The sequence below is a fragment of the Microtus pennsylvanicus genome, chromosome 3 (assembly GCF_037038515.1).
Source record: "Microtus pennsylvanicus isolate mMicPen1 chromosome 3, mMicPen1.hap1, whole genome shotgun sequence".
In the NCBI taxonomy this organism is placed as follows: domain Eukaryota; kingdom Metazoa; phylum Chordata; class Mammalia; order Rodentia; family Cricetidae; genus Microtus; species Microtus pennsylvanicus.
The window spans coordinates 21,935,313-22,079,491 of record NC_134581.1 but is presented as its reverse complement, the minus strand read 5'-3'; positions in this window follow the sequence as shown (position 1 = coordinate 22,079,491).

Here is a 144,179-nt window from a genome sequence, read left to right as displayed (position 1 = left end):
TTCAGGATCTTTTAGGATAATCATTGTAGCTATAGCTTACTTACCTTGTAGGTATGTGACGTGGGATTCTCTTTTGTATGCTGTGAATATCATTGATTAATAAAGGAACTGCTTTGGGCCTATAGAAGAGCTATAGGGAAATAGAAGTAAGCGGAGAAAACTAAACTGAATGCTGGAAGAAAGAAGACAAAGTCAGGAGAAGCCTCCATAGACAGACACTGGAATGCTGGAACATTAGCCAGTAAGCCACAGCCACATGATTAATAGAAATTAATCACAGATTAATAAAATACACAGATTAATAGAAATGGGTTAAATTAAGATGTAAGAATTATCAAATAAGACTCTAGAGATAATGGGCCAAATAGTGATTTCTATGTGATTGTTTAGGGGGGCAGCTGGGAACCAACAAGCGACCTTCCTGCATGAGGTCCTACAGTCAATCTCCAATATTTCCAAAAATTAAACTAAATTAAATTAAAAGATTCTGTAGCCTAGTTAGGGAGGGATGGAGGGACATGAAAACAGGAAAGCACTGAAAGCATCTAATGCACTAATGCAAATGGCTATCTAACTATAGATATCAGCAGGGCAGCAGTGCCTGAGCAAGGCTCTCAAGATGTATCAAGAGGGCAAATTGGAAGAATGGGATATGACATTTCTGGGAAAGAGCATTGTGTCTACCAAGAAATGCAAGTACATCACTCTGCTGGAGTTCAAACATCAGTGGATAGGGTGAAAGGAAAGAAGCTGGAGAAACAGCTAGAGCCAGTCCATGATTGTTATGAATTATTTGAATGACAGGCTAGTGGTTCCCAAAGTGTCTGTGGACCGGAGACACTGTAACATCAAAGAGGTTTTGTTAGAATTACAAATGCTCAGCCCAGACTCCAGCAAATGAACAATGCACCCTAGAGTTGTAGTTAGAAACCTTAGTTTCAGCAATATCCCCAGGAAAGTTGGATGCATCCACAAGTTAGGATAACATCTTCAGGGGGTAAGACGCTATGCCAGGTTCTGGTCTGGAAAGCTGTGACTTTGGAAAGAACTAACTGCCATGTGCTAACTGGATGGGAAGGGACAAGCCCCAATACAAGTCACCAATTGGAAGACTACTCCAATAGTCAAAATGAGAAAGTACAAAGACCCAAGAAGGCCAGAAATGGTGGGATTAGAACTAAAGAGAGAGAGAGAGGTTGGAGACAGGAAGGACAGACTTTCAGGTCATCTGAACATAGAAGACAAGGAAATGTATCTGGGCCAGGGGTTTTTTGCTATTGTCACTGAGGTAGGACTAAAGTGGCTGGAAATGAGAACCCAAAGTCTGACCAATAATTTATTAAAAGGTGCAGTAGAAAATCAGACTCACAAATACAGAATAAGGTAGATGTTGCTACTGATTCAGATGGTGCTATCCTGCTGTTCTGCCCAAGGGGAATGAGGACCAACTGCAAGACTTGCTCCTGCTCCAACCATCAGAGAGAGAGAGAGAGAGAGAGAGAGAGAGAGAGAGAGAGAGAGAGAGAGAGACAGACAGACAGAGACAGAGACAGAGACAGAGAGAGCACATGACCCTTCTCCTCCATTTTGTCTGGTCACGTATGCACAGAAAACTACACCCATAGGGATAGTCACCCCAAATGTCATTGGCTAAATAGATCAAGCTCCTATAACACTTCTCTTTTTTGTCTAATTGAGAAGGTTCTAATCCTAACATAAAACTAAATATAATAAGAACTGTATTGTCCAGAAGAAGAAAAGGTAATGATATAAACAAAAATGAAACTACAACTAACAAGAACAACATCAAGCAAGAAAACACTCTAAATATCCAGACCAGAGGTATTTGGCAAATTGCAGAGATTATTCAAATAGCTCTCCTATTCTGAAGAGTCTAAATCTTGGCCTGATATACCCTTAGGCTTAGCTAAGATATAGAGGGTTGTAAGTATAACTATCTAGTCTTTAACCCTACCAAAGACCTGAGTAAGTAGAAAATGCAAGCAAGTAACTTTTGAAAAATATAAGAAATGATGGAAACATCTGGCAGCCTGGATAATCACCCAATATTTCTCTGTAATGTTGGAACATCTAACTTTGACTAGGCCTAGAATATCTGACAGACCATTTTCAGAAGCAGGAAAATTTGAAAGACTGTCTCACACTGTCTTGGCAAGGTTTGGCAGTTGTTTTTCCTTGTGTTCTGCTTGTCCAGATTGGACAGCATGCTAACTGTCAGCAGTCAAGGTAAGGATAGTTCTTTGCCCAATAGGTCAGTTTTGCTAAGAATAAAACCAGCTCCATAGGGAATGTCCATACTGCCCATCGTTTTCTCAGGAGTAGGTTGGTGCTGCTATGAACAGTTATGTCTCATCTCAACAGAAATTCTAAGTTATTAAAACACTTTAAATGCCATATTTTGTAGGTCTTTGAAATGTTTGAAGATTACCTATCCATCTGAAATATATCTCTATATATCTAGAAGACCTAACTAACAACTATAAATATGACAAACATGAGTGACTATTAACCTATGATTCTTAATAACCTATATAGCTTAGACTAAAGCTTTACATTATAAAAATAAATAATCTGTAAACAGATGTGCAGTATAAGGACAATGACTTTGAAATTGTGATGATATATAAAAATATCTTAATCAGAGGTAGAAATGTATCATACAATATGACAAAAATAGCCTTAATTTGCATCAATATACAAAATATCCTAAACAGAAATGGAAACAATAACACAGTATGACAAAAATAATTTTATATTTGTATCAATATTCAAAAATATTCTAAACATAATAAGAACATATATACAATATGATACATATAATGTAGAATTTGTATCAATATACAAATTATCTTAAACAAAAATAAAAATAATTTTACATTTATATCAACATAATGCATATCCTGATTTTTATTCACATCTTTAAAGTACATAGGTTGACTTAGTTTAATAGTTTTTGTTTCCATTTTCCAGTGTCTCTCCGCAGCTGTCATTCCTTTCTCATTAGCATTTAGAAAATTTAAAGTTCATAAGGCATTATGCAATCTATCTCTTTTGGTATTTGTTACCACTTTCTGTTTATCAAACATTTCTTTTAAAGTGCAATTAGATCTTTCTACAACCACTTGCCCTGCAAGTTTCTCTGTGTAGCCTGGGAACCTGTCCTGGAACTCACAGAGATCACCTGCCTCTGCCTCCCAAGTGCTGGAATCAAAGGCCTGTGCCACCACTGCCTGGCTATCTCAGTTGGTAGAGAATGAGACTCTTAATCTCATGGTCATGGATTTGAGCCCTATGTTGGGCACCAGATGAAGTTAGAACCTGCAAAGTCTGGTCAATATTTTATTAAGGGGTGCAATGGAAAAACAAACTCACGAATACAGAGCAAGGTACTTGCTGCTGTGGATCCAGCTGTTGCTGTCCTACCATGCCTATAGGGCTAGTCACCCCAAATGTGACTGACTAAATGGATCGAGCTCCCACAACAGTAACCACTTATGACCATGCTATCCAAGTGGTAGAGATGCTGGCTCCAGGTAAATCTCCCCCATCTCTCCCATAGGGATGCTCATTAGCTGCATCTTTCCCTTGACTCTCATGGTAAAGAAGATATCTCTTTCTGAGCCATTAGAACTACTGACATAGGGATTACTGTATGTGCATTGTGTCTACAGAAAGCATCTCAAGACCAGCCCTGCTACTGGAAAGAATGGAAGAGGGCATTGCAATGCTATGGCGTGTTGTAACTTTTGATTGCCTTGCATTTCCCTGGTACTTGCTTTTGTATGAGGGAGGAGATGTGGACTGAAGTGAGTTACTCAGTTGTCAGGACTTCATTAACACCTATGTTTATACTGTCTCAGCTTCTGTGTGTTTAGGTGCCAACACAAAATTCAGATAGGAGAGTCAGATCTCTTTCTATTTAGGCGGTCGTTCACTTCAGGACTTAAACATCTTTTAAATACCTGGCTGCAAACCAGAAAGTGTGACCACGGCACCCCGAAGTTCTGCAACATATACACAAGGGTCTCTTTAACGTATCACCACATTTCCACAAAACACTCCCTGGTGTGTTGAACTGTATGCTCAACCTGTGGGTTTCAACCCTTTTAGGGGTCACACATCAGATATTCTGTATATCAGATATTTACGTTACAATTCATAACAGTAGCAAAATTTTAGTCATGAAGTAGAAATGAAATGATTTTATGGTTGGACATCATCACAACACAAGGTACTGTATTAAATGATCGCAGCATTGGGAAGGCTGAGAACCACTGTGCTAAAGGATGTATTTAAACTCAAACCCCAGTACATGTGATCATGACCTTATTTGAAAGTAGTCTTTACAGATGTGATCAAGTCCAGAGAAAGTAATAGTTGTTGATGAGAGTCAGCCTTGAACTAATGACTAGTCTTCATTTTAAAAAAGAATTCTGATACAGACACCGGGAGGAAGTGGCTAGGCCATGGTGGCAGAGTTCGGAGTGATACACACCCACAAAGCAAGGAACACCAGGATGAATTTCCACTAGGAAAAGTTAAGCAAGGGTTCTCTCTGGGGCCTTTAGTAACACCTTGGTTTGGGGTTTCTGATCCTCAAGTCTAGGAGGCAATACAGTTCTGCTCTTTAAGACACCCAGTTTGTAGTAATCTGTGCCTGAAACTAAAGCGACTAGCATACTCTTCAAAGCTGTATATTTTAGTAGTTCTAAATCTACAATGCTTAATAGTTCTAAAATCTACAATTCTAGTTCCCCCCAAATACCAAGGCAAAACCAACAACAGGCGCGAGATGATTCAAAACTTATATGAGACAGGCTTTGATATCAGGGGAGCCAGAGAGATGGGCAAAAAGCCTCCTGTGGATAAAGCATAAAGGAAACAGATCGTGTTCTTTTATCAGACTGCCTTAAAGAGCAATAGACTGCTATCTAAAAAGTGAGGGGAAGTTCCCCATAATTTCTAAGGAAAATAAGGACAGTCAGATAACCCTCCTATCCCCTGACAGCCTATCACCAGATGAGAGATGGAGGATAATAGAAAAGACGGAGAGGAAGTAAAACGGGCCCCAGACACGGAGCACTGCTGGATTAACTCCAGCAGCATTCGTGTATGTTGTCATGTCAATAAAATTACTGAAATTGAAACCTGAAATTGAACAGAGTGTGAAAGAAAGAAGATATTACTCAAGGGATCCAGGCAGTAAATATTCACATTAAGAGGGGGGTGATATCATGGAAAGTTTCTGTACCTTGTGATGCCATTGAAGTCCAAACAAAGAGGGTATAATTTCGTTATTTTCCTCTCTGCCATTCTCTGCAGCTCGGAGTACTTGCTTGTAATGAAATTGGGCTCCTGAGAAGTGAAATCGGAGTTCAAAGATGCATCAGTAGGTTGGAGCGCATATCCATTTGTTCGCAAGCCTTGCGGGGCTGCTTTCTCTCAATTAGGAGCCCTGCGCTTTTCTTACCAGCGGGAACTGATGTGAAGAACGGGCAATGAACAGGCGATGTCCCATCTTAGATAAGGGAGAAGCTTGAGTCTGAGAGTGACTGAGGTTGCTCAGTGGTGTACCTAGAATTCCTCCTTCACCTTCACCTCTGCTTTTTCGATTATGGAATGTTTCCTTTCGGTCCCCTCTCCATCCTGGAGACCCTCACTTCATTCCAAGCACATGCTGTGTATCCATGGAGCCCTTTCTGTGGGCCTCCCACATCTTCCATTTCTTCTGGTATCTTAGGGGAAAATCTACCCGGTGCTGTTCCTTCTGTGGAGTCTGAGAACCATGAAGGGTGATTTGTCCCCTTTTCTAGTCCAAAAATCCTTGGTAGTGGTTTTGATCCATAGCAGGCTGTGTGCCCAACAAGAAGACTGACACCCCAACACCTGGTGGAGAAGGTTATTTGGAACTCTGGGGCCGGTTTGTCCATAGAGTGTGTTTCTGCTTCAAAATATACAGACAGGACTTCTCTACACACCCCAAACTGCCAAAGTTTCTCCTTAGGGATTATTCTTTATTGAAAGAATTGGAGCCTGCTTTAAGTTCTCACATTCTTATAAAAAACAAATCAAAAGGAAACAAAACACAGCATCTAATTCATCACTGGGTGCCCCTAGGAAAGGCCCAGTGTTGTCAAAGCAGCGAGGAGCCCTGCTTCGTCTTTCCTGGGGAATTTATTAATATGCTGAGTGCCAGACAATTTAGCTGAATTTTTACAATGGATTGGGGGCAGTTCCTATTATAATCCTTGTTTATAAATGGAAACCAACCTCGAAAATGTTAGCAATTGTTTTGTGGTTTGCCAGGTTTGCAGGGTTAGGATTGGAACACGAGGGTACATCTCTCCCAAGCAAGCCTTGCCACATCGCCCCTAATGAACTGCAATTTCCAAGGAAGCATTGAATGTTGAGTCTGGTTACTGTTCAGGCCTGTGTGGGCTACTATAACACATGCCATGGTCTGGGTGACTTATAAACAGTCCTTCTCATGGTTTCCGTGGTTGGGACTTTTAAGGGCAAGGTGGTGCTGGCAGAGAGCTGGTCTCCTGCTCCATAGATGGCACTTCTTGCTGTGGTCTTAGAGTGGCAGATCTCTGGGGCCTTTTATTTTTTTAAATTAATTTACTTTTATTTTTTTAAAAGAAAACAAACTATCTTTTTTCATTTTACATACCAATCCCAGTTCCTACTCCCTTCCCTCCTCCCATTTCTTCCACCTACCCCCCAACGCCACCCCATTCACTCCTCAGAGAAGGTAAGGCACATTGCTTTGGGGGAAGGCCCAAAACTCTCCCTACTATACCTAGGCTGATCAAGGAATCCATTCAGAGAATAGGTTCCCAAAGAAGCCAGTATATGCAGTAGGGATAAATCCTGGTGCCACCGCCAGTATCTTCACAGTCTTCTCTGGGGCCTTTTAGATAAGGCCACCAGTTCCATACCCAAGGGCTCTGACTACATGTTCTAACTCTCTCCTAATAGGCCCCATATTTTCATACTGTCTCTTTTGTGGTTAAGATTTCAAAACATAGCTGGGCAGTAGTGGCAAATACCTTTAATTCCAGCACTCTGGAGGCAGAGGCTGGCGGATCTCTGTGAGTTCGAAGTCAGCCTGATCTACAAGAGCTAGTTCCAGGAAAGGCCCCAAAGCTACAGAAAAACCCTGCGTTGAAAAAAAAATGGAAGAAAAAAAAGCAAACAAAAAGATTTCAAAATGTGGATTTTGGAAGACAAAACAATCAGACTGTAACAGTGATTAGCAAAGTAACTCTAGACAGTGCAGAAACCCTCCACATGGCAGTGCTGACTTGGGTTGTGTAGCACCCACCTGCTTACACATGGTGCCAGGAAACTCACCACTATTTGGGGTCAGATCCAAACATTAGAGTCCATGTTTGGTTGTGATTTGAGGCTTGTTCATTTGTAACCTCAACTATTCAATCATTCTAGCTCTTTTCTCTGGTACCACATAAAATAATCTTGGTGCTTTGGTGACTGGTGGAGCATTTGGGGATAGGATTTGCCTCTCTCTAAATTTTTGCTTGTTATTTAGTCTTTGAACAGACTTCATTCGTGATGATCTACAAAACTTTTTAAATCCTTAGAACATAGGAAAGTTTGTTAAAACTCTCTTTGTATTTTTGGAGTCCAGACTTTGGACACAATACTGTAGGTATGGATTGGCCAGGAAATAATAAAGTGATACTTTTATATCCCGATTTTGATCACATTTGTATACTGGCACTCCATATGGTATTGACTAAGTTTCACACAACATTAACTGCCGGGCGGTGGTGGCGCACGCCTTTAATCCCAAGAGCTAGTTCCAGGACAGGAACCAAAAACTACGGGGAAACCCTGTCTCAAAAATCAAAAAAAAAAAAAAAAAAGATTAACTTTGGCTCTACTCTGGGTAACGATTTGTGAGGACACAGGCACCCCCACACCATCAACAAAGATGAATTTTATGAGCATAAGCCATATTAAAAATATTAGACCTCTGTGTATCCCATTGGCCAATGTTTGTAAAGTCACAGACATACTCCTTGACTCAAACTGAACTCATTAAAACTCAGTGATTACACTGCAGCTGGCCAGATTCTTCTCCCATGGCAATCTGCCAAAAACTTCCATGTAAAAATCTGTAAGTGCAACACCCTTCTCAGCTCTAAAACATTGGCTAAGCAAACACTATAGATACAGGAGGTGCATTCTGGATGCAGGCTATAGTTTTCTATGATTCATCCACTTTAGTAGCAAGAGCCATTGAGACCCCTAGAAACTGGCAGCAAGCATGCTCCCTCCAGTTCTACCTCCCTTCACCTCCTTCCAGGTGGCAGCTGGCCTTTTCCTCTGCACCAGCCTAGCAGTGTGCTCGGAATCAGCTGCTGGGCTGGCTCCAGCTGGTGACATCTATTCAGTTCTCCCTAAAGGACTTCTGTGAATTTTGGACAAGTGTGCTAGTTCTCTTTTGGCCAAGATATGGTCTCAGTTTGCCTGAAAATAACAAGAAGTAGCAACAATTAATAATTATTTGGCAGTCTCTTTTTCTGTGTCTCTCTTTATCCCAACATCCCAATAAAGCAGATGATGTAATTCCCACTATCAAGTGTAATTGCCAGCACTTGGGAGGTAGAGGCAAGAGGATCAGGAGTTAATGACCATCTATAGAGTGTGTTTGAGGCCAATGTGAACCAAATAAGACCCTGTTTCAAAAACTAAAAATCAAGGTCTCTCCATTAAACAACTCTCCAGTCCTCCTTCTCCAAGCCCCTTGTAATACAATCTTTATTTTCTCTCACTGAGATCTTAACTACTTTACAACTTCGTATAAGTGGAATTATGTGATATCTTTTTGTCAATAGCTTATTTTACTTAGCACAGTGTCCTTTAGATTTATGTATGCTACTGCTTATTTCAAAATGCCCTTTTAAAATACTATATAATATTCCATTGTGCGGATATACCACAGTCTATGTACAAGTACCTCTGAGAGACCCTGTTCATTATTATTTTTGGTAGATTTCTAGAACATATGATAATTATTTGCTTAAACTTTGAAGATGGGTATAAGTTTATACAGACCTACAATCTAACCAAGGGCAGAGAAAAAGCACTTGACTGGGTAAAGAACTACAGAAAATGTTGACAGAGGCTTCTGTCCTGCCTGGTCCCACAGCCATTCAGTCCCAAAGAAGCACATAGAGGCCTACATTAATTATAAACTGGTTAGCCTATTAACTCAGGCTTCTTATTAATTAACTCTTGCCTCTTACATTAGCCCATAATTCTTGTCTGTGTTAGCCACGTAGCTTGGTACCTTTTATCAACAAAGCATTCTCATCTTGCTTCCTATGCATCTGGGTAACGACTGCAGACTGAGCCTTTCCTCTTCCGAGAACTCTCCTATTCTGGTCACCCTGCCTATACTTCCTGCCTGGCTACTGGCCAATCAGCATTCTATTAAAGCAATACAACTGACAAATCTTTACAGGGTACAAGACCATTGTCTTACATCAAGGTAAAACTTGGACCCTAGAATTGTAATCAGGGGCCCCTGGCCTCTGAAAGACATACTGTTTTTACTACAGACATACTGTTTTTACTACTTAGTAGCCAAGTGTTTACATGGAATCAAGTTAACCTGTGTTAGTACTAAATTAAGATTCTCCTGTGATGTCTGGAGGGCCAAGAGGACCTCTGTCTGAATAGAGCCATATAAAAGATGAAACCAAAACACGTAAGAAAGGAAAAAAGATACAGTCACAGTATAACCCATATGGGAAGATGGTAAGAGTAGAGTTGTTAAGGCTTCTTAGAAGTCTCAAGTCTTGCATCTTTGTGGGGAAATGGGGCTTGATGACAATGGTTCAAGCATTTCTCTCATACCTAATGGAAATCCAGCATCTTCTTCATTTCTTTGTCCCTTATTAAAAATTATTATGGGACAATACCAAGCATATATAAAGAGATAAAAATGACAAGTTTCAAGATGTGCAACAGCCACATCAATAAGCATGAGCTCACAGCTGATTTTCCTGCTGCATATCCAGTCTTGCTCTTCTGTTACTCCGAAGCACATTCCAGCCAAAGCATCAACTCATCTGTAAGCATTTCCCACTATATCTTTAAAAGTTAGAGGTTCTTTCCTTTTTTACTTAAAAATATAATCAAAGCAGCATCCATTATTCATGATCAGAATAGCTATCCCTCTCTAATATCAAATTCATCAGTATTTACATTTTGGCTCATCTTATTCTTTCATCGTTTTACAGTCTGATTTTATCTGCCCTCACATTGCAGTTGTGGGTATCTATTCCAAGTCTCTTAACCTAAAGGTCTTCTCCCATCTCTCTTCCTCACTGTTTTTTTCTTTATAATGTAGTCATTGAGGAAACAGAGTTGTTTTTCCTAAATACAGTCTGGACTTTGCTAATTGGATCCCATGGTGTCATTTAATGAGTTCCTCTGTTCCTTTAAATTGGTAGTTAGAGCTAGGGGCTTGATTAAATCAGATTTTTTTTTTTATGTTTTTAGCAACCACTGCATGGTGGAGTCCTGCACCCTCACCGGGAGAGCTAGTGATTTCCAGGGGTTTCTCTGTGTTGTCACACTGCCTAGATCCACTGGTTCATCTGTGGTTACTTTCTTACTGCATCATTTTGTCTTCACTTAGCATTTTACATAATAATATAAAGAAACAATACCCTTGCCATCAATTTGTTTACTGTGAAATGCAGCTCTTTTAGAACAGAATACTTTCCCTGTCTTGATCAGTTTTTAGTAATGAACTATTTCCCTAATTCCCCATTAGTTACTACTGATTTTATTTTTGATGGTGGAATTTTGTTTAGTTTAGGTTTGTATTTGTGCACTGAAACGCATTACACTGGTATCAGTCCACTAAAATATATCCTTATTGATGGCCAATTGTCTCACCTTTAGGTAATGGAGCCCTTTCAACTTGGATTCCTAGTTTGTTTGAAGGAAAGAAAAAACCCTCTATTGGTCCTTAATTACCACCTTGGTTTTTACTATGGTGTTTCAGGGTCATCTTTTGGGTCTCCTCTTTCAGAACTGAACTATGTCATTTTTTTTCAAGGACAGTCCTTTGGGGAAAACGTATTTATAGACAACAACCTGGACCTCAGTGTTGTGCGATGCGACATGTCAGTCATTGTTCTAAGCTTCTCAGCACATGGAGGGAGCTAGGGTAAAGCTCAAAGTGTTTACAAGATCAAATTCTTGAGTTCATACTGAGCCTGGAAATTACAACTCAGGGTTTCTACTGAATCTCATTGATCTTATACATGTAATGTTTCTCTAATATGAAAGTCACAGTCCTCACAAATGGATGGCAACTCTACTTTTTGTGTGATTTTTGTTTTGTTTAGGTATTTTTTTGTCTTATTAATTTGTTTACTTTTATTTTTGGTGTCTTCCTTTCAGAGATGGGAAGAGAGAGAAAAACACATAGAGAGAGATAGGAGAGAGAAAGAGAGAGAGAGAGAGATAAAATTGAATGGGTATGGAGGTGCGGATAATCTGGGAGAAGATGGGGAAGGAGGAACATGATCAAAATATATTGTATAAAATTAAAAAAAATAGTGAAAAACCACACACATCTCACACTTGGCACCATGGTAAAACCAAGCAATAAAATTCACACTATAATTGGATAAATACCACTTATTTATTATTTATGTTTATTTATATTTATACCTCTTAAAGCTTTGTTTTACTTAGGACTTACATGTTTTAAAGCATCTTAGGATAACTTCTCTGTATTGTTTTGTCACTGAGAAGATGTGAAGTTTTTCACTTTGCTTTAGATTTTTAGAATTTAAAGAAATTAGTATATACAGAATCATTTGGTTTACACTAGTGTTTTAGTTAATTTGGGCAGCTATAGTCAAATCTCAAGGGCCACAGCTTCATAAGTTTATCAACTCTCAGTCCCTTTTTTTATGACACAAGACAGGTAGGTATATAAAATAGGTTTGCAAACCAAATGTTTAGTGATATGATTATAGACTATAGATAAATTTATTTTAAAAATTCTTTAGTATCTGTATAATTTTATTGTTGTGAGGTAACGCTGCCAGAAAACACATTGGAGTGCTTATAGCCAAATAGCCTTTACTCTCACCAGCTGGCCACTGCATGGGGAGCTTACCCAAATCACGCCACCCTGAGCCTTTCCATTCTCAGCTTTTTATGTGTAAAAACCACATTCTGGTTTATCACAATTCAATTAACAAGAAAAATTAATACGTGGAGACACAGAAGCCAAAACACAAAACAAAAGAATAAAATAGGATTAGTACACTTAGGGACCTTCCTGAACTATGGACTATGATGGATTAAGTCTTTGTTTTCACTTTGGCAGGTCTTGGGGTCTATATGCTGGGTTTTTAGGTCAGGATAGTGCTTTGGTTCTTTTAACGTGGTGTCAGTTGTGCTGAGGTATGGGGGTCTCTACACCATTTATTGATGGCAAAAGCTAATTTGCACACCAGTGAGAGGGGTGTACTTGTTTATTTTTCCATAAGGAATTAATGTTGAATGAATATTTGATACTGTAGGGTGTACAGATTTACAACATCTTTCAGAATTAATCAGTATTTTGACTTTTATCATCAGCGATGCTGAGAACACTGCTTCATATAAAAACAAAATAACAGTACTATGTTTAGGCTGCTTTAGAAATAGTTGGAAATTTTGTTCAGATTAGAATTTCCTTTAACAGTTCTTTTCATTAAACACAAGTCATCAATTCAAACAACAATTGTAACAATTAAACATTATAATACAATATAGCCCAAAGATACAGTAATTTTAAAGTTCCACGTTGAGGAGTGTAGCTAGGTAGGATAATATTGAGTGCCTTTTATTTCGATAATTAAACTATTAGTTTTTTATAAATGTAGAAAATTTTGTGTGTACAGTAAAAAACTGTAATTAGTAACATATAATAGTCCAAAATCTTCGCTGAAGTATTTTAGGAAGTGTTTTTTTGAAAACAGTATTATTTATTTCTTCTTTAAGAATTTTATATATGAGCTGGGCTGTGGTGGCACACGCCTTTAATCCCAGCACTTGGGAAGCAGAGGCAGGCAGATCTTTGTGAGTTCGAGACCAGGCTGGTCTACAAGAGCTAGTTCCAGGACAGGCTCCAAACCACAGAGAAACCCTGTCTCAAAAAAACAAAAAAAAAAGAATTTCATATATGTATATAAGGTCTTTTGATCTTATCACCCCTAAATACCTCCCTCTAACTCATTCCAGGACCCACCAACCTTTCTCTTCTTCTTCTTCTTCTTCTTCTTCTTCTTCTTCTTCTTCTTCTTCTTCTTCTTCTTCTTCTTCTTCTTCTTCTTCTTCTTCTTATTATTATTATTATTATTATTATTATTATAGCTGATCATGTTGGCCATCCACTACATCCTCAAAGGAAAGTGACTGATTGTTCCTCAGTAGCCATTAGCTACTCTCACTCTATAGTTGAAAATCTATTTCATCCATGTTAGAATGTTGATTGACTTGATCTTGTACAGATCTTGTGTGGGGGAACAGAGCTGCTGTGAGTTGATGTGCGTGACAGCCTTGTCCTGTCCAGATGTTGGCATTCCATAACCTTCCTCCCTACCTTTCCATTCTTACTTTTCTCTGACTCATTTTCCACAGTGTTCAGTTTTGAATGGAGGAAGGTTGCTATAAATGACTGAGCATTCAGAGTCAAATATTCTCAGCATTTTGACCAACTAGTAAGTCTCCACATTAACTACCACCCACTGCAATAAGAAGCTTCTCTGACCATGACTGAGAGCAGCACAGATCTATGGCTATAAACATCACGTAGGTAGTTTGACAGCATAACCATTTAGTGAAATAGCAGTCAGTAGGTTTCTCCAAATGGCCTATGGTGCCTCCAGTCCTAGTCTTTTTACCTGGTTTGCGATACCAGACATAGAATCTCTCCTGTAGATTAGATCTCAAATTCAAGGAAGTAGTTGACCCTATAGCTCTCATGGTACTATTTCTCCAGTGGGCACAATTTATCTGGCAGGTTGATATCATAGGATGGAGGCTCCAGTATTATGTAAGAATATCAACATCTTTCTTCTCTCCTCAGCCTCCATATCACCTTCTAGTGTTAGCAAAGTCAACCAAAGGGAGAACGTGAGTTTCCTGGTCATTTTGAGACTAATTTCTCTGTGTCCTATAACCAAAGTGGGTGGTGTCCTCAGCAATAAGATCTTACCATGACATTATGTGAGCAACCAAGAGCAGCAATGATAGTTCATGTTGTTTTGGGAGCCACAGGGTCTCCCTGATCAACTCGTTGAGAAGTAAGTATTCGTGCCTGGTACTGAGATTTAATAACCATTTTTTCTGGTAACAGTATTATTCACCATTTAGGGTATATAGTTAAATTCCTCTTTTAATGTCATATTTTTTTAAATATTTATTTATTACGTATACAATATTCTGTCTGTGTGTATGCCTGCAGGCCAGAAGAGGACACCAGACCCCATACAGATGGTTGTGAGCCACCATATGGTTGCTGGGAATTGAACTCAGGACCTTTGGAAGAGCAGGCAGTGCTCTTAACCTCTGAGCCATCTCTCCAGCCCCTTAATGTCATATTTTTAAGTAAACTTATAAGTTAGTGAAGTTTTGTCATACATCCTTTGCTTTGGGTAGCACACTTCTAACTCCCTGCTTCCCTGCCCCTTCGATCCCTGACCCATCCTCAGTTAAACCTTTAACTCTGAGTACTCATCCCCAGCTCTTTTACTGGCACCCATGGTCTATTTTCTCTTCTAATTATGTGTTTTATTTGGTTTTCAAGATCATAGATTTCATATATTGATGTGGGATTCCCCTATGTATGCTGTGAATACCATTGGTTAATAAAGAAACTGGTTTGACCTGATAGGGTAGACAGGCAGGGAAAACTAAACTGAATGCTGGGAGAAAGGAGGTGGAGTCGAGGAGAAGCCATGTAGCCTGGCTGGAGATAGGCGCCAGAACTTTAGCTGGTAAGCCATAGCCATATGGCCATACACAGATTAATGGAGTTGGGTTAAATTAAAATCTAAGTGTTAGTCAATAAGAAGCTAGAGCTAATGGGTCAAGCAGTGATTTAAATAATATAGTTTCTGTGTGATTATTTTGGGGTTGAGCAGCCGGGAATCATCAAGCAGCCTCCCAACAACAATATATCCTTAAGTTTGGTTAAGCTTTCCACCATCCTCATTTCCCCACCCCCACCCCTCTATTGTTGAACTTTTTCAGCCCCAGTGTTTCCCTCTCTGCTTTCACATTACCTTTGTTTTCTAATTCCCTCTGTGCATTCCCCACACAACTGTCCATTTCTAGTTTCTTGGCTTCCACTTATACTTTAGGTTACAAAAACAGCACAAAGGATTTGAATCTAGGAGGACCCACATATAATCACAAATGTGTGACATTTTTGTTTTGTGGCCTGGGTAACCTCAGTCAGTATAATTTTTTTTCTAGTCCCATCTATTCCCAAAGTAAATACCTTTGAGTTTCATGGTTCTGTTTTTTCTTTATGGCTTGCTATTATTCCATTGTGCATATGTTCCATATTTTCCTTATTCATTTATCAGTTGGTGGGCATCCAGGTTGATTTTATTCCCTAGTTATGGTGAATAGAGTCACAGTGAACATGGATGTACAAGTATCTTTGTAATAAGATACAAAGTCCTTAGGGTATATACTCAGGAGTGGTATATCTGGACCATAACATAATTCGATTTCTGTTCTTTTAAGAGACCTCCAGACTGACTTCCAAGGTGGATTCATACCTTCCATTGCCACCAACACAGCATAAAGTGTCCCTTTCCCCACATCCACCCCAGCATTTATTGCCATTTTTGTTCCCAATGATCATTGTTCTGATTGGTGTGAGATGGAACCTTAAAGTGGTTCCAACTACATTTCCTTGCTAGCCATAGATGTAGTTTTTAAGGTGTTATTAGCCATCTGTATTTCTTGTTTTGCGAATTTTCTGTTCAATTTCACAGCCCATTTTAAAAACATTTTTCTTTATGTTTAGATTTTTGAGTTCTTTATATTTTAGACACCAATCCTTTGTCAAGTATTTTTCTCCCATTCCATGGGCTGCTCTTGACTCACCTGACAGTTTCACCTACCGTACAGAATGTTAGGAATTGGCTTTTGATGCTTTATGGAATGATATGATGTACATTTTGTGTGCTCATAACCAAGACTGCAGGGAAAACAAACAGCTCAACATGGGTGAAAATTGTCAGAAATACCTCAGGTTCATTCTGTGTTTGAGTTTGAATTAACTTCTGCAGCTGCATACTCAAAAATCTTTTACTTCGAGTTAGGAGATTGCTGCTGAGGAAACTTGGTTCCCCTTCCCTGAGCAGCCATTGACTGTAATTGTTCATCTAGAGGTGAGGACTCTTGAAAGTTTCCTCCATCCATGTGGCACGAGGATTGGTGTGCTCTTTGCAGGTTGATCCAGGTGACCGTATTGTTGAGTCCCCAATAGAACTCAGCAACACACATAAGCACACACACACACACACACACACACACACACACACGCAACACTAATTGGACTCAGTAGGCTATATGATCCATAATAATTATAGATGAAGGGTCATGAATTTGAGAGGGAGGTGGGGGACACAGGAATAATTGGAGGGGTGAGAGGAACATACATGATACAAATCATGATACAGATAGAGTGTACTCATAAAATTCTCCAAAAAAATATGGAGAACAATAGAGGAAGGTATCCAAAGCTGACCTCTGGCCTCTACTTGTGCACACAGAGGTGAGTAAACCTGCTTACACACATACACACACGTGCAAGCACATCTGAACACACACACACTATAGTTTTAAAAGTCCCTTACTGTTGCTGAATTTGTCATGTCCCCAACATTCTGGTGTGTGATCCCAGCATTCCTGCCTTGACTCTGAAGCTTATAAACTGAAGATCCCTTTCTTACAGCCCTGGAGGCTGGGATTGAGCATCACATCGCCAGCACGGTTGGGATCTAGACTGCTGTCTTCTTGCTGCACCGCCTCTATGGCAAAAGGCATAAGGCTTTCTGTGGTCTTCTGTAAGTATGTCTGTCCCGTCTATAGAGGCATCAACCTCGTGCTCTAAGGTCCTTCCCAATGCCCACCTCCAAATACTGTCACTGTGCAGGTTAGGATGCCGTGACATCCATCTGTTACAGCTCTTCTCTCTACATGTTAAAGTTTGTCAGGAAGCTAATGTTCCTTTTACCGACTCTTGATGTAGTACTTTGTGAATTCTACATGCTGACTGTGCCGAGCATGATTCAGTCACCCTTAGATCTGCCTGAACACAGGAGCTTTGCACCGAGTAACTGTCTGTGGGTAATGGGTAGGCATCAACGCCCAGTAGTTGCTGGTCTGTCGCCGTCTTTCTTCCTCCCAAGTCTTCTGTTTTATTTTCTGCTCTGATGACACAAGCGACAAACTCCCAGTTCTTCGTTTCAGTTTTCTCCAGAATAAGTAGATTTATTGGAACTGGCAACTGGAGAGAGAAAGCAGTGCCTGACGCATCAGGCTGAGGGACGTAGTGAGGAAGCTGATATGCAGATAGCATCATTAGTGTATCCCTCTTCCCCAGCAGACAGCTCTCAAGTTCAGGCAGCACAGGCTCTGCTGGGAAAGCACTTTAACTGTTCCCAAAACATCCCATCAAGCCACCTTTATTGTTGAAGTCATGGAACTATCTTCTTCATCTGCCTCATTCATTTCAACCACTCCTACTATGAAGAGAGGAAAATGCCATGTTAGACCAGTCTTATACTTATGCTCCAATGTCAGCTCTAAATATTGCATATTTTCTAGTTAGCACTGTTCCAAATGTAGTAGCTACAATGAGAGAGAACAGGAAAGACCTGTGTCACTTTCTGAATCTTCCTTTTCAGCTAGGGCTGTTTGACAGGGAGCCTTGGGCTTGGGCCGTGGAATTTCTTCTCACCCACCTACACACAGTAACACAGTAAGGCACCAAGGGTGTGTTGGAAAACTAGGCTGGCTGGCAAGACTTGAGGGCTGAAAACACAGGCCTGCTCTGGTGTAGGAAGGAGGGGGCTGTTGTCTGGCTTGGTTACCTGGTCCTTCTGAGTGTTCTCTCCCACTTCATCTTTTCTCATAGCCTTGGCTTTTCTGTAGTGAGTGTGAGTGGCAGTAGGAGTAACGGTGTCCAGAGTAGCGGTTTCATAGTCTGGCTATTGTGATTGTAGTCCAAAGCAAAGGGCACATGTGAAGGAGAGCCAAATTTCCACAAGGGGCCCCTGGGGGACGGTCTCAGTGTGTGTGTGTGTGTATGTGTGTGTGTGTGTGTCTGTGTCTGTGTCTGTGTGTGTCTGTGTGTGTGTGTGTGTGTTAGGGAACAGGCTTCACAGACTTGTAGCATTCCAGAAAAACAGGGTTGGGAGGCCCTGGACTCCTTAAGACACAGCCAGAAGCCACTGCTTCTGGGGTTCTGCAGGCTCAAACCCCCTAGCCTGGACTCAAGTCATCCTTCTCTCTCGCCAATCTCTCAACTAGAGTTGCTCATCTCCTCTTCCCAACCTAATCCAAGCATCGGTCTGGGTTCCCATAGCTAAGCATCCTTAGAAATACCTTATTAGCAGAAAGATATGTACTCAGGGTCCCCCCATGTTCAAAACAAGAACAGAGCTTAGAAATCCTTTATTTCTTGGTAACTAGTCACCATTCAGTTTAGTTTGTCTCCTGTTTCTCCTCCTTCCACAGCCAGACCTTGGGATTGTGGGGGATTTTTAAATTTATTTTATGTGTGTAGAGGTCAGAGAACAACTTGTGAGAGTCAGTTCTCTCTTTCCTCATTTACTCTGGGAAAATGGAGCTCAGGTGGTCATAGTTGGCAACAAGTACCACTACCTTCTTGAGCCATCAAATCTGGTCCCAATCCTTTTCCTTCCTTTCTTTTATCCATCCATCTTTCTTCCTTTCTTTCTTCTTTTTCATCCTTCCTTTTTTCTTCCTTCCTTCTTTCTTCCTTTCTTTCCTTCCTTCTTTCATTTCTTCCTTCCTTTTTTCTAGCTATAGAAATTTCAGAAAGGAAAGAACGTATGTGTAGTCCAGACAGCATAACACATGTGACAGAAATTGAGCTCACCGAGTTTTTCCCTATTAGTGCTTCCTTTCTTCCTGTGTCCACCTGAAACAATGTCCCAGAGCTGTCTCAGCTCCACTGTGGTCTTCTATCCGATCCTCAAGGGTTTCTGCAAACAAGAACAAAAGACCCCAGAACCCTGAAAACTAATAGTTTATCTCATTTGGTAACTAGAAGCTGTAACCTGACACCAATAGCACCCCAAAATGAAATACAATGTCAGTTATGGTTTGAGTAAAGTATACTTCAAATAGATAATTGACAAACATTTTCTCCTCTATATACAAAGCACCAGTGTTCCTCTGAATGCCAATTGGAGGGGAGAGACTCTGGCCTGGATCCGTGCTTTTTAGCCTTAGCCCACATGGCTACTCTTCACCTTGTCTCTCTGCAGCCTGCTCGCCTAGATCAGCAGATGCTCTGCAGAGCTTTGGAACTACTGTTCCCCACCCTACAGAGAGGTCACAAGTCAGATCCGCAGACATCAGCCAAATACTCTGGGTAGATTTGCCGTGTGCATTGTTTGAGTCTTGTTTGATGGAATCACCTGTTGCAAGGTGAAACATTTTGTACATTTCCCGTATAACTCAGTAGAGAACAGAAGTATTTGGGAATTCAGAACCCCGTCTTATTAGGGTCTTCTCTCCTCTCTAGCTCTACTTCCTGAAGGACAACCAGTTCTGTTGGGGCAGAGGTGGTATGGCTGGGAGTGGTCTGTGAGTCCATTAGAAGTTGTCACTTGAAATCTATTTATACAGCGATCGTGAGATGCTGACCTAGGATGTTCTAACCCCTTACAGACTGCTACATCCCATAATTCTGTTCCCCTCACAGTAGCCTTCATAGCCATCACATCAACTCATTATTTTGGAGATTTCTGAGGAACGCCACTTACAGGGCCTGGACTTGAGGAGTTGTCATGCCTGGCCTTATCCTCCCACTAGATCATCTGTTGCCAGTCTCTAGGCTAATTGTGGGCATCAAACATCATCTTGAATTTCTCTCTGCCATCCTCTTTTGCTGGCGAGTCTTCATGCCAAAAGTTCTGCCTAGCCTGGACTTACCACTGCTGGGTTTGGAGCCCAGTCAGCTTGTCTGGGCTCCTGGGGGGCTCTTTGCAGACCCATCTGTTTCTTTGACCCATATGATTTTTTTTTGTGTAATTCTAATGATTATTTTTTTTTGAGACCCCAATCAGTGTAACTATCTGACATGCTTAAGTTCATGGTTCTCTGTGACAGAGTATTTCTAACAAGCCCTGGCAAGGAGTCTCAGTGGCAGATGTACTACCTGGTCAGTGGCGTGTAACAATCACGAATTCAGCAACAGTGCTCCCTGACACTGTGGCTAGTTCCTCTTGTTTCTGCAAACCTAAAGTAGGTTTCCACTTCTGGATTTTGTGTAGTTAACAATGGGCCAAATGTCACCATCTGTGACCTTGTTTCTCCCATAAAACAAAAAGCATTTGAGTAGAAAAGCCTTAATGTCTTTTCTAACTTGAATGAATCTGTGATACTAGGCTCTTTCTGCCAAACCACATAGTAAGAAATACCAAGAATAAGGAAACCAGATACTGGTAGATCACTATATCTCACCAAAACATAGAAAGTCTTATAAAATTCTCAGACTGGACAAAAATCCCATTAGAACAAACCATGCCCCTGAATTGATTGCTTCATTTGCATTAAAGATTAGCATAACATTACATCTGTGGAGGCAATGTCTACAGGACTATCATGGATGCTGACAATTACTGCAAAAATAAAGTTGGAGCTCTACATCTACAACCTAAAGAATCAGGGCTTATACATGGTTGAGATAAAGTCTCTAAGGCAAGGCACTGGAGATAAGCTCCTACTATAACAGAGATCAGTGGGGATTATCACAAAATTGCCACTGAGATGGTTTGCAGATGAAAGCCCAGAAACCCACTTTGGTGGACAACAGAGCTTTCTGGTAAACAAGTCAGGGGATAAAAGGGTCCTGTAGACATTAGTCGCCCAAAGCTTTTGTAGGACTTTTCCTCACCGGAGATGCTCTTGCACAATTGGAGTCAGGATGTTCCCTAATATCACGCTATAAGCAGGGATGTTTCTTCCATTCCACCTGCTCTTCTACTCTGCTATGGTGTGGGGAGTGGTGTGCTGGAACATACACAAGTAATCCACGTTCCTCCAGCATCAAAACATCAAGACCTGGCCTTGATCAAATAGAATAGCTGACCACCTTCCTGGGCTGGTCCTGTAAGCAAGGACAAACAGAGTCCACGTTCCTTCTTCCAACCCACCTTTATTACACACCTACTTAGCACCGACTCTGCTCACGTTGATGGGCTGCAGGCACATCAATGGGGATTTATAACCGTGTGAGCGGGGCTGGGAAAATTTAAACACCAGATGCCATGGTAACACAAAATGGGAGCCTTGACCTTGCCCGCCCAACAGAGGAAATCTCAGTATCCCGGCATCCATGAGGGCAGCTCCTGGCTCAGCCTCTAAAGACCACGTCTGCTTTTAGAAATGGAGTCGGGAGAAAGGTACAAGAGAGGTCATTCACAATTCTGTCATTCATAAATTCTCCTGAACCTTTTTGGAAGGCATTTGTGTTTCCTGCCAGCACCACCTCTTGGGGGTGATGAATTCCAACAAGTTCCAATCCATTTATTATTACTCACTGTGAGAAAAATTGCTTCCTTTTATGTCTGGAGCTAAACCTGGATCACAGTTTGCAGTATATCCCTAGTCACAGACGTGGGGATTTAGAAAGTCTAGGACCTGCAAAGTTCTGGGATCCCTTCAGACATAAGCCCCTCACTTCTCGGCCTGTCAGGCACACCCCTGCTATCTGGCCATCTCGGAATCCTTACAAGCTGTTCCTCTTTAGAGCGTAGTGTCCAGGACATCCCTCAATCAAGACTACTTTCTCTAAGGAAGAAAGATTTCTGCGTTGAGGGTCTGATCACACAGTGTAAGAACACGGGGTGTGTGGCTGAGACACCCTAGATGGAGACAGCCTACACCAGAAGCCCCTTATGTTCCCAGGACCTTGTCTAGATATGACCAGAGGATTAGCACAGGAGACTGAGGAGGGGGAACACGAGTGGGTGGGTATCCTGAGTGCTAGCGGGTTCCCTGCTCTGATCATTGCTGTGGATCCAAATCCCTTTATGTGATGCATAGGGCTCTGATTATTTTTTTTAATTTGCTTCTAACCTTCCTAATCTCTCATTAGATTCTAGGTACCCCTTCAGTGACACTGCTCTCCATAGCCTGTGATGGTCATTTGTGACTGCATCTGTAAACAAGACAGACCTCTGGGCACGTCAGTAAGGGAGTTTGTAGACAGAGTTTATCGAGGTGGGAGGACCCACCCTAAATGTAGATGGTACCATTCCATGGGCTAGGGTCCCAGACTGAATAAACAGGAGAAAGCTGGCTGAACACCAGGAGCCATATTTCTGCTTCCCTACTGTGGGTGTCATGTGACCACTTACCTCCTGCCCCAGCTGCTGTGCCTTCCCTTGGTGTACTGTACCCTTGAACTGTGAACCAGTTACGTTTCTTCTGCCAAGTTGTTCATCACAAAAATGAGAAAAGTAACTAGCACACTGCCTCATGTTTATTTAGATAACTTTGATTGTTTTTCAAGAAAAGGCATTGCTCCATTGCTCAGGCTAGACCTGAAATCTCATAGCCTCGGCTTCCCAGCTGGGATTATGAATATCCACCTCTATTCCCAGCACAATTGAAATTAGTTATAATACTTTCTTCACTAAATTGTTGTCTTTTTATAATTATACATGAGAAAATTTTCATTGAGAAGTATTTGGAAAACAAAGGACAAAGGAGAAATGTCAAATCCTCAACCATTTTGTCACACCTCCATTTCTTCCCGGTTTTTTTCCAAGATGCATTAATAATTCTACTTTGTACCAGGGTATCGTAAATTGCCTTTTTCATGTACTACACATCATGAGCACTTTTACATGCCAGAGTGTTTTCTGAAAACATCATTCGAAATGGTTGCTTGACAGTCTGCCAAATGGATATAAATTTGACCAGCAATTCTCTACTGGATGGGCTAACTGTTTCCAGTGTTGGTTAGCACATATATTTCTATTTTTAGCAGTGATGTTTTAACCTTCCGGGACAGGTCTAAGTGTTCTCTGTTCATTGCATATGATTGGAATGCTTTGTCTAACTCAGTGGTCTGAGGTGTGCTTGCTCCTGATTTGTGAGGTAATATCAAGTATGGAAACAAAAGTGATAGCCTTCATTTTTGTCTGTTCTCATCTTATACTTTCAGAGTTTCTATTTTTAGTGCTCATTTCACAATCAATGCAATATACCAACATAACTGTGAATGCAGGTGTTACGGTGTGGACCTGGAGTATAAGGTTTGCAATGTCATGTTTTGCACGCTAGTTCTCCAGCATGTGGCATAATCGAGAGGCTGTGGGGCCTCTGGGAGGTGGGGCCTGAGGCCGGAAGTGGTTGCTAGATTTGTACATTTGAAGATTGTACCAACCTCTGCCCAGCCTGAGTTGTCTGTCCGGGGCCCAGGCCTAGTGGTGTAACCTAGCGGTGCAACCATGAGCTCCTGCTGCCCTAGACCCAACCAACCCCAGTGACATGCCTTACACACCAGGTTGCCTGAGGACCTCTGAAACCCGGAGCCATAACTAATCCTCCCGCCCCCAGCTTAGCTGCTTCTGACAGATATTTTGTCCTGAAAATCAGGAAAGTGACTAATTCAGCACACAGCCTGCTAGCAAGTGACCCTAATCAGAGAACACGGGCATCCCCTTTCACTGTGGGTGGTCAAATCACAGTCATTTGCAGACCCCTGACCTCAGTCACTGAGAGAAGTGGCAAAGCCTTTTTTCTCTTGGAGATTTCCTGAAGCCTTGAGTTTTTTTTTTAGAAAAGAAAAGCCTCCAGGGACTCTAACTTCCTGTTGGCTCTTCTTGATCACCATCAACAGTGTGTGTTTGTGTGTGTGTGTGTGTGTTGTGGGGAGTGTACAGGTTGGCTCTCTTTCTCTGAACAGCCAGAGGTAGTACTGCTGTAGCTTCCCTGAGATCTTTCTTGCCTCCAGGTAAGATGCTTCTTTCTGCAAACCCTGCTTCCTTGCTAAGTTTTAAGCTACCTTCTTTTCCTGTACTTTCTGAATGCGTACACACTTTTTTTCACTCAGCTATCTTTTGTTTGTTTGTTCATTTTGTTTGTTTTTCGAGACAGGGTTTCTCTGTAGCTTTGGAACCTGTCCACTAGCTCTTGTAAACCAGGCTGGCTTCCAACTCACATAGATCCACCTGCCTCTGCCTCCCAAGTGCTGGGATTAAAGGCGGGTGTCACCACTATCCAGCACTCTGCTATCTTTTTAAAAGCTTCCCACACCAACATAAGCAGGATAAAAGGTACTCGCTTGAAATGATTCCACCAGCCTTATAACTCTCAAGTTTGTATTTGTTTTTGTAGTCATACTTCTAACATGTACAGTTCGGTCACTTTTGATGTGTGAGAACTTGCATGAGTCCATCACAACAACGTGAGTGCATTTCCCGAATGCACCCCACAAAGGGGTGTGGCCCGTTTCACCTACTTCCACCATGCACAGGTTAGCAGAAGTGCTTTATAGCATTACAGAGTAGTCGGCCTTTTCTGAAGTTTATATGAATAGGTCTATTATATGTCATTTATCTTTTGGCTGGCTTCAGGGACTCGGCATTATTATTTTGAAATCCAGCAGTGTTGTTTTTTATCAATGGTTTGTTCCTTATTGCTGTTAACTACTACTTGAAAGGATCATAATTTGTTCATTCACTTGCCTGTGAATAGGCGTTTGAGTTGTTTTCAGGTTTGGGGCTTTTATAAATGAAATTGCTGTATTTGCTCACATGTCTTCATATCGGCATATGCATTCATTTCTCTTTGGTAAATATCTAGGCTGGGTCATAATAGGTGAATTTTAAATAGATTTCTTCCTTTCTTAATTATGTGGAGTGTGTGTGTGTAAATATATATATACACACATACGTACATACACGTGGGTGCTGGTGTTTAAGGAGGCCAGAGTTGGAGTCAGAGGTGGCTGTGAGCCTCCAGATGTAGGTTCTGGAAACCAAACTCGGGTCTATTGGTATATGTACTTATCCACTGATCCAGCCCAAGAATTTTAGTTCCTTCGGATCCAGAAGAGTTTCCCAAAGTAGTAATATCTTATTACACCCCACCTGTGTGTGAGAGAGAATTCGGTTGGTTCCTTGTTTTCTTCACTACTTGGTGTGGGTCAGTGTTTCTAATTTTAGCCATTCTCACAGGCCTGTAAAACTAGAAGTACAGCATAAATAATCTGAAAATCCCAAATTTGAAATGCTTCAAAGTCTGAAGTTATTTGAGAACCTATATGATACCACAGGTAGAAAATTCCACACCTAGGTGCATGTAATGAGTTGCAGTTAAAACACAGGCACACCAGAAAACAATAAGGGTTGTGTGGATCACACACACTCAAATATTCCAAACTCCAAAGAGATAAGAAGTTTGAAACACTACGTACTAGTCAGAATTCTTGAGAGGAACAAAACTGGTAAAATGAATATACTTATGAATTATGTAATACAAATAATGAACACATGCAAGTATATTTATATACATATATAAATGGGTATATGCACATATAAAAGTGTATATATACACAGATATGTATGTATCATTCACAAGTGTTTGTATAGATGTGTACCATCATTTCTCTTGGATAAATATCTAGAAAAATGACTGGGTCATAGTAGGTGGATTTTTAATTTTCAAATAGATTTATATGTTTCTTAATTATGTGTTGTTTATTTAACTATGTTTCTTAACTATGCACACACACACACACACACACACACACACACACACACACACACACATACACTAAATGGTTTACAGGCTGTGGTTCAGCTAGTCCAACAATGACTGTCTACCAAAAAAGTCCAAGAATCCGGTAGCTGTTTAGTTCTTGAGGCTGATATCTCAGCTGGTCTTCAGTATGCACCAGAATTCTGAAGAAGTGGGCTCTAACACCAGGAAAGGAATGGATTTGCCATCCACAGTGAGTATAAGTCCTTTATATAGGCTCACAGTAGAAGGTGCAGCCCAGATTAAAGGTGGATCCTCCTTCCTCACTTCTTTTAAGCAGGGTCTCTCATTGACCTTGGAGCTCACTGATTGCCTAGGCTGGCTGCTCAGTGAGCTTAAGGGGCCCGCTTTGTTTCTGTCTCTCCAGAGCTGAGATTGCAGGCTCACATCACCTGTCTGGCTTTTTTATGTGGGTGCCTGGGATCTGATCTCAGGCCTTCACACTTAGACAGCTAACTGTGAACCTGAGCATTTCCCTAATCCCATGTTGAACTCCAAGGAAACTCACCTAACTATATTCATAATTTTGCTAGTGTTCTACATGTGTACAATTATTGATTTTGTTTCTCTTCTTGTTTTTTTTTTAATTTTTGAGAGTTCTTTATATAGAGATTGTCCCAGGCCTGTGATGATTTGGCTTACAACTTCTTGAGCATCATGATTTTAAATCTTGATCTTCTTCAGGATTAATAACACTGGACAGAGGCAGCAATACTCTCTCTAATGCTGGAGAATGATGATGCACTGTGCACAGCTCCCAGTCAGTCACAGGTCCCCAGGATAAGCTATAGATGCCCTGTAGTGTACTGTGTGTCTAAATCCTGATATTTCATAGATTAGATGTATTTTGTGTATGTGCAGTATTTTCTACTTATGATAGGCTTATTGGGATATGTACCTTTTTTAGTTTAGATATTATCAAGTTATTATAAACTGGAGGCATGGAAACTCTTCAAGTGATAAAAGATTGCAGAGCTTCCGTGTGATGAGCAGCCTCTTGTGATACCATTTCATTAATACGGTTGTAGGTCATTGATATTCTGGACACAAGTTTCCTGTCTGATATACACTTTGCAAATATTTTCTCACAGTTGCCTCTTGTCTTTTGAATATTTTGGAAAATAAACTTAATTTTGGCAAAATACAATTTATCATTTGTTTTAGTTTTTGGATTGGGCCTTCCAGGTCATGACAAAGACTGTATTATCTAACTCAACATCACAAAGATCTTGGGCTGTTTTATTGCAGAATTTCTTAGCTGTGTGTTTAGGCTATGTTTTTTTCTCTGAGCTACTTTTTGCACATGGGTGTCCACTTGTCTTAAGGATGTTTGGGGAAGGTATTCTCTGCACTGGGCTGGCCCTGCACCCTTCTTGACAATCAGTTGTTTCTGTGTTTGTGGTTTATAGATACAGTTGTTTATCTTGGGGCCTATTTACATACTGTCTTGACTACTTCAGTTTTATTATAATTCTTGAAATTGGGTAATGTTAGTTTTTCATTTCGCTCCTTTTCAACATTGTTTTAATTATTGTCCGTGATTAGAATTTCCATATGAATTTTTATAATAAATTTGCTAATTTCTCCAGAAGAGCCTGCTGAGATTTTATAGGAATTATGTTGAATCAATAAGTCAATTTGGGAGATTTAACATCCTAGCAACCCTGAGTCTTCTGAGCCACAGGCACAGAACACCTTTCGACTTATTTGGGTCGTCTTTAATGGCTCTCAGCGTTTCAAATTTTTTTCATTGTATACGTCAAATGTAAAGAAAGATATTCTAGTGAGCTGTATCCCTAGGTAGATAACATTTTGAATGCTATTCTAAGTGACACTCCTTTTTAATTTCAATTTATGATTGTTCATTGCTAGTAGATAGAGATGAAATTGATTTTTATATATTGATTTTACGTGATGGAACTTTTCTGCACCTACACACCAGTTCTAATAGCTTTTACTTTGGAATCCATTGACTTTTCTGTGTAAATGATTGTGTTACCTGTGAACAAATATGGTTTTAATTCTTTCTTGTGCCTTTATTTTTCCTTTTTGCTTTATTGAATTGGCTAAAACCTTTAGAAATGTAGAATGAATATACTGAGATTGAATATTTTTACTTGTCAATCTGAAGTAAGACATCAATCTTTCACAATCATGATGGTCACTATAGAGGATTCAGGTCTGCCCTTATTTCTTTAAGGAGTTCATTTCTGTTACTAGTCTGCTGAGAGAGTTTTGTTTTTTTGCCCGGGTATGGAGATTTAGTTTTCTTCAAATGCTTTTTCTGCATCAATTGAAGTGAACTATTCTTCTTTTTAGCTTGTTGTTGTAAACTACATTGAAGTTTTAAAATTATTTTCTTCTTCAAATTATAATATAATTATATCATTTCCCCTTTTCCTTTTTTCCTACATACTCCTTCTTTCTCTTTTTCAAATTCATGGTCTCTTTTATATTAGCTGTTTTTAAACACACACACTCACACATATATGTTATACATATATTCCTAGTATAGACTCACATACATATACATTCCTAAATATATAGATACAACATACCCAGCTATATCATTTTACTTTGTATTATGTTTTCAGGACTGACCATTTGACATTGGATAGCCAATTGGGGAAGATTATTGAATTTTAAGTATTAAGTCAACAAAACCTTCCTGGGATAGAAACTGCTCAGTTGTAATGGATTGTCCTATTTGGATAATTTTGGATTTGACTGTCTGAAAGTCTCATTGAAACATTTCCTTCTACGTATAGAATATTTATTAACTTAGAGTTTTTTCTTGTAATAATTTTGTCTATATTTAGTGTTAAGGTAATGTTAGGATCATGCAAAGAATTGGGTAGTTTTTGTTCCTTATTAGTTTCCCTTTAAATGGCAGAATTCACTAGAGAAGCCATTTGACCTTTACATTTCTTCATAGGAGAGTTTTAACAGCAAAATTACCTATCTAATACCAAGAGATCTACTCAGGCTACTTCTTCCTAAGCAAGCTTTGGTAGTGTGTATCATATAAGAATTTTGAGTACTCTAAACTGTCAAATTTACTATCATGAGGAGATTCCTAACACACCCTGTAATCTTTTCAATATCTATCATAATTTTACAACTCTTATTCCCAATAATGCCAATTTGAGCTTCCTTTCTTTGCTGGTTAATCTGGATATGGATTTATAGATGTGCTTAGAGTACTAGATTTTAGGTTTTGTTTTCTGTTGTTCACTTTTATTTTTGTTGATATATGTTCTTATTTTCTGTCTTCTGGTTTTATTTCTAGATTTTCTGTCTTTTCTAGATTCTTGTGTTGAGACCATGGTCATTGAGTTGAGGCACTCATTGCTATTACACTCCCTCAAACTGCAGCATTGGCAGCATCCTGCACATGGGAAATGGTCTATTTTTACTTCCTTTATACTTCCTGGTTATTGTTTTGATTTCTTCTTCAATTGGTGGATTATTTGGAAATATATTATTTACTTTTCAAGGATTTTTTTTTCTTTTTCAAAATTTTTCTGTAGTTGATTTATTATTTAATTACACTCCAGCCAGAAGATGTACTTTGTTCAATTCTAGTTCTTTTAAATCGACTAACTCTGGTTTTCATCCACAGAAAACAGTTTGTTTCGGTGAATGCTTCATTTTAATAACACTTGAGAGATCTGTCTTTGGGCGTGTTGGATGAAGGGTGTTCTATCGCTGTCAATGAGGTCAAGTCGGTTGATGTTATTTAGTTTTACATTCTTTAATGATTTCCTGTCTCCTTGTCCCATCAATCATTGGGAGAAAACAATTAAAATCTTTAACAAAATTGTAGGCTTTGTCTATGCTAATAGTTCTCTCGGTTTTTATTTTATGGTGTTTACTTTTTGTTTGGACTAAAAGGTATTTAGAACTGTTTATGCCCTGCTGATGAATTGAACTCTGTATCACTTTGTTATTCCTAATTGGGTACTAAGTAGTTGTGTATTAGTGTAAATATTATTGAGTTTTGTTCTGGGATACATGTAAGTTACTTAGAAGCATTTTCGTCACTGGATCTTGCTAAATTTCACTTGTCGGCCAGGCTGTGTTTAGTCTGGGCGTAATTACTCCTCCCCACGAAGGCAAAGCTCTTTGGGGGTTCTGCCTCCTACCCTGTGACTCATGATGCTCCTCCCCACGAAGGCAAAGCTCTTTGGGGGTTCTGCCTCCTACCCTGTGACTCATGATGCTTTTTTCCATCTTGTGGGTGGGAACAGGCCCTTTCCTTAGCTCTATGTGAACATCAGCAGTTTTGATAATTCTCTGCCATTTCTTCTTTGGGGCTTGCTCCCTCACAGGCACTCAAAGGGCAATTCTTACAGATCTCCCATTCCCCCAGGCTTTCAGCTTTCTAGTCTGAACTTGAGAAGTTCCCTGGGTTCTTCTTGTTATCTCCCTTCTGGTTTCACAGTGAGGAAACATTGTCAAAGCAGCAACCTGGGACAATGGTGAAGTTTCTCCTCACTGCTCCCCCTGACTCTGCGTCATTATCCAGATACCCATTGTGTCTAGAAAGTATCTTGACACTATGTCTTGTTTATTTTTCTTGAGACTTGTTTTTGAGACAGGCTTTCTCTATACAGCCCAGGCTAGCCCTCCTGCTTTCCAAGTTCTAGAATTATAGTTATGTCCCATTATGTGTGACTTGGTTGAGCTTTTAACTAGAAGAAATAAGATGGACTCAACACATTTTCCTTGGATCCAGTAAAAGGCGTTTGCTGTCTTTCTTCCCTTTGTGGTTTGACTATGGATCCCACTCTCCTCCATTTGCTCCTTCACCAAGTTAATTAAACAGTATCTGATTCTGCAGCTCTCTTTGTGGGATCTTTTTATAAGAAGTCTTAGCAAAACTCAGACCTCAGGAGAAGTGAACTCTTTTTGCAAGTAGGCAGGGCTTAGCAGCATGAAACATGGATTGAGGAATTTAGCATTCTCCCTTGACAGTCATAGCAAAGCTCCCTTAGATATCTGGAGATGTTTCTGAGATTCTTGGTGTTACTTGTTATGCAGCATATTGTCACAATAACTAACTGATACACAGCACTTGATAAATATCACCATACTACTTTTTAAAAAGGTTGTGATTATATCAACATTTACACCATATCTAGCTTGGCAAACTGAGTGTTAACATTATGTTTTAACTTTTGAAGGCGCAATACGCTCAGTCATGTTTTTGTTACTGTTTTGCTTCTCAGAACCATCGTGATTTTGCCAAGCACCTGTGAGCCATGTTTGCATGAAACATTGATGTGTCTAATTTCCCTTGCAGTGAGTGAAAGAGATAAAAACCCTCTGTGGCAGCTGCTTGTAGAAGAAGCCAAACACCGAAGTTGACAGAGGCAGCGAACCATATAGCCCTAGGGGTTATGTCTCAAACAGTCATCTATTTCCCTTTTGACTCCTCTTACGTTTGCAGCCGATGTCTCCGGTGGGTTTTCTGGTGCATGGCATAAGTCATCTCAATGCCACTGTGGTCCCCTTCCCGCTGTGGTCTAGTCTCTGTCCTCTTGGTTGACTTTCAGCTCAGAATTCACATCCTTGCTTGGTCACTGTGTTCTTCTGTATTTCTCCCAGCCTGGTAAGGAGCTGGAGGCTCCTACTCGAAGACTTTATCAGCAGGCACACGGGAGCACAGCAGCAATAGCAAATCATGCTATGAGATGGAAGGAGGTGCACCTGACCTTTCTCGCCCCTGGGCTCAGGCCCTGTACCACATTACTTATTTTCATCGACAAGGCTGGATATTTAGACACTTTTTGAATTTGCTACTCAATACTCCCCTTATACGAATATTTCGATTCTTGTCCACTGCCTTCTTATCTCTTGAGGTCCTGATTTTTAAAAAATCAATTTATATGAATTCTTTATGTAGCAGCGATATCAAACTATTTCTGCAACATTTGCTGTGAAATTCTTTGTCTAATATTCGTTTGTTACTTTGGCTTTTGCTCTACAGAAGATGTGTGCTTTGAGTGTAAGGCTTATGCCCGCAAGTAACAAGGGCCACATTTAAATGTGTGTACTTTCATCTTTACATGGTCTGTAATATGTTTTCTCAGGCATACTAAGTCTCACTATAGAATGCTCAGATTAGCAGCCAAGAATGTGTTCAGGGGGAAGAAGAAATTGGATCACTCTGTGACAGGAATGGCTAATGACATTTTCCTCCCTGATGAGACTCTGTAGCCCACTCTTCATTTATGGATTCTAAAATATTTATTGCACATCTACTCCATGCCAGGCTCTACTGCCTGAGACATTCTGAACCCTTGTTTAATGGTCACCGAGATTTAATTGAGGTTTGATGAGATGGATGAATGGTAAACAATATCAATAAAGTTGAGTATTCCCTTAACTGCACTCTTGGAGTTATTAACTTTAGGATCTATAGAGACAATCTGGAGAGAGTAGAGCAGACATAGTCCCTACCCTTCAAATGTCCACAGAAGATTGGAGACGGCAGACAAGCAAAAGACATTTACAATGGAGTATGACAGGAGCTGTGAGGGAGGACATGGGATTTGGGGTCTTGCAAATATATAGCCAGGCATCTATCTAGGCTTAAGGGGTAGTAATGCCCAAATGGGGACCTGGAAAGGGAAGGGTTGTGGTCACCGTGTTCTTGGAAAGACACAGCTCATCTTTGAAGTGAGAGAAAAACTGTCTTTGAGAATGCAAGGTGTATCTCAGAGGTGGCATTTGAGAATGGCCAGATGTTGTCATGGCCAATCCTTACATTGCCTGATTCCTTCCTTCCTTCCTTCCTTCCTTCCTTCCTTCCTTCCTTCCTTCCTTCCTTCCATCCTTTCTTCCTTCCTTCCTTTGTTTATTTGCTTAGTGCATATACTTGTCAACGGAAGTCAGAGGACAACTGTGGTCATTGTTTCTCTCATCCACCTGTTTTTTCTGGAACCCACTCAGGTTGTCAGACTCAGTGGCGAGCATCCTTACCTGATAAACCATCTAACCGTTCCTCCCCTTTCTTCTAACCTTTGTAAAATACACAACCATTACCACTTCCCAATGCAAAGGAGGCTGACTTGAGAATCAAGACAGCCAGTTTTCAATTGTTCTGCTGGTTCACAGCAATGTGGCCTTGATGAGCAGAACCTCCTCATCCTGTATCCTGTTCTACAAAAGTGGGGACCAGGCAGTTTCAGGACCCACTGTGAGTCCCAGAAGCTGCACAGACTATCTTTCAGCACCATTGTTGAGTGGCATTATGTTCTTTTCTTCAGTCCATTTATTATGTCTGTGTCCCAAGCTCACAGGAGGTGCCTAAATCTGAGAGCATTCACAAATAGCCAGAGTCCAAGAGGACATGTTCCCCCAAAGTCAGCAAAGCAAATCCCCCAGCTAGATTCCGCCTAGTCCCTGCTCCTAACACCATCAGACATAACCCTGTAGGCTATTGATTTCCGCAGAAGCAGTCAAGCCAGTGAGTGAGAGCTCCTGGAGGGTCCTTGGGAACTGTGGGGGAATTTTCTAGGCAGTGCCTAGTACATTATGGGCCCTCAGTTAATACTCATTGAAGTTTCATTGACGTTTGATGAGATGGATGAACCATACAATATGTCAATAAAGTTAAGTATTGCCCTAACCACATTCTTAAAGTTATTAAAAATGTCAGGAGCAGGGTGATTTATTTCTTCATTCAATGGAAACATTGCAAAGACAGTATGTCTAAAACACGTGCAGGGCTTAAATGATAATGATTTATCTTCCTGGTTCTCCTTAGTGTCTAGTGTCAGAGACCATTTCTGATGCCATTGTCTCTTTAAGGTCTTTGGCCATTTGACACCATTTTTTTTGACCCCCAAGAGCTTTGGGAGATTGCTGTTTGAGCTGGAAGCTCAGAGACTGATGTAAATCCATCCCTAGCCACCTCCTGTCTGCGGCTGATTTCTGGCAGCTGCCTAAGTGTGACCCTTTCCACTTGACTCCATTGCCCTTGAGTAATGGCACTTTATGGGGGAGGGGGGCTGCTGACCGAAGCTCAGAGCCTGAGTTAAGAGATGAAAACCATAGTTCCCCCCTGACACAGTGTGTCTCCTGTTAGGCTCTCAGCACCAGTGACCATTGTAGCTGGAATTATCTGCTCTGGGAAATCAGTGTTCACTGTGAAATCACTTGGCACACCGTGGTATGCAGTGGGGCTCCTGGTGGGGCCAGCCTTGGATTCCCCCGGTGACTTGGTCCACAGGAGTCTAAGGGCATGAGAAAGCTGAACCTCGGTATGTGTCTTTCAATATGTAAGAAGCATATGCCATGGGAACAGAGACTGTACAGATACTATCCAGCAGTGTGCTCAGAGAAACACTTGGAAAACCGGCTTTTACTTCCTGAACTAAGAATGTGATTAAAAACCACGTGCAAACTGACAACAGCTGAAACAATAACTAACCTTCCAGCCTTGCAACCTCGGCGAAGCCTACACACACACCCGCGCCCCCCCACCCGCCAGCTGCTCACTGGCGCCCCCTCTTTCAGGGAGTCTTCTTAAAAGCTTAAGCTAAAGGCTTTGTGTGAGCTCTCTTCCTGCCTCCTGCCTCCTCCAGAACCATCTCCACGTTCTGTTCCATTCTTGGCCTCGAGGGGGCACCAGAGCTTGCACATAGCGAGGTGTGGGCTCCTTGAGACAAAAGAGTTGGATTTTGGATGCCAATTTGTCTTAACATTGTGTAAGGTTTGCTTCAAGCGGAGAGGCCATATACAGACTCGAATCGGGATGCGCGTTTTCTGGCTGTTCTGTTATTAGCCAGGGGATGCCAGTGGTCCACAACGCGAGGTGATGGGGAGGGCTAGATTCGGCTGCTTTTGGCGTGGCAGACTCCACATTATGCGGGTGAGCGGCTGGAAGAAGGGGTCCCTGAAATAAGATCTTTTGAGGCAAGTGGTTTCTCCTCACCTCGCCTCTTGCTATGTAGGAGCCGCCTTCAGCAAGGAAACAAAAGGTCCAGAGACTCAGGCAAAGAACACAGTAAGGATCAAGAAGAAAGAAAAGCAAAGGATGCGAGCTAAGGGCAAAATCAAGGAGACAGGGAGACGCTAATGTATGGTGATTGTTCTAAGCAGTGTTATGGGTTTTTGGAGCAAAACACAATTTGTAGGAAGCAAACTTGCCCAAATGTGAGTACTTAATACAGAAGAAAACAGAAGGATTGATAATGGAAATTAGGCTAATGAATAAACAAGCCGCTTAAAAAATGGGCTTCTCTCGCAGTCCGTTATTTTTAACTTAGTGGCAATTTGCATACTAGTTAATTTGCATATATTAAATACTGCTCCCCTTCTCCTTCCCACCTCCTCCACTTCAGAATAACATTTCATCACGGTGCTGCTGGGCCTGAGGACTCGTAGGCTCCAGAGAGTTTATTAATTTATCCAACACATGCTGTGTACATTTTTATCACTCGCTGCACAGTGGACCCGGTATCTTTGAAGTCATTAACAAGACAGGGGTGTTCTGCTCGAGGTATTCAGAAGACAGCCGAGAAAAGCCAGCCTGCAAGAAGATGTAGCAGCAGAACAGGGGAAGCTCGTGTTTGGCATCTGCCCTTTCTAGGAAGACAAGGCTGAGCCACGGATGACTCCTTCATCTGTATCGGGGAGCCTCCGGATTGCTTCTCTTGCTTATTTATTTTAATTTACACAAAAGAAATAGAACTGATTGCCAGGGGGTCACAGATGCCCCCAAAGGACTCGCCACGCGTAACATTTCTCTTGATGCTGTCCACACCAGAGACATAACCCTTAGGGACCTTCCAGTACTCCTGCTGACAAGACGGGTTGGGGAATGAGGGCCAGGTACCTTCTCTGCTGTGCCTGTGCCCACTGCTTGGCGCTACCTGGCCCCTCCTTGGCTGCACCTTCTCCTCGTTGCCCTCTCCTGGGGCCCTTTCCACAGCTCTGCCTTCCCTTGGAGTTTCTGTCGTCAGAGGAACTTCTGCTTTGAGCTCAGTGGCCTGGAGAAAGGCTTGCGGCCAGGCATGCCCCCTCCCAGGGGAACAGAAAGACAACCATTCGAGGGGTTCCTTCCAAAAGCTACCAGCGCTGGTCCACATGAACTAACCCCTGTGTTACTTGCCACTGTCACTGTCTCAGTTTGGATATTTCTCCTGGTTTCTGCCACCTCAGGTGCTTCAGTTGAAGAGAGACCTGTGTATGTGTCTAGAGCCGGGAAGGCTCTCTCCAGATGCCAGTGAAAGCTGAAATCAAGTTAAATTAATGTGTCTAATCATTCTTTCATTAAATATTCATTGAATGCCTACTGTGTGCCAGCCAACCAGGCGGTAGAGACATGGGACTTACATCCCGCGGGCAGAGACAGACAACACACACATATATGATAAATAATTGATATTGTTTGGGACAGAGAAGTGGTAAGCTAGGGGGTAACTGAGATGATAGCATAGTGAGTGGCAGGAGGGAGGGAGCCTTACCTTAGCCAAGGCCATTAGAGCCAGCCTCTCAGAGGACCTGCTTTGAGGGGTATAAGAAAGGAGCCCTAGAGGGAGGTAGGACAGGTTCAGGAACTGTGTCCACCTGGGTGTGCATCTTGGCTCTTGTAGGGTTTTTCATTCATGACTTTGCATTTGGCCAAGATAATCTACCAATCCCAATGTGCTTGTCACCGCTTGGTCCAGAGTTCTGAGCCTAAGAAGCAGCAGTTCTTAGGACTCTCGCTCTATTGGGATGACAGGATGTGTAGGCTGGACAAGATTCCTTCAAACTGTCCTGGGGGACAGACTCCTGTGGAAGAGACAGCAGGGGCACAGTGGTTAGCTGGGCAGACAGGATGAATCTCGTGACCTTCCTGTCCTTCAGGTTTCCAATTTATAGAGTAAGTAAAAAAAAAAAAAGTAAATGGATTGATATCTACAAAAGGCTCAATAAATATGTCCAAGTGTGGGAAGGATGTTGAGGAATATTTATGTGTTATAATGAACATCTATAGAGTAGAAGATATTCCGTGAACGGTCTCTGAGTCCCCGATGGCGTCAGTCAGAGAACCAGGCAGACTTGGGTTTCAAAGTCGTTCCACTAGCTTCATAACACTATTGTCCTTGAGCAAGCGTCTAATCTGATTATGACTCGGTTTGCTCATTTGTAAGATGAAGATAATAACAGTGTCTCCCGTATGTGCTATTACGGGGATTAATGTGGCAATACTTGTAAAACATTGAACCCACACATGTGAGGGGCTACCGCTAACACTATTTCACTGACCTGGCCTCTGGCAATAAGTAGCTTGATTCCTTTGATTAGCAAGAGCTGCTTGCATTCTTCATGCCGCGTACTGCCGTCCTCTATGTTTGCAAACTTATTCCCCGACTGTCTGCCATGCTCTCATTTCAGCACCATTGTCCCCACCGCTGATGCTTTTGCCTGAGTCCAAGTCAACGTTTTCTCTTCCCAGTGCGACAGCAGTGGCTTCAGTTTGTCTCCCAGCTCCTGCTCCAGCCCCTCCTAAATCCCTTGTCAACTGCACAGCAAACAGGTGATATCTATAGAATCTCCAGGGGCCACCCAATGATGTCTGTTCACATCTATAATAAAATCACCCTCTTCGCCCCACCTCTAAAGTTTCAACTGCCCTGTCCCTTGCTGTCCCTAACCTTAGTGGTTCTCACTTTCCTCTGTGCCTGCCACCCTCCCACGACTCTTGCTATTCTATCCATAGACACACCAAACTATGGCAGCCTTCAGGCCTTCAGATGGTACATTTCATCTGCCTCAAGTGTCTTTTCCTGTGGGCTTTGCCTGGCTGGGAAATAAATAGGGGATTTTATTTGACTATGAATAATAGAAGATTCTAACAATAGTGACTTCCGTATATGCTAGTATATAGTTTTTGTTATTTGATTAGAAATCTATAAAGGGTAGCATTCATCTTTGACTCAAAATAAGAGGATATAGTCCCCAAGATTTTCTTTGGTTTTGTTTCATGGTTGCAAGAAATCTGACATAACCCAAGACATTTTATTTATGCTTTAGGCAGGAAAATAGAGCTGAAAGAAGGCTTTGGAAGACAGTTCTGGGGCTGAGGAGATGGCTGAGTGGGTTAAGAACTTAATGCACAAACCATGACTACCTCAGCTCTGATGCCCCGTGCCCCCTCCCCCCACAAGACAGGTGTGATATCATGTGGCTGTGATGTCAGTGCTGGGTGAGGAAATGGAGACAGGAAGTGTCTGGTTTGTTTTAATTGTCCACGTGGATACAGCCGAGAGGCATCTGTGAGGAGACCCTTGATTGAGAAATTGTCCAGATCAGACTAGCTCATGAGCATGTCTATGAGGGATTGCCTTGACTATCAATTGATGTGTCGGGATTCTTCCTCTGGGCAGTATCATTCCTTTGGCAGGAGGTCCTGGGCTGTATAACTAACCCCGCTAAGCATAGACTGGTGAGCGAATCAGCAAGTAACATTCCTCCATGGTTCTTGCCTTTAGACTCTTGTTTCCACTTCCTGACATCTCTCAGTGATGGACTGTGGCCTAGAAGTGTAAGCCAAATAAACCCTTTACTCTGAAAGTTGCCTTTGGTCAGATTGTTTCATTACAGCGACAGAAAAGCAGAGCAGGCAATTTGGGGCCAGCCTATCTAGCAGGAACAGTAAGCCCCAGGCCCATGAGAGACTCTGTCTCATAAAATAAGATTATGGAAGGAGGTGATAGAAGGAGACAGTTGAAGTCTGCTTCTGATTCACGCGCACACACACACACACACACACACACTCACACAAACACACACGGGGGAGGAGGGGAGGCAGCCCTTCTATTAGGGACTCAAAGATTCCCACTAAATAACAATTTATATCTCACTGGCCAGAGCATTGTGACACTGACTATCCTTTGAGCCCAAGAAAGCTGGACTGTGTGTGCTTTAGGAAGACACATTAGGCAGTGACCCCAAACAATACTGTGACTGAGTCCACTGTGTTCTTCAATAAAACAAAGAAGGGGAAATGCAGCGTGCAACAATGGGTGCCATATCTGGCTTCTAATTGTGTGGGTTTTGGTTTACTAGCCACTCTGTTAACATCATCATTTGTCCTAAGACTTCTCTGTTTCCCTTATCTCGGTTTTCTCTAATGTGGTAACTTAATTTTTTTCTTACTTATGTATAAGAGCAGAGACCGTGCCTGCTTGACTTGCCACTTAAGCCTTAGAACTTAGCTCAGAACTCAGCTCAACCCTGGCTTCTCAAGAAATTATTATTCACTGACTGAGTCAGTCACTGTATGGATATAGAATCCCTCCAGGATGGTGAGAAATTCTGCTTCTTTCCTAGATAATCCCAATCAAGAGGAGCCTTCACAAAATGGAATTGTTAAATTAAAAATAAACACAATAAGCCAATGTTAACATTTGTCCAATTGTCATATGAATTGAAAATGAATTGCTGGGTTACCTTTGTTTATGATGTTCAGATGTCTAGAGACAATGGTCACCCAGCACCTCCTGTGCCATCATCAGCATTATAACCAATGCACTCTCAGTTCCTTCTCCATTTTCTGCCTCTGCCTTTCCAAATGGCCAAGTACTTCCTCTAGTACCACATGCACAAAATGAAAGAAATTAGTTTCCTCTGGAAAGTAACAGAAGTAAAGTTTTTGGTCCTTGCTTCCCACTACTGCGTGAAGCTGAGCTGACATCTCGCCACAGCGCAAGGTCTTTTCCTACTGGATTGCTGTCAAGGCATGTCTTTTCCCAAACCCAAACCAACCCCTCCTGCCCCCCCCATGTTGTGCATTTGACCTTTGCACTAGACCACATTCTCTGGTCATGACGAGCCCACACACAAAACCGCTTTGTGGAGGCCTGAAGATATGAACCTATTTGCACATTGACCAAAGGTCAGAGAGTTCCTTCAAGGTGATTGTGCTTCTACCTCAAACAAAAGTCCCACCTAAACGTTGAGCAGAGAGTTCTGCTCTCTCAAGGCTACTGTCTACAGGTGTGGCCAATAGCCAGACTTTGTACTCCAGGAATAGAGAAGTAGATTTGCTCCTACCTCAAACAAGAGTCTAGGAATCCAACTAAATTCCAGTTCCCTTTATGGAGATTAACTTGGGATTCCACCCAGGGAGTGGTTTATCTACAGAATGCTTGGTCTAGGGTGTGAGTGTGACTTGTTTTGGTCTAGTAACAGAATGTTTAACTATGAATGTAGTCCACGACTTCCAATTGGTCTGTTCATTTCCTTGTCTCAAGTTAACACAGTCTTTTGTTTTATTTCTTCCTACCTTTTGGGGTCAAGGGTATTTTAAGAAATTGGAAATTAAATGCAGGTGAATTTTCAGTACTCACTGGAATTCCCTCCTGATACTACCCTATATGTTTTTCTGTTTTATTATTTTTGTTCCTGTCTTCATATTCTTTACTACATTTCCAAATCCCTATGTCTTTGCCCTAGAGAGAGGTATTTTTGTCTTGGCTGGTCCTCAACACTGCTTGTGGCAAATGATTCTTCCATGTAACTCTTTAGTTTCTCCTCTTACTTTTGTGGGTGAGGCAAGCTGGTGCATGCAGACAAAAGTGTAATACTTGGGGGGGGATGCTAGAGAGACAATATAGTCAATAAAGTGTTTGCTGCAAATCACTGGTGACCTGAGTTTGGATTCCCAGCACCTACTTAACAATCTGCCAACGGCAGCATGCAACTGCAATCCCAGTGTTGGGGAAGCAGAGCAAGGAAGACTCATGCAGCACTAGCTGTCCAGCTGGTCTAGCCAAGTTAAAGCACTCCAGTTTCAGTGAGAGACCCTGCCTCAAAAATTAAGGAGGAGAGTGATTGAGGAAGACACTTGATAGTGACCTGTGGACTCTGCATGCATGAATGTGCATACATGTACATGTGCATCCACATCCGCACTCATATACATGTGAACATGAGCATACACACGCATTCTCTCACACGTGGACAGGTCAAAGGTCTTCATTGAATAGGGCATGCTGTAGATCATATCACCAATAGTCATCATCCCCAAATGTAAACAGAAGTTTCTGTCTCGCCCATTTCCACAGCCATTTAGTCCCAAATAAACACACAGAGGCTTCTATTAATTATAACCTGTTTGACCTATTGCTCAGGCTTATTGCTAACTGCTCTTATGACTTACATTCACCCATAATTATTGTCTATGTTTAGAAATGTGGCTTGGTACCTTTCCTCAGTAAGGCATTCTAATCTCGGCTTCATTGCATCTGGGTATAGACTGACACTCTGCCTTTCCTCTTCCCAGAATTCACCTAGTCTGGTTGCCCTGCCTAGATACACACACACACACACACACACACACACACACACACACACACACATATATATATATATATATACTTCCTGCCTAGCTACTGGCCAATCAACATTTTATTAAATCAATACAAGTGACAAATCTTTACAGTGTACAAGAGCATTATCCCACAGCATCCAAATTTACCAACCAGTTATAAGTCCACTGAATCATATTATATTGTATATTTTTATTATATTATCTTATATCATATTATGTTATCATGTCTATATCTCTGTAATCTATTCACAACATTATTTAAAAAACTCCATCAAAGTCATTACTTGAATGAACAGGCAGTGTATCTGTTGTGTCTATTAATTCTCTATCATAGTGTACCACCAATAATTATGTCTAATATGACTGTTCTTAGTGTGTCTGTGTTGATACTAAGGAATCTGCTTCTTAATTTAGGAACTCACATTACCTTTATTATGCAATCTGCCCAAGGAGTTTTTATGGTACAATACTGCTCTTTCAAACATCAGACCTAGGCCTCTTTCCAAATCATAGCAAATATGTGGAAATGGGAAAAAAGAGACTAAGATGGAAACCTCCAGAAATAACTTAGATCAGGCATTAATAATAATGGCCCAACCAGAAATTGTGCTAAGGTTCTAAAACTGGCTATGATGTCACTTGTGCAAATTATTAATAACTTGGTTACATATCTGATAATTTTTCTTTGTAGACCAAGAGGCTGAAGGATAAATGAGGTCACATAACAGCCAGAGGATTGTGGATGAGAAGTCAAAACTTGGCTTTCTCCTGAAACCTACTACTTACCAGACTTCCTGACATGTTACTCTGGAGCAGTACTTTCTCTTGGAGGTCTCAAAAAGCAACCAGAATCCTTTTCAATTCTGCCTCAAGGAGTCATTGTGATAACTCAGATAAAACACAGCATTGCACAATAGCGGGGCACTGTGATTGCTGCTTCTGGAGGAGTTTGTGTCTCCAAGTGGGAACCATGACTGTCAGGTCCATGATTGAGGCTGTAAATTCTGTCGGATGTTGGAAATGCACACTGTTTTGGATTGATCATATTCTCTAATTGGGTGTCACCTTTCATGAGCCAAACAGCTGCCAAACCTGATTGCCTCTGATTTAGTTTCTTGGAACCGATCAGCATATTGTTTTGTTAACAACTATCTGAGGATCAAGAAGTCTTCTGAGTGCTAGCATTTGCAATCCAGCAGCTGTCTGGGTGGGATCTGTCTCTGTAAGCTCAAATGAGACTCACACTCTATTCTTTCTGGCTGCACCAATGTGGTGACAAAATTAAAAAGGGGGTTCAGTGACTCCCTACTGCCTTCAGTGCTCAGTGGGTATTTTTTATATTTCAATTAAGAAAATACAACCTCAGTTCTTCCTAGACCAATCTGCCCCTGATTATAAATTAATTAGGATGCACAAAGCCAAGAACAATGTTGAAGACAACACTTGTATCACCTTAATAGCTGAAATCTATCCAGTACCTTCTGTTCTTTTATCTATACTTCCAAACAGATATGCACCCATCCGCCTACCCTTTAATCTTTCCATCTATCCATTCTCTGTCTGTCTGTCTGTCCATCTACTCATCTACTTATCCATCTATCCACCTATCCATCCACCTGCATATCATCTATCTCTCCTTCCATTCTTTCATACACAGCAAACTATTCAGTGGTTATTTGTGATGCAGAAGACAGTGGGACCTAAATTTTGCTCTCAAAGAGTTTATGGTGTAGTGTGAGACAAATTATGTACAGTTGATGGTAAAAACGTTTCATTTGTGTAGTTGAAGTTTCTGTCCCTCCTGGTCCTGCAGCCATTCAGTCCCAAAGAAAGGCACAGAGGCTTACATTAATTATAAACTTGTTGGCCTATTAGCTCAGGCTTCTTATTAAGTCCTGTATCTTACATTAACCCATAATTCTTGTCTGTGTTAGGCACGTGGCTTGGTACCTTTTACCAGCGAGGCATTCTCATCTTGCTTCATCTGTGACTGGGTGATGACTGCAGACTGAGCCTTTCCTCTTTCCAGAATTTTCCTATTCTGGTCACCCCACTATGCTTCCTGCCTGGTCACCATGCCTATACTTCCTGCTTGTCTATTGGCTAATCAGCATTTTATTAACCCAATACAAGTGATAAATCTTTACAGGGTACAAGACCATTGTCCCACAGCATTTGCCTTTTTCTCTTTTCAAAATAAGAACTCTGAATTTAATTTTTTTATTTAACTTTTCTCCAGACTATTATCCTTAACAACTTGTAAGCAACACTCTAAACAAAGATAAACATCCATAATCCACTTTTTGGAAATGTGGGCATAGTTTTCTAGGCTACTTCCTGCTGATTGGAGGCACTGATAATCTTATGGGAAACTAAAGAAAATTTAGGATTATGATCAAATCCTGATTAGAATATTCTGTAAGATTTGATTATCTCAGCCAGTCATTTTGAGGCTGTTCTGGATGTAGAACTCAGAGGAAACTCCAACAGAGGTCCTTTGAAATGTTGGATCGTCTGAGCCATCTGCTCCTATTGGAGATTTCTCAGGGGGTCTTCTTGGTCAAACCTGGTCTTTCTTTCTTTCTTTCTTTCTTTCTTTCTTTCTTTCTTTCTTTTTCTTTCTTTTTTTTTGTTTTTTTTTTAAGACAGGGTTTCTCTGTAGCTTTGGAGCCTGTCCTGGAACTAGCTCTTGTAGACCAGGCTGGCCTTGAACTCACAAAGATCCACCTGCTTCTGCCTCCTGAGTGCTGGGATTAAAGGCATGCACCACCACTGCCTGGCTCAAACCTGATTTTTCTTAATCCAGAATGAATCCACAGCCTCTCATTTCCTGTAGAAGCAAAAACAAAACCTCTTCCCAAAGTAGCGTATCTTTTATTTTTTAAGTCAAGACATTTTCAAAATATATATGCTGGATTAATCCAGCAGCATTTATATTCAAATGTCTTTTAGGAGCTGTTTCTCCTTCCTCAGCTGTCAAACGGTTCAAAGACAACACAATAACATACAGTACCCAGATTCTCTGTGTATTTTCCATCTTTACATGGCTTTATTTTAAACTCTATTTCTTTTATTTTTATTTATTTATTTATTTTGAGACATGCTTTTTTTGTGTATTTTTGGCTGTCCTGGAACTTACTCTGTAGATGAGGCTATCCTTGAACTCACAAAGATCCTCCTGCCTCTGCCTCCCAAGTGCTGGGATTAAAGGTGTGTGCCACCACACCCGACTACTCTCTTTTTTTTGAAGGACTTTATTTTTTTCTTTTCTCTCCCAAGCCTACATATATTTTTAAACACACTGTAAATCATTTAGAGGGTTTTTTTTGATCCATCTGGATCTATTTTTGCTGTATACTTCTCTCTTTTTTTTAACCACATGAATCTTTAATTTGCTAAGCGATATGGCTAGAATTGAAGTTGTGGTTTTGATGGGTGGATCCACCCTATTCTTTGGCTTTCTGAGAGTCTAGCATCATGGCAGAGGTAGTGGCGGGAGCCATATTTATTGCCACAACTCTATGGAGTTTCAAAGTCCCTGCCACCACCAAGAAGCATGCTGACAGCTATTCATAAACATCATTGAAGTGTTTTGTGGTAGGGCCTCTTAAAAAAAGCTGCGAGGTTTTGCAGCTAAAGCTGAGTCAGGAAGCCTCTCTTAAATAAGATGTACTTTCCTCTAGCAAACAAAGCCCACCTGAGAAAATGCTGCTACCAAGAAGCATGCTTAATTCTGTTCCTTTGTATCTAGAATTACTTCCCTGTGGGAAGTCCAAGGCTCTCCCTCCTACATCTAGGCTTAGGAAGGTATGCATCCAAAGAGAATAGGGTCCCAAAAATCCAGTAAATGCAGTAGAGAAAAATCCCAGTGCCATTATCATTGGCTCCTTAGAGGGCAGGGTGCCTTGCCCTCTCTTAGAACTGAAGGGGGTAGGGGGAGCAGAAACAGAGTGGGAGGAGGGGACGAAGTAGGAATTTTGATTGGTATTATTTTTAATATAATAAAGAAGAGGGGAAAGAAGAAATACTTCCCAAGCTCTCTCAGGTTTTATGTGTATATAGTAGCCTAGAAAATTATGCCCACATTTCCAAAAAGTGGATTATGGATATTTATCTTTGTTTAGCATGTTGGTTACAAGTTGTTATGAATAATGGTCTGGAAGAAAAGTTAAACAAAGAAGATTAGATTCAAAGGTCTTGTTTTGAAAAGAAAAAAAAAGAAGTACTATGGGACAATGGTATTATACCCTGTATTGGTTTAATAAAATGTTGATTGGCCAATGTCCAGGCAGGAAGTATAGGTGGCATGGCCAGAACAGGAGAATTCTGGAAAGAGGAAAGGCTCAGTCTGCAGTCATCACCCAGACACAGAGGAAGCAAGATGAGAATGTCTTGCTGATAAAATGTGCCAAGCCACATGGCTAACAAAGACAAGAATTATGGGTTAGTGTAAGATATAGGAGTTAATAAGAAAGCCTGAGCTAATGGGACAACCAGTTTATAATTAATGTAAGCCTCTGTGCCTTTCTTTGGGACTGAACGACTGTAGGACTGGGTAGCACAGAAACCTCTGCCAACACATTTGAGGCTTTTACATCTCTCGGTACTGCCCCAAACAAACCTTCTATTCAATGTCTCCAGCCTGGAGTCTATTTCTGCCATCATAAGTGAGATCTATGGGTCTTCTCTTTCCTCGCTCCCTCTATTGTACCCATCCAGGGTATGGTTGTGTCATTTCCCTTGATGTGGGTGGCTGAGGGATGTTTTTAAGAAAATTTTCCACAAGTGCAGGGTCTTCTCCCAAATTATGAGACTCTCTAGACCTCCTCTTCCCCAAAATAAGGGGTATTTATGGAGATTCACCTTGAAAAAAAAGTGGTGGCCAAACACATACACAGTATCTGAGAGAGTAGAACTGTCTAATGCCTGGATGTAGCTGATGCAAGAGCTTTATCCAAAAAGCACATCAGGTTGTAAATAATTTGTGATGACACTCCCCATGGAAGGTGGGCCTTGAGGCTTTGTAGCCTGCTCCAACTTCCTGTAAGCTCTTTTCTTGACTGTAGATACAATGTGACCAGCCACTTCATACTCTTGATGCTGTGACTTCTCCACCACACTTGACTGCACCTTTACAATATGACCCAAAGTAAACCATTCCTCCTTAAGCAGTTTCTGCCGACAACAAGAAAGATAACTAATGCAGTCGCTCCATGCCTTGGGGGGTTTACTGGGGGCTGAAATCGCCCCTGGAATAGGGGCTGGGCCATTGTCTACTTGGGATGGTACTTTTAGCACCAAGTTTGAAAATGTATGTGGCTCAATGCCCAGTCAACATAAACAATGAAACAAGCAGGGAAAGACCATGGGGGTCTGGAAATAAAGCCACGGGGAACTGCTGCTTCAATGATCCAGACAGACTGTTGCCGCCACAGGAGTGCTGGCCCTGTGGCTAGACCTCAGATTTCACAAGATATCTGTGTTTTTAATTCAATTTTAGAAAATACTATACCCAGGAAGCAAAATATATCTGTGAACTGTATGTGGTCCATAGGCTGTGCTTGTCTGTTTCTGTTCTGAGCCACTGTGCAAGGCTGAGACAGTGCCTGAGGCAATAACAGCAAGCAGGGTCCTGTGCTCATCTCTATGGGGGCTCTGCCCTTGATGGGCCACTGGGAGGAAGGGTAAACTGGGGGTGGGAGTGGAGAGGTGGTGTCTCTGTAGTCTGAAGAAGGGTCTGAGAACAGAAAGTGTAAAATATGCTTCTAAATAAATGTGTGTTGGCCACTTGCCTGTCTGTGGACTGGGGAAAATCTGCAGGTTTTAAGAGCAAAATCTTATTTGCAAATGTACTTATTCCTTAAATTCCTTCTTAAAACATTACTGTATGTTATTTAATCTTTGTGAAATCCTTCAAGGATTCCCAATGGTACACAGGATAACAGTTGGCAGTTAAACCCCTCCTTATTAAGACTGTACATCCAATTCATTTATTCACGTGGGAATTCATACATTTGGTATATACACAAATAATTATACAAATACTTATAAATGCTCTTTTTTTTGGCAGGATACCACATCAGATACTTCTGAGAATACAAAACTGAATAAGATATTGTTTGATCCTTCCATGCCTCAGAAGACAGTAGAATAGCACGGGGTGTAGGTTACAATGTTGCATTCAGTGACTGCTCACTAAGTATCTGGGATGGTCTGTGTGATTGTTAATGTGATTGGATCTAGAATCACCCAGGAGATAAGGCTCAAATCATGCCTGTGAGGGATGATTCATCTTCGGTCAGCCCCTTGGAATGCTGATGAGGGATCTCAATTAGGTTCATTGTGATGGGAAAGCCCACCCTGAATGGTGGTGGTACCTCTCCCAGCGCTTGGATCCTGGATTACTGGACTGCACTAAAAGGAAGCATTTAACTGAGAATAAACATGTATCATCTTCTCTGCTTGCTAACTATGGCTCCAATGTGGCCAGCTGATCTCCTGTTTCTGCTGCTGTGCTTCTCAGCCATGATGAATTACATCCCCCGGACACTGTGAGCCAAATTGGACCCTTTCTCCCTTAAGTTACTCTGTCAGGTATTTAACATAGCAGTAGGAAAAGTGACTGTAATAGTCCTTGATTCTATTCTTGGCACTTTTAATTGAACTTTTTCACTTAGTCCTCACAAGGACTATCTATCTATCTATCTATCTATCTATCTATCTATCTATCTATCTAAGATCTTAGGTAGACTGTCTATCTTAGAAGGGACTATTATTTCTGACCTAGTGTAGAAAGAATATGGAGGCTCATGAGGCCCATGTTGGGCCCTTTAAACAAGCTTGGGTGTTACAGGAGCAAAACATCAGCCTGGTGTGCACTTTTCCTGACTCTTACCTGGTACCACTTGAAGTGGATCTGGGTCTCTGTGCTCTAGTGGAGAGAAAGGCAAAGGCAATAAATAGCAGACCTGATGGAGATAGCTGAGTCTAATAAGTGGAGAGAGGTGTGGATAGAGAGAGACAAGGGCTCAGACAAAAGTTACAAGAAAAGGAACCACATTGGGTCATAGGGGACAAGGGAAAGCAGGGCCGGACAGCTAGACAGTGCCAAGGCTGTGGGGCCAGTTCTAACAGAGATGATCGGAGTGGACAATGACGAGACCTCACAGGACCATGCAGGGGAAGAAACAGAAGGGCGTCAAAAGCCCCCATCTCCATTCACACTACAATATTCACTGTCTCTTCCAACAAATACAAATCACAATAAAATGACATTCTCCCACAGCAGATTAGCACAAATCCAACCGCTTTGTGCTACTTAGTGTTGGCCTGGGCTTTCTTTTGTACAATGTCGATAGAGTCAGTTGGGAAAGACAATTTTGATTGTAGTTTGGTAATCTGTGTGAATGCATTTAGGATGCAGGTGCTTTCTGCTTACCCTCCTACATGCCATTAGCACAGAAGCAAACTTACCAGCCCTCACATAGGAAAGGAAGGAAGCAGGACTTTTTAGAAGGGCAGGAAGTTTCAGAAGTGGGAAACTCAGAGTGGTCTTCATTGGTAGACAGACGGTCATAAAATAAACGATCATAATTCAGGCTGGGAACACTGTGACTTCTTATTATTCTTGAAATAGACCCCACAGCTGGCTGTGCCCTGGCCCCTGCCTCTGTCTCAGCTTTGTTTTTCTACCATTCTTTCCTCTATGCTCCAGCCACAGGGGCTCTTCCCTGCTCCTCACAGAGACCAAGGCAGCTCTACCCCCCATGCCCATGGATCTTGCTGTTTTGTGTTCTTGTGGGGTTCTTCATCCTATATGACTCATCCTTCTCCTCATTTGTCTCTCTGCTGTAGTACCAACATGATGAGCAGCTTCAAAAATGGTGCTCATTGGTCCCCTCCCTTGTTTTGCACAAAATGTGGTCTTCAGCCCTTGATGTGGCTGGACCAGTGCTAAAGTAAGTAGAGTCTAAGAAAATGAGAAGCTAAGTTTGAGACTCCATTATAAAATGCAGTGACTTACTTGCCTCTGTTTCTCTCCCCCTGGCTCTTACAGCTTGTTCTCTGGTGAATCAGGATGTCATATTATAACCAACCTGTGAAGAGGTATTGTGGGAGGGCCGCTTGTTTGTCCCAGCTGCCCAGAATCAAAATAATCACACGGAAACTGTATTAATTAAATCACTGCTTGGCCAGTTAGCAATAGCTTCTTATTGACTAACTCTTACATCTTTTTCTAACCCATTTCTATTAATCTGTGCATCACCATGAAGTCGTGGCCTACTAGCAAAGTTTCAGCGCATCTGTCTCCTGTGGTGGCTCCATGGCTTCTCTCTGACTCTGCCTCCTTTCTTTCAGCATTCAGTTTAGTTTTCCCCACCTACCTAAGTTCTGCCCTATCAACATGCCAAGGCAGTTTCTTTATTCACCAATGGTAAACACACATACAGAGGCAAATCCCACACCAAAGAGATAACATGTAGCAACAGGCTGAGAGAAGCCTGTGACCAAGGTCCATTGATCCAGGCTGCTCTCCAAGAGCAGCCCCCTACTAACTGACTCTTGAATAAGTACCTCTGTCACCAGGCCTTCAGATGGTTGTGGACCTGGCTGATCATTTGACTGTCCCTCTGGGACCTTCTCCTAGAGGACACAGTTAAGCCACTACTGGATCCCTGTCCTCCAGAAACTGTATGGTATCAAATACTGCTTTTTAAAACTAGTTAAGGGAATTTTGCGACCAGCAATAGATTGCTGATTCAGGATCCCTGGGAGAAGTTTTCTGTCACCACACAACCGAAAGCAGCATCCTTTCACTGTTTCTTTGTAAACCTAGTGTATTTTCTTCCCAGCATGTATCTTTTGGACCTCATTTGATACATATCCGTTTGTTTGTATGTTTCTTACTCTCTACTCGACTCTGAAGTCTCAGGAGGGAAACGGCTTTGTTTTCTTTAACATCGTGTTCTCCTGGTGTTTAAAACAGTGCCTGACAGTGTGTTCAAAATGGATTTGTGAATGAATGGCTAATGCAACTGAGTTTTTAAGGCAGGGAGGCAGTATCAGTCAGACATATCCAAGCACAGAGAAGGCGTCTAGATGTAACTTTGCATGTGTGGGTTCAGTTCCAAGCATTCTATTTATAGCACAGGATAGCACATTTCCTCTTCACACCTAACGTTTTGTGCATGTATTGGAAAACATCGGAAAGGTTGCACATCAAAGTGTTGATAGTGACATTCTCTGAAAGAGATTACTCGGCCACATTGTCACCTTAAACATTTTCATCATTAGTAAATCTTCTCCTAAAATCATTTAGACTCATAAAAACTCATTGAAGACATGTGATAGCATTGGCGAGGTTGGCCAGTCCCTTGCTCTGCAGTTATCTTGCTGCTGGTCTCTGGGTAGCTCTTCCCAGGAGGCCGCCTGCAACTTCTCTGCTCCCAGCAGCCTTGTTCTTCATTCCAATGGCCAGAACCCACCTCTCTGAGCCTCACCCAGCCAGACTTTAGTCTCAGAGAGGCACACACAGAAAGCACTTGTCGCTTTCCCACATGGCAGACTGTCAGAAACCTAGCATGTTTGCTGTGAACATTTTCTGGCAATAATTACGGAAGAGGAGATAAGAGGCTGAAGTGGAATAAAGAAAGCATGGCAGAAAATAGCTGCTTCTGCAGTTCAGCCTTGAGGGGATCAAGCCCGCCATGGAACCAGCAGATGGAACCTAAGGTGCTCCTTCTCTCATTGCATGGGGGTGACGCTAAAGCTAGGATTTGGGGGAAGGCCTGGTGAGACTCATGGACATGTATGTAGTATTGTCTTTGTCTGTTCTGAAAGTGACAGAGAAAGAATAAATCAGTGATGTTGTAGCCAAAGCTTATAGGTTCCGTGTAGTCTCAGGGCCAATGCAAGAAGACAGAAGGCAGATGCAACAGCTACTGTTTTTGTTGCTGGGTCAGACTATCTGGCAAAAAGCATTGAAGGGACACAGGGCATATTTTGGTTCACAGTTTGATTGAATTTGAAGATTTCGTACGCCATGAAGAGGAAGGAATGGTGGCTGGAAGCCCCATGGGGGCAGGAGGCTACAGCTAGGGCTCCATGCCTCCTTGGTGAAGCAAGAGTAGACAGGAAATTGTGTTCCTACTATGGGAATTCCCTCCAGCGAGGCACCACTTTCTGAAGGTTCTGCAACCTTCCAAACTACCATCAGCTGGGGACCAAGTCTTCAAACATGAGCCTCTGGGGGACAATTCACATTCAGGTCACAGTATCCACATAGTATAGCTTGGGTTTTTTCAACCTCTCTCTGCCTGTAAACTTCTTGCCCATCCACCCGTGTCTCTCATGCTTACAAGTTATTGTGTGCATCGACCAAGACGGAAGGTGAGCCTCTAAGGGCGTGGTCCTCCAACTCCTCTTCCTCTGTAGTGTGGCAACACGGGTGCGGTGGTGTGATTGACTGAAGCAGTGCAGCCTTTCAAAAGTGGCCCAGACAGAACCTGATCACTGCAGTAGAAGGGGACCGTGGCCACCTTTCCCCTAGTCTGAATTTCCATAAGACCTTTCGCTCTTAGCACCTTTGCTTGCCGTTTGAAGGTGTTCAGACTATTATTTCTTTAAATGTCGCTTTAACTGTGAACTATTTCAAACACATCGCTGTGGTTTGATGTTAGGAACTTAATTCCCAATGCAATGGGATTGAGACAGAGGACCTTTGAGTAGTGACTGGGTCACGAGGACCTGTGCCTTCAGAAAGAGGTTACTATCACAACGGAGACGGTAGCTTTTGAAAAGGAGGAGTGTTATAAAAAGTGAGTTTAGTTTTTTGTCAGCCATCCTCTTGCCTTAGCCTTGGAATGATGCAGCCAGGAGACCCTTGCCAGAAGTTGGCACCCTGATATCAGACACCGCAACCTCCAGAGCCATGAGGAATACACTCCTCTTCATTATAATTACACAGTCCTGAATTCTGTTAGTATGGCACCATGTGGCTGAGACACACATAGGTTTAGTATTTGAATATTAAAAGGCTTGTGAGCCTACTTATTGAATTTAATGACATACTATTTATGCTATAATCATTTTACTTTTTTTGTTTGTTTGTTTTCTTTGAGACAGAGTTTCTATGTGTAGCCCTAGCTGTCCTGAAACTAGCTCTTGTAGATCAGGCTGGACTTCAACCATAGAGATTCACCTGCCTCTGCCTCCTAAGTGCTAGGATTAAAGGCATATGCCATCACTGCCCGGCTCCGTTCACTTTTTTTGAGAAATAAAATGTTTACAAAACTGTAAGCCCTCTTTATTCTTAATTCTTTGCTCTTTATAACTCCTCCAAGAGATAAATATTTTTCTTATTTAGTGGTTCTGGTTCCCTCTGTGCTCCATAACTTTGTTGTATCCATATATAATCCTGTAAAATAAAGCGCCCTACAATGTCCTGAGCCTGACTTCCCTGTAACTCAGAGTTATGCTTTCTGTATTGATTCAGTATGGCAACCTAATTGATTTCTGATTACTGAAGCCCCTGCATTTGTCCACAGCAGATTTCCCAGTTCTTTCCCTTCCTTTGCTTCCTTCAGTTCATCAGACTCTGAAATTACTAACGCACTGTGCATTGCTATCTCATTTTAATTTCCATCTTCTTCACCACTACAAAGGTAGGACATCTTTTCATGGTTTCTCGTTTTGTCCTTTTTCCTACTTAGATTTTTCTTTTTCATCAATTACTTGTTCTTACATTGTGGTAGTTTATTTGCAGGAATAAACACATCAAATTAGTAAGGACCATTAGAATAACGGTGGGTCCATTATATTGGACTTAGGCATGTGTGGCTGGTGTTGGTCAACAGGACAAGAAAAGGTGACGCTTCAGGAGTCTCGTGAGATGTGTGTAGGGATGTGCTGGTCCTTACTTCTCTGCAACCAGCAGTGTGTTGCCCAGGCTAGCCTGAAGGTTGACAAGGGACAACAGCCTACTGGCCTCCGTTAGTCCTGCACATCTTCAAAGCCCAATGTGAGTGAGGCAGATTCACTGAGTGCAGACAGGAAAATGAGCCCAGAGAGGCTTTGAGTAACAAGAAAGCCATTTCCTCTCATTCCAGTCCAAGTTGCTCCCCCACCAAACCACAGACAGTTAGCTTTTTAAGTTATTAAGTAAAATTGTTCGTCACCCAGAGACAACTCATTCCCACATGGATTTCCCCCAATGCCTCTTGGCTGACATCTTTTTTCATATTGCCTTGCCTTGCTTTGTCTCCCATCTCCTCCTCCCTCCTCTTCCTCTGCTGCCCTTCCTTCCCCTCCTTTTCCCTTTCCCTCCCCATTTCTTCCTTTAGCTTTCATTCTCTTCCTCCCTGCCCTCCTTGGCTTCTTGAGACAAGCTCTCACTGTTTTACTATGTAGCCCAGGCTGTCCTTGTGCTTGTGAGCCCCTTGTCCCTGCCTCCTCAGTGCTGGGATGACCAGCATGCAGCACTACGCCTGACACTCACTGGTCCCTGATACAGCACCTCACGTGAGTCTGAATGAACTTATAAGTATGCGTCATTAGCTGAGGTCATTGCCATTTTGGAGATAAAGATGCAGGAATTAAAGAGGCTTGAAGACCTAGTAAGGATCATGCAACCGGCAAGCAGGCAGGGGAGCTTGAGCTGCCTGGCTGTGGCCCTCACTTTCTTAAGCCAGCTCTCTCCACAGTTCCACAGTACATGCAGGTTGAATTATGTCACCCTTTAGGGCCAGGCATTATGCCCATCTCCTCCCACGATCTTTTATTTTAACCTCTGATTTAGGACTTCCTATTTTCTCTGGGGAATTTGAAAGATCATACCAGCTGGTGACAGCCAGGGTTGGAATCTCAATTCTTAGTTTGGGATATCCCAGAGTAACTTTCCACTGACTTTGGTAGGAGTCTAATAAATGCTACTGAGGTTTTTCTTCTAGAAGGCTGAGTCACCAACATAATAAGTTTTGGGCTGGGTTGACTCCCATTCCTCCTATTTATCCCTTTTGATTGCTTGTTAGCATAGGGTTTGAACATGATATGGCCACTAACCATTAACGGTGGCATTCCTCTCTACTTCCTGTTGTGGGAGTTGCGGGCTGTGTTCCACCCAGCTCCTGGCCACCTGACTAGCTTATGCCCCGAAATAACAACACACAAATTGTATTTTTTAAACACTGCTTGGCCCATTATATCTAGCCTCTTCTTGGCTAACTCTTGTACCTGGACTAGCCCATTTCTAATAATGTATGTAGCACCCCAAGGTGCGCTTACGGGGAAGATTCTAGCCTACGTCCATCCTGGGTCAGAGCTTCATCGTGTCTGCCTTGGGAGAGCAGAGCTAAGGCGTATGAGCTCACTTCCTCTTCCTCCCAACATTCTGTTCTGTTTACTCCACCCACCTATGTTTTAACCTATCAGGGCCAGGCAGTTTCTTTATTATTTAACCAATGACCTTCCTCCATCAACTTCCCATTCACAGGTAAGTATAACCTCTGTATTGAGTGTGTGGCAAATGCTAACAGCAAACACTAATTTCCTGTTCCATTCACTTGCTCCATTAGCCAACACCTTTAATCCTCTATAAACAGCCAACATTAGCTGAGAATTTGCTAGGTGCCAGGGAGTATGTTAGTCCTTTATATGAATTGGAACATTGTTACCTCCCCTCCCTGCCATAGCCCCTGAGGTATAGACTGAAGGCAGAAGACAGCTGACTCTTTAGGAGTTTATACAAGTAGCTAGTCGCTGCCCTGGGATCCAGATCCAGTTTGCTCTCTCGCCTTTATGCACTTACTGGGCTCTGATCTACACGGGTACTGCAGAGGAGTCTGGGGGTTCTGAACAATGGGATCCAACAGGCAGCAGGGAGGCAGTGAACGTTTTCAGGTAGAACGATATTTTTGACATAGCACTTGGAATGCTTTGTTAGACTAGTGTGAGACAGATTGGCCCAAGTACAGAAAAGACCAGGGGCCAGGAAAAAAACCCTTGTGGCTTTATAGACATCATTTAGTGCTTGATTGTGTCTATAGAAATGAAACTACCCCTCTATATGGCGTTTTCGCTCCAGCTAGATCAGCCTCTCGCTAACTTGGCCAAGTCACCAAGGCTCTGCTCACGTTATTTCCTAGGACAGGCATATATTTTACTATCTGCTTTATTTGTAATAAAACATTAAAGAATAATTACAGGTAGATTTTTATTACAGAGCTGTCCCACAGCATCCATTCCCTTAAATACTCATCATCTGGTTTATATGCTTCTGGCTGAATTGTTTTCCATATATTTATTATTTCTCACCTGTGAGTCTTTAGGTTCCTCAAGGGCGTGGACGGAATCTTATACCTGGGCTTGTTCCGCAGGGCTGAGACCATCAGACCCCACAATGCTCTTGGGATATAAGAATACATAAATAACTCTCCCTTCTCTCCCCCACAGGCAAGTTCATTGACAGTAGGTGCCTAGAGTAATATAATTAGGAAGCTCCAAAATAAAATTGTGTTAAGGAACTACTTAAATGGTGTAAGGAAAAGTAGAGAAGACAGCCAATTAGTTTCTCTGAGTGCCCATCCCTTTGACTTAGGTTCCTGGTTGCAGCCTCTCCCCCAGAGTCCTTACTTGTTTCATCCTAAAGAAAGCAGAGATGCCCCATTCACAGCCAAGAGATGAGTCTTCCAGACTGCAGTAGCACAGCTCCATTCATGGATTTGAGAGTGTGTCTAGGGAATCTAGAATGAGGGCCCAGAACCAAACTACTGAGCTTGACCTCATCTGCTGAGTGCGAACACTCTGCTCACCACAGCTAACTGAAGTCTTCACGGCAAAATGCTCCGCTTGCTTTGTTACCCCTAATGCAGAAAGCCGAGGTCTGAAAGGGCACTCAGAAGTTGTATAATAATTTGTCCAAGAGTGCACAGGTTGTAAGAGAACAAAGAATTCAAATTTATGTCTTTCTTACTCTAAAAATTACATTACTGTTTGCACAGAGGGCTAGCCTGGTAATAGGGATGTGTGAACTGGACCAAGGTGTCAACTCTTGGGACTCTGGCAAGTCCTGCTTTAAAATGCCCATGATCAAACTATAAAACTGCTGGCAAACAAACAAAACAAATATAAAATAAAACCAAAACCAAACTAAAATTAAACAAACAAACAAACAAAACCCAACAACACAAAAACAAAAGCCTTTACCTGCCAGACTTTACTGTTTGATCATTAGCTGTGGCTCTTATTTTAGTAAGGGCTAGAAAAATGGGTGCCTCTGGAATTGCTTCACGAATCCGGTCCTATTAGCTGATAAGGCCAGCCTGGATCTCCAGCTCACCTCGAGGAGAGAAAAACATACTCTATAGAAGCTATGAGAGTGGAGAGAGGTCACCTAGGGACCTAATTAGGTGGTACTCCTAAAGAAACAGGAGCCAGAGTACCAGCTAACGGGCTTTTGCAAAGAGAGGAGTTCAGGAGTAGGCAGAGTGTGTGTGTCCAGAAATCTGAACCCACAGGCAACGCTCTAGTGACATGGTTCTAGAGCTTGGTAAATGTGGCTTTAGAGGAGGGATGGGCTGGAGAGAAAGAAGGTGAGGCTAGCCTAGAATGATCAAGGATTGGAAACAGACAAAAGAGCTAGTGTTATTCAGAGCTGGCCTTCTGCCTGGGAGGCCAGAGGACCAGAAGCTGCCTCCATTATGAGACAAAGTGAGGATTTAAACTCAGTAGAATGACTACAACAGAATTCTGGGTATTGTAGTCCAGAATTTGACCTAAGGCAAGAGGGAAGAGATTACTCTGTTCTAGTCTTTATAATTCAGATGATCATGATTAACACACACACAAACACACACACACACACACACACACACATCTAAGAATATATAGTACCTCTGTCATTTTGCATTTTCACATCCAACAGTTATGGCTGGTATGCCATGGCTGCCACCCTGAATTCACTGTCATAACTGCCAAAGTTATGTCCCATCAGAGCAAAACAAGGGAGACTTGAGTAGTGCATGCTTGGTTGAGAAAAGACAGATGTCAAAGCCGTCCATCCATCTGAATGCAATGAATGTGGCAGAGCAGGCATCTTCTTTTCCTCTTTCCAATGTGTTTCCATTTGTAATTTTGGATATAAGCAATAGTTGCTTATAGTTATTAAAGCATGTTTTTTTGTTTCTTTGGGTTTTTTGTTTGTTTGTTTCTTTGTTTTGTTTTTTTCCCCAAGACAGGGTTTCTCTGTGGAGCCCTAGTTATCCTGGAACTAGCTCTTGTAGACCAGGCTGGTCTTGAACTAACAGAGATCCACCTTCCTTTGCCTCCAAAGTGCTGGGATTAAATGAGTGTGCTACCATTGCCCAGCAGAAGCGTGTTTTTTTTTAACAAGAAGAAAATCAACTTTTAATATTCAAGGGCAGGATGACAAATCTTGAAGCAATAAAAAATGTACAGTTAGAAGAGACAATAAACCTCAATTTCAAAATTCTTGGCAAGCATTTGAAACTGGTAGTTTGGGAAATATGAAATAGTTTTTAAACAAATAGTTTAAAAATGTGGCAGAGAAAAGATTTTGAAATTAAAATTTCCTATATTAAACTCTAAATGTTACATTATCAACATTAAATATTTTTTGGTCCTTACTAATAAAATCAGCTACACTTAAAATCTTAAAGTGTTTTCAACTTATTTATAAAATGACATACAACCATTTATATCTACCATATTGTCTGCTTCACCTACAAATTAATCGCTGGTATTCATACTGCTTTTATTTTGACTACTATATATTTAGACCTTTCAATATATTTCAAGTTGATAAGGGGTACTGAATAAATTTCGTGATAATCCAGTAGGTGGCCGAATATTTATTAAATATCGGTTGCTCTCTCATTAAACTTATTTGCTTGTATATTATTGAAAATTCTCTAGTCATATGTTAGTAGAATATTTTAGTGCATAAAATAGTTTGTAGTTAAAAAAATAGTTTGTAGTTTTATGCTTCCATTCTTGAGAAACAAGAAGCGTGTTTTATAATGTTAAAAATTCAAGTCAGGTGGTGGCCCACACCTTTGGGAAGCTGAGGCAGAAGGATTGCTACCTATTCCAGGTCAGCCTGGGCTACAGAGTGAGATGGTCTTAAGCAAGCAAAGGAAACTCAGATTAATTGGATTTGTACAATGTAGCTACAGATGCAACATCTGTGAAATATAACATTGATTCCTGGCACAGTCAATTTATAGGCATTACAAGCTCAACCTATAAATGACCTTGTTTGTATAAAATACTTATACTAGCTTTAACTAAAGCTTAGAAAAATTGAGTTAAAATTAGGGTATCTTCTTATTTACTTTTTCTACCTAAGGTCTCACTATGCCATCTAGGATGGATTAGAATGGCTTGAGGCCCATGTTGGCCTCAAACTCCCAACCCTCATGTCTCAGCCTCATGTCTCATGAACCCAGAGAATTTAAATAATTGTTTTTAAATGTGATATTAATTACAACACAATTTTATATTTTAAGTAGAATAGATAATTTTTAAATATTTGGGGAAAATGAGAAGCCAAAGGAGAAAGGACTGATGTAAATTCACTTATGAAATGGATATTATCTTATTAAAGCTATTCAAGAGTACTACAAGAACAGAAAACCACAGACCAGTATCCCTGATGAAAACATTTTTTACGGCCCTCAGCAATATCCTCACAATGTGAATTCAATAACACATTAAAAGGATCATTCACTGTGACAAGGAGGTCCCCTGGCATACAGGGATGGTTCATACTCTAATACCACACTAACAGAGTAAAGGGTGATAGCATATGAGACAATGAAAAGGCATCTGACTTTCTGATTAAAAAAAAACTTTTATAATAATTATATGCTAAAAGAATATATCTCCACATTATACAGTGCATGTATTATAAGTACATGTTTATATCATTCTGAAAAATGATAAGGTAGATGCTCTTTCTATAAGTAATTGTCAATATAAAGATGTCCAATACTGACACCTCCATTCAACATGGAACTAGATGTATGAATGGGGATAAATTTGACAAGAAAGAAGAAATAGAAATATTAAGGTTAGAGACTAATAAATAAAAATTTGTTTTTAGGTTTTATGATCATTTATGTATAAAATTCTGAAAATTCAACCCCAAATTACTTGAACTAAAAAAAAATCAGTAAAGTTATAAGACAAAAAAATCAACCTACACAAATCAGCAGCATTTGTATTCATGAGCAATGAATTATCTGAAGAAAGAAATTAAGGTCACAATCCCATTTAAAATAGTGTCAAAGACAATAAAAAATTTAGTAATAAAGTTAAAGAGGTAAAATGCTTATATAGTGAAAGTTAAGAAACATTGGTGGGAGAAATAGAAGAGGAAAAATAAGTGGTAAGAGATCCCATTTTTAAGGAAAAATAATTTTAAATAAACATCTTTATTGCTCAAAGTGAACTGCACATCCCATACTACAGTCTTTAAAACCCCTAGGATACTTTTCCCAGCAATAGAAGAGCCTTAGAGTTTGTAGAGAGCACAAAAGCATTTGCAAGAAAGAGTAATCCTTGGTGCATCATGCTTGATATTGTGAAGTTATAGATCATCATTAAAATAGCATGGCCCTGGCCTAAAATGCGATAGTCACCAACCAAAGGAAAAGAATAAAGAGAAGAAAATAGTGCACACATGCACAGTTTCACCTGACCAAAGGCTCACAGAATACCCAATTGTAAGTAGAATTGTCAATATTATTGACATCAGGAAACCTATGTCCACATGCAAAAGAATGGAATTGGATCACTATCTCACACAGCACACAAAAATCAACCCAGGAAGGAATGAAGACTTAGCCTAATATCCCAAACTATAAACAATATAGAAGAACACAAAGGAAAACATTCTTGACATTAGTCTTGAAAATTTCTTGAATTGGATTCTAAAAGCACAGAAAACAGACCCAAAACTAAAGGAGTGAGATTGTATCAAATTAGGAAGTTTGTACCCAGCAACTGACACAAATTGTGAGAATGAAAAGGCAAACAGCAGAAGACAAGAAAACATCTGTAACCCAATTATCCCATGGTGTTATTATCCAAAATGTATCAGATACTAGTGCAGTTCAATAAGACAAAAGCCTACAATAAAACAATTTAAAATGACCTTAACTATACTTAAAGAAGATATAAAAATACCCAACACATTCAAAAATAAAAGTCCTTGACACACTAACCACTGGCAAAATAAGAAGAATAATCACAATGAGGCAAAATAAAAGCACTAAATAACAAGCCCTGCAAGGGTCTAGAGGAGAGGGAACATATGTGTACCACTAGTGGGAATGTCACAATCCGTACAGATGTTATGGACAACATTTTGAAGGTCCTCCCCCAAACAAACAAAACTCAGACTACTTTATGATCTGCTAATCCCATATTGGGCTATGTGTCCACAGGAAATGACATCACCATCTTAAAGAGGTATCTGCACATTCCCATGTCCGTGGCAGGACTCTTGACCATAGCTAAGATGGGAACACAAGTAAAGACATTTTAAGATATGTAGTAAATCTGTTTGAATAAATACACACGTTATGAAACATGTACAGGGAAATACTGCTCAGCTTTGAAATGAAGGCGATCTTGATGTCTGTGAAAGCATGTAGAAGCCTGGAATAAAAGAAGTGAACTATGCCAGACACAGGGAGACAGCTAAGCATGATGCATATGAGAACCTAAAGTCAGGCTTATGGGAACAGGGAGCAGAATGGGGCTTGCCAGGAACTGTAGGTTGTGGGATGAGGTAAGAGAAATGGGAAGATGTTGCTCAAAGTATGAAGACTTTCCCTTACAAGCTAAGCTAGTTTTTAATATATAACCAACAGTGTGACGGTTTTAATTAATGACAACATGCATACTTCAAATTGGCTAAGGCAATAGATCCTAAATGTTCTCCTAAATAAGCAAATCAGTATGTGATGCAATGCATATACTAATTAGCTTGATTGTGGTGATCATTCTGTAGTGTGTACCTGTATCAAGTCATCACTTTGTACACTTTGCTAGAAGTGACTTTCTAACTATTGCTCAGTAAAAGCTGGGTGCAAACTTTTCTAGTCATTGAACTAGAAATACATGATGGAACGCCATGTAAATCGAATGTCTTTAATAATCCCCTAGCACTAGTCATCACAATAGCAATGTCTGATTCTAAGTGTCTAACTGGTTCATGTAAAGCAGCCATCATATAAGAAGCACGGACTAGATGGTAGCCACCACCATATGTTTTTCCTCACTGGTGTGTTCTGTATAATAGGCACCTCTCAGTCTTCCCATGGTTTGGGACACACCCCATGCCCTCTTCAGCCCGCTCCTGCTCACGATCTGGCTTTCAATCCTGCTTTTTCTGAACCTTCAGTCCATCCCATTGCATCCTCTGCTGCTTGTGTGTGTGGGAAGCTCTGTTGGGTGGAGACTGCTGATCGGAGCCCTGTCTCAATGTTTCACCAGCAAAGGTGTATAGTAAGCAAAGATAGTTATGGAATGAACGGTTCTCCTCTGCTTAAGATCTGACGGGAAGGGGCATCTCAGAGGAGCAGGGACATGTCCTGGCAAGAAGATGAATTTGACTAACAGGATTTTTGGACCTCTTAACGACATTCCAGTTGAAAGCCAGCTTCAGGCTTTCTCTGCTCTCAGAGCTGCATGGTAACATAATTTTGGTTTTAGGGAAATGCAAGAAATGAGGCCCACAATATCGAAGCAAAAAGCGGGATCCGTATCAGGTACGAGGGATCTGACCTTGGTCTTCATCTCAGGCTAGCTCCTGGGGCATTTGGGTCAGTGCCTAGTTGAGCCTCTGTTGGAGAGCTCGTCCCCATCTGGAATGGAATTAAAATCCCCAATATTTGACTGTCAGGGTATCTCATACCTTGCCAAAAAGCCAAAACAAATGAAAGACAGCATCAGAAGTTGGCCATGATCCTAGATCTAAGTTGGGGCACTTAGGGCCTTGCCAAGGGACTGGGATTGGGTGAGTGGGAGATGGTTCTGATTAGAGGATTGGATAGTGTTGTACAACAGACCCTCCATCCACAGAGCTCTGGGCTGCGACATTACGAAAACCAGTGCCAGGGACAAGGGCCCCCTCCCTTGCTACCTAATCAGCAATTATGATCTGCCCTGCCTTCTCCGAGGGGCTCTGGACATCAGCCCACCTGCTGCAGGACACAGTTTCAGAGCTGGGCTGGGAGCCATTGGCCTTCTTGCCATGGGTCTTAAGCTGCAAAGGCGAGCTGAGCGGCTGCGAGTCCCTTGCCAGACAGTCATGGAGGAGTGGGGAGTGGTTTGTTTAGGAATTTAAGCTGAAACGGAATCCTTTATATCAGTATTTGAAACAATAATCTTGAACATGCTTGATTTTTATTTTAAATGACAGTATAGAATCACCCAACTTTGTTACTAAGATAAAATCTAACCTTCCCTGCTATGGGAGCTCAGAATGACCCTTCCTTGACTCTTGGATTTTCTAGGGAGATATACCACATAGTCTTTTTTAGCTCATCTTATTTTCACATTTTATTAGTGTATCGTACTCACCCTTGTAGCCCAGAGCCTAGCAGAGTACCTGGTACCTAGTGACTCCCAACAATGGCATGCATTAAAGTGCTTTCTGACTATCAGATGCTGTGTGCTAAGCACTTCCCCAGCATCGGCCCTCAGTGAATCCCCACAGATCCACCAAGAATGGGAAATGGGGGCTCAATTCCATTAATTTACCTGAGAATATCCAGGAAGCTAGAATGTGTGTGTGTGTGCGCGCGCGCGTGTGTGTGTGTGTGTGTGTGTGTGTGTGTGTGTGTGTGTGTGTGTGAGCATGCGCGTGCATGTAGATGCTGGAGAGCGACCCCCAGTGTCATTCTTAGGAACACCATCCACCTTTGAAACAAGCTCTCTCATTGGCTTTGAGCTTACTTGTGAGGCTAGGCTGGCTGCCCAGCAAGCCCCAGGGATCCTCTTTGTCTCTGCCTCCCCATCACTAGAGCTGTGAGTTCTCACTATAATACCCAGCTTTGGTTACACGAATGGACTTTGGGGATTGAACCCCATGCTTACAACAAAAATTCTTTACTGATTTAGCCATCTCCACCTAGCTCTGAAATTAGCTCTTTCCTGCTCTGAAGTTCATGTTTCTCATCATTATAACGTCCCATGACTCAATAAGTAGCAAACATATTCACGATTGTTCGAGCACCATTTATTCCGTTAGTCCAGATTTGGGATGAGCAATAGTTTAACATGGAAAATTATCTTGATTGATCAATTTGGATTATTGATGATCAGACCACCGCAAGGGCCACCAAGAAGCAGGAAGCAGGGCACAGAAACTCAGCACACTGCCTGAAAAATCCTATGGAGCTTCTCAGGTGCAGTAGTGACTCAAGATTTCCCTCCTGGCCCTTTGGGGCACTCTCTTATCATCCCAGAAGTTGACAGGGTCCTGTTCTTTAAATGTAGGAGGTTGACTCAGGAGACTGGGGGAGGGGTGGTGTGGTGGTGAATATGGCTAGACTGTTCCAGGGTGGGCTAAAGATCTGGGCTGACTCTTTTGCTTCTCCCCTGAGTTTGATGAATCCTGTCCTCCGTTCCTTCAGAGTCAGGAGATGAGCAGGAGAGAGGGAAGGAGAACAGGTGTGAACGAGAAGCCACAGGCAGCTCACCTCCTGCACAGGCCTCTGTAAATGGGAGAAGTGGTGGGTTTAGCCCTCAGATAGGGCGCAACAGTGGCCAGAGGCTGGGCGAGCCTGTGAATAAGAGAGCTGATATTCAGCCAGCTGAGCTGGGGTGGAGGCAGAAGTGACCATCGGGAGTGTGCTTGTCGCTGAGTTGCCATCTGGAGTCTGAAGGTCTCTCATGGCAACAGACTGAGGAGTACAGACCTGAGTGTGGTGGGCATTGCTGTATTTTCCTCTCAGTAACACTCTTCCTGTGGCAATAATTGAGAGTGGAGCTTCTAAGGTTCTAGGCCAAAGCACCCAGGCGGAGGTATCTCATCTCTACCAGCCCACCATGACCATGTCAGGGACACTCAGCCCAAGCCATGGTTGATGGGATCAAAACCTCCAACTCCGGCTCTTAGCTTATCAACTGTATTAGCTGCCTGTCTTGTTACTGTGATGTAATGCCGGACAAATGAAACTTCAGGGAGGAAAAGGGTTTTGTTTGTTTGTTTGTTTGTTTTCTTTTATTTTTTTGATTGGCTCACAGTTTGAGGGTAGAGTCCATCATGGTACGGAACTCATGATAGAGACAATCCCGCTGGCTCTCGTGGCAGGAGCAACTGCTGAGTTCTCTGCAGTGATGAACCAGGGGGTGATGGAGACTTGCACCCACCACCTGTCTCCTTTTCATTCAGGCGAGACCCTAGTCATCGGGATGGTGATGCCCACGTTCAGAGTGGGTCTTCCCACCTCAGTTAAGTCTCTGAAAACACGCCACAGACACGTCCAGAGTTTGTCTCCTATGAGAGCCTAAATCCAGTCAAGGTGGCAATGAATAGGCATCGAGCCATCGCAGAGAAGTGGGACCTTGCAGACAGGCAAATTGGTGTGTTATATCCATCCCCACTTACTCGTGATTCTACGTTCTGTGGTTTCAGTTGCCTGTGGTTAACTGTGGTGAGAGACTATTAAGTGAAAAATTGCAGAAGTAGATCATTCATAAGTCTTAAATACATTTTATTATAATATATTGTTAATGTTTTGTTATCACTTTCATGGTTGGTTTTCTATTGTGCCCAGCTTATAGGTTAAACTCAGACACATAGGCGAGCATATTTAGACCAAAGAAGATGGTATACATGTATAGTAGGTGTGAATGTAGATATGCTTGGAAAACTAGGAAGGAAACCAAGAGAGGGTAGAATTAGTAGTGAATAAGGAGAGGGTGGTCAAAAGGGTGTGTGAGACACGAAAGAGGGATTTAGGCAGAGGCTGCTCTTGCTCATTCATTTCCCAGCCTCCCAGATGTGAATAATCACATAGAAACTACAGCACTATTCCGACAATGACTCGGGCATATTTCTAACTAGCTCTTACATTTTGAATTAACTCATTTTTATTTTCCTGTGTATCGCCATGAGGCTGTGGCTTACCGGATAAGGTTCTGACTGGCGTCTTTCTCCTTTGGCATCTACCTGGAGTCTCTCTGACTCCATCTGCTTTTCTCCTCTTTCTTTGCTTGGAATTTCCACCTTTCTCTATTCTGTGTTGCCATAGGTCCAAAGCAGCTTCTTTATTAACCAATGGTAGTAAAACATATTCATAGCTTACAGAGGAGAATCCCACATCAGAGAGAATGAGACTTTGGGGCACTGGGGATATCAGAGGAAGTGGGGAAGGGGTGGAGGAAGGGGGACCATCTCAAAAATGTCATATTCTTTCTAATACTTTACATACTAATTTAAAAATGGAGAGAAAAATTAAAATGACTGACAAACATTTAAAAAGCATAGCATATATACAGGAGGTTTGACCCTATCTGTGGTGTCAGCTGCCCCTTAAGGATCCTGGAAACATTCTTCACAGGTAAGTGTGGACCCAGAGCCAAGCCAGAGCAACAGAGCTATGGAATGACCCAGGGATGTAGTTTAAGCCCTGAGTTGTGAAGCATCTGGGGGGGAGGGGCTTCAGCTAGGTGAGCAAATGCATCCCATTTGCCTGAGTCTATGGAGATGAAGCTTTGGGTCACTTTAAAGGAAAACTCACTGGTTCTCTGACTTTTACCTGCTATTTTATGTCCACTTGTTGGGGGCCAGATCCCTCTAGTGTGTGAGTTGGGACAACAGAAACGTGACTTGGACTCACCATTGGAGTGAACCATGACAGCCCTCCCTTGAGAAGAAAGACTTTGCTCACAAGCTTTGCCTAGCTCGCTCTTACTTTCATCCATGTGTTAACATCTTATAAAGATAAGCACTCCTTGTGTCCCTCCACATCTCTGTATCTATGACAGGTGTCATTTAGTGACACCTGAAGGGCATTTTACAGCAGGATATTTAATAGATTTTTTTCCCATTAATCTGAGATGGAGGCAGGCATTTGCATTAAGATTATTTCCTTTGCTAGGTTCCACACGTGCAGTTGGTCCTCCCCTAGCGCCTGTGGGAAGAGGGGGAGATGTCAGGAGCCATGGCTTTCTCTGAGCATTTCCTATGTTAGGCATGTCTCAAATCTAATGGCTGCTGTAAATCCATGCTTTTGAATCCCCGAGGTCACTGGATGAACACACCCTTCCCCAGGCCTAGTATCAGAAGCTCCTCCATCCAGTTTTCAATGGCGGGATGTGCATGGTTGTTTGGATAATGAAGGGGCTGTTAGTGGTGGAGAACTTGGTTTGGGGAACTGTGAAGCAGATTTCAATGTGGACAGTGTTTGGGAACTCAAACTCTGCTTGAATCCGTGCTCAGTTTAGCCTCACTGTACAGATGACCACACAGTCAGCAAATCTTACAGCTGCAGAAACCATCCGGGGTCTGTGGGATCCTAACATTACCCAGGAGCTCAGGGGATTTGCTCTCTGGGTGCTTGGGTGGGGTAATCTACACCAGACTACTCAAAGTGAGGTCTGAAGACCTCAACCCTGGCATCGTCCGGGAACTGATCGGAGACTCGGGACCTCGGACCTCACACCAGCTCGACTATGTCAGAATCGCCAGGTGATTTATATGCACAATAAAGCGAAAGAAGCGCTGGCCCATACCTACTGATTCGGGTCCTGCCTTCCGTTCAGTGTTTAATGAGCACCCACTGTGTTCCGGCATTGTGCTGAGTATCACAGAAATAGAGATGAATAATGCATAGACTTTTCTAAAGGGCCGCTCACAGCTTATTTACTTCTTCCTCTCTGCAGTCTCCTCCGATCCTCGGCTTTCTGGCTTTTGCCCTATCTCTCCACTGAAACGCTTCCTTTGAAGACCACTAATGACCTGCTTGTTGTCAAATTCAATTTTCTCCTCTCTGTAGCATTTAGGGCTTCTGATCAACACCTACCACTTAAATGCCATCATCTCTGGGTTTTGCTGACACTGGGCCTTTCTGGCTCCTCGTTCCTTCCCTTTCTCCCTCCTCAACTCCTCTATTGGCCTCTTTTTGTCTTAGAGGGCTCTTTCCCAACTCAGTCCTTCCTCTCTCATTAGGTTGTCCTCACCCAGATCTGTGACATGAACCATTTTTATCAAAGAGCTCTTGACCCCTAGGACCCCCAGAAATGTTGTTATTGAAGTGGGACCCCGGACCTCTCTTTCCCATAGGCTCTATTTGAAAAGCTGCGGACGGGGTCTCTGCATGGGAAAGGCTCTCACAGATATTGCTGCTGTGACTGGTTATGTTTTTATGTTTTGCTGCTGTATCATTTGACAAGCTCGGGGGCTTAACATAAAAGCATTACCTTATGGTTCTGCGGGTGTCATCCATGGGTTTAGATTGCTCTGCTCTTATCTGGAAGTTCTGGGTGAGTATCTATTCCCTCGTCTCTTCTAGCTTCGAGAGACTGCCACCTGCTTTGATCTTGAACACTTCCATCTTCAAGGCCGGCAAAGTAAGCCCCCATCTTTGCACCAAAGTAGGAAATATCTTTGTTTCTCTGCAGCTTTGGAAGGTCCTCTGTTCTTATGACGTCATGTGATTAGTTTGGATTTACCGGGATAATCTAGGATAGTTTCCTGTCTGAAGGTTTGCAACATTGCAGGCCCTTTATGTACAGTAACATAGGGGCCAGCGATTGGGGTGTGGGCCCCTGTGGAACTCATCACTTTAGCACCACCATATGATGAACAGAGTGGATGAGGAAAGGAGCTGAGGGAGTGTGGCCCACTTCCTGCCTGACCGAGATGGTTCTAAGACAAAAGGAGTTAGCACTGAATCTCAGGACAAGATGGAGGGGTGGAGCTGGCATGGGACATGTACAGAGGTGGCAGCTCCGTCTCTATCACTCTTCTTTAACTGATGTCTTCTAAATCCAGCCCCTGTCAAATGGCCGAGCACTGCCTCATGATCAACAGGTTCAAAGCTAAACTTACTGTTTGCCCAGTTCATCTCTTTGCTTTCCCTGTCTCCGGTGAGATCACTGCTAACTTGGTATGCAAGGAAACGCTTTATTCATGCACTTTCCTTAACATCATCCTAGCACCGCAGGCTGCTGACTTGTCAAGGCCTCCTGGCCTTTCAGCTACACTCAGCAATAAGAGTGCGGGCTCTCTCATGTTCCCTGACTGAGTCTAGGCCTTGGACCGTCTTCTATGACTTCGTTTCTGACTTTTTTCCCTTTTTTTTTCACTTCTGAAGTGGGATGACCTTCCCCCCCAAAACTTGGAAGCCTGAAGACTTCAAAGACTGCCCACTGCTTCAGAATAAATGCAGACCTAGCATGGTTTCCAAAGCCAGTTTAACCTAAATTTCCATATCTTGCCTAATTTATGCTAAAATTCATTTTGTACTCTATGCTGAGTCTTATTGACTCATCCCATCCTTTAACCACGGCCTTCCACACTTTGCTCCCTTCATTCTTTCTATTGGACTTGGTGATAGCTCTCTCTTGTGACTTCTCCAGCCCTTGTACGTGTTGGGACGGCAGCATCTAGCATACTGTCGTCATTCTCCCCCTCTAGACTCAGGGGCAGTGCTGGCAGAGTGGTACTTTATTGCTATGGAATTTCCTATAGATTTTATTACTAACACAGTTGTATTGGGTCATATGACTGTGCTGATCTCCCATGAATCGACATCGTTCTTGAGATTGGCGGCCTCTTATTCACCCATGCACCACCATTGCTTTGTGTAGTACTTGGCTTCCTCTAGGTGCTCTGAGGAGATGGGTATCACTTTGTGTTCAAAGTCTGGGAGCTCAAAAATGAGCTGCCATCTAGCAACTCAGGGGAGAGACTTGGTCCATGCGCTTCACTCTGAAAGTCTGTCTCACTTAGTTATGGAAGGAGGCGTGGATTTTAGTCTTAAGAATGGCCAGATGGCTAGCTGAGAAGCAGCGATCTTAGGGTTTCCTTCTAATGTGGAGATTCAGTAGAGCTATGCTTGCTGAGAAAGCTGAAGCTGCTTGCTGGATACTGTTTTCGGGATACCATCTGAGATGCATCCCCAATGCCCCTGTGGCTTTCTATTTGGTTGCATTTAACTTTCATTACTTTTTTTTTTATTTATTTGATCAGTATTGTCTCCTATGTGCCAAGCTCTGGAGGCCAAATGCAGAAGAGAGGGGATCAGAGTGGCTTCTATCCTCATGGAATCAAAGTCACGAGAATGAGCCAGCCTGTGCATGGTTAGCAGCTATAGTGATAAGCTGCCAAGGTTAGCACAGTACAAAGGAAGAACCAGCCCCACAGTGGGGAGTGGGGAGAGGCTCACAAGCTTGGGCTGCATTCTGAGTGGCAAAAAAAAAAACCCACTCAAATGGTAACATGATTGAGAGAACCTTTGGCGTGAAGTTGCATTTTACTTGGCCCCAGGAAAGGGTGAACAGAATTTAATGACTGATGAGGAAAAGAGAAAGAGCGGGCGGAAGAAAGACCCACATGTCGGAAAGCAGGAGAGTGGGTCTCAAGAGAAGGGATTTCTTATGAGAATTGCTTACTCCCTGGACAACTTGCCTGGACCCTGTCCAGATGAGCCTATGAAGTGGCTGCACGGTCCTCCAGGTTGTACAGTCTGCACCTGGAAGGCTCATCCAAGGTTATTCCACCAAGGAAGACCCTTATCCAGTCAGACATGAGAATTTATAGTCCTAGAGCTTTTGCTTGGTCCTCTGCTTGGTCACCATGGCAACAGTTGCTCCTGCTGCTCTGGGCCTGGCTTCCCTGGAGGTAGCCTTGTAATGATAATGTATCATCCTCATGCTGCTAAGAACAAAGCCAGCTGAAATTCCTGCCTCAGTTAAAATGAGAGACCCATCGCTGGGAGCTGGCAACTGTTCTGACAGAGGGAGTGAGGGTTAGCAGGAAGATTGTCGTGAAGATTCTGTGGAGTGGCTGCAGGTCTTCAGATGACAACTGTTCTCATAACCGTGAAGCTGGTTCCTGGGTCAGTTCTTCTCAGAAGTTCTATAATGCCTTTATTATTCAGAGGGAGAGAGGGAGGGAGAGAGAGAGAGAGAGAGAGAGAGAGAGAGAGAGAGAGAGAGAGAGAGAGAGAGTGAGCGAGCCATCCCTTGCTCTGGCTCAGAAATGCGGCACAGGCTTGAGGGCATATCTCAAACAGGGCTCAGACTTAACAGTCATCCCTCTGTGGAAGAAAGGTGATGCGCTCCATGCAAGTGTTAAGCAAGGCGTGGCTGGTGAGGGAGCTGTGAGGAAAGGCAGGAAAGAACAGCATTTCAGCCTAGCGGGCCAGACAATGCCACAAGCTACTATCAGTTTGCATGTTTCTTTCCTGTGATAACTCCCATGGGTCGTCCACCCATCCCAGAGGATCACGGATTGAGTTTTGAGAGAGAACCAGCGTCTGGGTTAGTCAAGATCTGAGGAAGTTTTCATCCTGACTCACGTTTTATTTTTGAACTTCATTCAGCCTTGTGTTTTGGTTAGTGATGTTGATTTCTCCACAAGACACCACAACCACACTTTGTTTTGACCAGGTGACAAAATAAGTATTTTTCCGCATTCTAACTTGTGCCATCTCTCTAGCTTGTAGACATTTAAATCTCGCAGGCTGGTCGTTTTGGTCTTGCTCTTTGTTTGCAGTGGGTGTAAGACTCATTCTTGCTGTGTCAAATTTTGTGAAGTAAAACCCCTAAGACCGTTGTGGGAAAAGTTTCTGAACACAGCTGACGAAGCGTGTATGATAAAGATTTCATTTTTGCATGTATGATAAAGATCTGTACTCTTGGCGCAGTTTCTCTGGTGTTTAGGGAACGAATATTCTCAGCTTTGGTGGACATTGATAAGCACTTCAGAGTGATCATGTCAGTTTTCCTGCCTGTCAATCGTTTCTGAGAGTTCCAGTTGCTCTAGAACCTTGCCAACATGACATTCTCAGTCCTGGCTCTTTTAGCCATTCCAGGGGGCAGGCTGTTGTATCTTGTGAATTTGAATTTCCTACCCACTGCTAACATTAAATAATTTTCTACGTTTGTTGGTCACTTTGATATTGGGCATCTTCTTCAAATGTCTTGTTTACATTTTTCTGTGTTATATATTTAAAGAATTGTAAGAATTTGGGTTTTTTTTGTAATAATTTTTTTATTGAGAAAAAAAATTTCCGTCTCCTCCCAGCCTCTCATTTCCCTCCCCCTCCTCCCACTCCTCTCCCCCTCCCCTCACTCCTCTCCCCCTCTCTCTCCAGTCTAAGTGAATAGATTTATATTTAACCAGTTTGGGTTGTATGGATATACTTAAGTCTATAGATTCTTATGTCTTTGTCTGACATCTGTCTTGGCTAGTTTCTCTTCAAATATAATTTCTACATCATTCTCTCTGCCATTTTTCTTTAGAAATTTTAATCCCACATATTTTAAGCTTTTATGTATACTCGATTCTTTGTGTGTGTGTGTGACGTATGCATGCATGCACACATATGTGCAAGCACGCTAGCCTGTATGCCTGTGTGTGTGGTGTAGCACATGCACTTGGGTGTGTAGGTATTTGCAAAAGCACATGCAGAGGCCAGAAGTGCATGCTCCACCATCACTCTCTCACTGATTTCTTTGAGGTATGGCTCTCTGTGAATTGGAGACTTGGCGTTTCCATTAGATTGGCTGGTAGCAAACTCTTTGGTTCAAACTCTCTGATCCCCACTGTTAAAGCTACGGACACACACAACCATGCTCTAATTTTTATGTGGGTGCTGGAGATTTGAACTTAAGTCCTTATGCATGCAGAACAAGTGCTTTTACCCACTGAGTCATCTCACCAGTCCCCCAGCCCCCTCTTTTCTATATTTATCATTTGTTCCGTATGTTTTAATTTGTATGTTTTAGTTTTTCCTGCCTTTTCCAATCCATCAACCTTTTCTTCTGCTACGTCTAACCCATTAAAATCATACACCTAAGAACCGAGCTCAGGCATTATCCTTAGCTGACTCCAATCTAACCCATTAAAGGCATTCACCTAATAACTGAGCACAGGCAGAATACTTATCAGTCTTAAATCTTTCAGCTGATTCTTTTAATGATAAAGTCTGGTAAAATTCTCCATTTGACATCAATTTTCTTGGGCATATTAATGGCAATTATTTAAAAATCTGAATATAATACTTTCATGTGTCCAGATTTATGATCTGAACCTAAGAGTCTCAAAATGAGAGTGAAGATAGACCCGCTCTTATTGTTTCCTTTTGGGTTTTGCTAATTCCATCCCGACTCCTGTCATGCCTGGTTTATGTTTTATGGGATATTGTACAAACACATGTGAGAAATTGCAGAGGTTCTGCTCGATGCCGTTTTCCTCCACAGAGGATTACATTTTCTTCTGGCCAGTAGATAAGGGAAGTTTATCTTTAATAATGGATGAAAATCTTTCAAGGCTTGGTTTCATGTGCGGAAGGCTCATATATTCTTGATTGCCTTTAAACCTAAGGCAGAGCAGTTTAGAGGTCTCAGCTGAAAACACGCATTGCTTATCAGGGATCAGGGCTCCTTCTCGTTGGCAGCCCTTCATAAACCAGCATCAGAACACAACATAGCATTTGATCAGCACACATCGGCTCTCACCCTGGCTCCTCTGAGGATGGTTAAGTAGCCTTCATCTTCAGGAAACATGGCTTTTGGGGAACCTGCTCTCCTATAGAGTGCACCTCCACTCACGTCAGTGGGACCATCTCTCCCTCCCAGATGCGGCATGCCGGATCTATTCTATCTCCATTTTATGATCATCCCTATCCAATACCCTCTGTTATAGCTGAGGAATCCCACCTAATTACTCTATCCCTGTGAACTCTATTAGCTTAGGGAATCACACAGAGATATGCCTCCTAGACACAAGACTGCTTGACTAGCCCTTCGAACTGCCATCCCTTGTGTCTGACTCCTCTGAGAATGCATTCCCATCACACTCTAACTGGTGTTTTCCACCTTCTTCCATGAGCGTGGGGATCGGTCCCATAATTGACATCATTCTATGCATTGTGGTTACAGTTGTCACTGGTGAGATCAAATCTTCCCTGGGCCCCCACATCTTATCGTTGAGCAAATTTGTGCCTCTCTGATTCAGAGTCTCTCTCTCTGTCTCTCTCTGTCTCTGTCTCTCTCTGTCTCTCTGTCTCTGTCTCTCTCTCTGTCTCTCTGTCTCTGTCTCTCTCTCTGTCTCTCTGTCTCTGTCTCTCTCTCCTCTCTCCTGTGCATTGTGGTACCCTCTCTGTGCAGTTACAGTGTCTGATGGCCTCACCTCTTTTTGGATATTCCTGGTGATTAGAGATCCACACTTAGACCACATGGAGTGGAGGCAAGCATTCTTGGTGAATCTTTGCTAAGCTATTGGCCCACAGAATCTGTGAGAATACGCACGTACAGAGACTAGCTTTTAAGCAGTTATAGATGGCTGGTTAGGGAGCAATAGGTAAACAAACAAACAAGCCCATCAAGTCCCTGGAATACAACGGTCTTATGCTAATAGTGCCCACACTTACGCATCAAGTCCTAAATTCTCTCCTGAGTTTCAGATTCAAGTATTCAGCTATTTTCTTTGCTTGAAAAAAATCTTTCTTTATTAGCATATATTAATTCCACCAAATAACGGGCTTCACTGTAATATTGTCATGTATGCATGTGACATTCTTTGATCATTTCACTCTTCATTGCTTTCTCTTGTCCCCTCTTGCTGTTCCTTTTTCTTCCTGGTCTCTCTTCAACATCCATATCTGTTTTCCTTAAGTCTTGGTTCCGCTTACAAGAAAATATGAAATATTTGTGTCCATGAGTCTCACTTCGCATGACAAGCTCCTGCTTTCCCAACAACCACATTTACTCTCTAACGGGTGCCATATATTTATATTTAGTGCTGTTGGATCTCTGACCCCCTTCACCCTGGCCTATCCTGGTCCCAGGCTTCTCATTTTAATGCATGACATAAGCACGTACTTTATCTTTTTTTTAACCCACTCAGTCCATTGAGAGTTACAGAGTCTCTGCCATCATATTCTGAATGCCAGCACTCCCATTTCTGCAGGCATCTCTGTTGGGTCACCATACCAGAGATCACCCTTCCTCATCTCTTCTGCTCAGTGACTGATTGCTCTAATGTAAATCAGGTAGGCTGCCCACTAGGTTCAAACTGCTTTAGGCTGTTTCTCAGTTCTTCACAGTATAAACACTAAGTCTTTGCAGTCCCTCATAGAAGACGCCATTGGCTGGACCCTGCTTGGCCCAAGCTCAGTCTCCCTCTCTATCCTCAGAATCGCTGTGTTTCCTGAACACACCACCCAGTCACATCCCTGTGTCCCTCTCTGTTCATGCTGTCCTCTGACCCTGGTGCTTCCTTCTACTTCTCTTGCAGGACATTTAGGAAGAGTTCTTTCCTTCTAGACCCTGCTCAGGCTGTAGTTTTTATTGCCATGCCTCCTCCAGCCTTTACAACTGGAAGCTGCTCGCTTATTTCTGAGTGAGTCACATACACTTATAACACACTTAGAAATTAAAAGGGGAAAAATAAATGAGCTGTACCACGACCTCTGGAATCCATGGCTTTCCATTTGTCTTCTTACTTTGCGGGGCCTCCACGTGTCTAGATAATATTTTGTGTGTATACACACTTGTTTGTAATTATAACTATATGAATAGTTTTAGTGTACCCAATAAAGAAAGGCATTATGAAGGGAGGGGGACTTAAAAGACCACAAAAGTTCAACATCAGAAAATGACTAAGTGCTATGTACATCTCTGTCAGAAAGCCACTAGGCCCAAATTAATAATCATATCCATAAACCCAAAGGAACAATGTTATTGATATACTCCTCTTCTATGGACTCCTCTTCTAGGACTATGGAGTCAAGGGAATAAAAAAAAAAAACCCCTCAATAAAAACTGCAGAAGTCCTTTTTGCCGAAACTGATGAGTTGATTCAAAATTTACAGAGAAAGGCTGAGAACCTTGATCAACCAAAACATTTGAAAGATAGCCCACTATCACATTACTCGATTTCAATCCGTGCTATAAAGCGCTAGCAATCAAAACAATATGGCACCGAGAGAAAGATGACGTAAATAAAGATCAGTGCAGCTGAAGGGAGCATGAAGACACAGTTTAAAACAAAGGTGACAGACAATTCAGTGGAAAAGAACAGACCTTTTTTTAAATGAAAGGTCTTGGGATAACTAGATTCCCATACACAAGCAATGAATCTCAACCCTCAATTCATATAATAGATAAACATTAATTCAAGGTGCACTAGAGACCTAACTATAAAAGAGAAAACTATAAAATTTTTAGAATATAATGAAAGAAATTACCTAGGGTTACATTATGGTATGAAAACATGAACCATAAAATTAAATTGAATTTCATTAATATAAAAATATTTCTTTGAAGCATGATGTTAAACAAGCCATGGACTTGGAGAAATATTTGTGCAATTGGACAGTGAATAAAGTATTTTTATCTAAGCTATATAAAGAACTCTTACTACTGATTCCCGAAAAGACAATCTGATTTCGAAATGTCTAAAAGAGGCCAAGTGTGCTGACACCCACAACTGTAGCGCTCAGGCTGAGGTAGGAAGATTTCAGGTCTGAGGCTAGCTTAAATGATTAATATGATACATCTCAAAATATTTAGTAGATTTCACATGGGAGTATGTTTAACATCATTAGTCACTGCACATTGAGAAACCACAATGAGGTATCTCAGGTAAGCTCAGAATGTCTAAAATTGATAGGGTTAGAAAAACTGATACCATGAAATTTTTGTGAAGATTTGAAGCAACTGGAATTCTTTCCATTATGGCGAAATTTGGGAAACTGTGTAGCTTCTTTGTGAAGCAATTCGGTGAAATATATATATATATATATGTGTGTGTGTGTGTGTGTGTGTGTGTGTGTGTGTATCTAGCAATCCCAGTTTGTAGTACTTACTCAAAAAAATTGAAATACATAGACTTTTATGCCTTTCTTCATAGTAGCCCCAAGTTAGAAACAACCCATAATGCCCTTTACTTATGAGTGAATAAACCATGGTGTCCCTAAGACGCTGGACAGGAAAAGGAAACCGTTGTCTACACAGAATGGCATCTATGAACGTCCTAGAATTGAGGTGAGAGAAAGAACCAGGATACACGAAGTGAGCCATTCGACTTGTACACAATTGTGGAAAGTGAACTAGGGGTTGCCAGGAGCTGGACAGTGACTATGAAATTGTAGAGAGAGTGTTTGGGGGAACACAAATGTGACGGTACCTAGGTGACCGGAACCTTTGCTCAAATTGATTCTATTGGGCCAAATGTAGTGATGCATGCTTTCAATCCCAGCACTGGGGAGGCAGAGGCAGGCATGTCTCTGTGAGTTCAAGGAAGGCCAACCTGGTCTGCACAGAGAACTCCAAGCTGGTTAGGGATACATAGCGAGACTTTGTCTTAAATATATGTACCTTATTTTTTTACTTTATTCGTATATATATTCTTATACATATGTATATTTATACATATATACATATAAGAATAAAGTAAAAATAAGATTCCACAATGCACTTAAAATTGTTGCATTTTGTAGATCATAAGGTATAGTTTAACACGGCTGAGAAACCCTTTCACGAATGCTAAAAGCCACGCTTACAAATGTGCACAGACTGTTCTGTGCCAGCACAGCCTCCTCCCTGTCTGGTCTGTGCACTTCATCTTTGCCTTATGAAAAACTGCTCCATTGTGTGTTGTATTGGTTACTTACCTTACTGTTGCACGATTACCTGAGGAAAGCAATAATGAGAAAGGGCTGATTTGGGCTCACAGTTTGGCGGAGAAGACACGGTGGCAAGAGTCCTCCTTGCTGTGACAGCAGAAGCATGAGGCAGCTGTTCACCTCAGGTCCCCACTCACCTCGGGTCCCCAGCCAGGAGACAGAGATGAATGCTAGGATCCTCTCGTCCTTTTTGGCCTCTTTTGGCTACCCTAAGTAACATGCCCAATCAAAACATGCCCCTGCGTCCTAAGCCATTCTAACACAGGTCTCCCCTTTCTCTCCTCTTAAAACTCACACCTGCAGGATCATTTGCTGCTGTTTTCTGCCCGAGTCAGGAAGCAGACACTTTACTTTTCTTCCCCGCTTAATAAAGGATTTCTCTGTGAAAATAGGTGTCCGGGTATGGTTTGTGGCTAACCCAGGGTTTGGGAGGGGCACCCCACTGTGTACAGCTCCCTTCAGTGCCGCTCATAGACACCCCCCAGAGGTGTGTCTCCTAGGTGACTCCAAATCCAGTCAAGCTGACAATGAAACTGAGTCATCAAGTGTGCCTACTTCTTCCAGACTTTTCTTATTCATCCTTGCATTCTCCAAGACCAGTCAGGACCTAATGTAGAACATGTGCTCTGTAGACATTCTGTCTATCCCGTCAATCAAAGCTGTTTATTGAAACAAATGTTTAATGATTGTCAGCTCAATAGCCACTACAGTATCTGACATACATCATAACTCATTTCTTCCAGCTTAACAAAAGTCCATTCTTTACAGAGACTCCCTGCCCCCTCTATGGGAACCTATAAAAATGAGAATATTTGCTTACATTATTCCCATTCTAAAAGCTTTATAAATATTAATACAATCCTTATAACCATAGAAGGGGATAATATCATTATTCCCATTCTATAGAAGACACAGAGATGTTAGGAATGGGAACTTAGGAAAGTGGTGGAGTCAGAATTTGAACCCAGGAAGTCCACTGGCTTTGGGTCGCAAATAGGATGAGCCCCGTTAGGGAAGTTTGCTCTGGGTAAGTGGGCTGTGAACACTTTCATACCTCATTGTGTTTCCTTCTGCTTGCATAATGTTTTTAGCCCTGGTTCTCATAGTGTTATGGCCTCTCCTCCTCCCCCTAATCATCCTCCTTTTTTTCCTCCTTCTGTGTCCCAGTTCCCTGAGACATTGTTTGTCCCATGGGAGAGTTGGGGTATGAGACTAGGTGCATTTTTTGACTTGACCTCAGCATATGGGGATCAGCCTCAATAGGTCACCTTAGTTGGCGTGACTAATCTTCCACAGCCTGACTGTCATCCTGGGTCTAGTCCAAGTCACGTGGTTACTGCCATTTATGTAAGGAAGTCTGCAACCTCATTGCCTATTCCTGAGCAGACCGGTCTGTGGAGGGTAACCACCGTCACCTTAGGCGGTACTGATGCTGAGGCTGTCTTTACAGTGATTGGACCAGCTTTACGCTCTTCCTGCCTACTCTCAAATGGGAGGATGTGGACTACAGACCCACCAGGCCCCGATCAGAGGAAGGGTGAGAATGAAGAGAGACCGGAGCTGCTAACATCTATCTGCACCTTGCGCTTGTCAGTTTGGAGAGGCAGTTCAAGAGGATGCTAGGAAAATTCTGTGGGGGACGATAACATTTATGCTCCTCCCTTAGGAAAAGTTTCCACATGCCCTGGAGCAAATGCCAATCCTCTCTGCCTCGTGGCAAGCATTTGACTCTTGCTTCCGCCCAACTCAGAGTGTTTGTGTTTGGGAGTGAGTGGGTGTGGGTGGGAGGCTCGAGTGTGGCATCGGCAATCTTGGAGTCTAATAATGGAGCTGGAAGAATCAATGACGCCCAATTCAAATTAGTCACGAGCAGTCATCGGCACGCCAGCACTGGGGAATTCCTCCAGTTCAGGGAAGGAAAGTGTCACAAACAACAACGAAGGGTGAATGGTGTGTTTCAAGTTGTGGGAGTGCTAATTTTAAAATTTTTGTTCAAGAAAGGGATTATAGAAATGTAAAACAAAAATATTTCGACTTGAAAAATACTTCGTAATTATATGTCATAAAATAATTAGGTCATGGCAAATTAGCACAAATGTTTACAGCAAAATTGCCATGTAAAACATTATCGGTAATATTATGCTAATTGCTTCAGAAGCAAAAGCTGATTATGTTTCGGCAGGATTAAAATTTGCCATGTTTGCATTTCTCTCCAGCTTCACCCATTTTCCGTGTGTGCACCAAACCTGTGATTACTATAGAAATCAAACTGCCCATTTGAAGAGGAACCTTTCACACACTAAGCTAAGATACATCCATAAAAGAAAGGGAGAGAATTCCTGAAGGGGAAACTCACTCGTCTTTCCCTGTGGGGGTGCAGCGTGGTGGCAGGTGAGTGGCGTGCTCAGAGAAGCAGCCGGGGAACACTGGGTGAGGCTGGAGAGGAATCTCAGAGAATCTCCCACCCCTTAATATGTTAAAATCGAATCTGTTAAAAACACAGCTGCTATCAGCACATCTGGAGTAAGCCCAAGGATTCTGCATTATCCCAACAAGATTTTAGGAATGCTAGCATTTCTGGTCCATGGACCACATTTGGAGTGATCTTCTCTGGGCTTGCAAATTCAAACGTATTTGGAGCAAGATAGACAATGAAAAATTAATGATAGGGGTGGGAGTGAGAGAGTCAGAAATAGCAGACACTGTGTTGAACAAAGGAATGCGCTGGCAAATTAAAGGAATCCTAGGGCAATTGATGGGAGAGGAAAAAAAGAGAGGAAGGAAGCGCCATCCTGTTGTCTGGGTGTGTATGTCCAAGTTTCCAGTTTTAGGGACTTAATGCCAAGGAAGCTTGAGCAGAAATAACTTGTTTCAGTTATCTTTGTGACTGGATACCCAGGACCTGGCTTCCTCTGCCCCTCAAAAAACCACTGGACAGGGAAACAAACCCATCATTATTAGAGGCACACACTCATCTGAACTTTGCTGAACTTGGCTCCTCCAAGGAGAACAGGTCTTCCTGTTTCATGTGCAAGAGCATACTGGGAATTATTCACTAAGCTCCGGATGCTTCCTATCGTAGCAGTTGTGTTGTGTGTCCAGGCAACAGCAGACTCATCTTGCTGCCTTGATCTCCTGGAGGGGATCTAAGCCCATCACTTTCCCTCAGAGCCTCTGTTTCTCCAACACAAAACTGAACTACATAAAAAGCCAGTGGTGGCAATGCTGGGGAGAAATGTCTTTTTAATCACCGAAGGGCTGAACCTGCTTTTGACCTAAATATCAGTGAAGCCCTGACCACTGACTGGGTGGGGCTCACACAAGGTCATTTTTGGGAGTCACCCAATCCTGCAGAGAAGTCTTACAGCCTTATAGCATAGACAGGACATGGGTTGGGCTTCTACGATTTTGCCATAGTCACACAGCCTCTATGGTCTTATGTACTGTCCTCTCCCTCCATGATATCTGCCTGAGGTTTCTGAGTCTTACCCCTAGGCTGCAGAGAGCTTTTCTCCCCCAGTTCTTGAGGTCTGTTACAACTTACAGGCATTATCATATGACAAGTGCCCTTCTGTGGCATAAATTGGGTGTGGATATTCTCGAGGAATGATCTCACGCCATCCTCCTGATCTCAAGAGGTTCTCTTATTTGCACATCATACCTGGTGAAACTGAGGCCCACCTAAGGAGGCAACAGACAGGACTTCGACTCTAGGTCACACCTTGTCACCATCTGAGTCTGCTGTCCTTTAGTCTTCACCTGTGGGTCTGTAAGTGCCTGCTGTTCTGTGTCTGTCCTTCCTTGTAGTCTCTCTGTGTGGTGTGCTGCCCGGCACGAAATATGTGTTCGGAATGCACAAATTTGCTTTTATGCTGGGCCCCTTCTTTCTCCTAGAATGACTCCTGACATCTTGCGAAAGTCAGGCCTTAATGCAAAAACATGTTTATTTCCCAAGAACCATTGCTTCAGCGTACACTGCCGAGCAGAGTTTCCAGAAGGGCTGGAGGTTCATGGAGCTGAGAGCCTGCCTATCACCTCCTCTCAATTTTGCATTTTGTGCATAAGAGCCACAGAACAGCCCAACTGCTTCACATTATCTCCTTCGGTGCAAAACCATAACCCCAGAGATTATGTTATTCTTTGTTATTTATTGTATGCCCGGGGGAATTTTCGAACCAAGACACTGGTTCGATTGCAAATGGCAAAGAGTGCTTTGTAAGGAGATCAGTGTTGGGAGCTTTATTAAAACATGAACTTAGGGAGGGGCTTGGAATGGCGAAAGGAAATACCTTGTTTTCAGAAGTCAGAAAGAAATTCTGGAACATGGGGGAGAGAAAGGAAGGGGAGGTAAGACAGACAGAGGAAAAAAATGTTTTAAAAATAAAATTGATAGCCGAATTGGATGCAAATGGAGGAAACGAATGTGCAGTCATGGGTAGGAAAACACGTGGACTTAGAAATGAAATATGATCAATTTATCTTCATTTGTAACAGAGTGAAAGCTGGGCCCCTCTCGAGCAAGCTCCCCAGTGTGTGTGAGTCCTCAGCTGGGGTGTTTGGCTCTTTTCTCTGCGGAGCTGTTGTTATTCCAAACCTTTGCTCTGGTAGCACAGCCTGCTCTGCAGCCTGACCAGGCTACTCCAAGAGGATGGCCCGTGCTGTATGACCTTTGGCTTTGCACCTCTGCTTTCCCTCCTTCGGGTCACCTCCACATTAACACTGTGCCGCATAACTCTGTCCCCCTTTCGAAGGGCCCTCTCGAGCTGACAGGACGGCTGCTCTCTTCCTGCCGCGGCACCCACGGCTGATGGGATCTTCAGGCCTCTAATGGCTTCCTCTGAACATCTTTATTGTGCTGGCATGATTTATGGGGGTCAGACGAGGCCTGGCCCTGGTTGCCTCTGCAGGAGCTTCCTCCTGGCGTGTGCTTAGCAGAAGGAGTTAGGAAGAGTCACTTATGCTCAGAGAGCGTCTTTCAAAGGGCCCTGAGTGGCTCAGGTCTCATCAGTAAATCCATATTCAGAGGCCTAATGTCGGGCTGCTGGGATGACTGCTGACCATTGCCCAGCCTCTGGGATGCAGTTAAACAGCAGTCAAGTCCGAGACAACAGCAGGCAATTTGTTTTCCTCAGGCCTCTATTCTAAAATGAAGAAGGCAGATTTCCCGAATTCTTGGGTTTTCACGGGGAAATGAATTCAGCAATGAAGAGTCTTGGGAATTTGAAATGTGCTTTCTTTCATATTATGTCTTTTTCCAGAGGGTGCCATCGAGTGCTAGCTTCTTGCTCTCTGTGGAGGTTGGTGTTTTCAGCACAGCATTCAATGCCTCAAGAAAACCGCATCTCCGATCCGTGTGTACACATGAGCATACACATGTGTGTCTCCTGACACACTAGGAGCCCTCGAGTTTATTTCTCTCCTGCCGCTCCCAGTCTGAGAGCACCCGAGCACCATGCGTGGACAAGGTGTCATCCTCTTCTCCTTCCAGGTGGCTAAGTGCACCTAGTCCGCAAAGGCAGTGATTGCACTTCTCCTACCAGCCCAGGGGCAAACATATCCCTGCCACTGTTAACTTTGTGGTGGGCAGCATAGAATAGGTGCTTTTGCTGCTGTGACCAAATCCCTAAAAAAAAAAAACCACAGCTTAGCAGGGGAAGAGTCTGTTTGAGCTCACACCTTCAGGAGACTCAGCCCACCCTGGAGGGAAGGTGCAGTATCAGGGGGCTTTGTGGTGGCAGGAATGTGTATCTGAGACTCCTCATCACCTCACATCTTGGTGGAACAGGAAGTGGAGAGTTGACAGAAAGAGAGGACAAGATATAAAACGTCACCCCCCCCCAACAGCACCGACTTTCTCCAGCAAGACTCCACTTTCTAAGGCTTTCACAGCCTTGGAAAATAGTGCCACTCAGTGGGATCAAATGTTCAAATACAAGCCCAAGCGGGACATTTCATATTGTAACCATAATAATCCCCATGCCCATGTTTATCACCAGGGTCTGTACACTTCTTGTCTTAGATGACATAAAGATTTTGCAGATGTGACTGAAGATCTTTGTAGCAGATTACTGCGGATCATCTGGGTGTGGCCAGTGTTATGTCATGGAGACAGGAAGGTCAGAATGAGAGGAGATGGGTTAACGAAAGCAGAATAAGCAGAAGTCAGATGTGGCTTGTGGGACTACGGGTCATGGAGTGAAGGTAACCTAAAGAAGCTGGAAAATGTGCATACCGTGCTTTTATTCCAGGAAAACCGATGGTGGGCTGCTGACCTCCAGATCTATGGCATAATAAATCCACCTGGTTCTTAGCCACTAAGTTTGTGGGAATTCGTTATAGAACTAATAACGACAACAACAAAACCAAAACTAGTATACTTATTTCATGAAACAGAACTTGCTGTGCAGCCACCTGGACAGACATGGGGACATCTCACTTTGTGTTACACAAACAGCCATGAGGAAGTGGTATCTATGTCTGCCTGTAGCTCACAGTGTCTGGGCAGCAAGGAAAGGAGGGGACGCAGGTAGAGCTCTAAGACTGAACAGGATGCTGGACATCAGTGGTAGAACTGAGCAGAAAGTAGTGAATGGTCCAGAGCTAAGCAATGATCGTTATCGCCAAAGCAGGCCACCACTACATGGCAACAATGGGTCAGGGTAGGAGTCACACGTAATCACCTTGTTAGCGCAGCAAGCACAGCCAGCACTGTAAAATGGGAGAATGAAACTAACTGGTCCTATCTATACATAGTTCATAGGACATGTTGGTAACCAGTGAAATTTGGAGTACCTGGCAAAAAAAGCAGGGGAGCTGTTCAGGGGTGCCTAAAGAGCTCATCTGAAGAACTGACTGTAACAGTTGCTCTTGTACTAGGCAGGGTGTCTTCTGTCTTTCCAGACCCAGATGTGGACTAGTCTCTATGGCTGAGTCCCTGTCTCCTCCAGTGATCATCCCCCTGTCTGTGTCCATTAGCTGGTCACTGCCCTCATGATAGGGCCCCCACTCAGTTTTCCATCACAGGCCCTCCCAGTCCTAGTGTCCCAAAGGGCTGATGTCATGAGGAGGTAGCATGATGCCCAGGAATGTCAGAGCTTGACGGTGCCTGTGTCTGGATCACAAAAACTCAGAACCTTGGATCCTCAGCTCAGTCCTCTCTAGTTTTCCCAATCTTTTCTCACCATTTCAAACTGGACTCTGAGCCTGAGGTAGCTGATTCTACCTCAGTGGGAAGGGGCTTTTGCAGTATTTTCACCGTTCTCAATTTCTTGCTAGTAGGCAGTCTTGCATTAAAATTTTCATTTTAAAAATATCTATCTATCTATCTATCTATCTATCTATCTATCTATCTATCTATCTATCTATCACCTATCTCCCTATCTCTCTGTGTATATATACATACATATCACCTATAAATCATTTTACATCTACCATTATTTATCATCTATCAATCATATATTGATCATCTACCTATCAATATATCAGCTATCAATCTTCTAGTCTATCTATCTATCATCTATCTATTTTCTTTTATTGATCTATTTAATCATATCTCTATCATCTATTATCACCTATGTATCTATCATCTTTTGTCTATCATTTATCTATCATACATCTATCTATCTATCTATCTTAGATTTTTATCTTTTTACCTCCTTGAAACAAAGCATAGGAACTAGGAGTCCTGGCTTGTCATGGTATCCTATGTCTATAATACCAGTACTCAGAGGTTGAAGCAGAAATTTGAGGTCAGCCTAGGATTCATAGTGAAACTCTATCCAAACAAATAATTACAAGGAGTAACTGGTCTGAGAGTTCTTGTTGGCATTGAGTAACTTTCTTAAAATCCCTACACTCCAGTCTCCCCACATGTAGAATGGGATAATAATAGTAGCTAGCACATATGTTTGTGCCAAGATAAAATGAACTAATTGGTGTAAAATTTTTAGAATGGCACCTGGCAAGTTATATGTGTCTGATAAATGTTGGGTGTTACTATTATTGGTGTTTGCCTTAAAGAAATATTTATTTGAGGAAAAGAAAAATTTAAAAACCACCCAAGTTTGACTGAGGCCATCCTGTAAAAGCTCATCCTGCTAGCCTGACTCTTGGGAGGCCTTCCAACAAGGAGTGGAAGGATAGTTTGAATCAGTTTTCCTCTTGAAAACCATAGGAAAAACAGTTCAAAAGGCAGAGAAGGTGAAACAGGGTGTGTGGGGGACCCAAGCTGCCCAAGCTGACACACTGAGAGGCAGCAAAGGGAAGAGTGGCCCCTGCCTTTCTAATCCACACTCCCTCTGTTTGCTGATTTTGTCCTCTGTCCCTCTTTTCACGAGCTAGATGTCTGAGCAGGCAGAATCGAGGGCCCTGCAGACAGGTGGCCCTGGACCTTCATGCCAGAGTTTTCAATTACCATGCCAGTCAATGGAAGGGAGTGGAGGGCGAAAATGAAAATGGAATATTTGGTTAGCGCTCTGACAAGCCATGAATCAAAACCAAGCGAAATTGCTCTGGGGTCTCTCGGCCTGTCAGCCTCCACCATCCATTCTGCTCGCCCCTTAGCTGTGTAATTCCCGTACAGTCGACACTGTTGGCTGTTCTCCTGGGAAGGCAGCCCTGTGCCCTTTGTTGCTGGGCCCTTCCCTAGCGTGCCATGCCAGCTGCACCCCTCAGGCCCAGATAGACAATCTGTTCCTCTGGATCCATAAGTGCCCTACTGCATGTCTGGCTGTTCTACAGAACTGGAGCTCCTGATCTCAGCCCTCCTGGGAGGGGGGCATAGTCAACGTTTTCTCGCTCTCTGATTTGGGGAGCCCTCACAGGGGTTCTGTATGACCTACGACTGCTGAAGGTCAAGGCTAAAGGTCCTCTGACCATCAGGGAAAGGAAAAGGGACGGAGATTGTCTTCAGCATCAAGAGCAGACCGTTTCTGCCTTCCTTCTCCCCCACAGCCCTGACTGATTTAATACCTATCAGGCCAGAAGCAGAGTGTGCTGGACCGAGAGCCCATAAATAACAGGGTTTGATTGAACACATGAGTGAAGGGATGCTCGCAAGGAGGCAGGGCTCAATTTGATAAAGCCCAGCCTCACTCAGTGAAGGCTCCAGCATCCAGGGTGCATGGAGACAGCTTCTTCGCCTTAACTTTCTGCAACTTGTTTTTTCATCGTTGAATGTGTGCTGAGCACAGTCTAGAAAAGGCCCCTCCCCTCATGTGCTGTGGCTCAGGCAGTGAACTGAAGCACAACGTATAAGGAAGATTAGCCAGAGGTTCTAAGAGGTCCTGTGGAGGATGCTTGAATCAAGGTGGCCATGATGGTTTTCCAAAAAGGAGATGCTAGTCAAGGCCATGCTTAGGTTGTACAGGTTGGTCACTGCCAAGGACACAAGTAGAAGGAGATGGTTGGTCCCTTTCACATTTGTGTCCTGGCTTGAGTATATGAGGAGTCAAATATTGGGGTAAGACCTGAAAGATCAGAAAACCAGGAACAACCGCCAGCTACTTCCTACCTCTTCCATTCCTCCATTCAAAAACGCCGAGATTCTCTCTCAGCTCCACATTACCACTTTCTAGCTTCAAATTTTATGGTCAGCTATTGGCTGTCTCTGCTATCTGGAATCAGAACACAATCAAAATATCATGCAACACATCAGCAGGCCAGAGATAGTCCTGTAGTCAGTCGGCCAATAGGTCAGATGCTCAACCTTCAAGCTGTGGAGCAGAGGAAGGCAAGAAGCCCAGTTACCACTACAACTGTAGAACAGATCCAGCATTGCCCAAAGAGAGTCAGATACACCTTGGTTTAGTCTGAGAGTCCAAGAAGAATCAGATCCCAAAGGTCCCAGCAAGACCCAGACCATGATTGAGGACACGGAGCAGGGCAAAGACAAAGCCGGTTTCAGATCCTGGTCTGTGACCAGCTCTCTGGGAGGGCCAGAGCTGTAATTATAAAAGCCTGATGCTATCAGCAGTGTTTACTTGGCTGTCATGTCCTAAAGACACTTTCATCAGAGTAGCCCAAGGCTCGCGGCTCCGGTCATGCTGGCAATGTCGGGGAGCTGATCAGAATCAGGGGATTAAAGTTTTAAAGAGGGGGCTTTGTGTGTCGGTGAGCCTCTGTTGTTGGAAGCTTCCAACTATTGTTTCTTACCCTAAAGGGAGTCTTGTATAGGATAGCAGGTTGGGCTGAAGGCGCCAAGGTCCCTTTCAGCTCCACATGTGTCTGTGAAATTTCAGCCAGGTGGATTTCCACCGTATCAAAAAGGACTGCTTGTGGAGAAGGCTGAGTTCAGTGACCGGCACAGGGTTGGAGTTTCAGCTACATTTACTTTACTTTCTTCTCCCAGATCCCTCCTTGTCCCAATATCAGGCCCATTCCGTGGGTACTTGGGTCAATTGGATCATGGTGCATACTACACAGAGAGAAGCTATCAATCACCTCAATACAGCAAGACAGGCTATTTTGGCATGAGGGGCCATGAGGCATAGCAGGCTGGCTACTCTAAGGGAGGAGTCTCAGTCCACGGCCTCCAGCGTCACTTTGCCAGGTTCTGAAGTGCAGCTAAAGTCCATCACAGACTTCTGATCTGAGTCAGCAACTCATATCATGCAGGGTTACCTGTTAATCAATAAAACATTTCTGTTTTTCTGATTTTCCCATGAAATGGTGGATTTCTATCTCACTGGCTTGGCTGGCTCACACACTCAACCATGAGACAATTGCTGTCACCAGGAAGGATGACACGCATGGGCTGACTAGATCTTAGGCATGTATGGGAGAAAGGAAGGATGTCTGTCTTCCCAACCCACACAGGCTTCTGGTGGGGGAGCAGTAGAGGGTATCACAATGGGTGTTGCAGTGGGGTATGTCTACAGAGACTGCATCTAGCTCCCCCTCTGGGCCGACACCTTGGCTTTGCTTTGGGAAACCATCTCCAGCTCCCAATCCCAGGGGCTGCACACTTTGCAATGTACCATGTCCCACCTAGCAGGAACTCAGCCAAGGATAGGAGAAAGGAGTGCTTTGGGCTGCTTCAAAACCTCCCACACTCAGCTTCTTGGAGCTTAATTATACCCAGTCAGTTCTAGAGAAGGTTCACAGTGGCACCAGTGGTCTCTGATTCAACCTCCTCAACGCTGTCCTTTACCCTCCCAAGAGGCAGGGGCATGGCTTTCGAGGCACTCCCCATCCTGAGATGGATACTTAAAGGTACATTAAGTTCAGAGAGCTTGGGTGTTTTAACTCTCTTTCTTTGATGGAGTCCTCATATAAGCAGTGATGGATCATAGCGACAATAAAAGGTGCTTCAGTGGTAATGGTCCCCATGGTTGGTTCCTCCCTGCCACTTATGATACTGACACTGGATGGCACCTGTCTGGAACACTGCAATAATAAAACGTGAAATGGCAAAACTCAGCAAAAATGGGATCCTCTGTGAACTCCTTTCTGCTTTTCTATTTAGCTAGTATTCATTATTGTTTTCCAGGGTCTTCTGCATCCATCTACCAAATAGACATAAGGCAATATGCCTTAGATATGGGGTTGAGCTAAGAGTTAAAATGTAAAGAAAATAAAGAAAAATAATCACTGTAATTTACTGTCATTGTAATGGCAGTAAAAAATATTGTCATTTTACAAACGCTTTGTCGAAGGCATCAGTTCAGTTCTCACAGTAACCACATGAAAGGCTTAACGTGATTAATTTACCAAATGAAGCAACCGATAGTTAGGAACTTCTTGTCTTGCTCATCCATAAGGGTCAGAGTAACCCAGATGCTCGGGGCTTTTGTCCTGTGCTTTCTTCCTGCTCTCACTATTGCGTGCTTACAGCCAGCCTTGCCTATAAAGTCTCTTTAGAGTGAGGGGCCATGGGTGATTTCAGCATGCAAGGGGATCCCCAAACAACCCCCGAGGAAAACCCTAGAACAGGCAATGGTTAGCTCTTAGGAAAATGGAGACTCTGAGGCTCAGGGCCACCGTTTCCTGATTTTTATTTTCTTTGGGACAGTGTAACTCTATATTTGCCTCAAATGATGAAGGAGCTTTCACTGATAAAACAGATGAACTTTGCTTGATTTGGAAATAGTTTTCTTTAAAGTTCAAATTATGGTATTTACTCATCATAAACCAGATTGTAAGAAGAATGGAGCTGTTTAGATGAACATAGTCTTCAAAATTAGTTTTCTTGGAGGGATGTCTGCAGTTGGAGATCTCTCTCTATGCTCCCTTCCTGTCTGCATTGTGTTGCTTGTTTGATATTGAAAAACAATAAAGACAACCTCTCCCAATCCCCACAGCTAACTGCTGAGAGCTTGGCTGAAGATGCTGGTTTTCTCTTACATTTCACAGATGCAGAGGTTTGGAAAAGAAGTGACAAGATGCCTTTGGTTCCAGAGTTGAATCTCTCTCAGTGTCTAAGAACGGTCTCCTTCCTTCACTGGGGGATGTACAAACAGAAGGAACTTGATGAATTGGTTCTGTACCTGGCTTTAAAATCATAACTGTGTGGTAGAAAACACTTCGCAAATTTATGTTGCAACATTATGAGAAATTCAGCAACATCATCAAAAAAGTCCCCTTGGATCTGTCTCTGTCACAGTCACAAAAAAAATCTCTAAGCAGTCAAATTAATTTCATTTAGCCATCAATTAATTTTTTTTCCTTATCCATTCCAAAGATTTTTGTTGATTGCTTACAATGTGCCAGGCTCTGGTCCAGCTATTTTGAGGGTAACAATAAACAGAGCAGTCCTTGCTCTCCTAGAGCTTGAAATTGAGAAGTAGAAGGGAGGAAGGAAAAGGGAAGAGAGGAAGTAATCAATAATCCCACAGACGTATGAAGACATCTGCCCAGAGACGATGTGATCTTACTGAGAGGCAGGATTGTTTAGGACACCGAATGTCACTGAACTCTAAGCAATGAGGACAGGAAATGCCTGTGTCCAAGTCCCCTACCAACAAATGGGCAGTTGTCTCAACTTAGGAGACTATCTCAAGAAGAATTTTAATATATTAATTAAATTATTTTAAAATTGCATTTGCTATTACTACTTATTTACATAATATTTATTATCAGGGCATTTACGTGGAGGTCAGAGGACTCCTCACAGAAGACCATTCTTACCTTCCAACATGAGGGTTTTGGGGATTGAACTCAGGTTCTCAGGCTTGGTGGCCAGGGTCTTTACTCACTGAGCCATGTTGCTGGAATAAATATTTTTTTAAAAGCTTGACACTTGGTGAATGGGTAATTTTGGGTCCACACAAAGTGCACGGGAGACATGAGAACAAGAAACAGGTCCACGATGACCACTAGCATGAAGAAATGTGGTCCCAGGATGAGGAGAAATGGCCTTAGGGAATCAGTTGAGCAAGGGAATGCACAGGGAAAGGTCGGGCATGTCATTTAAATGCCAAAGGCTAATTTCTGCTAAAACAAAACAAGGAGAAAGGTGCCCAGGTAGACCCTATCTCCAGTTCATGTAGCCACTTGGACTTGGAGGTAGGCCCTGGTTGTCACAGATACTGATAGCGATAGTTGAGCGTGGCTCTTCTGGCTCACCAGATGTAACAAAAGCTGCTCATCCCTTTTCTACTTCACACTCAGTGACAGGGCACAGACACTCCAAACTCAGTTGTGCTGGGTACATTTACACCACAGAAAGCAACAAAGTCTATAGATCATAGAGCAGGCTGTCTCAACTGGGTGAATTGGTACCTATCTGTTGATTTTTGTCTTTGGATAAAGCTTGCATGCTAAGTTTTCAATTTACAAACCACCTCGCATGGATGTATGGACCCTTAGGCTTGGCCTTCACCCTGTCATAGAGCTGGACATGACCCACAGGTTCACAAGAGGAAGGGGGAAAGGCACCGGGAACAGCCTGAAGAGGCTCAGGGGACAGTTCTGCTGTCTGTTGCAAGGTCCCCCTGATCATTTGTGCTTCCCTTACTCAATCTGTCTGAAATCACAGCAATGTAAATAAAGGCAGAAGGAGGCAATCACCCACTTCTACATGAGTGAGAATTTGTTCCCTGTGGGAGTGGGAGAGGGAACTAGATAATTTTGGAGCGAGTAGTTTGGGAGTTGGAGGTACTGAGTTAAGGGCAGGGTGTGTCCTCTGGCTTCCAAGATGCAGAAGGGACTCAGAGCAAACAGAAAATCGAAAACTAAGCCACATGTTCTCAAAAGCAGATCCTGTTCCCAGGAAAGAACAATTTTTTTTAATCCTTCCCGCTAGCTCGTGGGTCCTAGAGATTACAGTCTGGGAAGTTTTTGAGAGATGTATTCTAGTTACAAATACATTTTTAGAGACCACAGTTAAAAACCGCCTCCAGCCCTCTTTATTTAATCAGAATATTTCGGAAGTTTCAGGTGGCCCAGGATGAGTTTACTCATCCCACGTGACAACTGCAGGAATGTCTCATTTTCGTTTCGGATCCCTCTGTTGTAAGAAGGAGCTTCTTTCCTTCAGAACACTTTGTTCTCTGACCACCCCTATCAAATGGTTCACGATGTGAGAACAAGTCCCTCAGCCAACAGTGATGGTCACTTGGCATTCAAATAAACACTTTCACAGACAGCTAAGCATCTCCACACAGCCAGGCTGGGACCATTTTGTGGGAGGAGCCTGACCTTGGTTTCAGGTGGTCTCTCGGGGACCCTCGGCTGCAGGTAATTGATTGCTGCATGGAAAACCTACTGCAAAATTTAGTGGTTTAAACAATTGTCATTTTTGTTGGATCTCATTTGGAAGAGTGGATATGCGAATAAGGTTTGACTGGCTTTTTCCTCTGGCCTTCTGTAGCATGAAATGAAGTCATTCATTATTCTCAGACACTCAGTGGTGACTCCTAGGGTTCAGAACACCAGCGTGTTTGACATGGGGTGAATGTAGGCTGGACTCAGCTCTCCTCAGAGGTATGGGACTTCTTAACTGGCAGGTGAATGACACACAAGAACCTGGGAGACGATTCATTGCCTTTTTTGACCTTACTTGGGAGTCAGGAAGCATCTTTCTCAATTCCTTTAGCTTGAAGTCAATCTGTTATCAGGACAGTTCGGGTCCAGGAGATGCAAGAAGGCTGCATCCCTTGGCTGGGTGTGGCAAGAGGTCAGTGTGAAAAAGCCAATGGGATTGGAGATACAGTGTGGCCATCCTTTGGAAAAAACGGATTGCTAGGCCTCAGTCTAAAACTGGGCATCTTTGCCTGATGGTTGTTGTATTATATGAAATAGTAGCCAAAAGTATTGACTGGCAGGAGTTTCTGTTAAATTAATCAAATGAGACCAAGCTTTAGTTCGGGGGCTGGATTAATTTCATCCTGATCATCCTCCTTCCTTGTACACTAAATCATGAGATCCAAACCAAATCCCGATGTTGCAGTACCCCCAGCAGCTTGTCAATCATCTTGAGAGTTGTCATAAACATCCTAAAATATTAACATTAATTAAGTGATAAATATTTACCATTCATGCCTTTGAGGATTTCAACATTGTTACAGCTGCAATCAGACAAGCTATGACAGGGTAACAGTCTCAACTCTTGATGGGAAGTAAAAACAAAGCGAAACCAAGAATCACAGCTGTGTGGTATCTTTCATACTGTGTATGGACAGAATTCATAGGAGTGAGTTTTTTTTCACGGCTTGCGGTGAGCGTTCGGGCAAGTTTCTCTACAGGCAACTAGTTAGATCTCTTTAATTGAATTTGTTTTTCCTCTGAGAGTTGACATTTTCTCCCTCTTGCTAAATGACTTCTGTGCAGGCTGTTGCTATTCCATTGTCTCGCTCCCACAAGCAGCGATCAGGCTGGTCACATGTGGGCTGGTGAATCTACATGCTGCTGTCGCCGGTTGACACCGTGCGGCTGCATGCCCTGTTCCTGGGGGCCATTAATAAATCGAATTTGATGATTTGATGACATAACCTTTAGCTCTGAAATTGTGGTGGTACTGGGCTGTCAGGAATGGCTCCCTTTGTCATACATTGCCTGGACTTATGAGAAAACATGTATTACTATTTGGTTTCTTGAGAAGTCTTTCTGGTGTACTTAAATAGTTCTTCGTGCAAACATATTTCAAATCAATTGAATTGCTCCGATTGTCTTGATTAAGCTTCCCCAACCCTTTCAAACTTGATATCACGGTATTTGACATAAAAAAGAACAAATTGAATATTTGAATATTTAAGTATCTGGGACATTTTGGTGGAATTTCATCTTTTTTTGTAAATGTAAATTCTTTGTAAGTTTTCCTCAAAGGTTTAACAAATGAAAATAGTTACAGATATCTATAGCAAGCACTCTGTGTGGTCTGGCAGCGTAATTTGGGAACATTCTGAACTTTCTTTGTTCTTACTTCGCTCTCATCAATCTGTCCTTTCCAGATGCCACTTGTCCAGAGCCCAGAAGGCACATGTTGTAGTCTTCCCAGGGACGCTACTTGATGTCAACTTACCGACTAGGTCTGGGTGATAATGAAGCCAGGCTGGGAGGGTACTTCTAGGCCAAGAGCGCTGTGAAATGCTATTCATTTAACCAGGGGCCTCCTGTGAGCTGAGATCCTGGAGAGAAAGGGGGCATTCAGGTAAAATGGAAGTAAGAAAGGTTCTTCCCACTCAGGGAAATATGCTATACTTTCCAAGACTCTGAATCCAGGCGGTGAAGAGCAAACCTCTCCAAGCTTCCTCGTCAGGTAGGACTGCCCTTCACTTTACTTCCGCCAGCAGCTTGTTGTGTTGTTTCCTTACCCATGGACCTAAGTTTCCAGAATGCTGCTGCGCCCTTTCTGTTCTTGACGGGAGAGAATGTGATAAAGTTCACATCCATCATTATCTCCCATCTCAGGACAGTGTGTGGGATTCCAACCACGTCCTGTATCTTGCTTCAGTTTAGATTGGTTCTAATTTCATTATTGATTCCTCCTCCTGGTATGTGTTGTGTTTAAGGTACCTCAAAGATACTTAGGACTGATCTCAGTCACAAGGAAAGAAAGTCTCTAACCTTACAAATTTTGTGTCTTTGCTGCTGTTAATGTTAATTGTCAGTAGGCAGTCGGTGACAACCTCACAAATACTAGAAAATAAAAGGGGAAAGCAGAAGCTGGTCTGTGCATTGTTAGCAATTTATGTGGTTGCCTTTCTGCTCTTTTGTTTTGTCCTATGACCTATTTTTCTCTGCATTAGGTATTATCTCCCTTTCCCCTTACAGTTTTCAAAATTGTCCCTTTCTCTAGCTGATATTTCTCTGCTCTTTATGCTCGTTGCAATCTGTGCCTCAAAATAAACATCTAAACAGCATAGGAGGGCGTGTGACGAGAAAGAGAAGAACACACTCCTTCCCACCTTCACTCATAATGACAGATTTCAAAGAAAAGCACTTCTGACTTTTCTGATTTTCCCTCTTATTCTATAACTCTAAATAATATGCTTTGCCACCATCTCTTGCTGTCTTGGTGCTAAGTGACACTTTAAGTGTATTTATTGATTTCCCATTATAAAAAAATAATAAGTTTCACTTGCTTTCTGCCCCTTCTTATTTTCAAATTTTATTTGCCCTGTGTTTAGCTTTTCCATCCACTATGTTCAAAACTCAAAATAGCATGTCTGTCTTTATCTTTTGGTTCTTCTACTTAGTTATTAACTCTAGACCATACACTGAGGGCATGTCTAGCCCTTCACTCTCCCCACCTCTTCTGTTCTCATTTTCTGCTGGATCTGCCTTTACTTTTATGTTGTTAAGGTTCATGATGTGGGTATCATTAAACTTTTCACATTTTTGTTTCAATTGATTCCAAAATCAAAATAGCCAGACATGCTATTTATCTTACTAAGTATACTATTCAATTAGAAGTCATTTGTGGGATCAAACCCACAGAAGAGGACAAGTCAACCTCTCCTAATCAGTATGTCTCAAAGGAGGATGCTGAGGATGTCATGTCACACACACACACATGGTTGTTTCTTATACAGTTATTTTAGAATTTCAGATGCAAGGTTATGCAGCCCTTTGTAGGGCTGCCCATTCCTAAGAAGAGTTTTCTAGAATTCCCATACAGCAGCCATTTCCTATTTTGTTTCCACTGCACTCTGGGACTTTTTGTTTCTTCACATTTTTCTTTTCTTTTGAAATCGGTATAAAGTAAATGACTTGCTTTTCCTTTGTGAAGTCCATCTCCATGAGTGATGCCACAGATACAGGCTCAAATGACCAGCACCAGCCTTCTCTTCCAAACCATCGTGTGCTGTCCCTTCTAGTCACACGGTCGTCATCCGTGAGGCAGAGAGCTACTGGTTGCTATTGTTTTCTGTTTTCCAGGTGTTGGGTAGTGTCTATAAGCCCTTGGGATTGAGTTCTTTCATGAAGCATGGAGCCTTTGTGATTCATCCAGTTTACCAGCAGTTGATCCTTCTCTGTTGCTGACTCATAGTTCACTTTTTAGAAGCTCTATAGTTCACTTATCCATTCGCTTCTTAAAATACGTTTGTGTTATCTCCAGCTTTTACTCAATTGAAATGTATCTGCTATAAAGATTTTCATACACACATACATACCTAAAGATAATTTAAGAGGTATTATCATATATGGGGGATAAATTCACTCTCAGACATTATAAGACAAAAAGCCCAGGGCTGGGTGTGGGTTACTTCCCCTTGAGTTGCTGGCTATGGGTGTCCCATAGGCACTAAAAACACCAGAGGTTATCGCCATTGCTCTTGGTTTCCATTCAGCAGTGATAATAAGACTCTATTGCCAAAGATAACATACCAGATGAAGAAATCAAGTTGATATTGCAGAAGGTGCTACGCACACTACTGAAGGATAAGAATAATCAACGGTCTTGCTCAGCTGTGAACTTTGCTAGCTACAGCAATGACTGGCTTGCTAAGGTAGGCTCATTTGTGCAATAATGGCACAAACATTGTAGGAACAACCAGCTTCTTCCTAATCGACCTTGAGGTCCATTCCACAAGATGTAATTCATCCTTGGTACTGGTATTGGACCAACAAGACCCAGAACTGAGTAGATCATAGACCTTAGGGGACAACCTACACCCATTATTCTACTAAATGAACATTGTATTCAATTGCCCCTAAATTCTTATCTTTACATCTGCAGATTAGGGTTGCTTTCTTTTGGCAGTCAATGGTGATTAATGCAGAAACTCACAACTGGTCAGCGTGAGGACAGCAAGAAAGCATGGGGTGCTCAGTCTTCAATGGGATCATTTAGGGCATAAAAACACCATAGTTTCTATATCACACTCCTTCCTGCCAAGGCTCAGGGATCATGGTAGGAGGGGGTGGAATAACTGTAAGAACCAGGGGTGGTGGGGACTGCTGCAAAACAGTGTGTGATATTGTAGTGGTATTTCATTGTATTTCAATAAATAAACCTTGCTTGATGTCCAGAGAGTAAAATAGCCACACTGATAAGCCTTACAAACCAGGTAGTGGTCACACACATCTTTAATCCCAGTAGTCATACTAGTTTATCATAGAAACGGGATAGCAGTGGTGCACATGTTTAATCCAAGCACTAGGGTGGCAGAGGCAAGTATAACACTGTGAGTTGGAGACCAGCCTGGTGGTCTACAAAGTAAGTTTCAGCAATACATAGATGAATGAAATATGCCTGAGCCATTGGCCAAACAATTATAATTAATATTAAGCCTGTAAGTGTTTATTTGGAAACTGGTAGGTGGGGAGGAAACCTTCATTTACATATGGCACCAATGAGGGACACTTACATCCACATGTAAACTCACAGCAATTATAACTAAATATCCAAGGCCCAAATTTACAAGGCCAAACCAGCCAGAATCCCAACAAGGATGGTTGGAGACTCATGAAGTCCCTTACCTATCTGAGGATCTACAAACAATTGATGGCTGCTGGGGTGAAGACAGTCATTTTTCTTCAAGAATGTAACCATTGATAGGCCTTTTATGTTCTAGTAGGTGGCCCTAAACCCACGCACTGATTGGCAGCAACAAGAGAACTCTGTGGGTTTAAAAGAATGTACATGACATTGGGAAGAAAAAGTGGTGAAGATAAGGGTGGAGTTGGAGGGGATGTCATGTAAAGTGGATTTTCGTAAAACTGGTCACATATGTTATGAAATCATCAGACAAAGAAGAAGAGAAGAAGCTAAGAAAAAGCTATGTTCAGAACTCTTGGTGAACACCACTTTACTTTGATGAACTGAGCACTTAGGATAGGCACTGGTGTGCCAAAGGATGGGTATAACTTTATGAGGAACTGTCAGAGCATTTTCTGAGGTCATCTTAGGTTAGGGCCTGCCTATAAAAATCCCATGTACCTTAACTATCTCTTTAGAGGTGGTACCTTCCAACTCAAATGTCCTTTGAAATACAGGGTTCAACACTTCACCTTATTAATTTGAGAAGGGAGTTTAGCTCTTAGCCACCTCTATATTTTTCTGTGCTGCACTATATTTTGTTCATTAAAAATTTTTATTTGGGTATAATTCATATATCACAGAATCAGCCCACTTAAAAATTAAAATGCAATGAGTTTTAGTATAGTCACAATTATACCACTGTTACAGCAATCCAAACTGTTTATTGGTAACTCTACCTTTTTTTGCCACCTCCTTTAGTACTATGCAGCCATTAGTCTACTTCCTATTTCCACATATATAGAACATTCCACATACACAGAATTATATTAGCATGTGCTCTTCAACTTTCATTCATATTATTGCATATATGCATTTGTTATTTTTATTTGTGAATCATATTGCACTGTGTGACTATATTAGATCTTATGTATCATTTGATAGGCAATATGAGTTGATTTACCATGTGGTTGTTATGACTGATGCTATTAGCAAATAACTGGCAGTGAAATTGAGTAGCAAATCTGTATTTTAACAACTTTAGAAACTGTCAAAATGTTTTCCAAACTTCTGTACCGTTTTGCATTCTCATTAGCAGTGCCTACACATTTTGAAATGGTCACCTCTTCCATGTGCAAATGAGGGGTTTTTGTTTTCTTTTCTTTTGTTTTGTTTGCTTTTTTGATTCCAGAAACCAGAGTGGCCATGTGGCTTCTCAGTGTGGTATTGATGCAGTTTCCCCTTGAGTAATAGTGCCACAATCTCCCCCCCCCCACACCAAGCTTCTGTGTGTCTTATGTGTGTGTGCATGTGTATATGCAGACACTTTCTGTCCCAGAGTCTCTCATGGAAACTGGAACATACCATTTTATTAGCTAGACTGGTCAGCCAGTGGCTTCCAGGAATCCTCCTTTGTGTGCGCTGCCCCTAGGCTCAGTTGTGTGAGGCTCTGAGCTCAGCTCCTCACTATTGCACTGCAAACACTATCCACTGAGCCATCTCCTCAGCCCTCATCTTTTCACATCTTTCTTCTACTGGTATGATATATGTTGGCTGATACATAGACAAATCCTCTGTGCATTTGTAGAATGATTCCCACCTGCTCATAGTGCATAATCCTTTGTATGTATTTGTTGATTCAGTTTGCCAATATTGTGTTGGGGATCTTTGCCCTTATTTATAAAGAACATCAACCATTAATTTTCTTATTTGGTTTGGTTTTTGGTATCAGGAGTTGAGAGGTTTATCTATTCTTTTTGGTTGCAAAGGTTATCTATTAACTGTTCAAATGTATTACTAAAATCATGTGGAACTTTCCTTTGCAGTTAGATTTCAAATTATTAATTTTTATCTTTTAATTTTCTACACTTATGCAGTGTGTGTGCGTGTCTGTGTGCATAATTGCATAATTGCAGGTCAAAGGGCAACTTGTGGGGGGTCACTTTATTCCTTTCACCATGTGGGTCCTAGGAATTGAACTCAGGTTGTTGGACTTAGCAACAAGCACCTTTACTGCTGAGCCACCTGGCTGGCTCTAATTCACTGATTTTATTTATTATAGGACTACTCAACCACTTCCTATTGCTCAGAATCGTGTTTCTTCCTAGGAATTTATCCATCTTGTCTGAGTTCCCTAATTTGTTGACATCCCGTTTACACTGCTCACCTTCACTGTGCGTGTTTCAGTGTGCCTCCCTTGTCGTCACTCCCTCTGGTTCACACTTGCTTTCAGCAGTTAAGTCTTCCCTCATGTCCCCTGCTTGGTCTGTCAATGTTGTTGATTGTTTCAAAGCACTGACTTTTACTGCCATTGATTTTCTTTGTTCTCTTCTATTAATTCCATTAATTTCCTCTGCTCTCTTGTTTTCCTCCTCTGCTTGTTCTGGGCTTCTTTGCCTTTCTTTCCAAGTTTCTTTTGTTGGAAGGTTAGGGTATTGATTTCCCATCTTCTGTCTTACAATTTGCTGCTATAACTTGTTGGGCACAGGCATTTCACGTTATAAACTTCCTTTTAAAGGTGCCTCCTAAATTTTGGTGTGTTTTCCTCTGCTTTCTTTCATCTTAAGATGTTTTCTAATTTCCCTTATAATTTCTTATTTCTTCTACTTGTTATTTAATAATGTGTGATTTAATTACAACATAAAAATGAAAAACACATTTTCATTCATAACTATTTTGAGTCAGGGTTTTGCTGTCCAACTCATGCTGATTCCAAATTCATAATCCTTTGGCTCAGCTTCCCATTGTTGGGCTTGAGGTTAGATATGCTATCACATTTGACTATAATTATTTTCCTTATTTCACCTAATTATAGTCAAAGTAAATAATTTCAGTATTTTTAAATCATTTTGTGGTAATTGTTTTGTGACAAAGCCTTATTCTGTATCACATGCTGGGTTGGAACTCTCTTTTTACCCCAGGCTGGTTTAGACTCAGCAATTCTCTTTCTTTATCCTCCCAAGTGCTTTGAGTACAGCTGTCATGATTCTCCTTGAACACTTTAAAATTTCTTGAAGCTTTTTTATGGTCACCACTTGGTCTTTTCTGGAGGGTCTGAGCACCAGGAATACTTTCTGACATGATGATATTGGGTGGAATGTTCTTTGATGTCTGTTAAGCCAGGTGACTTGTCAACTTTTCTAGTCTCTGATGCTTTTCTGCTTCTTTGTTTGCTGGACTATTAAGATACCTTCGTTGACACCTTCTTGAATATATCTTTGTTGTCTTTTGTCTCTTCAGTACTTCCGGTGTTTGTTTCCTATGCTTGTGTCTGTCTTGTTGAGTACTATTTGTTTCCAACAATCTAATACGATAGAGTCCATTAGGTTTTATGAAATGCTTTCTCTCTGTATTGAAATGATCAGATGGCCTTTCTTGCCTTTATTTCCTTACCAAATGTGCATCATTGCAATTCAACTAGGTCCTGATGCGTTTCCATGCATTCCTGGAATAGTAGTGATGTTTCAGTATTGTTCAAATCTAAATAAATCATGAGTGATATTGGTCAAAGATTTCCTTTCTCAGATTGTCCTTGTCTGAATTTGATGTCAGAGCTATAGTAGCTTTAGAAAATGAGCTGTGAAATGTGTGTATGCATGTGTGTTTTCACATGTATGCACACACATGTACATGCGTGTAGAGGCTAACACTAGTCGTCTTCTTCTAGTGTTTTCTATCCTGTTTTTCAACAGAGGGATTCTCACTGAGCCTTGGTCTCACTAATTCAGCTAGGCTAGCTTACCAACAAGGCCTGGGAATGTTCCCATCTCAGCCTCCCTAGTGCTGAAATGAGGGCATGGAACCACGCTTTTTTATTTTATTTTATTTTGTTTTTTGGTTTGTTTGTAGCTTCTGGCTGGTATTCCAACTCAGATCATTAAAACTGTATGGCATCTGGGCCATCTCCCCAGCCTTCATGATATATTTTTGAAAAACTCTTTATTTTTCTTGGTTACTTTTCTACTTTAATTATTCAATTTGTGATATTTCTTATAGTTTCATTATTTAATATTCTTTATGTAATTTATTAGTTGAGAGTTCTGTATTGTGTGTTTTGATGATATTGACCCCTCACCCAACTCTTCTTCTGAGTATTTTTGGATGCGTTGTCTTCCACCAGGCTGTGACTGACTTACTAGGAGCTGCACGCTTAGAGAAACCTGTCTCTCCCACTCCTAGTGGCTAACAATCTCCAGTAGCTCCATGGCTAGGGATGGGATTTCGTATTCAGCTCCCATCTCCATGCTGGGATTTGGTCTAGCATGGGCTCACACAGGTCTTACGTATTCTGTCCTAACTGCCGTGAATGCATATGTCAGCTGCATAGACACATTGTTCCTTGAGGTCATCTACTGCCTCTGCCCTTACAATCTTTCTGCTTCCTCCTCCATGATGATCCATGGGCCTTGGGAGGAGGAGGCACACATGTTCCATTTGACAACCTCTTATTCTCTGTACTTTTTGCTTGTAGTGGGTCTCTGTGTTCTCACTATTTATCATGAAGAGAAGCTTCTTAGATGAAGCTTGAGAGATACATTGCTATGTTTATAGCAATATTCATTAGGAAATAGTTTAGCAAGACAGTAGTAGATTTTTCTTTAGTGCTTATGACCTGTCTAGCTTTAGGTTCTTACGGTGCCAGGTATGGGTTTCACCTTGTGGAGCAGAACTTTAATTTGATCAGAAGATAGTTGGTTGTTGCCGTGTTGTTTATGCCACTATTGCACCAGCAGGCACGTCTTTTGCAAGGCCAGTCATTATTGCAGCTCACAGAGTTCACATCTATATATGACTCATGATTACTTTTCTCCTCCAGTGGCTTGCATGGCACTTCCAGCACCATGAAAGTCAGTAAACCCCAGGTCAGCCCCAGTTCAATATTTCTCCACTTTGTTTGACTCAAGTATACAGTATCTTTCACAATAGTTTCATTATCTAATATTCTTTAAACCTCCGATCCTATCTGATCATTTTATTCTTTTGTCTCATTAAGCTACATATTTTTCTATATTTTAAAAACTTTGCTTTTAAAGCCACATTTGAACGGTTTTGTCTGTAGGAAAGTTAGGTAGTTTGTATAGAAGTTACATTGACCTAAGTAGATTTTTAATAAATGTTTATCCACCAGATCGTCTGAGTGTATTAGTGTCTTGAGACCTTTTTTATTTATATGTGCTTGCAGTGTCAGGGGGTCCTTCAAAATGCTCAAATTTGGTCCCTAAAATCATGCCAGTATTAGCCCAGGAATCACTGTGTCCCCACTGAGAGGCCAGACCAGGACAGGCAAACTTCCTTTATCTTCCCTGTGTTTTTGTTCTCATGTTTTAGAATCTCCTCTTTTGTCAGGATGTAAAAACCTTTCAGGAACTATTTCTCATCATAGATGGATCAAGAGCTCACTTTGTTTCTATGTGAGGTCATTAAAAGCGATCCTCCAGTCACTGATACTGAAGGTGTCTCTAGAGCTGCTGCAGGATCATCTCAGGATTTCAGGTATAGTTTTGTTGTTTTTGACACTAGGAATTCCTTTTCTTGAGACCATTGTTCCTCATGTACCAGGTTACATATAGGTATTTTAGCATTTACAGAGGGTTTGTGATTATTTAGTTTAGACTATTTTTAGAAAAGTAAAATTTTTGTCCATTTCTTTTGGAGGGGGTTGCTTTAATAAAAGAAATATAATTTAGAAGGAGAGAGTATAAAGAAATCATCTAATAACTACAGTTGTAATTGCTCCTGGCAAATTTCACTGAGCAATACCTTCTGAGAAATATCCATCTAGAGCCAGAGGAACTCACTGGAACACCCCTTTCAAAATGGGAACAGAGAGTTCACGATCTATTCATTTGGTTCTTGTAAGAAGCCCTACCTATAAAACCCAGGACCCTGCCAAATAGACTGGCTCTTGCAGAACAAAAGAAGCACTTATTCTCCCTTATCGGTAGAAGACCTTGAGTCTGGTTATGGACCCAGGTTAGGCTACTTCCCTGTTTCTATCAAAGCAATATGAATGCCTAGATTTTATTAAGCCCGCATTCTTCTCTTGCTAGTGAGTAACACTTTATAGCAATGACAGAAGTCACTTCTTGTAGGCAAGAGATAAATCTCATGTTCCAGGAGGTTCAGGTGCCATGCAATGTAGTCCAGGACCATTCTACAGGAGACTGAAGAGAACTACTCTGCACACATCTGCAGAGAGGCCAATGAGCAAAATCGTGCCCGAGGTGGGCAGCTATATCCACACAAAACCTGAGAGAGCTTGGGAAGTAATTCTAGACACAAAAGAACAGAGTTAAACATGGCTTCTTGGTAGCAGCATTTTCATGGGTGGGCTCAGCTTTAGTTGCAAAAACCTTGCAACTCTTTAAAGAGGTCCCATCACTAAACACTTAAATGGTGTTTATAAATAGCCAAAAACATGCTTCTTGGTGGTGGCAGGGACCTTGAAACTCCATAGAGTTGTAGCACTAAACATGGCTGCTGCCGGTACCTCTGCCATGAAGTTATTCTCTCAGAAAGCTATGGAATGGGCTGGATCCAGCCTTCAAAGCCACAGGTTTATTCTGGTCATATTAGCAAATTAAAGACTCATGTGGTCAGAAAAAGAGATATACAGTAAAGATAGATTCAGATGAAAAAAAAACCTCTAAATGCCTTACAGTGTATTTAAAAAATATATGTAGGCTTGGGAGAAAAAAGAAAAAGGATAAAGCCCTAAAAAGAAAAAAAAGAGAGTAGTGTTGTGAAAAGTCCTTTTTTATGTGTGTTTCTTTTATGGGTTAATGAATAAAGAAGCTGCTTTTGGCCAATGGCTTCGCAGAGTGGAGTTAGGCAGGGAAAACTAAATTAAATGCTGGGAAAAAGAGAGCCAAGTCAGAGAGAAGCCATGAAGCCTCACTGGAAACAGATGCCAAAACTTTACCCAGTAAGCCACAGCCTCGTGGCAATACATAGAATAATAGAGATATTACATCTTAATACCGAACACAGACCCTAGACATTGATATTTGGAAAAAAAAAAACTTGTCAAGGTCTGGCTTGAGCTATGGCTTCCTAGAAAGCAGGCAAAACAAAAGGTTCATTGAAGACCTTGTCTCAGAGTGTTCTGTTCAGTTGAGATTGCTCAGCAAGACGGTAGATTCCACAGCTCCTCTGTGGTTCCAGGTTAGGAGAAGTAAGGCTCATTAACAAGTATGACTGAGTGGTAGGACCAGCAGATGCTTTCCCAGGGTGAATATGTTCTTTCTATTTCTTGTGTATTCATTATTTTTCTCATTGCTGCAATAAAACGTTTGAGAAGAAGCAATCTGAGGAAGAAAGGAGTCATTCCTGGCTCACAATTTGAGGGCACAAATCCGTTGTGATGGGAAATTCATAGAGACAGGAATGTGAGGCAACTGTGCCCACAGCCAGAAAAAAAATAGCAACGAATGCTTGTGTCCAGCTCCTATTCTTCTTTTCATGAAGTCCAGGACCCCCAGCATAGGATGATACCCACAGCTAAAGTGGGTCTGTCCATTTCAATTAACCCGATCTAGGTAATTTCTCGCAGGCATGCTCTGGAAGGTGATCCTAGGTGATTCTAGATCCTATCAATAGTAACCACAACACCTTGGTTCTAATAACTTAATTTAATGGGTGAACATCATTAAAAATCGGTTGGGTTTTATGAAAGCATTTCTGTTTGCATTGAGATATACCTGGTCTTTCTTTCCTTTATTTTCTTGCCAAGCCTGTGTCCCAGGATTCAACTTGACTACAATACATTTCTGTAATAATTGTGGACTATTTCCCCCGAGGAAGAAGTTCACAAGCCTCATGGGATACACAAAAATTTCCTAAGACTCACAAGGACTCTCCCTAAGGCTCTAGAATCAGCAAGTTATTGCTAGAAGAAGGAAGATACTTCCATGGAGCTATCTACAAGGTGAGCAGTAGCCTCCAGTGATGCAATGCTCGTGAGGCTGCCAAGCCTGGTACCCGAGTTCGATCCCTGGAACTCACATGGTGAAAGAAGAAACCCAAACCCTGAAAGTTGTCCTGACTTTCTCAAGTGCATGTATGCAAGTAAATAAATATAATAATGAACATTTTTAAAATTTGATAACTAAGTATAGTATGCTATGGTTTATATGTTTGGTCCCAAGAACAGTTCTCTAATGTATCCAGCCTTAAATAGTGATAGAACTAGAAATCCAATGACTTTGGACTTTTGTTGTTGTTTTGTTTTGATTTATGTGTTTGTTTTGAGACAGAAACACACTGTGTAGACCAGGCTAGCCTTGAACTCAGAGGTTCTGTTACCTCTGCCTCTCTAGTGCTGGGATTAGAGGTATATACCACAGTCATGGTGTGCAATCATTTCTTATATTAAATGTCTTATGCCATTTTATTCACATTTTTGTTGAATAACTTTGGTTTTTGCATTTTTAACTTTCATATTGGCAATGCCTTGACTTAATTCACTTGATATATCCCTGACCATTTTTGTTATATTTCTAATATTTTCTATTCATTTATTTAATGTGTATTTCATATCATGTATCTCTATCCCATTCATTCCCCATCCACCCTCTGCCCCTTCAAACTGCCCCCGCCCTGAGTTAAACAAAATTCAAGAGAAAAAAAGGAAGAAAATAAAATGAGAAAAATAAAAGGGGAAGGAATTATGACCCAACAAGTCACACCATGAACCCCTTTGTCCATTCATCTGTACTTGCAAGTGTTTCAAGTGTTTATTACAAAGAGTCATTGGCTGGTTGGAGGCCCCTGGTTTTCACTACATGTTCAATGCTGGGCCTCCATTAAGACTCTTTCTGGTATATGCCTATCTGGTATATTTCTAATCTGTTGTTTCTTCAAAAATTGTTTAATCATTTTTAGTTGGGTGTGTGCAGGTTCTACAAAAGAGGCCTCAGATTTTCTGGAGCTGGAACTGTAGGCAGTTGTGAGCCATCTGATGTGGCTCCTGGGAACCTGGCTTGGGTCCTCTGCAAGAGCAGTACACTCTCTTAACTACTGAGCTGTGTCTCCAGCCCCACCTCAGCTGCTTTTATGCTTCCTCAGTTTTCTTTAGCTAACTTTTATAATATTGCTTTACCCTTCATTCTTATTGTTGGGAATGGACTTTGGAAGTTCATATCTATTTTTATTGTATTGTAAATTAACTGTGTATAATTTCTAAACATACCAACTGTCTTCCTGTCAAAGAGGAGATCTATTTATGCATACATATATGGTCTGACCTCAGCACACCCCACATTTGTATGGAAGAACACAGCCTTTGTGACAAAGGCTTACTTATACTTTCACATATTGTGTATTTTCCCCTTATATGTTATGATACCAGGCACCCTACCTTTTATCAAAAAAGATTTTCTTCTGACAACTCATAGCTGAGTTTCTCCCCATACATTGCCAAGGTTTCATCCTTCTTCCTGAAGGAGCCCAAGACAAAGGAATAAACATTTCTAGTCCCCTTGCCAGGTTTAGGCCACCTTTGAAGGTCATCTTGACTTCGACGTTCCTCTCTTGCAACAATATGTAAAGTTCCACTTTTCCCTCATCCTATTTCTGTATCCCTGACTGTCCTGTCAGCCTTCTGCAGAGCACATTCTCTTAAGCCACTTGCATGCGATTCTCTACCTCAGATCAACAACAGCTCAGTTCCCCTAGGGTCTTTAGGCTCCTAATCAAATGCTTTCTATATAAAAACTGGGTTAAGGTATATAGCGCAAAATTCACAGGCCCATGGGTAAGGTCTAGACATGAGTTGTTTATGTAGATTTTAGACTAAGATGGAGAAGAAATAATCACATCCCTGCTTTTACCCAGTTGGTGCAGATAGAGTCTCTGGGGTGTCTAGGTGGGATCTACCCTCAGGTTCAGTAACCATTCTTTTTGTTCCCTTTTGCTCCTGATATGAATGAACACAGTTTCTGTCTATTCTCATGTCTTGCATGAGAAGCAGCTATGATCATATGATTGTCCACAAATCTCTGCCTCCCTGAGTCAATTTGCATTGCGACAATGCCCAGCTTCCTGCCTCTGAAGTCCCCTAATGCCTTTGCTTAAAAGGCGAGTTAAGTCAACACTTCTGATGCTGCCTCCACCAAGTCTGTCTCTTAATGCTGGCTTCTAAGCACCCTCAAAGGCTGTTTCGTGCTTTGCTTTTATTGCCCACAGATGAATATCTGACACAGAGTATAAAGGAAAATGCGAACAGTAATTTATCTCCTGTTCAAGTTCAATTTATGCTCTGAAATTTTATAGCATAAACGTGGAATGACACTGTTGCCAACCGTATTTTCTCTGACTCTGTTAGAACCATCACAGTCCTTGGGCGAAATTCCTTTCCATGTTGATGCCACACTGCTGTGGAGCGGAGAAGACAGTAGGGAGTTCTAGGGAAAGATAGGAGAGTAGTCCTGTCTGTCAAAGAATATCTGCCCTTCATCCAGCGAATAGGAGGCGTGTGGAGAGCATAGTCTCACTACATATGTTGGAGGTGAGGGGACCTGGGCAAGAATTTTGGCTTTGTAGGAAGAAAGAGTATCCATAGCTCTAAGGGAAGTTTGACCTTGTCACTTCAGACAACTGTATGATGTGGTGACGAACTGAACAAGACATGACATGGCAGTGTAGGGACTGAGACAATTGCCTCAATTCCACCAGTCTTTGGTGCTGTGTGTACTGAAGACAGCAAGTATTGAGACATGGATACATGAAAGCCAACCACAGTTGTTTACAGATAGTCTAACCAAAGGGCCAGTAGAATCCAGAGGCCTGAGCTCATTCGGTGTGACAGTCACCTGAAATCAAAGCTTCACTGGTGAGTTTAATTTCTTGCTGCCCCATGAAAGAAATACAGTGTTGACTGGTGAGAGTGGTCTGCTCCTGGGCCATTCTGCTGAAACCAGGGTCTGACTGCAGAGCCCCAGTGCCCCAAAGCAACTCCATATGCCCCAGTTCCAGAGGACTTTGAAGGAAAGTGATTTCTAAGAAAGTTTTTGGGATGCTGTCATGAGACTCAGTGGGGGAAGATTTTCTTCACTAACTGTGGCAAGTTCCCTCAAAGATCATCCCTGATTTCCTGTGCTTTCATAATTGAAATCCAAAAAAGGTGGCAATTGACAACTCTTGCTTCTTATTTTATTAATATCCTGTTCTATACATGCCTTCTCCCGTTTCCCCCCTGAGGAGCTCTGTTGCGTTTGTCATTTTACACGATGCACAGAGCTAGTCTTCAAATGTCAACAGAAATGTTGTAGACACAGATTCCTATTTCCTCTGCTGTCTTCACCTAAATGTGGGTATCATTTTATAGTTAAGTATCATTTTATGCTGGAAGTTGGTCTGAGTTTTGGGGTGCTTCCCCAAATGCTATTTCCCCTAATAGGACTGACCAGTCCTTCAGAACCGATCTTGGTTCTCATCCACACATTGTGCAGTGTCTCTGCATATACTTCCTTTGAATGAACTTCTTTTCTCTCATACATCTTTGACAGCTTTCCAGTGTCTGATGCTCTTAGAGTTCAGTCAACTGCCATGGACTTAAGCTCTCACTGAGTTGAAGGTACCATAGTCATTGGAGAGATGCTTGGGAGGCAAATCTTAACTACAGGAGAGCTCAAGATATTCTTCTCTTGGCCTCCTGACATGAATGTCTGGCTTTTCTCTGGGGAAGGACCTGCCTGCACTTTCTGGGTCTTTCTTAGAAAGTATTCAGTCCAGCTAGATGACTCCTCTCTTAGGGTAGCATAAACCACAGGGAGCCGGACTCCTGTGGAGCATCATAGCAGATGGCCCAATTATACCTTTGAGCTATTGTCACTGCCCCTGACTCATGACTCTGCCCCATTCTCACCTTCTGACACTCTTTCTACTCATTCTGTCAAGTTCTCTGACATTAAAAAAAAGCCCTCTGAGCTTTTGATCATTAGCACACTACATTAGCATCTTGATTAAAAATTCAATGAAATCTGCATGGGGTTGGTTATTCTTGGACCAAGCAGGACGAAGAGTTTCTTTGAGACTGCCCTAGTTGTGAAGCATGGACACTCTGGTCAACTAGAGATGCAACATGACATCCACTTGTCACCCAGGTCATGTGATTGACAATTTCTACACATTTCTACAAGAGGAGTCTTCTCTAGTGTGCATACACCAACTCGGAGATGTGACTCTGGTAGATAGAGTTTATTTGGTTTATTTGATAGGTGTGTTAGTTATTTTTTTCTTTCTGTTGCGATAATTTACCCAAAAGAAGTGGCTGAAGGGAGGAAGGATTTATTTTGGTTCATGATTTGAGCAGGCATTCGTCCACTGGTGTGGGATTCCCCTCTGTATGCTATGAATACCATTGGTTAATAAAGAAACTGACTTTGCCTGATAGGGTAGAACAGAACTAGGCAGGGAAAACTAAACTGAATGCTGGGAAAAGGAAGGGCAGAGTAAAGGAGAAGCCATGGAGTTGCCATCAGAGACAGATGTGCTGAAAATTTGCTGGTAGGCTATGACCTCATGGTGATGCACAGATTAATGGAGATGGGTTAAATTAAGATGTAAGAGTTAGCCAATAAGAAGCTAGAGCTAATGGTTCAAGCAGTGATTTAATTAATACAGTTTCTGTGTGGTTATTTTGGGGCTGAGCAGCTGGGAACCAACAAGTGGGCCTCTTCCAACAGTCCATTACTCCATGGAAGACATAAAAATGGGAGTGGATTTGGTTATAGCAGCAAGAGCATGAGGCAGTTGGCTGCTTTATGTTGGCAGTCAGGAAACAAAAAGTTTGGTCCCAAAATAGGTCAACTATAGCTCTTTGGCCATGCCTCAATGCCCTACATCTAGGTTCCACTTTTCAATAACTCTCCAAAACAGTGCTACCAGCTAGAAAGCAAGTATTCAAACTCATGGAAACAGTTCACATATGAACTATAAATAAGATTTATCCCTAACTCCCAATAAGCATATGGCTATCTTATAACGAAAAGTACATTTAGTCTAACTTCAAAGTTACCATGATCTTATACTTATGACACTGTTTAAAATTCTGAGGTCTGGAGTCATGTCTGAGATTCAAGGCAATCTTTTAAAGTAAGCATCTCTGATTAAAAAAGCAAACAAACAAAAATCAACATACATACAAACGCATAAAACAATGAAAACAAAAAACAAGTTGCGTAACATCAACGTAAAATGGCACTAAGTACACATTCCTGACTAAAAGAGAGGAATAAGAACAAAAGAAGAGCACCACAAATCAAGATATAACCCTAGTGGGCAAATACACAGCCCTATAGCTCCAAAGTGTGACCCCTTGGTGGGGCACCTGGTAATATCATTTAGGACCCAACAGATTTGGTGAGTTCTGCCCCTGTTGATCTATTGCCTGAGGCACATAGAGTTCTCTTCCACCAACTTCTTCATGTTTCTGCAGTCTTCAGTGTTCTGGGACATCCATTACAACATAGATTCCACCTTTTCTGTTCCATGCGTAGCCAACCAGGAGGTCCACATAGAGAATCCATCCCAACGTAAGTGACTTTCTAGAGCCCTGACACAAACTTCTATATTTTGCATGCCTGAAAAATTAACCCCATGTAGATGATGCTACCAAGTTCTGCTGGCAACTTGGGATGTAGCGTGTCCCTCTTGGGCCATGACTTCAGCAGCCTAATTCTTGCATAGCTGAACTGAGAAAAGCTTTTCCAGCAGGGTCCATGTCGGAGCAGAGAAGCCCTGTGGAGGCTATTATCTTCTCAGCTGCTCTCCTCCAAGTCAATGTGCATTTCCACAACCTGGAAACTTGGATAGATGGTGCCTTTCTCTTCAGTCTCTGTTCCTGATATTCCATTGCAAATGTGAAGTTTCTTTTAATCATGCTAGTCTCGTGAGTGGTCATCATTTTTTTGTCCTTAATATTTAAACTCAACCAAGCTCCTTTTTGTTTTTGCATACTGAACTTTTAAAACCATTCAGCTACAGTTTCTTCTATCTGTATCTCAGTATTCTCGCCCTCCCACTCCATCAGCCTCTCTCCCTCTCCCAACCCATCTTTCTCTAATCCCTTTGTTTCTCCATATAAGTCTGGCTAAGAGCAATGAGCAGTAATCATGCCATTGAAATTTCCTTGGCCACACACATTTGTAAATTCATATCGAATGTAGCCCCACCAGATTTCAGGATGTGGTGCTGCAGAGCACTTTCCCCTTGGCATGACATGGCTATTACTGTCTTAAATGGGTAGAGTAACTGTGACAACCTGCAAAGTCTCCGGTAAGAATGGGTTTGTCAGCATTCCCTCAGAGCTGCAGGGCTTGGGGAAGATCATTAGTCCTCCACCTGAGGTGATAGCCACTCATTTCTTCCCGCAGTGTGTAATTCTATCCCAGCTATATGTGATCTTATGAGGTGCTAGTGCATATAGGAGATGGAAGATTATCTGAAAAGGAAACTCGATCTTGACAGCTCTGAAGAAGTTATTATTCATGCAGAGTGGAACTTTTTGGTGACATGAAGGTCATCTTCATTTCTCTCAGTAACCCTTCACTCATAGTTCTGTAAATAAACCTAATAAAATAATGTTTTCCCACCAAATTGGATTTGGATGGAATAATTTTTTAGATCTCTCATTGGTGCCCAAATCTAAGGTGAACAGATATTTGTTAGGGTCTCTGTAAGCAAAGTTAACACAGATTAGCAGAGTTAGATGCTTTGCCAGAATGCACCACAGATATGTTAATCTGATTCCTGGAAGAGTTCTTGTGTCCTAAATCCTCTCAAGCACCATCTTTGATGTGTACCTTTCATGACCTCAGTAAGCTCCAAGTATACGATTATAGCCCCCGTTGTCTGTAGCCTAGAGATGCATTCTTCCACATTTGCCCCATAAATAAGTTCCAAGAGTCCTAGAGTCATGGTGTTGGCTTTATCATGGCAATAACCCCACTTCTGGCACCATTTTTATTTGCAGTCCTTTTCTTATTTTGGTCATAGAATGCCTGGGAGTAGTGTGAGGAAAGAATTTATTTTTGTTTCTGGTTTGAGAAGGTGTAGTCCAGTCCACCGTGGCAGGAAAAGGCAAGGAGGTAGGAGCAGCTCATGGCGGTGACAGCAGGCTATGAAGTAGCTGGTTACACCGTGTAGGTAATCAGAAAGCAGAAAGCCTGGGCCAGAATATAGAATTGCATTAACCTACTAGCCCTGTTCCTATAGTCCTACATCTGCAGCCAGGCCCCTGCCGAAGGGTTTATAGCCTCCCCAATACTACTATCAGCTGAGGACCAAGTGTTTAAATACAGACGTATGGGAGATATTCACATCATAACAGCAGGGCATCTCCAGGCTATCAAGATTATATCTGTATCATATTCCATTTCATAAGGTCACCACAGGTCACCCTTCTAATTTCTGTTGTTCATCTTCTCCCTCCTCCCATTTCCTTTATTCTTCTCCAGCTTTAGTAATTTAAAAACCAGTAAGTCCCCTTGTAAATGAATCTGATTGTATCCTCGATGTAAAGTCATAGCGGTAAAAACACTTGGATTATAGAGCTTGGGTATTTTGTTTTGAAACTCAGAATTTTCTTTCTGAATGGCTGGATTGGTTTATATTTTGGCCTGTACTCTATAAAAATTACTGTACCAGAGTCTGATTGCTAACTCTCTGTGGATAGCTTTCTAGAAATTTGTTGGTTTAAATTGTATGTCTTCTAGAGCAAAGCAATGGGCAGTTAAAAAATTGTTTTTCTTATTATTTATGCCATATATCAATGCTTTTTGTTTTAATTATTACTATATTCTTTTTCACTCACTCTTTGATTTAGAAGAGCTTCTATATACTTATGATATTGCTCCTTTGTCCTTTTCTATGGTTTTCTTTGTAGATCATTTGACATTCCAAGTCCTGATTTTATAGTACTAAGCTAAACCCTAAATTTACTTAGCAACAACAACAACAAATGATTAGGAAATCGCTATGAAGGACAATGACCTTCATCACGAGATTTAATTTCCAGGGAAGAGTGACAGAGTCACTCTGAAACACTCAAAATACCAGAAAGACATCAACACTAAGAAGCCCTGTGAAGAGAAAAAAGGTGCAGGGTCAGTCCGGGTTACTGCTTATGTGTGGGAAAGCAGGGTCGGGTGGCCCTTTCTGAGCAGAAACTTTCATGAAAGGAAGGAGCTGTGTGACTGCAGGGTACGTGTGTCAGGCTTTATGTCTCAACGGGAACAGCTACTACCGATGCTTCTCTATGTGTTGAAGGACAGCAAGAATCCCACCGCGGCTGGTGCAGGAGGAGGCACAAGGAGGAGGGATGGGAACAGGAGGCTGCAGAGCCTGGCAGATGTGCTCACCTGCTTGGAAAAGCTACATGAAAAGATTTAGAAAATTGTGAATCCAGTTGTTAAACATAGTTATTATCACAACTTAAATTATATAAAATTAAAATGAAGCACACTGCACCAAAACTCGCATCTTGTTATTACCTCTGAATATTGCTTCTGCTTGTTGAAGTTGACTGCGTCTGTTCTGTGTGTGTGGTAGAAACACCACGTAACCTCCTGGATGCTCCATGGCTCTGTACCCAGTGATAGACAGCAAAATTGGAAGCTTGACGCTAGCCACAGAGAAGATTAAAAAAAAAAACCCTGGAAATCAGAAAATTCTGAAAATCCATAGTGATTTCATTTAGTTGATGATCTAGATCAGTGGTTCTCAACCTGTGGGTCATGACCCCTTTGGGGGTTGCCTTTCAGATATCCTGCAGATCAGAGATTTACATCACGGCTCATGACAGTAGCAAAGTCATAGTTATAAAGTAGCAACAAAATAATTTAATGGTTGGGGGTTACGACACATGAGGGATTTTTCTCAAATTATGAACCGAAATAAACCCTTTCTTCCTTAACTTGCTTTTCTATCTGTCACAGCAAAAGGAAAAGTAAGTAATGCATAATCTCTATGTATTATCCAAGTGAGCCCCAAACCTTGTTCATATCACTGGTAAACAAAGTAAGTTCCCCATGTTTTTTCATTGTTTCATTTTTATTGCTTAGTAACATAAAGAGCTATGTCAACCAGGAACTACTCTCACCTATCAATTGTAGCCACAGATTTACTGAAATTACAAGACTGGGGAACGAGTGAAGCTTATGAAATTCTCTAATTATACGGAATTTTCAATGAAGAATAAACACGGCACAGCTCATTGCTAGTTGCAAGTTATGTGCAACATGTCTTTTATGTGAAATAAGATTTATAGGAAGCGTGTTTGTGCAGTCATGGAGAGGCAATGATCAACAGATCACCAGAACCAAGAACAGAGCTATAGAACACCGTGGCCTAAAGCCACATTGTGCACATTTATTCTATATATGATTGAAAGGTATTGGTGGGTTCTGAGCAGTGAAAGGACATGACTAGTTATGAGGTATAGAAGACTCAGTCTGGCTGCCATAGAGAAGATGGAATAAGGTGGCCAGAGAGGAAGCAAAGAGAGCAGGAAGGAGTGCATTGCAGTTCCTATACTACAACCATAGAGCTTATGTTAGGGAGGGGCAGAGGAACACTAAGTGGCTGTTTTCAAGATAATAATTTAAATATGTCCATGATCTTTCCTGATAGGTTTAAAAGGGAGCTGGAGAAGAAGGGAGATGCCAAATGATTTCTGTGAGGCTTCTTAAAGTTTTTGATGAATTTTCAAAATAACAAATAGTAGTAGTGATATTTTGTGCTTTAACAAATAAAGCTTGCCTGAAGATCAGTGTGGAGCTAAGCCACAGTAGTTAGCAATAGAGGCCAGCCAGGTGGTGGCACCACTTTTATTCCCAGCGCTCGGGAGACAGAGGCAGATGGACCTCGGTGAGTTCAAGGCCACCCTGGGCTACTGGAGATTGTATCAGTCTAATAGAGAAACAGAGCCAAGCAAAGGTGGCTCACACCTTTAATCCCAGTGCTAGGGATGTGGATATGGGAAGTGATAAGGTTGGGCCGAGAGAGGAATATAAGGGAGACAGGAGCTCAGGGTTCAGTCTGAGGTTTTGTAGAGATGGCATTCCGTCTGAGGACTTCTAGAGACAGGATAGCCAGTTTGGTCAGAGGATTTCACAGAGGTAAAAACTAGTGGCTAGCTGGTCTGTTTCTCTGATCTTCAGGCAAGCCTTATTTATTAACGCACAAACAAAATATCACCACAAATAGTACACAGTCATTTAATGCATACACTCATTGTTTAATGTTTAAATTATGTCAAACATATCTGCATCCTCATTTATATCTTTTGTTTGTTGCATTTTGTGATAAGGGCTTACTATGTAGTCTGGGCTGACTTCATATTTGCAATCTTCTTGCCCCTACCTCCTAGGTGCTGAGATTATAGGTGTGTGATACCATGTCCAGAACATCATTGGCCATTTCCTTATGCCGAAAACATTCAAACTGTTTCCTCTAGTTTGTCAAAGGTACAGGGGATCCTTGGTGACTGTCATTATCCTGTAGATCTAAGGCGCATCAGATCTTGTTTGTTGTTCAGCTTTCCATGACTGTGATGATAAAATGCTCCAGGCAGCCAGCTTAAAGAAGGAAACATTTATTCAGTGCTGTTGCTTCTGAACTGTGGTGAGCAGAATATCACGGCAGGAGGGTGTGCTGTAGCAAGTGCTCACCCTCATAGTGGTTTGCAAAGGGAACCCGGAGAGGGGCATCACCAACATATCTTTTATGGAAGTGACCTTGCTGTGGGAACTCCTGCAGCCAATAGCCTTTTAGGTGCTGGCCCATTTTGGGCGTGGTCTCAGGTACCATAAGGGCAGATGAAAAGCGTGTGTTGCCTCTTTTTTCTGCTGGATTCAGTTCCCAGTTTCCAGCGCACACAGAGGCCTGCCGATCGCTACCCTTACTGGGAGTTTATCTCCAAATAAATAAACCCTTGCTATACTCCATTCCGGGCTTTTGTGGAACTCTTTGATACTCCTACATAACCTTTTCCTCCAAGGAGAGCCACCTCTTGATGCTTTCAAGCACTCCACACGGTGCCTTTTCTTGTAGACAAAGCCTTCACTATGTGGTCTCTGGTGGCCATTAAAGACCCAAACCATAAAACTCTTATCTAACTATAACTAGTACTGACCAATTAGTCTTTTCTTATTCTTCCTTCCCAGACCTAAGAACAGTGACTGCCATTCTGGCTCAGGTGGCAGAAGCCTGCCAGCCCACGCCACATCACTGTGCAGGTGGCAGACACCACTATGAACACATACATGATGGAGAGGTAGGGAAAAGAGAAACACGGAGCCTTATGAATGCTCTAGAGAGAAGTGGAGCAGAAGACACCACAGGAGTGGCAGGTGTGAGAGAGGTCTCAGGCTGACATGTTGTCAGTGCCCAGTAGTGTGAGCAGACATGCTGGGTTCTGGACAACAACTGAGGCCTGAGATGAGGAATGTTCACTTTCTGGAACTGGGCTCCTCAATGTACCGCTCTGGTCCTTGATGCCACAGTAAGCCATGTCAGTGCCTGTGGTCCAAGCTAGTGCCCAACGCTGTGATGAAGCCCGAGATCCAGGCTGACAAATGCAGTCTGTGCTACTGACTGAAGCTTTGGTGGGGTCCTTGTGTTTTGCTGCCTTGTGGGGTCTCACGGATGTGAGTTCCACCCAGGCTCTTTCGGATGTCTCTGGTTGGTGCCACCACCAGAAGCCACATTGATGCCTAAAGGCCAAGTTGCAGGCCAGGGGCCATGTTGAAGCAAGTGGTCCACACAGTGCCTGAAGACACACTGATGTCCCTGGCCTGGGCTGCTGCTGAGAGCCATGTGTGGATCAGTGAACCAGATGCGACCTGGGGGGTTGGGTTGATGTCTGTGGAAGTGTCTATGGGTCATGTGACCACCAAAGGTCACACATGTGTCTGTGGTCTGTGCTGCAGCCTGAAACCACATTGATGTCCATGGGACCATGCTGCCACCAGGGGCCATGTTGATGTGAGTGACCTGTGCTGCCACCTGAGGTCATGGTGATGTCCAGATCTATGTTGCTGCTCAGGGACCAAGGTCCTACTGTAGCTGGGGTCTCTGTTGGTGTCTGTGGTTCATGAATAGAGAAACTACATTTGCAGTGATACCGATGACTGCAGATGCACATTTGAGAAGAGGGGACATGGAAGGCTTCTATGACAACCCCTAACCCCCCACCCGCTCCCCCAAACCCATAAAAGTAACAGCCTAGGCAGGAAGCCATCGAGGAAAACTGTTTACAATGTGTGATGGGGATACTGAAATGTAGTTCTCCAAAAACTGATGGTTTCTGGAGGGGAATACAAGAGGGCATGGGTGGCAGGGGTAGAGAGCGACTCAGCCTCTGAGAATTAGACCATGCTCCATTGAGTATATGCATAACACAAATTGGATTTGTTTTTCTTTATTTTTCTATTTTATTTTTATTTTTGTTGGAGGGGAGGGGTATAGGGTTAAGGGGAGAACATGGAATGACTAGGAAGTGAGTATGATTGGCATGCATGGTGTAAAATTTCTGAAGAATCAGGAAAAACATTATGTTGGAAAAAAATCTTTAGAACGTGTATCGGAGTGAGGTCATATGATATTTGTCTTTCTGTGCAAGGTTTATTTCACATAACGTAGTAGTATCTGTTTCCACCCATGTTGGCACAAGGACTAGACTTTATTTCTTTTTATTGGTCTTGACTTTTTTTTATGCTTTCTATTTATTGAGGCATTGTTCACAGTAGCTAAGACATCTGAGCAAACTACCTGCTCGTTATCTATGAGGATTTCGATGACAGCTGTTGCAAAGAAGGGGGTGTCTGTTTCCGAATTAGGAGAGGGGCATCTTGGGCTGTAAAGTTAAGGGTTTGGTTTTGAGTAAATTGGTGATTCTCCTGAGTCAGGGGCATGAGAATTACCTGGGATAAATGAACCCACCTGGTGTTTGAAAACACAGGGAAGGTATTTAAAGTGTCTGAAAGAAATAAGACAATCAACATGTGAGAATGATGGAGAGGAACCTGTGAGGGTGGAGCCCTGGAGGGTCCCACGCTTAGGTGCTGCAGATCTGAAGGAAGACCAAGAATATAAAGTCTCCTCTCCCTTATGCAAGCTGTCTTTGGTGTCTGCCTTTGCCACCTATTTATGCACCAGTAATACATCACTTTAATTCCTGTAGCTTTGTGATATATTTTTAATAATATATTTTAATATCAGGTAGAGTCAGCTCTTGTCATTAGTTTTTGTAATTTTTCTCCCTTGTCTTCTGAATTTATTTATCTAGATATACTTTTATATAGCAGTGCCTGTGTTGAAACAAGTTGATGACTAAACTTTAAATCATTTATGATTTAATTGATACCTTTATGATATTAAGTTTTACTTTCTAAGGAAAGTGTATTTCTCTCGTTTTATTCAAATACATTTTTATATGCCTCTGTTAGGTTTTAAAATCTTCTCTATAAAGGCTCTAAATAAGTTTTGATTAGTTTATTCCTGCACATCTATATTTTCTCTGTTGTAAATGTAATACTTTCTCTTCATTGTTTTTCTAGCTAGTTGTTACTAATATATAAGGAAGTTATTCATTGTTGTATATTCACAGACTCTTATTCATTTGGAGGAATCTTTAGTTCTTTAGAGGTTGCCAGAACAATAATTATGGTGATCATTCAAAAAAATAGCAATGTTAGGCATTATTTTCGAATACTTCCTTCTTTTGTCTTCAGGGTCGAGCTAATTAGCAAAGCCCAAAGTAGGCTTTCTTCTGTCTTCCCAGAACCCAGGGGAAAAGCCACTCCCATCTCGGCGTTAATGGAGCTGTTAGTTAGGTTCATTGAGATGAGTTGGTGTTCATAAGAACCAGTTGCCTTTTTGTTAAAAATACAAAGGAACCTCACAAGCGGTCTAAACGCAGAGAAAAAGTGACCCACCTAAAAGTTGTACATTGATGTCACAACCCTTCCTGTCAGGGCTCAGGGCCCATTGCAGAAGAGGGGTGGAAAGACTGTGAAAGTCAGAGCTCAGGGAGGACCAAGGTGAAATAGTGTTTTTTGGACATGACTGGGTGACTGCACTCATGAACACAAAGCAGCTAAGGTTGCCTGCCCAAGACCCACAGGGAATCAAACCACTCAACAACACAGCGTGGATTCAGAATGGGAACACAAGTCCCACCCCTAGCTGAGGAGCTATTGACAACTGATGGCTTGAAGGGGAGGAGGAATCAGTTTTCTTTAGGAGCATGCTCCCTGGTAAGTTACCTAGGCTTCGGGGGATGGCTCTCCACCCATGTACATATAGATGTCTCTAATTAATTACAGTCCACGGATGAACAAGAAAAGGAAAAGGAGGAGGAGGAGGGGGAGGAGGAGGAGGAGGAAAGATATCAACTTGGGAGGATGTTGGGGGTATATAGGAGGATTCGAAGGGGGAGGGGAATATGATCTATATATATGAAATATATATATATATATTCCTTATAGCATATTATACCTTCAAAATAAATAAAACACAATGCAGAGTCTGGGGCTTATTTACAGGATCTAAAGGTATGGGATGAGGTTCAGCAGTCAACATTCATATCTAGCAACTTAATCGACCCCACGGTATGTAAGCCTCAGCCTAAAGATACATTCATTACACTAAAGCAGCATTATTCCATGTGCAATTGAATTTTACCAAATCCCTTTTTATCCTCCATAAAATATGAATTTTATCCTTTAGTGAAATGATATGATAGATTCTAATGTCAAGTCAGTTCAGTTAGGTTATTAAAATGATTCTCTTAATTGCACTTTACGCATTTAAATTCTTACATCTATAGTCAAAAGTAAGCTTGGTTCAGAGATTATCTTGTAGTTTACTTTGTCAGAACATGCTTTTCAAAAGCAGAAAGGTTTGAGATTAGAATAAATAAGTATTTCATACACATCTATGGTTTCACTTAGGATTTATACAAATAAATATATATGCACATATATAATTTTGTGTGACACACACTGTCATTGGAGCTTTCAAATTCATTTCTTTACAGGCTTTAAGGACCTGATTCATTTATCTACAGTGCCCAGTTCAGCTTCTCAGTGGCCCCCACATTGTTTATCTTCCTAGTTTTTTTTCAGTCCTCAGTCATATTTCTAGAAAATTGTTTTACTCTAGTCTAAATTTCTGAAAATTTCAGTATAGAGTTTCAGGTAAGATTTAAAACTTTTCTTTTTAAAAATTACATGTATGTGCACATGTAAGTGCAGGAGCCCTCAAAGTCCAGAGGGTGCCATACCTGCTGGAACTGGGTTCTGGGAGCGGAACTCGGGTCTGCAGTAAGAGCAGTTCCCACTCTTAGCAACTGGGCCATCTCTTCGGCCTCGCCTTTTTTTTTTTTTAATTCACACCATTTGGGTGTGTACCATTCTTAAATCTAACTTTCAGAGTTTCTGGTTAACTTTGATTTAATGAATGTGCTATCAGCTTTGGACATACTTTTATCAGTGTTAGAGATAAGTTCACACTTTCTTTTTAGCTTTAGTAGTGACTTTTCTTAAAATTTTCTCCTTTTAATTTTTAAGTTAACAGGGAAGAATTCAGTTGTCTCTGTTTGTGTTCAAGCTTTAGGCGTTTGGGAATCATTATGTTTTCTTAAGATCCCTTCAAATTCACCCAGTCTGTTTGAACTCAGAGTCCCAAAGACTTCTTGATGACTTCTAAATCCAGTTAATATCTATCCTTCTTTCACTATGAATAATATAGCTTAATAATAAATTTCTCCCAAGAATTTCTACAGGCTCTGACATTTTTATTCATGTATATAATGTCGTTTGATTATATTGACCCATCTCCCCACTAATATCTCTAACATCCATTTCCACATCTCTTTATCTCTTCCCAACTTCAACTACTTCCTTGTTTGTTTATTTGTTTGTTTATTTGTAACCCACCAAGTCCACCTTTGTGCAGTCAGTAAATGCAAAGCTATCCACTGGAGCACAGGTAATCTACCAGGACCACAGCTTTCAAGAAAATTGGTTATCCATCTCCTAGCAGCCATCAACCCATCAACTGTCTACATCTCAGGAGTGGAAGCTGGCGAGCCTCTCCCCTTCTCCATGCAGGAATCTGGACTGGCTTGAATTTGTACAGGTCTCATGAAGGCAGCCACAGCTGCCGTGTGTTCTTGAGGGCCACAGCCCTATAATTTCCAGAAGACTGTTTTGCTCTGGTCCTTCCCAACCTCTGGCCCTTACAATTTTTTCACTTCCTTTTCTATTATAGTCCCCAAGCCTCTGTGTGATATACAGGTCCTCAGTGTGATGTATGGCTGAGAAATTCCCTGACACTTATTCTCTGACTTTTGACAAGTTGTGAGTTTCTAAGTTAACCACTGTTCACAAGTCAATGTTGTGATGTGGTATTAGAGCTGCACTAATTTATGGGCATGGAGATGTGAACTGAGAAGAGATTTTGATACTCTGTCCATTTAACAAGATAATGGTTGTAGGTTCACCCCTGTGTGGTGTGGGACAGTGGTCTGTATTCTGTCAATTATATTTTTATGCTGATTGGCCAGTAGCCAGGCAGGAAGTATAGGCCGAACAACGAGACAGGAAGTAGAGGTAGGTCAATGAGAACAGGAGAATTCTGGGAAGAAGGAAGCAGATTCTGCAGTCCTGGCTCCACCACAGAAGAAGCAAGATATGACTGCCTCGCTGAATAAGGTACTGAGCCATGTAGCTAACATAGGCAAGAATAATCGGCTAATATAAGTTATAAGAGTCAATAAGAAGCCTGAGCTAGTGGCTCCCTCATCACCCCAAAGAGCAATCAGGGTTCCCTGCCCTGTAGGAAGTCCAAGGACCGACCACCCACCTCCATCCAGGTCTAGTAAGGTGAGCATCCAAACTGCCTAGGCTCCCACAAAGCCAGTACGTGCAGTAGGATCAAAAACCCATTGCCATTGTTCTTGAGTTCTCAGTAGTCCTCATTGTCCACTATGTTCAGCGAGTCCGGTTATATCCCATGATTTTTCAGACCCGGGCCAGCTGGCCTTGGTGTGTTCCTGATAGAACATCCCCATTGTCTCAGTGTGTGGGTGCACCCCTCGCGGTCCTGAGTTCCTTGCTTGTGCTCTCTCTCCATCTCCTCCTGATTTGGACCTTGAGATTTCAGTCTGGTGCTCCAATGTGGGTCTCTATCTCTGTCTCATTTCACCGCCTGATGAAGGTTAATATTCAGGAGGATGCCTATATGTTTTTCTTTGGGTTCACCTTCTTATTTAGCTTCTCTAGGATCACGAATTATAGGCTCAATGTCCTTTATTTGTGGCTAGAAGCCAAATATGAGTGAGTACACCCCATGTTCCTCTTTTTGGGTCTGGCTTATCTCACTCAGGATAGTGTTTTCTATTTCTGTCCATTTGTATGCAAAATTCAAGAAGTCATTGTTTTTTTACTGCTGAGTAGTACTCTAATATGTATATATTCCATACTTTCTTCATCTATTCAAACTCTATTACAGAGCTACAGTATTGAAAATAGCTTGGTATTGGCATAAAAATAGGGCGCTGTGCGTGGAATTGGAATTGGATCGGCCTCACACCTTACAGTTGGCCCTCTTCCGTTCCTCGGCACCTGCTCTTGGCATCTTCTCCTCTGTGAATTAGCCACACCAAGCGACGGTAGTTGGAGTCTAAGTCCTACAGAATCAGTAAGTGAGGAAACGAGAAGGTTCATTCAAAACTCAGCCCTGTGCCCTAGCAGGCGATGTTAAAGGGCGCATTTGAGGTCCCTGTGTGCAGGTGCCCAGGGCACCGCCTGCTGCACACCTCCAGGTCACCCATTCCAAAAGCACTGCCAGACTGTGGCAGAAAAAGAAACGCCTACACGCTCCTGTGAGGAAGGTGGGGTGACAGGGTCTCCTCTGTAATGAGCAGTGGGCTGGACTGAGCACTGGGAAGGTTAAAGGTGATTTCCCAGATGGTTCCACCGAAAATTTCAATTCGCAGGCTTAATTCAGGTACCCTGACTAGTCAGCAGACTAGAGCAATTAGGGCGCATGCGCCTCCCTTAGGAGCGCTGTAACAATGCCTCTCAACCCGATTATTCCAGAAGTTCTTCTCCATTAGGGCATCCCCAGCCCAGAGGAGGAGCAGCTTTGTCCTGAGCCCCACTGTCTTCCAGGCAGGAACAATTTGGAGCTTTTTTAAAAGAATAATAATAACGATACTAATAATGAGTTAGAGCAGGGTTAACTTTACTGGGAACTCTAATTGGCTCCAGCCCCGTGTTGAAGTTTCATTCTATTTAACAGCTACTTCTAAGCTGCTAAACATGTTCAAATGATTAGATTTGGGGAGATTAGAGGGAGGGAAGGTGAATTAATGGCTTATCGTATAATGAGAAGTCACATTTGAGAAGCGCTTCGCTGTGCCACAGTCCACTAAAGAGCTGGGAGGTACTGCCAGAGCCAGATTAAAGCGTTGGGGTCATAGGGCACGGGGACACTCAGGGCTGCCCGGGCAGTAGGTTTGAATCCCACATTTACTCCATTGTGTCTGTGGTTTGAGACATGATATTTAACGGCGCTACAACATGGGGATGATAGCTGAATGATAGCTGCATCTGACCACGGCCACGCCTGACCTTCCGTAAGCACTCCATGAATGAAGCTACACATTGAGAATCTATAATCTAAAAATCTGAAACTCAGACTGCCGCAGAATGCCAAACTTTTGAGCCTCACATCTTGGCACACTTTGGTCTTTAAGCATTCCGATCGGACGTATTCATCTGCAAGTCTTTGAAAACATGTCTGATTCCAAAGTCTTCAAATCTGAAACACTCTTGGCCCCAGATGCTTTTAAATAAGGAATACTCTGCAATGTTGTGAATGGATTGCCAAGGTCACACAGCGGTGGGTGTAGATTTGAATGTGGGTTATTTTTCAGGGATGGAGGGCTTATGTGTATGTGTGTGGTCCTCATGTGCATGTGCAACCAGCGTGTGCGACCAACGTGTGTATATGTTGGCATCTGTGTAGTATTCGTACAAATGTATATATGAGTGTATGCTTGTAAATACACACAGGTGGAGGCCTCAAGTTAGTGTATAGTATTTCCTTGGTCACTTTTAATTTTATTTCCTGAGGCAGGGTCTCTTGTTGAACCTGGAGCTTGACAATTAGGCTAGTCTAGCTAGTCAGCTTGCTCTGGGGATCCTGGGCCTCCACCTCCTATGTGGATTAACACGTTGGCTGCCACTGCAACCTAGCTTTTTATGTAGCTGCTGGGAACCCCAACTCTGGTCCTTATGCTTTCGTGGCAGGTCTTGCCTTATCCAGCGAGTCATCTCTATGACCACCTCTGTTTTTAATCCAAGTTCATTATCTGACATATCTAATAGTATTTTTATCTCAACTTTTAAAATTCCTATAATTTTTTTTATCCATCAAACATACATTGATGACCTCCACTATGAGCAGATATCCATCTGCCCTCTAAATGTTGGCATCTAAGCAACAGTGAAAGAGGCAACAAATTACACTGTAATCACACAGAGTCTGGGTCTGAGGGCTGTCTGCCTGGGATGCAGTAGATTCACAGTGTGTATCAAGGTCAAGGTGGTAGATAGTAGCTGTTGCACAAAGCCCAGGCAGCAAAGCCAGAAGATGGAGGATGGTGATGAGAGAGGCTTTCCCGCAGTAGTGGAGATGTTGTCCATGTGACTGCAACACAGTAAAGTATGCTGGGGTAGAGAGTAAGGGAAGGTGTGGAAAGTGAGATACTGGAGGAGTAAGTGGAGGCCAGATTACAAAGGGTCCCCTATGGCCTGCTGTAAGTTGCTCCACAAGGACTGGGAAACCAGTGAATGGAATTTAATAAAGTGATGCCATTGTCAAATTAATATTTTAGCAGGTTTTCAAGGGGAGCAGAACAAGATATGAAGGAAAGCAGGGGCCAGGTTCCAAAAAGTATGTCTTGGACCTCAAAACTACCCTGTAAGCTTCTATTCAGAGATGGGCTTCACCAAGAGGCTGAGAAATCAAGAGACAGAGGCTGAGAGGGTGGTAGACTGTGGACCATGGGCTGTGAGTTCAAGAGATCATGAATGGGAGAGTTCTCTGCCATCATAAAACCCAGGGTGAGCCACCGAGTTGCCTGCAAGAGGAGAATATGGGTAAACAATGGAATCACGGATGGAAAGAAGTGGATTCAAGGCTAAAGGTGTCATTGACGGGGACACTGAAATCACCGGGGACAATGGTGAACATGAGCTAAAGGTGCAACACTGAATTTGGGTGCCAGTGGCTTTACTATTGTGATGATCATGGGATAAGGAAGGAGTTTTCCATAATCATCTTTGGGTCTGAGAGAAATTGAGATGTAGAACAACCCCCTTCCCCTGAGGAAGCTTGCAACTAGCTACAGTCTTGCAAGAAGCTGGAAATGAAACCAGAGGCCCAGACTTTAGTTGAAGCAGAAAATGGATGTAGCAACAGAGAGATTAAGACAGTGCAATTTTAACCATAGGGCTCTCAGGGAGGGGTGTGGAATCCCAGAAGGACTAAAAAGAAGCCAGTAGTTAGGGGAGAGAGAGACATGCCCCATTTACATTTTGGCTGTGGGCTGACCTACTTTAACACTGCTGCAGTTGACCAGCGTCTCCCGACCTCATAAACCTCTATTGTTCCTCCCTAGTGCTACTCTCTCCTGGTGTATTTCGTCTCTCAGGCCAAGTTTCATTTATTTTCATTCACTAGGTATTTGTTGAAAATTGCTTTGTGCTTTCTGGCCCCCTCTCCAGTCCTCTTGTTAAACATGAGAGCTCTTCAGCTCTTTGCACATTTGCTACACGGGCTCTCGATTGGGTACTATAAACGTCCTCGTGGCTTCAATTCCCACCTGCAGTGTGAGAGTTCTCTACCAACCAAGACCTTTCATTGAGCTGGAGATTGCATTTTGCAAATTCTCACCCACGTGTACCTAGCTGCCAGGTAGCCAAGCTCACTCCAGAGTGCCAACCTCGGTTGCTTCTCCCAAGGTGTTCTTGTTCTCTCTATTCATAAATAGTACCCCATGCCTCCTTCCAAAGCAAGAGAACAATACAAGCCCAAACTCATGCTCATATGGGTCCACCTTCCTTGGAAGGTGCTAGGCTACTCAGCCATGCACCCGGCTTGTTATTCTAGATTCACAGGTGTATCAGTGCACACGGTGTAATGCAGATTCCTACACCAGGGGCATTAGAAATAACAGTTCTTTAGGTCTCTGAGAGCAAAGAACACATAGACTGTCTGACAAATGCAAAATATCATTCTGCTTAATAGCATCATACAACTTTGAAGAATAGGCTGTTGGGTTTTATTGGCATTTCCCACAGAGGGGTCTACCCCTTCTAAAGTGAACATGGGAAAAGAAGTTTCCACGATCCAATGAGCCTTGAAAGATGAAACGTAGGGAATGTGTCTTGAATCACACTACACATGTGAGTATTAAAGGAACCAGCAGTTCCTTGAGTAAAAATTTTAAAAGCTTATCTTCATTTAATTTTGCATTTTGCCCCATTTCTTTTAAGACACAAATTCCTTTTTTTAGCTAATTTCAATGAACAGCCAACAGAATTAGCATTCTGTGAAATATTATTTAGGAACTGGAGCGTTACTCTCCTTGAAAGTGGGTCTCGCCTTTACCAAAAAAATGTGTAAGATACTTTTAGAAACCACATGTTGGCAGAATAAAAGTAGTAAACTTGAACCCAGTGTGAAGATGGTGTTGGCAGTCTGAGCAAAGCTGTCGATGTTGAATGACAACTGAACACCTTAGCATCTACTAGGAACTCATGACTAAGAGGGCCAGTATGCTTCAAAGTTTAAGAAAGCATGACGAAAAGGCTGGCAAGATGTCTCGGTAGGTAAAAGCACTTTCCATGCAAATCTGATAGCCTAAGTTTGATACCCAGAACCTATGATAGGAGAAACTTAATTCCCAAGAGCTATCCTCTGGTCTTGGGAGATATATGCACTTTAGCGTGCGCGCGCGCACACACACACACAAATACAATAACAGCAAATTAAAATTAAAAAGAAAACATGACAGGAGAATAAATTTAAATTCAAAATAAACCGCACCTACTAGTCTTTTGGAAACGGAAAATAGAACATCTTCCTTTCATGCCAGTCAGTGGCAGACTTTGTAATCTAGTCAGAAGATTCATCAGACATTCAGGAGCTCAGTCAGAGAGGCAGTATGCTGAAATGCAGACTGGCCTGTGGGCTTATCAAGCCCAGAACACACTGTGCCCCTGCCCTTTGGTTTCACTTTTGCAGAGGACTCAGCTGTTATGGAGTCTGTCACCATGAATCCTTGGCTGGCCTCATGGCCCTTGTCAGACAGCTGTGCTGACTCAGCCATCTTGTCATAGCTCCCCACCCCCAGGATGCTGCTCTTTGCCCAGTGCTGGGACTCAGAGCAGCAAATGGAACTTTCTGTTAGCTGCTAGTAGGTTGATAGTTTCAGTGAGCTCTTTCCACAGTCCACAATTCAACATAGTCAGCAATTTGACTGTATTCTCAGTTTACACCAGAATTGATTTCTGCCCCCAACCCCAGGCTACAGAGAACTTATTTGCGGAAGAGATATTCTAAGGGCTGTAAACTTGGTAGCTTCAGTTCCTTGGTTCCAAGTGGCATATGGTTGAGAGTCTAAGGTCAAATGATCAATTATACATTAGAAGCTTAGGAAGCCACATCTTTTTTTAAAAAAATCAAGTCTACAATTAAGTTCATACTTTTAATTTGATGTCCAAGAAATATGAATATATAGTATGATGAACTATACAAGAAAAAGGCACAAAGAGACCCAAATACATGGTAACAACCTGTAGACAGACTTTCTTTTGGGCAGTCAGCTCCCAAATAATGCCATGGTGATTTCTTAATAATTATGAAAGGCTAGCCTTAGCTTAGGTTTGTTCCCAAATAACTCTTAAAACTTAAATTAACCTGTTTACATTAATCTACGCCCTGCCACATTGCTTGGTACCTCTCCTCAGTATAGTATGTCCCACTTTCTCCATGTTTGGCTGGTGAATTCTGCCTCTCTGATTCTGTCCCAGAGTTTCTGTCTCTGTCCAGCAGTCTCACCCATCCTCTCCTGACTAGCTATTGGCCACCCAGCTCTTTATTAAACAAATCAGAAGGTGCCTTGGCAGATACACATCTTCACAGTGTACCAAAAGATTATTTCAAAACAACTCTACCTGTGACTCCCATTTAAAACAGGCAGTAAAATGGGTCAAGGTGTGTGCCTGCTCATCTCAGCAAGGGTGTAGAGCAATTCCTAAGTGGAAATTAAAGGCATTGCTCTCACAGAAGTCAAGAGTAGAACAGTGTGACCAGCAGCCGGGAGGTCAGGAGGTCAGGAGGTCAGGAGGTCAGAGGATAGGAAGACATCTGGTGATAGGGTCCTACAGTAGAGTTAGAAAGGACAGATGAGCTCTGGGACTCTACACATCCAGTGGGCAAAGTGAGGTGTCCACTGTTAAGGAATTTATGTGTGTCAAATGGAAGAGAGGATTCAGAATATTCCCAACTCTGACATCCCTTGACTGTGGCCTCAGCATTCTAAGACTTTCCTTGGTCTTCACCCCCTCTATGTATCTGTTGATGTCCATCTTTGTCCAGTTTCCTCTGCCTCACACTGAAAAAGACAGTTGCTGCTATATTTAGAATCCACAGAGATGTTCAGGATGGACTTGAGATCCTTAATTATACTAAAAGATCTTTTTTGCTAAATAAGGCACTATTCAGTTTCTAGAAACTGAGTAAGCACATATATTTTGGAGACTCACATTCAACTCACTATTCTTGGGCATTTCTACTTTGCTGGTCTTCATTCCTTCATGCACACCCAGATTCACAGCTGGTGTTATGCCCTATACATGAAGGAACCCCTCCTGCCAGGGATGAGTTCCTTTTGCCTTATCATGTCTGAAACAGTACTTTGGACTTTGTTTTTGGAAACCACTTGTCTCCAGGTGTGGGGTGTAGGCTCACAGGATTTTGCTTTAGACACTTGATGTGGGATTCCCCTCTGTATGCTGTAAATATCATTGGTTAATAAAGGACTGTCTTAAACCTGCACAGGAAATAGAGATAGGTGGGAAAAACTAAAGCAAATGCTAGGAAAAAGAAGGCAGAGTCAGAGAGAAGCCACGTAGCCCAACCAGAGACCAGCTGCTGGAACTTTAGTCGATAAGCCACAGCCACATGCAATAAACAGATTAATAGAAATGGGTTAAATTAATACGTAAAAGTTAGCCAATAAGAAACTAGAGCTAATGGGCCAAGCAGTCATTTAATTAATACAGTTTCTGTGTGATTATTTCAGGGCTAAGCATCTGGGTACCAATAAGCGGCCTCCTCTTACAAGAGATACTTTAGATCTCCATTGTTACTGCCATACCCTGTTCCAACGCAGGAGTCTGCTGCTGTTCTCAGTTAGACATCTATTCATACTCCACGCTCTCTGTTTTCCTCTGGCCATCTCCACAGTTGTTCTCCTTATCAGTGGATCACTTTGCATTGGTATTTCCTTCATCCTGTTTACTCATGCTTCACTAAGCACTTGGGACTGTGACTCTAGATAATTCTGAAAAAGAAGAAAAGATGGAAAAACTTTCCAGGCATCAAAACTTATTGCCAACACAGCATGGACTCATCTTAAGAAGAGACATGTGTTCTTTAGAAGGTGTCTTCTCTAGTACCAGAGTGCTAGTGTTCTCTCTCTCTTTCTGTCTCTCTTCTACATACATATATGCATATGTATACTCACACACACACATACACATATAATCCAAATGGCATTGCTTGGATTCTTTACACATTGTACATTCTTTTGACCAATTGATGAGTGGTTTATTAAAATATCTTATTATTCCTTCTCAAATCTCTTGCTGTTCCTGTTTTATGTAGATAATTTCTGTGTTGTTTCATGAACATATAACCGATATCTCTCCATTGTGGAATGTGTTTAGGTTTGAGGCACACTCTTATTTGGCATAACACTTCCAGGACTAAAAAGTCCTCCGCTGCTCTTACAGTCATGATTCCCATTTTGTTATTGCTTCTGTTAAACTGGCAAATATTTGCCCATCCCTTTCTTCTTCTAGTCATTTGGAATCACCATTTAAGTGTATCTCTTTTGATTTTGCCTGATTACTCAATTTCAAAAATAATCACTTTCTTTTAACAGGTAGGCGAAGCCCATTAACATTTTAATGTGGCTATTGTGTTTTGTCTAATTCAGTCATATTATTTTATATTAGAATTACCAAGTATGACATATTTTTGTTACATTTGTTATTTTTCTTGTGGTTTCTTTCTTTATCTTTTAAAACATTTTAATAATTATAAAGTCTCATAGCTATATTTGTACTGATAATTTATAATCCATCTCTATGTATTGTGTGTGCATGAGTGTGTGTGTGTGTGTGTGTGTGTGTGAGAGAGAGAGAGAGAGAGAGAGAGAGAGAGAGAGAGAGAGAGAGAGATGTAAGAGTGTATATGTGTGTTTGTTTTGTCAGTGTGTGATCTAGACTAGTTGATTCACAAATCTTCTGGTGTTCCCCTGTCTTTGCCTCCCATCTCCACATAAGGACATCCTAGGTTTATAGATCCTGTGTACCGTATTGGCTTCTGTGGAGTTCTGGGGATCTAAATTCAGCATGTCAGGTTTGTATGGCAAGTGTTTTTTTTTTCCAGTGAGTCATCTTCCCAGCCCCATGTACTTTTAATGTGTCATTCTGCCATATAATACATCAGTTACAAATGAATTTTTAAAATCATTTTAATTATGTGTATATGTGTGCGTCTGTGTACAGGCAGGAACATGTGAGTGCAGGTGCTTCTAGTTCAATCTGACTTTCCTGACACCAAAATTAAAGTTGGTTCTTGGCTTTCTCTGTGTGGGTGCTGGGAATCTACCCAGGTGCTCTGAAAGAGCAGTACATGTTCTTAATCATGAGCCGTCTCTCCAGCCCCACAAATGGTATCTTTAACTCCAACCTATTAGCTCTGTAACAGTTCATGAAAAAAAAATCTATCCAAAAAATAAGCTTACTCAATAAGTTGAGCAAGTTTCTAACATTTGAAGAATTATATTTTTTTCTTACTTCCTGACTACAAAAAGCAAAATAAATACTGCCCCTCATAGAAGGAAATGTGTAAACTAACTTTACGACCTTGAGTAGGAAAGAAGTTCCGTAAATAAGTCATAGAATGCACAAGTAAATAAGTATGCTCTGAAATACTACTGTGATATTCAATATTACTACACTGAAATTAAATTTAAAATACCTTAATAATTAAAAGCATGTGTGAGACAGACTAATTTTTCTCAAATCCATGAATCCAAGCAATAGTTCTGATCCTTTCTCCAAAGCATAGAGAAAGTTAAGTCCCAGAATGGAAGAAGATAAAGGAAACGAGTTGAACTGTGAAGACCCAGTACCAGAAGCCCACAAAGAATATCACATTCGTAAGAAATAGGATATTTGGTAACATTCTCTTTGAGAAAACTCTAGAAAGTAAGGAAGATACTCAGCTTCACTGCCGATCAGCCAGGTACTCATTAAAATTTTGAGTAAAAGCCATTCACAAATTTTAGATTGGCAAGTCCAATATCAGACTAAATCAATATTATGGGGATGTAGGAGAAACAGTGCCAATTAAAAGCTCTTGATGATAACAATATTGCAGTAGCAAACAAACCGCTGGTCATATGCTCTATATCTGTCTGTCTGTCTGCCTATCTATCTTTCTACCTATCTATCATCTATCTATCTAACATCTCTATCTATCTGTCTATCTACCTATCTATGCATATATATTTCTTTCTTGTAAAGGTCTTACATCCATGCACTTATAGGCGGAGTGAACTACTAGACTTAGAGGCTTATTAAAAAAAGAGAGAGAACATGACTTTGGGAGGAGAATATTTGAGAGGAGAACATGACTGGAGAGTTATGACAGGAGTTAGAGGCGGGAAATGTGAGTAAATATGATAATATTTCATCATATACCTCAAGAATAAAGAAAATTAAAACAAAATGGGAAGCATATACGAAAGAATATTCTCAGCATCATTTTTCAGTAGGGAAAAATGGAAACAAATTCAAAGTTAATCAACAGTAAAATGGAGAAATAATTTATAAAGTTATTATGCACTAGATATCTGTAATAGCTGAATGATATAAATCTTTTTGTATCTACATGACTAAATCCTAGAAACATCATTTTGAGTGGCAATGGCAACGAGCAACGTAATACCCAGCGTGTGTGAAACCGTTCACATGTATATGAAAGACGACAAACATTAGCTCACTGACATTTACAGTACACAAATACATAGCATCAGGCAGAGATCAAATGACAAACCCGAAATCCATGCTGATGGCTAACTTTGGAGTGGCGAAAAGAGACAGAACTGTGGAGGAGTCCATTGTTTCATCTAAAGTTCTCGGAGTCAAATACTTCAAACTGCTAGTATCTAATACTGTGGGTTTAGAGACAGGTGGGTGTTTAGCATATTATTATTTACCTTTTAAAAATGGTTTCTTATTTTTTATGTGTGTAGGTATTTTGCCTATATGTGAGTCTGTGCACCACATGCACACAGTGCCCGCCAAAGTCATAAAGAGGGTTTCACAAGCAGTGGAACTGGAGGTATAGATGACTATGAGAAGAACCCTGCTTCCCAGGAAGAACAATCAGTGCTCCTAACCTCTGGGTGATCACTCCAGCACCCCTTCCCCTCTGCCTACCTTTTATGTGTAAAGTATTTTATAATTTTATAAGATAACACCAAGTGCGAGAGCATCTGGCCTTAAAATCAACAGAAAATAAATGGGAAGAAAAAGGTTCTGTGGACTAAGAAGTCACTTTTCTTTTCTTTGGGTGGGAAAGACATCAGCTACTGAGCCTTTCTTGATATAAACCAGCTGCTTCTCTGATCAGGCAGTCTAAGTTTGAAGTCTAGCTAGAAAGTTATCAACCTCTGTCTGGTCAGCTTCCACCATGGGCTAGTGATGGATAGTTAACACTGAAAGTAATTATTACACTGTCACAACAATGCTAATTTCTTCATAGGTTAATAGCTGACATCAACACCGTGGATCTTTGTGGGAGAATGAAGACAGCAGCCTGTCTGTAATGCTGGTCGGCCACAAGGCAATTCCTCTCAGCAGCCCTGGCTCCCACGCTATGGTTAGCTCTAATTGTCAACTTGACATCACCTTGAATCACCTGAAAAGAGACTCAAAGATCGTCTCCACTGGGCTGGCCTGGGGGCAGTTCTGTGGGAGATTGTCTTCATTAATTGACAGGGGAAGACAGGGTCCCCTGTGGGTGGCACCATTCCCTAGGCAGGGGATCCCCAAACTGCATAAGAATGGAGAAATCAAACTGTGCATGAACAAGTAAGTGATCAAAAGGTTTCAAGTTCCTGCTGGCTTGACTATCCTGCAATAAGGGACTGTTACCTGGAACTGTTAACTAAAACCCTTCCTCCTTGTCCAAATTTGCTTTCTGCTGCTGTGATAAAATACCATGACCAAAGCAACTTGGGGAAGAAAAGAGTTTAGGAACTCAAGGAAGGAACTTAAAAGTAGGAAGGCTGGAGGAGTGCTGCTTACTGGATTCCTTCCCTGCACTTGCTCAGCTACCAGTAGGGATGATGCCACCCACCGTGGTCTGGACCTTCTTATGCCAGTCTGACCTAGGCCGTTCCTTCTTTGAGATTTCCTCTTTGCTGATCACTCTAGATTTGCGTCAACAGCTGAAGCTAATCACGACCTTCCTAGGCTGTTTTTGTTAGGTACTGTATTTAATCGAAGCAACAGAATTGAAACGAGGACACGTGGTCAGCACAGAGGCCACCCCATTAGCCTCTTGCACTGTGAATGGCACTTTAAAGACTTTAAAGGGCTTTTTACAACCTTTGGCTTCTGATTAGCTTTGGCTAATGGGAAATCTGTCCTGACCACAGTGGGTTCAAGGAATGAATTTCCTCTTTCTGTGAGATTCCTTGGGTTGGCTGTGTCCCCTGGTTAAATGTCCCTGTTCCCATTAAGGTGACTTGGTCTCCACGACCCTCTTTTCTTCAGCCGGTTTTCCTTCCAGAGTTTTGAGTGGCCTGAGAGAGTGACTTGGGGGTTGTCTCTGATCAATGTCCTCTCACCTGCCTGTGGTGCTTCAGGTGTCCACACATAGCAAGAATTTTCCTTCTCAAAAGACAAAACAAAACATTTTTTTCTATCAATATTTGATGAGGATAATTTCAAAGACTTGTTTAGTAGAATCTGCACATAAGGAGCCCTTCTGAGTATTTATCACGCTCGGGGTATAATTACATTCAAATCCTGAGACACTGTTGCTAGGTTACTGTTGCTCTAGGTTCCTCTGACTTCCATGCTTGAGGTGCTCCGACTCCCCCTGGTGATATTAGGGGCAGGGACCAGGAGGTTGGGGTTTACCAGTCCTCTAAATAAAGGTGACAGCGGAGTCTCTCACACTGGAGGGAGAGAAAACTAGAGCAGGGGACATTTTGAACGTCTTCCCTGGTGGGACAGGAGCAGTGAAACACATCAAGGGGTTGCTGCAGGCAAGATTAAAGAGGTGGGGAGGGGATAGAAGAAGGCAGTCGCCGCCTGTGAGACCCCAGGAGAAATCATCAAGCCTTCCTTCCGCCTGCCTGCTCCCTGAGAAGGAAGCGCTCACCCCACATCCTCTGAGGGCCTGAGGAGGAGTTCTGTTCTTCCAGCGGGAAGCTGCCCTTGTCCAAGGACACAGGCAGCTTCTGACAGGAAAGCACCTGCCTTCCAGACTGAACACACTGGGCCATAACCTAAGGGGTGGGAAGAATTCAAATGAAGACCTGATGACAGCCCCTGCCCTGTCAAGATTGCAACAGTGAAGTCACTCCTACCCTCTGGGGCATCTGAGGTTCTCAGGTGGACCATGGGGGCATATACTGGGGTAGAGATGGATGAAGTCTTCACCCGAGCTAATTTCCCATGATGCCTCTGGACTGTATGAGCAGGGATGGGAAGCTCTTCGTTCAGTTCTCATATTCATAGAAGGTCTCAAATGTTGACTTTTGGTATTTTTCCAAGTGAGGCAAAGGGTACAATCATTGCTTTTCTCTGTGTGTCTCTATCTCCCTCTTTTAAACAAATCAACCCGCTAAGTTTGTGTCATTAAAATATACCACATAGTTATGACTCTTGACACTATTTTTGTAATCTTCTAGGACCCTTGAGTGTAGGAAATAGCCTGTTCCCTGTGCTCTTGTGCACCTCTAAAAGCCTGGTTTCATTTCTCCTCACAAGAGCCTGGCACCTTGCCATGGATTGTTAATCCATGGATGCTGTCTTTGCGGCTACACATTGATTAATGGCTGGTCAGGGCTGAAGCCACACACTTGTGTCTAATGCACTACCGAGTCAGCACCACCAGCCTTGGGGAAGGAAAAACATCCAGTGGAACGAACCCCAGGCAGAGACTCAGATAGAGTCTGGCACTGCATTTGCATTTCCTGACTCTACGGCCCAGTCTTTTTCCCATTGGCCTTTAGAAATGGGCTAGATTGAATTGTGTTTCCTATTGCAAGTTTTAAATAAGGTGGATGATACAGTAGGCATAACTATCCGCAGTCCCCCGGGTATAGCTGTGAATACACTTTCAAACCTCAGAGCAATTTCCCAGACATTGCAGAACAGTAATTGCTATTAAAAAGAATATATCCTCTTGCATGCGCACAAAATACCCGTAGCTCATCAGTGGGGAATATCGATTGTTGTCAATTTTTAATGCAAAAAATAATTAAAGACTTAGCATCTGTTCAAAATATTTACAAACAGCTTTACCATTAGTGTTTATCTTCACTACCACGAACGAGATCTGGAGATAATTGTTTGAGACATCAGCTGGGTTAAACATGTTTTGTTTCAACATTAAAAGTTTGCAAGCTTTCATGTCAGGAGACATTGTGGGGGACGAGTTTTCCCAGTGGTGAAAACAGTGTACTGAGCTGGTTAAGGCTGGTTTCCCTACAAAATCACACAGCATTCATGACTTCTAAATGACATTGGGGAATGTGAAGCTGGGGCCACCTTGGTTAACTTCTGAGCTTTGTCAAATAATGTGTTTGCTGTTAGCATTTGGGTATTGCCGGATGCTAGACCTTGATTAGATTCTTACTTAGGAAAATGTCTCTATCTGGCGAGCCAAGACAAGACAAAACTAGATAGGAGAATGGAGCTTAAACAAAATAGGAACTTGCTGTTGGAGAATGCGCACACCAGATTTGGAAGAACTAATTACAGGGATCCAGAGATTGCCAAAAGAAGCCATTGCCTTCAAGTCTGACAAGACACAGGGAGAAGGAGATGGAGGGGTTGGAACTCCAGAACTGGTTCTAACCGGTCAGAGCAGAGACAAGGATGGGTTTATCCTTTGCCAGGCATGCCCCTATCCAAGACAGAAAAATTCCTCAACTTTTTTGTGCTTAGAACTCCAAGTCTTGCATCTGCCTGGCTGGCTGTAGTGAGAAGTCATGCTTGTGTCCCTGGGGAATGTGTTTTGTGGTGCTGGGCCCTGAGCTCTAAAGTAGAAGAATGGAAGTCAAGGAAGGGATCTGTTGGCAAACTCACCAGGAACTGCTGTACCATCCTAGAGGACTCCATACGGTGTTAGAGCAAACAGTGGAGGAGTTGCAATAAGACTAGGAGGAAGAAGAGGGGACTCCCGCTGGGAAGTCATACATGGCTATTGGAAGAGGCCTCATCTTAGATGGGCTTGAAGGAGGGAGAGGATCCCATAATAGGGCTAAAGTTGGAAGATGGAAAGACAATAACACTCACCTCTGTTGAAGGTAAAGCCCAGTGTTGCGGAAAGAACTGTTGGGAAGTGGTAGGAAATAGAATCGGTTCCCATGGAGTGAGTGATTACGAGGCTAGACCTGAAGTCAGGACAGGGACACGGCTGTCATGGATCTGGTTGCTGAGGAAGCCAACCCAGAGACAGAGGTTTGAATGAAAGATGCTCATGAATGAGTTGTTCTCAGGATCCATCTACACAACAACGTGGAAGGAATTAAGAGTAGGCAGAAGGAAGAGTTAGGCTGCAATCCAGGAAGTAGAAACTGGACAGGAAGCAATGTCATGCCATAGCCTCCAGCCTCACCCTTTGGCAATCTATCTCATCCACTGGGACTATGATGGAGGAAGGTCATTGGTTAATTAATAAAGAAACTGCTTGGCCTGATAGGTTAGAGCATAGGTGGATGGAGTAAACAGAACAGAATGCTGGGAGGAAGAGGAAGTGAGCTCAGATACCAAGCCTCTCCTCTCCAGTGCAGACACGATGAAGCAAGCCGCCAGGTCAGACATGCTGAATCTTTCCCCGTAAGACTGGTGCTACACAGATTACTAAATATGGGTTAGGCAAGATAAGTCACCACCTGTGGTGCTACATACATTAATAGAAATGGGCCAAGCAGTGTTTATATGAATACAGTTTGTGTGTTGCTCTTTCGGGTAAAGCTAGCCAGTGGCTGGGAGCCGGGCGACAGGAATGCTGCCTGCAGCTCCGTCTACAGGACTCAACCTCCTGAAAGTCCCACAGCTTCTCCAACAACACCACCAGCTGGAGACCAAACCTTCAAACTAGGGAGCCAATAGGGAAAACTGAACAGACAGGAACGTTTCACTATTGGCTCTTGCAGGTTCATGACAGTCTCATAACACAAACTACATTTAGTGTAACTTCAAAAGTCATCCTAGCCTTACAGTCCCAACAGCATTCAAAAGTTTAAAGTTGGAAGTCACTTCTGACATAGACTATCATTCCTATCCAAAAGGAATCAGTGGGAGAAAAGTAAGAGAAGTTGGACCAAAGTAAAGCTGAAACCCCCTCAGCGCAAACACTAAACACTGTAAGTCAATGTCTAGGACATGAGGCTCATACTTTGGTTCCGATGGGGCTGGGTGACACTGTCTGTAGTTCTAGTGCCGAAGCAACATGTGGCCTCTTCTTTAAGCTGACTCTACTCAGTGCCTTCAGTTTCCCTGTTTAGTGTCTGATATTTCCGACATCTCCAATATCCTGGGGATTTCCATCTCAACTGAAGCTATACCTTCATAGATTTACAATCTCTTCACTATGAAGGAGGTCACGCTGCTATGTATTTCCTGGCCTCTGCTTTCTGTAACCTTGGTACAAGCATCCTACACTCTTACATCTTGCACATCTGCAAAACGAGTCACAAGCAAAGCTCAAGTCTGGTGCCACGCTGTGATGGTAGCCTTGCTCCCTCTCACAGATACAGTGGCCTCCAGGTACCTTTGTTGCTAAGCCTGTGAACACTTCTGTTGGTTGCTTTCAAGCAGTGCATACATGCTGCTGTGGCATCCCCTGTTCAGGCTCTCCTTTCCACTGAACCTTCATTTTTATAAGCAGAAACCTTTTCCGACTGTCCCAAAATATGAATTTCTTCTTAACGGGCCAATGACTCTGACAGCTGCAAGTGCCTTCTAGATACCCACTCTGTCTTCCTTGTCTGCAACCGTAACTGTGTGCACATTCCTTTCCTCACCAAGCTGTACATCTTTCCTACAATTCTGCTTCCCTTTCTGCTATCTCTTACTGTCAATGTGGGTAAATGCAGGGAATAATTCTACACCATGAGCCCTATGCTGTCTTGAAATTTTGTTTACCAGAGAATTCAGTTATGAATTTTTAATTGAATCTGGCTTAAGTTTTTAGGATAGCAGCAGAACTCAAGTCAGACTCCTTGCCAGAACATACCTGTGGCGGGTTTGAATGAGAATGACCCCCATAGGCTCATATATTAGAATATTTAGCCATCAGAGAGAGGCACTATTGGAAAGAAACTTGGAGGTATGGCCTTGTTGGAGGAAGTGTGTCACTAGGAGCAGCTTTGAGGTTTCAAAAGCTCCTTTGAGGCCCAATGTCACTCTTTTTCTTCCTGTTACCTATGAATCTGGTTGTAGAATTCTCAGTATCTTCCACAGCACCATGTCTGTCTATGTCTGCATGCTCTCCACCATGACGACAATGGACTAAACTTCTGAAACTAGAAGCAAGCCCCAATTAAAAGCTTTCTTGAGTCTTCATTTCCCTATGAAGCTCGTGGGGCTAGCTTCCTACTATCCCCATTCCTATTGGTCTTCTCAGCTGCCATCAGAACAGCCCAGTAAAGTCTGCTGTCTGCATTTTGGGCCTTCTTAAGGCAGCACTGCCCACAGAGCCAAACTTTCCCACATTCCTCCAGCAAAGCAAATCTGAAAACCTGTGAATGACATGGTGGAAGTTTGTAGAGCAGCAATCCCACTTCTCAGAGCCTGGGGCCTGCACTGGCTACGTTTTCTCAACACTGTGACCAAACAAATGATGAGAAGAAACTTGAGGGATATGTTTGCTCCAGTTCATGGACTGAGAGGACCTAGTCCACCATTGCAGGAAGGCATGGAAGCAGGTGGCTCTGGGGCAGTGGGAGTGTGAAGCAGCTGCTTACACATAGCTCAGTTGGCTATGGAGTGAAGACCGAGCAGGAAGTGAAGACCAAGCAGGAAGTGAAGACAGAGCAGGAAGTAAAGACTGAACAGGAAACAGGTCAGACAACAAGCCTCCAGGCCAACCCTCATAACCCAATTCTCCCAGTGAAGCTCTACTCCAAAAGGCTCCACAACTAGCTCCAAATAAATTCCATCACCAGCAGCTAAGTATTCAGTCACATGAGCCTCTGGGAACATTTCACCTTTGAACCATAACAGGTGATTTAGGGCTCATGCTTGAAGGATTTATTCCCTTCTTGGTAAACTGTCTCCTCTCCCTGGAAGGTATTGAAGACTTCCCCATCTTGTGAGCCCAGGTGGACAGGTTTGAACACAACAGATGTTCACACTTCCAGCTGTCCTGTTGAATCTTCTACAAACAGTTCACACATTTACCTTGTTGCTGCCACAAGTCACAGGGAATTTTAGTTGTGACAGTTGCTGTTATCTGCAGTGGTGGGAGCTTTGTCCAGCCCTTGGTAATGGACTCTGGAGGAGTGTTGGCTCTTTCTAGGGTTTTGGGGAGTGAGTTCTCAGTCTGAGATCTATCATGCAGTGGAATTTTGAATGCATTCTTAGTGTTGCTTTTAACTGCACAGTCTTGCATCTGGCTATTTAGCCTTTCTGCTAGTTCTATAAGCTACCCAATAGACTTTTAAAAACATGGTTGAAACAATTTCACACTTACAAAATATTGCAGAAGTAATACAAAGAATTCCTATAAACTCTTTCAGGTCCCTGAAGTGTTAATTTACTATATTTGTTTTACTGTGATCTCTCCCTTCCTTCCCTACCCCATCATCTCATCTATTTACCCACCTACTATAGCATTTTATTTTCATATACCGTTCATAAATGGATGTTAAAATGAATAGCTAAAAGAATAATAAGAAATGAGATGTTTATATAGTCTCAAAATATATTCCCTCAGCTATATAGAAGGAGGTTTCACAGTAGATCGAGTTGGCAGATGCCACCTTAACCAGCAATCAAAGCTAACATCCTGAGTAACGGAATTAATCAACTACAGGTGCCTCTTGATAGGGGACACTGAGCTGGACACACTGTTGGGTCTTGGCATTCCTGAAAAATACAACCTGAATTTACTCAAGAAGAAACCAAGCTGAGCGTCATTCTAAAAAAAAAACAAAACTGGCCTGTTTGCCCTCATGCCATCTTAATAATTATTTGCAGTTTTATCAACTGCATAACACCAAGCCAATGTAAGAGACTCTCCATCCTCAGGCCTGAGAGGGAGTAGAGGCAGGTAAGCACTGTTGGTAACAGGGACACAGAATACAGTGTTCAACAGCTGGCCATGACTGATTTCTTTGTGCCTCCACTTTATTTGTGTTCTGTGATTACAAAACTATGGATTATTTATTCTTAATCTCATGGAGTAGTGTTGGTAATATACAGTACAGGGAGCAGTGGGCAGAGAGCCACCGTGTGCCCAATACAGTGCACCCCCCCCCATTATAAATACTGTGTTATATTGCTTAGTCCCTGGCTCTGGAATCACTTTCTTTATTCCTACAATATGGACAATGGCAGTGAACAATTAATTGTTATGGAATTAGAATTAAATGAGATTTTAAGAACAAGGTATTTAGTATTTTACATGCTCTACCATGAACCTGGAATAAATATAGGTCATGGGTGTGACTAGAATGTCATTGGATGAGGTGATAGGCTAAAGGCCACCGTGGACCTGAGAAATGAAGCAAATCAAGTCAATGGTTGTGCCTGGTATACCAACAATCTGCTCTGGCACAAAGCACAAAGAAGTAAGGGCTAACAGAGGTCTGGCAAGCTGAAGACCAAACACCCACTTCATAGGCGAGGAAACGGAGGATGGAGCAGAGCCCTGGCATGCCCTACGTCAGTGTCGGTAGCCACTCTTAACAATGCTCTCCCTCTTTTCTGGGCTCTTCTGTCACCTCCACTTGTGTTAACCTTGGCATCTTGGGAGATGGGCAGGGAACTCATAACTCAGTAATTGCCTTGTGGATTTTATGGGGCCATATAACGGCGTGTTGTGCAAACTTTTATGAGTATTTATTTTACAGTGTCTACTGGAACTATTAACGCTTTCATTAGCCAGAGTCAAGGCTATGAGAGTTCGGGCTCCCTATCAGGATCGATTTTGCCTGTAGATTTTACATAAAAGTTTATGAGAACATTTCATGTTCATGTCAAGGCAAGCCAGAGTTCTCGGTGTCTTACAGACTCAGATGGAATGAGGGCCCACGATGCATGCCTTTCTGTGAGAGATGGATGGAGACAGGTAGGGCTTAGCAGACCAGCAGCAACTTTTCCTTAGCAACCTTTCTGTGACACCCACAGCCCACCAGCAAAGCTGGTCTCCAAGCAGTCATATGGCTTGAGGTTGAACTTTCATTTGGATTCCATAATCTGGGAAGTCTCAGATTATAAACTGGGGTGTGGAGTAACCCTCAAAACAGTATAAAACCTACTGCCTTTGAAAGACTGCCTATGTGATATATCTGACTATACCTGATAAAATTAGGATGCTGTTGTAATGTACTTTGTGTCTGTAGAAGTACACTCAGGGTCGCTTATCAGATTTAAAAAGAAATCATTGTGCTGTGAGCTCAAGTGGTTAAGAGCATTGCCCTACATGAGTGAAAGCAATGGTTTGGAAGGAATGGTTCCATAGAGAAGCCAGAATTTGGGAGGTTGTTCCTGGCTGTGTAAGTTGAGGGCACGAATTGTTTTGTTGACTTGGTACTGAGACATGTCATGCAGCTTGCCTGGTTTACACAAATAAATGTTACGTGCATCTATTGGCATCCAAATGATATGCAAGGAAATCTTTTAAGCGCTATGAAAACAAATGCAAGAGTGAATTGAATGGTACTTGTTAGAGATGAGGCTTGTTTTATTGTTTCTTAGTTCTTTGTGGATCTTGCTGTTGTAAATGGGATCTGTTCTCCTCTGAGTTCATGGCCCGTTTATCATCATCCGTGCTTGCTAGACCCCTCTCTTTCTTCCTTTATTTATTTCTTATTCCCCCACCACTTTCTCATCATCTCCTCCCCATAGGCAACTGCGTTATTATTGCATTTGATGTCTGCCTTTTTGCTTGCCTACACTTTCACAAAATGTTTACAGTTTTGCTGAATGTGTTTTAATATATGTAAATGGTACTGCGTTATATAATCTCATTTCATTTCTTACTCTTGCAACTAAAGAATATGTTGTTAAGACTCACTCATGTTGATATGCTCGAATCTCATCTGTTGCTTTCTAATTGCTGCATAATGCCCCATTTTGATTTTACTCATGTAAAAGGGGATTTTGAGGAAGGGGTCTGTCTGGACTTCAGAGGAACAAGTCTGCTAATCTTGGGGAGAATAGACTAGAATCCGAGGGTGTGCAACTAGGAAGCAATTTTAATAATCTGAATAAAATTTAACCTGGATCTGGTACTGGTAATGGTAAAGAGGGGATGTGTGTCATGCCTATTTAAAGTTAGAAAAGAAGTGAGAAAAAAATGAGGTCAAAGTTCATATTAGAACTTTATAGCTTAAGGGATAAGATGATTTTGAGTGCCAATGACTGACGGAGGAAGCACAATGGAAGGTATGATTGGGTCAGGGAAGTACAGGGAAGATGACCCCTAAACTATACACTCAACATACATTTGTTCATTCAAACACTCACTGAACATCTACTATAGGCCCAACAGTGAACATGTCTATTAGGAAAGTAGGCCCAGAATAGAGAAGACAGATATTGACAAAAGGACCATGAAAATGATCACAGCACCTCAAGTTAAAGTCAGGGACCCTAGAAGATGAAAACAAGTTGGAACTCAGGAGAGTGGCCCTCTGGGCATATCACATTTCTGCTAAAACTTGGATGAGGTCTAGGTGACAAGAGGAAGACACTTCATACAGAGGGATGACTATGTTAAGACCTTGAAGCAGGCAAGGATGCTGGGCCTAGCAGATGCTGAGACCTGCAGAGCCTAGATCCCACAGGAGCTGTGAGGATGTGCGTGTGGCCCTTGGTGTCTTCTCCCAAGGTGAAAGGTGATGATTTAAGGGTGCTAACAAAGGCTCACCATTCTCTGCTGAATGGGACTATCATTTCTAGGTGAAGAAGAGATTTTGCACGGGGAGGGGAGGAGTGAGTCTTCTCAGAGGATAGAGTGGTATTGATGTAGAGGAGTGGCCATGGCAGTTTGTCTTTTTGGAGGGTAGAAATGAGGGTAACTGAAGTATGGGTGTGAACAGGACAGGATGAATCCCAAGCAGAAACAAAATCCAGAGTGTACCACCAGCCCTTATAGCCTGAGCTATGAAGTCTAGAGGGGG